The sequence below is a fragment of the Dendrobates tinctorius genome, unplaced genomic scaffold, assembly GCF_039654945.1.
Source record: "Dendrobates tinctorius isolate UK_male_01 unplaced genomic scaffold, ASM3965494v1 ptg000265l, whole genome shotgun sequence".
Taxonomy (NCBI): Eukaryota; Metazoa; Chordata; class Amphibia; order Anura; family Dendrobatidae; genus Dendrobates; species Dendrobates tinctorius.
Window position 1 is genome coordinate 16,605,782 of NW_027361932.1, and position 144,179 is coordinate 16,749,960.

At 44.2% G+C, this 144,179-nt stretch overlaps 2 protein-coding genes across 2 annotated transcripts; both read left to right on the forward strand.

Annotated features, from left to right (window-relative positions):
• The first annotated feature begins 1,098 nt into the window (after positions 1 to 1,098).
• LOC141069528 (solute carrier family 2, facilitated glucose transporter member 11-like) lies at positions 1,099 to 95,301 on the forward strand. The gene is made up of 12 exons (XM_073559168.1): positions 1,099 to 1,277; positions 12,839 to 12,931; positions 14,038 to 14,198; positions 18,307 to 18,431; positions 18,543 to 18,672; positions 84,421 to 84,569; positions 84,663 to 84,850; positions 84,965 to 85,075; positions 87,442 to 87,543; positions 88,235 to 88,310; positions 88,486 to 88,613; positions 90,927 to 95,301. Exons 1-12 carry the CDS (start codon positions 1,218 to 1,220, stop codon positions 91,125 to 91,127), a joined length of 1,524 nt encoding a protein of 507 aa, XP_073415269.1. The 5' UTR covers positions 1,099 to 1,217; the 3' UTR covers positions 91,128 to 95,301.
• A 12,429-nt stretch (positions 95,302 to 107,730) lies between these two features.
• On the forward strand, positions 107,731 to 121,276 carry LOC141069529 (solute carrier family 2, facilitated glucose transporter member 9-like). Its single transcript, XM_073559169.1, has 12 exons — positions 107,731 to 107,751; positions 108,221 to 108,319; positions 108,565 to 108,725; positions 108,821 to 108,945; positions 112,608 to 112,737; positions 112,902 to 113,050; positions 113,128 to 113,312; positions 115,419 to 115,529; positions 115,951 to 116,052; positions 117,564 to 117,639; positions 117,874 to 118,001; positions 121,091 to 121,276. Exons 1-12 carry the CDS (start codon positions 107,731 to 107,733, stop codon positions 121,274 to 121,276), a joined length of 1,473 nt encoding a protein of 490 aa, XP_073415270.1.
• The last annotated feature ends 22,903 nt before the right edge of the window (positions 121,277 to 144,179 follow it).

A 144,179-nucleotide genomic window follows, 5' to 3' on the forward strand; every position in this document is an offset into this window, starting at 1 on the left:
GTCCTGTCTCCCTATATAACACATATACACCGTCCTTTTTCCCTATATAACACATATACGCCGTCCTGTTTCCCTATATAACACATATACGCCGTCCTGTCTCCCTTTATATAACACATACACCGTCCTGTCTCCCTATATAACACATATACGCAGTCCTGTCTCCCTATATAACACATATACACCGTCCTGTCTCCCTATATAACACATATACACCGTCCTGTCTCCCTATATAACACATATACACCGTCCTGTTTCCCTATATAACACATATACACCGTCCTGTTTCCCTATATAACACATATACACCGTCCTGTCTCCCTTTATATAACACATACACCGTCCTGTCTCCCTATATAACACATATACGCAGTCCTGTCTCCCTATATAACACATATACACCGTCCTGTCTCCCTATATAGCACATACTGTTCTGTCTCCCTATATAGCACATACTGTTCTGTCTCCCTGTATAACACACATATAACGTCCTTGTCTCCCTATATAACACATATACACCGTCCTCTCTCCCTATATAACACATGTACGCCGTCCTCTCTCCCTATATAACACATGTACGCCGTCCTGTCTCCCTATATAACACATATACACCGTCCTGTCTCCCTATATAACACATATACACCGTCCTGTCTCCCTATATAACACATGTACGCCGTCCTGTCTCCCTATATAACACATATACACCGTCCTGTCTCCCTATATAACACATATACACCGTCCTGTCTCCCTATATAACACATGTACGCCGTCCTCTCTCCCTATATAACACATGTACGCCGTCCTCTCTCCCTATATAACACATATACACCGTCCTGTCTCCCTATATAGCACATACTGTTCTGTCTCCCTGTATAACACATATACACCGTCCTGTCTCCCTATATAACACATGTACGCCGTCCTCTCTCCCTATATAACACATATACACCGTCCTGTCTCCCTATATAGCACATACTGTTCTGTCTCCCTGTATAACACACATATAACGTCCTTGTCTCCCTATATAACGCTGCGGCACCACTACTATGTCTATCCGGTACCAATGGCGGCCAAGGTCACTCCCCGTGTTGCCAGTCTATGTGGACTGTGCCAGGCGCCGGTGACACTCCAGCGTGGTGATACCGCCCGTCATCAGCACCAGCTCCTTGTAGCTTCCGGGAACCGAACAGCTCCCCCCGGCCGGTTCCCTCCCGCTCATGGATGAAGAGGGGGAAGACGAGGAGGAGACTCATTCTCCCGGCAGTGCACGGATACCGGTAACCTCAGCCGGGGGGCGGTGTGAACGTCGCGCGTGGTGACATCCGTGTGCTCCCCGGTCAGGGCCGCCGTGATGTGCAGCAGCAGGGAACATCCCGCTATCAGCCATTTAACCCTTCGGAGTCCGGAGCGCACCGCCGTGCTTAGTAGTGCGGTCAGTGCGGGGCCTCGGAGTTCTCTCCGCCTGACTGACAGATTAGGGTCTAGCTGACATGGGTGCAGATGCTTTTCGTTCTGAGGTATTCCAGGTCTTTGCCGCTCAGTAGCGGGGAATAGCTGCGCTGCTTGTTTACTGTAGTCACACCTACAGCAGGTGTGACCACTGCAGCCAGTCTGCCAAGCTGCTTGGCTCAGTGATTGATTGCAGCGGTCACATGTGCTGTAGACATGGAGTCAGCATTCTTCCTGGGGAGGGTGAGCGACAGCTCTTTTTATTATTTTAAACAGAATCTGTCATAAGAAGTGTTGAGCGATACCACCCGATATTGAAAAATATCGGATCGGATTGGATCGGCCGATATGAAAAAAGTATCGGGTATCGCCGATTCCGATCCCGGAAGTCCCATTCAAGTCAATGGGACAGAAATATCGTAATTAAAAAAAACCCTTTCTTGCCTTGTACATCCTGTTCTGGAGGGGGGAAGAGTGTGGGCGGTGCGTGGGCGGACACTGTGCCTGTCCGTGTGTGCAGGCGGGGTCTGTGCCGACTGTCGGGGGCCTGTGGCAGCTGCCGGGTGTCTACGGGCCTCTCGGGGGTCTGTACAGGCCTGTCGGGGGCCTGTGCCGGCTGCCGGGGGTCTGCCGGCTGCCGGTGGTCTGTGCGGGCCTGCCGGGGGTCTTGTGTGTGTGCAGGCATCGTCCGATGGGACTACAAGTCCCATCGGGCGATGCCTGCTACAATGTCAGTGATTGACACATTAGCCAATGATGGGACAGTAGTAGTAGTCCCATCATCCGGCTAATGTGTTGAATGTAAAAAAAAAACATACTACATACATACTACATTCATACAGCATACATATATACTACATACATACTACATTCATACAACATACATACATACTACATATATACAAAACTCATACAACATACATACTACATTCATACAGCATACATGCTACATATATACTACATTCATACAGAATACATATATACTACATACATACATACTACATATATACAAAATTCATACAACATACATACTTCATTCATACATCATACATACATACTACATATATACTACATTGATACAACATACATACATACTACATACATGCTACATATATACTACATTCATACAACATACATATATACTACATACATACTACATTCATACAGCATACATACATACTACATACATACTACATATATACAACATTCATACAACATACATTCATACTACATACAGTCATATGTAAAAGTTTGGGCACCCCTATTAATGTTAACCTTTTTTCTTTATAACAATTTTGTTTTTTGCAACAGCTATTTCAGTTTCATATATGTAATAACTGATGGACTCAGTTATATTTATGGATTCAAATGAGGTTTATTGTACTAACAGAAAATGTGCAATCTGCATTTAAACAAAATTTGATCGGTGCAAAAGTATGGGCACCCTTATCATTTTCTTGATTTGAACACTCCTAACTACTTTTTACTGACTTCCTGAAGCACTAAATTGGTTTTGTAACCTCATTGAGCTTTGAACTTCATAGCCAGGTGTATCAAATCATGAGTAAAGGTATTTAAAGTGGCCACTTGCAAGTAGTTCTCCTATTTGATTCTCCTATGAAGAGTGGCATCATGGGCTCCTCAAAACAACTCTCAAATGATCTGAAAACAAAGATTATTCAACATAGCTTTTCAGGGGAAGGATACAAAAAGTTGTCTCAGAGATTTATCCTGTCAGTTTCCACTGTGAGGAACATAGTAAGGAAATGGAAGAACACAGGTACAGTTCTTGTTAAGCCCAGAAGTGGCAGGCCAAGAAAAATATCAGAAAGGCAGAGAAGAAGAATGGTGAGAACAGTCAAGGACAATCCACAGACCACCTCCAAAGACCTGCAGCATCATCTTGCTGCAGATGGTGTCACTGTGCATCGGTCAACAATACAGCGCACTTTGCACAAGGAGAAGCTGTATGGGAGAGTGATGCGAAAGAAGCCGTTTGTGCAAGCACGCCACAAACAGAGTCGCCTGAGGTCTGCAAAAGCACATTTGGACAAGCCAGTTACATTTTGGAAGAAGGTCCTGTGGACTGATGAAACAAAGATTGAGTTGTTTGGTCATACAAAAAGGCGTTATGCATGCGCTGTATTGTTGACCGATGCACAGTGACACCATCTGCAGCAAGATGATGCTGCAGGTCTTTGGAGGTGGTCTGTGGATTGTCCTTGACTGTTCTCACCATTCTTCTTCTCCGCCTTTCTGATATTTTTCTTGGCCTGCCACTTCTGGGCTTAACAAGAACTGTACCTGTGTTCTTCCATTTCCTTGCTATGTTCCTCACAGTGGAAACTGACAGGATAAATCTCTGAGACAACTTTTTGTATCCTTCCCCTGAAAAGCTATGTTGAATAATCTTTGTTTTCAGATCATTTGAGAGTTGTTTTGAGGAGCCCATGATGCCACTCTTCATAGGAGAATCAAATAGGAGAACTACTTGCATGTGGCCACTTTAAATACCTTTTCTCATGATTTGATACATCTGGCTATGAAGTTCAAAGTTCAATGAGGTTACAAAACCAATTTAGTGCTTCAGGAAGTCAGTAAAAAGTAGTTAGGAGTGTTCAAATCAAGAAAACGATAAGGGTGCCCATACTTTTGCACCGGTCAAATTTTGTTTAACTGCAGATTGCACATTTTCTGTTAGTACAATAAACCTCATTTGAATCCAGAAATATAACTGAGTCCATCAGTTATTAGATATATGAAATTGAAATAGCTGTTGCAAAAAAGCAAAATTGTTATAAAGAAAAAAGGTTAACATTAATAGGGGTGCCCAAACTTTTACATATGACTGTATATACAACATTCATACAACATACATACATACTACATATATACAACAGTCATACTACATATATACAACATTCATACAACATACATACATGCTACATATATACTACATTCATACAACATACATATATACTACCTATATACAAAATTCATACAACATACATACTACATATATACTACATTCATACAACATACATACTACATACATGCTACATATATACTACATTCATACAACATACATACTACATACTTCATTCATACATCATACATACATACTACATATATACTACTTTCATACAACATACATACATACTACATACATGCTACATATATACTACATTCATGCAACATACATACCTACTACATATATACAAAATTCATACAACATACATACATACTACATATATACTACATTCATACAACATACATACTACATACATGCTACATATATACTACATTCATACAACATACATACTACATACATGCTACATATATACTACATTCATACAACATACATACCTACTACATATATACAAAATTCATACAACATACATACTACATACTTCATTCATACATCATACATACTACATATATACTACATTCATACAACATACATACATACTACATACATGCTACATATATACTACATTCATACAACATACATATATACTACATACATGCTACATATATACAACATACATATATACTACATACATACTACATTCATACAACATACATACATACTACATATATACAACATTCATACAACATACATACATACTACATATATACAACATTCATACAACATACATTCATACTACATATATACAACATTCATACAACATACATACATACTACATATATACAACATTCATACAACATACAGTCATACTACATATATACAACATTCATACAACATACATACATGCTACATATATACTACATTCATACAACATACATATATACTACATACATACTACATTCATACAACATACATACCTACTACATATATACAAAATTCATACAACATACATACTACATATATACTACATACATGCTACATATATACTACATTCATACAACATACATACTACATACTTCATTCATACATCATACATACATACTACATATATACTACTTTCATACAACATACATACATACATACTACATACATGCTACATATATACTACATTCATACAACATACATATATACTACATACATGCTACATATATACTACATTCATGCAACATACATACCTACTACATATATACAAAATTCATACAACATACATACATACTACATTCATACAACATACATACTACATACATGCTACATATATACTACATTCATGCAACATACATACATACTACATACATGCTACATATATACTACATTCATACAACATACATACCTACTACATATATACAAAATTCATACAACATACATACTACATCATTCATACATCATACATACATACTACATATATACTACATTCATACAACATACATACATACTACATACATGCTACATATATACTACATTCATACAACATACATATATACTACATACATGCTACATATATACTACATTCATACAACATACATATATACTACATACATACTACATTCATACAACATACATACATACTACATACATACTACATACATACTACATATATACAACATTCATACAACATACATTCATACTACATATATACAACATTCATACAACATACATACATACTACATATATACAACATTCATACAACATACAGTCATACTACATATATACAACATTCATACAACATACATACATGCTACATATATACTACATTCATACAACATACATATATACTACATACATACTACATTCATACAACATACATACCTACTACATATATACAAAATTCATACAACATACATACTACATATATACTACATTCATACAACATACATACTACATACATGCTACATATATACTACATTCATACAACATACATACTACATACTTCATTCATACATCATACATACATACTACATATATACTACTTTCATACAACATACATACATACTACATACATGCTACATATATACTACATTCATACAACATACATATATACTACATACATGCTACATATATACTACATTCATGCAACATACATACATACCTACTACATATATACAAAATTCATACAACATACATACATACTACATATATACTACATTCATACAACATACATACTACATACATGCTACATATATACTACATTCATACAACATACATACCTACTACATATATACAAAATTCATACAACATACATACATACTACATATATACTACATTCATACAACATACATACTACATACATGCTACATATATTCTACATTCATACAACATACATACTACATACATGCTACATATATACTACATTCATAAAACATACATATGTACTAAATACATGCTACATATATACTACATTCATACAACATATATACCTACTACATATATACAAAATTCATACAACATACATACATACTACATATATACTACATTCATACAACATACATACATGCTACATATATACTATATTCATACAACATACATACATACTACATACATGCTACATATATACTACATTCATACAACATACATATATACTACATACATGCTACATATATACTACATTCATACAACATACATACTACATACATGCTACATATATACTACATTCATACAACATACATATATACTACATACATGCTACATATATACTACATTCATACAACATACATGCTACATACAGTGGGGCAAAAAAGTATTTAGTCAGTCAGCAATAGTGCAAGTTCCACCACTTAAAAAGATGAGAGGCGTCTGTAATTTACATCATAGGTAGACCTCAACTATGGGAGAGAAACTGAGAAAAAAAAATCCAGAAAATCACATTGTCTGGTTTTTTTTCATTTTATTTGCATATTATGGTGGAAAATAAGTATTTGGTCAGAAACAAGCAATCAAGATTTCTGGCTCTCACAGACCTGTAACTTCTTCTTTAAGAGTCTCCTCTTTCCTCCACTCATTACCTGTAGTAATGGCACCTGTTTAAACTTGTTATCAGTATAAAAAGACACCTGTGCACACCCTCAAACAGTCTGACTCCAAACTCCACTATGGTGAAGACCAAAGAGCTGTCAAAGGACACCAGAAACAAAATTGTAGCCCTGCACCAGGCTGGGAAGACTGAATCGACAACAGCCAACCAGCTTGGAGTGAAGAAATCAACTGTGGGAGCAATAATTAGAAAATGGAAGACATACAAGACCACTGATAATCTCCCTCGATCTGGTGCTCCACGCAAAATCCCACCCCGTGGGGTCAGAATGATCACAAGAACGGTGAGCAAAAATCCCAGAACCACGCGGGGGGACCTAGTGAATGAACTGCAGAGAGCTGGGACCAATGTAACAAGGCCTACCATAAGTAACACACTACGCCACCATGGACTCAGATCCTGCAGTGCCAGACGTGTCCCACTGCTTAAGCCTGTACATGTCCGGGCCCGTCTGAAGTTTGCTAGAGAGCATTTGGATGATCCAGAGGAGTTTTGGGAGAATGTCCTATGGTCTGATGAAACCAAACTTGAACTGTTTGGTAGAAACACAACTTGTCGTGTTTGGAGGAAAAAGAATACTGAGTTGCATCCATCAAACACCATACCTACTGTAAAGCATGGTGGTGGAAACATCATGCTTTGGGGCTGTTTCTCTGCAAAGGGGCCAGGACGACTGATCCGGGTACATGAAAGAATGAATGGGGCCATGTATTGTGAGATTTTGAGTGCAAACCTCCTTCCATCAGCAAGGGCATTGAAGATGAAACGTGGCTGGGTCTTTCAACATGACAATGATCCAAAGCACACCGCCAGGGCAACGAAGGAGTGGCTTCGTAAGAAGCATTTCAAGGTCCTGGAGTGGCCTAGCCAGTCTCCAGATCTCAACCCTATAGAAAACCTTTGGAGGGAGTTGAAAGTCCGTGTTGCCAAGCGAAAAGCCAAAAACATTACTGCTCTAGAGGAGATCTGCATGGAGGAATGGGCCAACATACCAACAACAGTGTGTGGCAACCTTGTGAAGACTTACAGAAAACGTTTGACCTCTGTCATTGCCAACAAAGGATATATCACAAAGTATTGAGATGAAATTTTGTTTCTGACCAAATACTTATTTTCCACCATAATATGCAAATAAAATGAAAAAAAACAGACAATGTGATTTTCTGGATTTTTTTTTCTCAGTTTGTGTCCCATAGTTGAGGTCTACCTATGATGTAAATTACAGACGCCTCTCATCTTTTTAAGTGGTGGAACTTGCACTATTACTGACTGACTAAATACTTTTTTGCCCCACTGTATATACTACATTCATACAACATACATACTACATACATGCTACATATATACTACATTCATACAACATACATATATACTACATACATGCTACATATATACTACATTCATACAACATACATACATACTACATACATGCTACATATATACTACATTCATACAACATACATATATACTACATACATACTACATGTATACTACATCCATACAGCATACATACATACTACATACATACTACATTCATACAACATACATATATACTACATACTACATACATGCTACATACATACTACATTCATACAACACACATACATACTACATACATACATACAACATGCTACAGACATACAACATACATACATAATACATACTGCATACATACTACATACATACTGCATACAATACATACATAGACATACAGTACATATAGCATAGAGTACATACTCACCATCACTTGTCACTTTGATCCCCGAAGCCAGTGTCATCTGTGGTAAAATATGAAAATAACAAACAAACAATATACTCCCTGATCTGCAGAAATCCACGCGTGTCCCACGCCGATCTCCCGTGGAGAACAGCAGCATCAGCTGATGCGACCGCTCTCTACGGGGCTCCAGGAATCCAGTGACAGGAGGTAGGTATCCTTCCGCACTGTATTCCTCCGCCACTGTAAAAAAATAGTCCCTGGTCTCACTTTATGGCAAAAGCTGCGTGGGAACTTTCTCACACAGCAATGCCAAAAGAGAGACTAGGGACTATTTTTTTACAGTGGCGGAGGAATACAGTGGGGAAGGATACCTACCTCCCGTCACTGGATTCCTGGAGCCACCGTAGAGAGCGGTCGCATCAGCTGATGCTGCTGTTCTCCACGGGAGATCGGCGTGGGACACGCGTGGATTTCTGCGGATCAGGGAGTGTATGGCTTGTTTGTTATTTTCATATTTTTTCCTAGATGACACTGGTTTCGGGGATCAAAGTGACAACTGATGGTGAGTATGTACTCTATGTTATATGTACTGTATGTCTATATGTATGTATTGTATGAATGTATTGTATGTAGTATGTATGCAGTATGTAGTATGTATGTATGTTGTATGTCTGTAGCATGTTGTATGTATGTAGTATGTATGTAGTTTGTATGTATGTTGTATGAATTTAGTATATATGTAGCATGTATGTAGTTTGTATGTATGTTGTATGAATGTAGTATATATGTAGCATGTATGTAGTATGTATGTATGTTGTATGAATGTAGTATATATGTATGTTGTATGAATGTAGTATATATGTATGTTGTATGAATGTAGTATATATGAAGTATGTATGTAGTATGTATGTATGTTGTATGAATGTAGTATATATGTAGTATGTATTATGTAGTGTGTATGTATGTTGTATGAATGTAGCATGTATGTAGTATGTATGTTGTATGAATGTAGTATATATGTATGTTGTATGAATGTAGTATATATGTAGCATGTATGTAGTTTGTATGTATGTTGTATGAATGTAGTATATATGTAGCATGTATGTAGTATGTATGTATGTTGTATGAATGTAGTATATATGTATGTTGTATGAATGTAGTATATATGTATGTTGTATGAATGTAGTATATATGTAGCATGTATGTAGTATATATGTATGTTGTATGAATGTAGTATATATGAAGTATGTATGTAGTATGTATGTATGTTGTATGAATGTAGTATATATGAAGTATGTTTTTGGGGTTTTTTTTACATTCAACACATTAGCCGGATGATGGGACTACTACTGTCCCATCATTGGCTAATGTGCCAATCACTGTCATTGTAGCAGGCATCGCCCGATGGGACTTGTAGTCCCATCGGACGATGCCTGCACACACATAAGACCCCCGGCAGGCCCGCACAGACCACCGGCAGCCGGCACAGGCCCCCGACAGCCGGCACAGGCCCCCGAGAGGTCCGTACAGACCACCGGCAGCCGGCACAGGCCCCCGACAGGCCTGTACAGACCCCCGAGAGGCCCGTACAGACCCCCGACAGTCGGCACAGACCGCGCATCATGATGGGCACAGACCACGCATCATGATGACATCATTTCAGCAGCCAATCACAGCCACAATAGTGGCTCATTGCATTATGGGGACTTCCGATTCCGGTATCTGATATTGAAAAAATATCGGTGCTCGGTATCGGAATTGCGATACAGAGAATATCGGCCGATACCCGATACTTGCGGTATCGGAATTCTCAACACTAGTCATAAGGGTTTTGCCACCTAATCTGAGCACAGCATAATGTAGAGACAGAGACTCTGATTCCTTCAGTGTGTCACTGTTTTATCAGCAGTAGATTATCACTAGAGGACTTCTAAGGGTATGGGCACACGCTGCGGAATGGGGTGCGGATTTGGCCACGCGGATTTTGTAAAATCAGCAGGTAAATCTGCAGGTCAAAAGACCTGCGGTTTTACCTGCGGATTGCTCTGTGGTTTTGCCCTGCGGTTTTTCATCTCCACAATGGAGGAGATGGCAAACCGCAGCGGAATCCGCACAAAGAATTAACAGGAAAACCGCGCGGAAAAATCTGCACCGTCTGCACTGCGGTTTTTTATTCCCATAGGGAATAATGGTACTGTACACCGCAGCAAAAACTGCTGCGGACCCGCAGCGGCCAAATCCGCTGCGGAACCGCAGCAGAATTCGCAGCGTGTGCACACACCCTAAGGCCCCTTTACATTTAGCGATGCACCAGCGATCCCGACCACGATACGACCCGGTCAGGATCGCTGGTGCATCGCTAAATGGTCGCTAGTGAGCTGCCACACAGGCAGATCTCACAGCGATGTAGCGACGCAGCAGCGGTTGTTACTTACCTTTCAGACGCGGCGATGATGACGTCCTCCCGCCCGCGTCCGCGCGTCGGCGCCAGCAGGAAGCGCCCGACGAGAATTGGAGACGGCCGATCTCGCGCGATCAGCAGTGTGTAAAACCCCCTTAAGCCTGCTGCCATATAGTCTTCCATATTCATGAGCACTGTATAATCCCGCACCCTCCACTGATTGGAAGCTTTCTGCCTATGCACAGTGTACACAGAAAGCCTAACATTGGTTTGAGTTAAAGGGGAAGGATAATGACAGCTGCTCGCAGTGAACGCTGCACCAGCACCTCTCCTGTGCAGTGCATGCCAGATGTTGCTATAAGACAATGCCACCCCAAAGGTTAGGCCAGAGTCACACTACCGTATAAACATCACATAGCGCTCGGCCTAGTGTTACTCTGCGGAGCAGCTCAGATCTGCCGATTCAGAGAACGATCACAGCATGCTGCGAATGGACTCAGCTGACTCGCACCCATACAAGTCTATGGAATGTGAGTAAAACATCGGACTGCACTCAGATGTCCCCCGAGTGCAGTTTGATTCCCGGCAGTAGAGGAGATGGAGAAATTACTCCGAAAAGATTAACCATAACCATAATCTGTCACCTATGGTGTATGCCATCACATGAGTATGAATTCTGAGAAAAACATGGTATAGGGACTTACCATATCAGGCTCCCTCTTCCAAGTGGCGTCCACCCCGACGCGCGTGTCAGCTACTGCTTTTTTCAGGGAACACTGATGGAATTTGAATTCAAAACACTGTTTAATTTGGAGCGTTTTATTGCGTGCAGACAAATAGTGACTTAGAAAGTCTTGTCTGGTAGTGGGCAAGCCCTTTAACAGACTGTAGCACTCACAAGTTTTGTGGCTTTTTCAATCGGTTGATGGGCAAGTACCTCGAGACTTGGACCCCCTCCTGTGTGATATTACGACCTATTCTAAGATTAGGGCCTCTATTTTAAACGACCGGATAATTCCTGCAAGTTGGTCTTTTCCATTAGAAGACTGTATGATCTGGTCATGGAAATGTCATCTATTGCCATCTATCGGTCAGACAAAGTAGTAATGGCATGTGCCACCATGGCCGTCCTTCCTGATCGCTGTCCTTCATGAGTGGGGTCATTATCAAGCAGTTATAGCTTTTCGCCTATACAAGTTGCTATGCTGTAATAGTGAACAGGCTCCTTGCCCTTTTTTCCTCCACAATTATAGTAAGTTGTGTTCCCTTTATGTTTCTTTATTGTCATTAATGTCTTTTCTGTTGTTTCAGGGATGGGTGCTGCTTCTTACTATGGGTGCGGCGGGTGTCGGAGGCACTTTCCAGTATGGGTACAACCTCACTATCATCAATGCACCCACAAATGTACGTATACTGCATGGGCCTTCCTTCACACAGATTTTTTTCAGATTACCAAATTATTGGATTTCCCTTATTTAACATTATTTTATCTGAATCTAAGTGCCCCTAAATGTATAAAAAGCCTTAACCCCTTCACGCATATGATTGTAACTGTACGTCCTGCACTGTGATGGCCATGAATGTACATGGCTTAGAATCTGAGCTGATAGCCTGAGTCTTTGGCTTAGCTTCCATCGCTGCTGTTAACCATTTATTTGCCCCTGCCAATCACGGTCAGCGATCCTTGATTGCAATGCATTACAAGGGCAGCAGGGGGCCTGCTGGTGGCTTTGTCACTGCCATCTTGGTCCTCCTGTGAAGCTCAGCCACAGGCAGAGCTATATAGACCACAATTTACTCATCTAATCAAAAACAAGCCCTTACATGGCTGTGACGATGGAAAAATAAAAAAGTGATTGCTCTTGGTGAAAGAGGAAGGGAAAAAACTCACAAAGACAAACAATTGCTTAAAGGGAACTTGTCATGTAAAATAATGCTATTAACTTATAGATAAGGGGTAAATCTGCAGGTTAATAGCGTTCTGACACTGTGCGGCACTTGCATCGAGAGGCCTATTGCTGAGAGGAAATTAACTTTATTCCCCCTGGCAGGCTCGCTCTTTCAGTCTCAGGGGTGGACCCAGCACTGAGGCACTGATTGACAGCCGGCCCTAATGCTGATCTGGCTGTCAGTCAGGGCCGGGGGCGCAGTTACAGGTGCCGCTCTTTATGTAAAGAGGGTTGACTGAAGCTGTGCCGAAGCTTCTCCCATGACTGAATGCCAAACACTGCTGGGGAGGGGGATAAAGTTCATTTTCTCCCGGCAGAGGGGCTCTCATCGCGGTCGCCACACGGTGTGTCAGAATGCTATTTGCCTGCAGACTAACCCAATAACTGCAGGTTAATAGTGTTATTTTACATGACAGGTGCCATTTCAAGGGGATAAAAGTCAAGAAATAAAGGGGGAAAAAAGTGTATTCATTTCATAATCAGGATTAAATTATGTTTGCCATTAATGGAATTACTATTTCATTGCTTACTGTCACATCTGTCTGTCATTTTCCTTTACAGTATATCCAAAGATTTGTGAACGCGACGTGGCGAGAGCGCTACGGATCCGAGCTGGATAGTTGGATAATAACACTCATCTGGTCCATAATAGTCTCTGTGTTCCCACTCGGTGGTTTCATGGGCGCTCTATTGGCAGGTCCGATGGCTATCAGGCTGGGAAGGTAATGTACTAACATTAGTCATGTACTTCCATTTTACATGGAGCCATGACCAGTTTCATGTGTCAGGTCTGTAACATACGCAATACTGCGCTAATTTAGAAGATACACAGACATCTTTAGTAGAGTTGAGAAAATACGTTCAGAATCAGTCGCCGAATCTGAATTTGCCATATTGGTACCCTATTTGTGTTGAATTTATGTTTGGTGATCAGTTCCGAACATATTTGGTAATTTCTACTCCCATTGCCTCCAATGACATTTGGGTGAGTTCGATGAATATTGCTTAAACAGTATTCGCTGCCGATCCTAATCGGAACCGAACTTTGAAAAATTTGCTCACCTCTAAACTTTAGCCCCTGGGGAAATGTCAGGAAGCAGGATCTGTTTATTACTGCAGATGCTTGGGAGTTTGCATAGACTTCTATGGGCTTGAATAAATGTAATAGAACCCATAGAGGTCGGTAAGAAGCCGAGCGTGTCCAAATTGTGGCCGAGCACGTGTAATGAAGGGAAACCATAGTACAGACTGCTTATAGTTAGACCAGAAACAGGTTGGCATCTGGGAAGTGACATTGCTTCTAGAAAACTGCCCAGGGCAACAATTGGACAATTTTACCAATTTTTTTAAAACCTCATGCGGAGCTCGGACAGGGTATAGCCAAGCATGCCAGACAAATTCTTCGTAACTTTCAGCATAAAATAGCCTACACTTCCAGCCTCTGACTGACTGGTAAACATTTCGTATGGTGGCACAACGTAGCTGAAAGATGCTCAAAATTCATTAGTTTGGTTTATTAAAAAACAAACAAACATTTTTTAAGGACACTTGTGCTAATGGGAACCCCTTTGGCGATCACATATTAGTATTGTTTTAACTAAATGGCTTTGGGGAATTTTCTTTTTTGGTAGATTTACTTAAAGGGAATCTGTCACCCCATTTTTGGCCTATAAGATGCGGCCACCGCCATCAGGGGCTTGTCTACAGCATTCTGTAATCCTGTAGATAAGCCCCCGATGTAACCTGAAAGTTAAGAAAAACGAGTTAGATTATAGTCACCCGGGGTCCGGTCCGGCGCCTCCCATCTTCTAGCGATGTCATCCTCCTTCTTACTTCTGCTGTGGCTCCTACGCAGGTGTACTTTATGCAGAGCAGAGTACTGCAGTGCGCAGGCACCAGACCTCTCTGACCTTTCCCGGCGCCTGCACACTGCAATACTTTACCCTGACCTCAACTGGGCAGATAAAGTACACCTGCGCAGGAGCTGCGGCAGAAGTAAGAAGGAGGAGGACGTCATCGCATGAAAATGGAAGGCACCAGACCACGACACTCATAGGACCGAACCGGACTCCCGGTGAGTATAATCTAAAGGCCCCGTCTCACTAAGCAATCTCGGTAGCGAGATCGCTGCTGAGTCACAACTTTTGTGACATAACAGCGATCTCACCAGCGAGATCGCTGTGTGTGACAGCGATCAGCGAGCGGCCCCCCTGCCGGTATCGCTGATCGCTGCAAGAAACCTCTGGACATTTCTTTGGTCGCTGGCCAGCACGCATCGCTGCGTGTGACAGGCGGGAGACCAGCGATCAGGTGTAAAAAATAATAAAAAAAATAAAAAATATAGTTATTCTCACCTTCCGACGTCGCGTTCAGCCATCCCGCCTCTCTCCACGCTCCGGTCCCAGTGATCCTTTGCACGAATGACCGCGAGACTTTGTTATCCCGCGTGACCGTGACATTTCTTGGTCATTCGTGCAAAGGATCACTGGGACCGGAGCGTGGAGAGAGGCGGGATGGCTGAACAGGATGTCGGAAGGTGAGAATAACTATATTTTTTATTTTGATTCTATTTTTTACAGGATGGCCAGCGATGCCGGGCGCTCGGCATCGCTGTGCTGATCGCTGGTGAAGCTGTCTGTGTGACAGCTCACCAGCGATCAACTAGCGACTTACCAGCGATCCTGACACCTTCATATCGGTGTCGGGATCGCTGGTAAGTCGCTTAGTGTGACGGGGCCTTAACTCGTTTTTCTTATCTTTTAGGTTACATCGGGGGCTTATCTACAGCATTACAGAAAGCAGTAGATAAGCCCCTGATGGCGGTGGCCGCATCTTATAGGCCAAAAATGGGGTGACAGATTACTTTTAAACCACGTTAGAAATTAATTCTCGCTCTGAGAGCATCAAATGTTGTCATGAGTTTCGTAAACTCTCCCGTTTTTCTAAAAATCGAAGAGGGAAGAGAAGAAGCAAAGTAGTGTAAAACACTCAGGTTAGTACAGGCAAGGGGATGGCTGGGGCTCATCTTACTTGTACTTGGAGGTACTACTTTTGTGTAAGCTTTAGGGAAGAATAATAATACATAGCCAGGCATTTGGCATTCTGGGAAATTGTGTCACCGGTACTAAAGGGCCAACTTATGTATACAGAAAAAGTCACATGCTGGAGCACAAAATGGCACAGATGTACATCATAGGCAAGAGAAAAACTGTATAGGCCATAAATATAAAGGATCGAGTTGAGAGGAGATCCATAATAAAAAAAAATGTTTTTATTACGTCACAAATGATTAAAACCAGTAGCAGAAATGTCATGTAGCGGATGCTGATAAGTGACAAAAATTATAGAACAAGGACAAGATGGATGTAATTACAAAATATCTGAATGGTACTGTGACATCATATATTTCTATATCCTTATGATACACCAGGTTGGAGGTAATTAACACAAACTGATAAACAGTTGGCAAGGGGTGATAGATACTAAATATTATGTATTGATTCAAATCAACTTTGTGTGGATAATTCTTATAACTTATCTTGTAGACATCGTATGCTGTAAGGTGCAGACAAGTAAAATAAGTTTGGATCAATACAACATCCCCTCAGTTTATAGAGATATCTGTGCACTTATAAAAAAACCCCATACAAGCAGTCAGTAAAGAGGTAATAAAGATATAGTGGTAAGGTGCTATGTGCGATATTACCTTGTAGCAGGGTGTCAGCAATGTTTGTGATGGAAGTAGTTATTTCAGCGTCCCCTCACACTGACGCACGTTTCGCTGCCAGCTTATATTTATGGTTCGAGCCTATAGTTTTTGTTTAAAGTTTAGGAAGTGCCATTAATATTACCATCAGATATCAGTGTGTAAAGGGATAAACTGTGTTTCTGCCTATTGTTAGGAGTATACACTCACTAGATGGATGCCGTGGAATGCGTCTGCATGGGGATCCATTGTAAAAAATATATGTATGGTATATCACATGACATAAGTTTTTTTGCCATGGCTTTCAGTATAGGAAAGCATGGTCTGCTGCACTTTCCAATACACTTAAACAAAAGGTATGCCAATGAATTGTATCCTGAAGCCAAATCTTTCATGAGACTCCATGGCCATTGCACTACCACATTGGTCTGAGGAGGGGCTCAGAATGAGTTTGAAACGTGTCACCATAGTGTTCTTCTATATCTTTACACTTTTGTGTTGCCTGGAGTCCTCTAAAAGAGTAACAGGAGAGCATTAATCCACAACCATCAAGCTGTATTCCTACATAACAGCGGAAACCTAACAGATTTCTGGTAACTAATCCACCACGTGGCAGAGAAAGTACACACACCGCTGACGGGACAAGAACTGCAGCTCACAGGCATTCAACATGAGAATCACAGAAGACCACTCTTTGTAATGAGGTGTCTTTAACAGAGAAAGGCGATAAAATAGTATAAGAAACAATACTTCACTGTATCATAAAAATAAAATGTAGACTTGTCCTTTTTGATCTAAGTCATGGATGACACTTACCCACTACAATCAATTGGTCCATGTTAAAAAATGGTCCGTTAGGTAGGAGAATTTTTTTCAGATAATGTTCTGCCTCAGCTGCAGTTTGTTAAAAAATTACTTTGTTGTACTTGCCTCCCCTGGTCCACTGACAAGTCTCCTCCATTTTTCCCAGTGACTGGAGTTGGCTGCGATGATGATTTTAAGATTTGAAAATTATATGCATTTTTTGGTTCTGATTTGTATTTATTTATTATGAATCAGTATGTGCATCTATTTTAATTTTTAGATGTAGTAGTACTATCTATGTCATTTTCTTGTTTTCGCAGAAAGAAATCTCTGCTCTTTAATAATGTATTTATAATACTCTCTGCAATATTTTGTGGGTTCAGCCGCTATGCCAAGTCCTTTGAAATGATCATACTGGGGAGAATCTTAGCTGGTGTGAATTCAGGTAAAAACAGTTTCTTTCACATGGGAAGAATTAAGGCACGATGACAAGAATGCATGCCTCTTTGGAAGGTACTTAAGGCTCTTTAACTTAACATTTTTTTCTTTTCTCAAGGGGTCAGCATGAATATTCAACCAATGTATCTTGGAGAAAGTGCCCCCAAAAAACTACGTGGCACAGGAGCTCTATCGTGTGCAGTCAGTACCGCTATTGGTCTAGTTATGGGGCAAGTAGTAGGACTCAGGTAAAGAACATTGAAAATGAAAAATGTATTTTTCATCTTGACTTAAAAAGAACCTGTCACTGGCTCAAAAAATTTGAGTCCTTGTAAATATCCCTGATTTTCCTTGAGTCTACTGATCTTTTCCTTTTTACTCTGCGTAACTCCATTGCTGAGATACTCATATTTATTGGTTATGGAGTGCAGCATGTGAAATCTCTGCTTGCAGTCCAACAGGGTATTATTTCAGAGTTTTCCCTAGGGGGGCATGCATTTTTAATATTGTGAATTTCAGCACATACAGGGTAAGCCACTAACCAATTATGGAAAACACTGGCTTGTTCTGAAATGACCTGCTTTTGTTCTTCTCATGAATGCATTCAGTACAAACAAGAAATGTAAAATTGATCTTGTGTAAAAATTCTAGATTTTTGATATCTTCCAGCAGGATTTTGAACTGTTTTACTTTTTATTATTCCCTTTAAAGAAGTTGCTCCATAATTTGTTTTTATTCCATAAGCAGTTCTAATTTTCTATGTAATGGTGTGTAAGTGTATGAAAATTCTATATTATTGGTGTTTATTTATGAAAATAATGGTACATTTTACAAAAAATATGAACATTTCGCAATTTTCAAACGTTGAATTTTTATGCCCTTAAATCAGCTTGTTATACCTCACAAAATAGTTAATAAATAACATTTCCCACATGTCTACTTTTACATCCGCTTCATTCTTGAAACATATTTTTTTTGTTAGGCAGTTAGAAGAGTTAAAAGTTAATTAGCAGTTTTTCAGTTTTCCAACAAATTTTCAAAACCAATTTTTTTAGGGACTAATTCACATTTGAAGTGACTTTTGATGGCCCAATGTGACAGAAAATACCCAATAGTAACACTATTTTAAAAACTGCATCTTGAACTTCCAAGTGCTTCACAGAATTTTATAACGTTGAGCCGTAAAAAGGAAAAATGCATTTCCCCCCCCCAAAATGTTGCTTAACCCCTTTCTGTCATGTGACGTACTATCCCGTCCATTTGCCCTGGGACTTAATTCCCAGGGACGGGAGAGTACGTCACAGCGATCAGCGGCGCCCACATGGTGAGCGCCGCTGATCGCGGCCGGGTGTCAGCTGATTATCACAACTGACACCCGGCACAATGTGTCAGGAGCTGTCACGGACCGCCCCCGACACGTTAACCCCTTGCACACCGCGATCAAACACGATCGCGGTGTACCGGGGGTTAAAGGGAAGCATCGGCAGGGAGGGGGCTCGCTCCGTGCTTCCCTGAGCACCCCACAGCAGCGCAATGTGCAGCGCTGCTGCGGGGGGCTTCATCCTTGCAGGTCCCCGAATCCAAGATGGCGACTGGGACCTTCGGGGGCTTGCAGGGAGCTGGCTTCCTCATGCCTGCAAAGCGCAGTCAAGGAGGAAGCCTTGTGCAGTGCCTGTGACAGATCGCTGATCTGTCACAGTGATCTGTGATGTGACAGATCAGCGATCTGTCACAGGACAGTGATGTCCCACCTGGGACAATGTAATAAAGTTAAAAAAAAAAAAAAAAAAAGTGTAAAAATAATTTTAAAAAAATCGCTAATTAAATAAAAAAAAAAAAAATTCCCTAATAAATTCATTTTTTGGAAATAAAAAAAACAAAACAATAAAAGTACACATATTTGGTATTGCCGCGTCCGTAACGACCCGCCCTGTAAAACTGTCCCAGTAGTTAACCCCTTTATTGAATCCCTTAAAAAATAAAAATAAAAAACGAAGCAAAAAATAATGATTTATTATCATACTGCCGAACAAAAAGTGCAATAACTCGCGATCAAAAAGACGCATATAAATATGCATGGTACCGCTGAAAACGTCATCTTGTCCCGCAAAAAACAAGCCACCATACAGTGTCATCAGTGAAAAAATAAAAAAGTTATAGCTCGCAGAATAAAGCGATGCAAACATAATTATTTTTTATATAAAATTGTTTTCATTGCATAAAAGCGCCAAAGCATAAAAAAATGACCTAAATGAGGTATCACTGTAACCGTACTGACAGAAGAATAAAAGGGCTTTATCAATTTTACCGCACGCGGAATGGTGTAAACGCACCCCCCAAAAGAAATTCATGAAACGCTGGTTTTTGTTCATTATGCGTCCCAAAAATCGGAATAAAAAGCGATCAAAAGATGTCACGTGCCCGAACATGATACCAATAAAAGCATCAACTCGTCTCGCAAAAAATAAGACCTCACATGACTCAGTGGGTCAAAATATGGAAAAATTATAGCTCTCAATATGTGGTGATGCAAAAACTATTTTTACAATAAAAAGCGTCTTTTAGCGTGTGACAGCTGCCAAATATAAAAACCGCCATAAATAGTAAATCAAACCCCCCGTTATCACCCCCTTAGTTAGGGAAAAATAATAAAATAAAAAAAATGTATTTATTTCCATTTTCCCATTAGGGTTAGGGCTAGGGTTAGGGCTGAGATTAGGGTTAGGGGTGTGTTGGGGTTAGGGTTGGAGTTAGAATTGGGGGGTTTCCACTGTTTGGGCACAACATCAGGTGCTCTCCAAATGCAACATGGCGTCTGATCTCAATTCCAGCCAATTCTGCGTTGAAAAAGTCAAATGGTGCTCCTTCCCTTTCAAGCTCTGCCATGCGCCCAAACAGTGTTTTACCCCCACATATTGGGTATCAGCGTACTCAGGACAAATTGCAAAACAACTTTTGGGGTCCTATTTCTCCTGTTGCCCTTAGGAAAAAAAAAAATTGGGGGCAAAAATATCATTTTTGTGGAAAAAAATGATTTTTTTATTTTCACGCCCGGGCGTTATAAACTTACAGTGGGGAAAAAAAGTATTTAGTCAGTCAGCAATAGTGCAAGTTCCACCACTTAAAAAGATGAGAGGCGTCTGTAATTTACATCATAGGTAGACCTCAACTATGGGAGACAAACTGAGAAAAAAAAATCCAGAAAATCACATTGTCTGTTTTTTTTTCATTTTATTTGCATATTATGGTGGAAAATAAGTATTTGGTCAGAAACAAAATTTCATCTCAATACTTTGTGATATATCCTTTGTTGGCAATGACAGAGGTCAAACGTTTTCTGTAAGTCTTCACAAGGTTGCCACACACTGTTGTTGGTATGTTGGCCCATTCCTCCATGCAGATCTCCTCTAGAGCAGTGATGTTTTTGGCTTTTCACTTGGCAACACGGACTTGCAACTCCCTCCAAAGGTTTTCTATAGGGTTGAGATCTGGAGACTGGCTAGGCCACTCCAGGACCTTGAAATGCTTCTTATGAAGCCACTCCTTCGTTGCCCTGGCGGTGTGCTTTGGATCATTGTCATGTTGAAAGACCCAGCCACGTCTCATCTTCAATGCCCTTGCTGATGGAAGGAGGTTTGCACTCAAAATCTCACGATACATGGCCCCATTCATTCTTTCATGTACCCGGATCAGTCGTCCTGGCCCCTTTGCAGAGAAACAGCCCCAAAGCATGATGTTTCCACCACCATGCTTTACAGTAGGTATGGTGTTTGATGGATGCAACTCAGTATTCTTTTTCCTCCAAACACGACAAGTTGTGTTTCTACCAAACAGTTCCAGTTTGGTTTCATCAGACCATAGGACATTCTCCCAAAACTCCTCTGGATCATCCAAATGCTCTGTAGCAAACTTCAGACGGGCCCGGACATGTACAGGCTTAAGCAGTGGGACACGTCTGGCACTGCAGGATCTGAGTCCATGGTGGCGTAGTGTGTTACTTATGGTAGGCCTTGTTACATTGGTCCCAGCTCTCTGCAGTTCATTCACTAGGTCCCCCCGCGTGGTTCTGGGATTTTTGCTCACCGTTCTTGTGATCATTCTGACCCCACGGGGTGGGATTTTGCGTGGAGCACCAGATCGAGGGAGATTATCAGTGGTCTTGTATGTCTTCCATTTTCTAATTATTGCTCCCACAGTTGATTTCTTCACTCCAAGCTGGTTGGCTATTGCAGATTCAGTCTTCCCAGCCTGGTGCAGGGCTACAATTTTGTTTCTGGTGTCCTTTGACAGCTCTTTGGTCTTCACCATAGTGGAGTTTGGAGTCAGACTGTTTGAGGGTGTGCACAGGTGTCTTTTTATACTGATAACAAGTTTAAACAGGTGCCATTACTACAGGTAATGAGTGGAGGAAAGAGGAGACTCTTAAAGAAGAAGTTACAGGTCTGTGAGAGCCAGAAATCTTGATTGCTTGTTTCTGACCAAATACTTATTTTCCTCCATAATATGCAAATAAAATGAAAAAAAACCAGACAATGTGATTTTCTGGATTTTTTTTTCTCAGTTTGTCTCCCATAGTTGAGGTCTACCTATGATGTAAATTACAGACGCCTCTCATCTTTTTAAGTGGTGGAACTTGCACTATTGCTGACTGACTAAATACTTTTTTTCCCCACTGTATGTGAAGCCCTTGGGGGTTCAAAGTTCTCACCACACATCTAGATAAGTTCCTTGGGGGGTATAGTTTCCAAAATGGTGTCATTTGTGGGGGTTTCCACTGTTTTGGTACATCAGGGGTTTTCCAATCGCGACATGGTGTCCGATCTCAATTCCAGCCAAAAAAGTCAAATGGCGCTGCTTCCCTTCTGAGCTCTGCCATGCGCCCAAATGGTCGTTTACACCCATATATGGGGTATGAGCGTACTCAGGACAAATTGCACAATAACTTTTAGGGTCCTGTTACCCTTAGGAAAATAAAAATTGGGGGTGAAAAGGTCATTTTTGTGGAAAAATATGATTTTTTAATTGTACGGCTGTACGTTATAAACTTCTGTGAAGCCCTTGTTGGTTCAAAGTTCTCACCACATATCTAGATAAGTTCCTTGGGGGGTCTAGTTTCCAAAATGGGGTCACTTGTGGGGGGTTTCCACTGTTTAGGTACATCAGGGGCTCTCCAAACGTGATTTTACCCTTGGTAAAATAAGAAAAATTGAACCTGAAGTATTTTTTTTGTGAAAAAAAGTTAAATGTTCATTTTTTTTAAAATATTCAAAAAATTCCTGTGAAGCACCTGAAGGGTTAGTAAACTTCTTGAATGTGGTTTTGGGTATTTTCTATCATATAGACCCCTCAAAGTGGCTTCAAATGTGATGTGGTCCGTAAAAATAAAATGGTGTTGCGAAAATGAGAAATCGCTGGTCATCTTTTAACCCTTATAACTTCCTAAGAAAAAAAATTTGGGTTCCAAAATTGTGCTGATGTAAAGTAAACATGTGGGAAATGTTACTTACTAAGTTTTTTGTGTGCCATATCTCTGTGATTTAAGGGCATAAAAATTAAAAGTTGGAAAATTGCGAAATTTTCAAAATTTTTGCCAAATTTCCATTTTTTTCACAAATAAACGCAAGTTATATGAATGAAATTTTACCACTAGCATGAAGTACAATATGTCACGAGAAAACAATGTGAGAATAACCAGGATCCATGGAAGCGTTTCAGAGTTATTACCTCACAAAGGGACAGTGGTCAGAATTGTAAAAATTGGCCTGGTCATGAACATGCAAACCACCCTTGGGGGTTAAGGAGTTAAAGGGAACCTGTCAGCTGGATTGTGCATAGTAACCTACAGACAGTGTCAGGTCGGCGCCGTTATACTGAATAAAATGATACCTTGGTTGATGAAATCCGTCTTGTTGGTGTTTCTTAATCTTTATTTTCAGTTTTGTTTTTAATGATATGCTCATGTCCTAAGGCAGGGTTCATGTGGTGCTCTAATTATATATTCATAATGCAGCCTGCTGACAGGTCACTGATCCCTCACTTGCAAAACAGAAGCCGCGGAGACACCATCACATGTTTCTCAACGCAAGCAATGACCAGCCAGGTCTTTCCCCGGGAAGGAACAACCACGGGAAGGGCAGTCTCCAATGAAGGAAACCACCTATGCCAAAACATGGTATCCATCCACAGACAGCTGTTTCGGGGTATTGCCCCTCATCAGTGTGGAGTAGGAAACTGGCTGGTAGGAGCAATGCCTAGTAAAAGACTGAAAAATGAGGATGAATGAACTCATGGAGATCAACATCCAACACTGCGGAGACACCATCACATGTTTCTCAACGCAGTGATTTTAGATTGAGTGATTTCTGCGTTGAGAAACATGTGATGGTGTCTCCGCAGTGTTGGATGTTGATCTCCATGAGTTCATTCATCCTCATTTTCACTGATCCCTCACTGACCTGCCACCTAGTTTGCATAATGAATATACTAATGTGTGTATTTGAAAAAAAGCATGTCACTTCATCAAAATGGCGGCGCCTGCGCACTTTCTCTTATCGGTTAGTGCCTATTACCTTCCTTTGTTTCAAAGAAAAAAAATCACCATCGATATGGCGCCGTCGGAAGCCGATAGATGCTACTGCGCAAGCGCCGCCTGCTCCTTGTTGCTGTAGCCCAAAAAATGTACATAACAACAAAATGGCTTCGGCGCTTGCGTAGTAGCATCTCTCAGTACGCGATAGATGCTACTACCCATGCGCTGCCTCTGGCGCCATTTTGTTGTAGTGTAAATTTTTTTTTTACTGCAGCAACAAGGAGCCGACGGAGGCGCTTGCGCAGTACCATCTATCATGTACCAAGAGATGCTACTGCGCAAGCACTGCCGACACCATTTTGCTGTAGTCTGCATTATGAATACCTAATCAGAGCACCACATAGCCCATCCCCGCCTTAGGACACAAGCATATCATTCACACAAAACTGAAAACAAAGATTAAGAAACAACAAGACGGATTTAATCAACCAAGGTATCATTTTATTCAGTATAACGGCGCCGAGCTGACACTGTGTGTAGGTTACTATGCACAATCCTGCTGACAGGATCTCTTTAACCCCTTCATGACCGGAGCTTTTTTCGATTTTTTTTTTTGTTTTCGTTTTTCGCTCCCCTCCTTCCCAGAGCCATAACTTTTTTATTTTTCCGTCAATATGGCCATGTGAGGGCTTATTTTTTGCGGGACGAGTTGTACTTTTGAACGACATCATTGGTTTTAGCATGTTGTGTACTCAAAAACGGGAGAAAAATTCCAAGTGCGGTGAAATTGCAAAAAAAGTGCAATCCCACACTTGTTTTTTGCTAGGTTCAATAAATGCAAAAACTAACCTGCCATTATGATTCTCCAGGTCATTACGAGTTCATAGACATCAAACATGTCTATGTTCTCTTTTATCTAAGTGGTGAAAAAAAATTCCAAAGTTTATTAAAAAAAAAAAGAAAAAATGCGCAATTTTTCCGAGACCTGTAGCGTCTCCATTTTTCGTGATCTGGAGTTATTTTTTGCAGGCCGAGGTGACATTTTTAGTGATACCACTTTTGTGCAGATACGTTCTTTTGATCGCCCGTTATTGCATTTTAATGCAATGTCGCGGCGACCAAAAAACGTAATTGTGGCGTTTTGAATTTTTTTCACGCTACGCCGTTTAGTGATCAGGTTAATGCTTTTTTTCTTATTGATAGATCGGGCGATTCTGAATGCAGCGATACCTAATATGTGTATGTGTGATTTTTTTTTTTTTATTATTTTGATTGGGGTGAAAGGGGGGTGATTTGAACTTTTAGGTTTTTTATTTTTTTTTTATTTTTAAACTTTATTTTTTTTACTTTTGGCATGCTTCAATAGCCTCCATAGGCGGCTTAAAGCATGATCAACTCTGCTACGTATGGGCGATGAGCAGATCGCCCATATGTAGCAGATTTACTGCTGTGCTTTGAGCGCCGGCCACCGGGCGGCGCTCAAAGCGATCTGCCTGGAACCACCATAGAGGTCTCTATGAGACCTCTGGTTGTCCAGGCAACGCGTCGCCGACCCCCGATCACGTGACGGGGGTTGGCGATGAGCTCACTTCCGGCCCGCGACCTGAAGCGCTAGTTAAATGCTCGCTGTCAGTGCTTGACAGCGGGATTTAACTAGTTAATAGGCGCGGGCGGACGGCGATTTTACTCGCGCCTATTGCGGGCACATGTCAGCTGTTTATAACAGCTGACGTTGCGGCTTTGAGGTGGGCTCACCGCTGGAGCCCACCTCAAAGCAGGGGAGTCTGACCGCTGACGTACAATCCCGTCAGCGGTCAGAAAGGGGTTAAGCCCCAAATTTTTCTTTTTCACAAGGGCAAGAAAACAAAAAATGGACCACACAATTTTTTGTGCAATTTTTCCTGAGTACACTGATACCCCATATCTGGTGGAAAATTACTGTTTGGGCGCATGGCAGGGCTCGGAAGGGAAGGAATGCTATTTGACTTTTGGAACTCATCATTGGCTGAAATCTATAGTGGACGCCATATCACGCTTACAGAGCCCCTGATGTGCCTAAACAGTGGAACTCCCTCACAACTGACCCCATTTTGGAAACTATTTTCCTCAAGGAACTTATCTAATGGTGTGCTGAGCTCCTTAGATCCACAGGTGCTTCACAGAATTCTATAACGTTGAGCTGTGAAAATGAAAAAAAAATACTGAAAAGGAGTGCCAATTGAATTCTGGATCTCAATTTTGGCTACAATAGATTGCATATGCCATGTCACATTTGCAGAGCCCCGATGTACCTAAACAGCAGAAACCCCCCACAAGTTACCTATTTTTGGAAACTACATCTCTCAAGGAATTCATCTAGTGACGTAATGAGCATTTTTAACCCTCAGGCAATTCACAGAATTGTAAAACATTGGGCTGAATAAATTAAAAATTACAATTGTTTCCACAAAAATGTTGATTTGGCCCCAAGTTTTTAATTTTCAAAAAGGATAATAGAAGAAAATGAACAGTACAATTTGTAAGGCAATGTCTCCTGATTATGCCAATACTCCATATGTGGTCGAAAACTACTTTTGAGGCACAGTGCATAGCACAGATGGAAAGGAACGCCTTATTGGAGTTCAGATTTTGCTGGAATAGTTTGAGGGTGGCATGTCACATTGGTAGTTCCTCTGAGGTGCCAGAACAGTAGATCGCCTCCTTAAGTGACCCCATTTACAAACTTCAACCCCCAATGAATTAAGATAGTGGTGCAGTGAGCATATTGACACCACTTGTGCCCCTCAGAATTTTATGCCATAGGGAGGTGAAGAAAGTATAATTACATTTTTACCACTAAAATGTTGTTTTAGCTCCAAGTTTTTATTTTTTAAAAGATCTAATAGGAATAAAATGGACATCACAGTTTGTTGTGCAATTTCTCCTGAGTGCGCCAATACCCTAAATATTTTTCATGCACAGTGGAAGACTGAAGTGAAGGACCACCATATTGTAGTGCAAATTTCGATGGAATGATTTGCAGATGACATGACCCACTGGGAGAGCCCTTGAGGTGTCAGAACAGCAGAAACCCCTATAAGTGACCCCATTTTATAAACTTCACCTCTCAATGAATTCAATTAAGGGTGCAGTGATCATATTGACACCACTGGTGTTTTATACCATTTGGCAGTGAAGAAAAGAACTTAAATGATAAAAGCCACTTCCAGGCCATAGCACATAGATTATTATTATTATTATTATTTATTTATATAGCGCCATTAATTCCATGGTGCTGTACATGAGAAGGGGGGTTACATACAAAGTTATAGATATCGTTAACAGTAAACAGGTTTCCACAACAAATTTACAATGACAGACTAGTACAGAGGGGAGAGGACCCTGTCCTTGCGGACTTACATTCTACGGGATAGCGGGGAAAAGACAGAAGGTCGGGGGTGCAGCAGCTCTGGTGGTGATGAGGCGACAGCTCAGGCGGTGGTGAGGCAGCAGAATGGTTATTGCAGTCTGTAAGCTTTCCTGAAAAGATGGGTTTTCAGGTTCCGTTTGAAGGATCCGAGGGTGGTGGATAATCGGACGTGTTGAGGCATGGCATTCCAGAGGATAGGGGATATTCGGGAGAAGTCTTGGAGGCGGTTGTGTGAGGAATGAATAAGTGTGGAGGAGAGTAGGAGGTCTTGGTAGGATCGAAGAGTACGTGAGGAAGAGATTGGGAGATTAGTTCAGAGATATAGGGAGGGGAAAGGTTGTGGATGGCTTTGTAGGTCAGTGTTAGTAGTTTGAACTGGATTCGTTGGGGAATTGGGAGCCAATGGAGGGATTTGCAGAGGGGAGAGACAGGGGAGTAGCGAGGAGAGAGGTGGATTAGTCGGGCAGCAGAATTGAGGACAGTCTGGAGTGGTGCAAGAGAGTTAGCAGGGAGGCCACAGAGGAGGGTGTTGCAGTAGTCAAGGCGGGAAATGATGAGGGCATGTACAAGAGTTTTAGTAGATTGAGGACTGAGGAAGGGACTGATTCTGGAAATATTTTTGAGTTGGAGGCGACAGGAGGTGGCAAGAGATTGGACGTGTGGTTTGAAGGACAGGGCAGAGTCGAGAGTTACTCCAAGGCAGCAGATTTCAGGTGATGCCATTTACCATAATGGATAGATCAGGTAGGGAAGATACGTGAGATGGAGGAAAGATAATGAGTTCAGTTTTGTCTACGTTGAGTTTTAGGAAGCGAGAGGTGAAAAAGGAGGATATGGCTGATAGACACTCCGGGATTCTGGACAGCAGAGAGTTGACATCTGGGCCAAAGAGGTAGATCTGTATGTCATCTGCATACAGGTGGTACTGGAAGCCATGGGACTTTATGAGTTGTCCTAGGCCAAGAGTATAGATGGAAAAAAGTAGGGGCCCCAGGACAGAGCCTTGGGGGACTCCAACAGAGAGGGGGCGGGATGAGGAGGTAATGTGGGAGTGGGAAACGCTGAATGTGCGGTCAGAAAGGTATGAGAAAATCCAGGACAGGGCAAGGTCTTTTATGCCAAGGGAAGAAAGAATCTGTAGCAGTAGGCAGTGGTCAACTGTGTCAAAGGCAGAGGATAGGTCAAGAAGGAGGAGGATGGAGAACTGTCTGTTAGCTTTGGCTGTGAGTAAGTCCTTAGTAATTTTGGTCAGGGCAGTTTGGTGGGGGCAGAAGCCAGATTGCAGGATGTCAAGGAGGGAGTTAGATGAGAGGTGGGAGGAAAGTTGAGCATGGACATGCTGTTCAAGGAGTTTGGAAGCAAACGGGAGAGGTTAGATGAGAGGTGGGAGGAAACTTGAGCTTGGACATGCTGTTCAAGGAGTTTGGAAGCAAACGGGAGAGGTTAGATGAGAAGTGGGAGGAAAGTTGAGCATGTACATGCTGTTCAATGAGTTTGGAAGCAAACGGGAGCAGTGATATGGGGCGATAGCTGGGCAGAGCAGTTGGGTCAAGGTTTGATTTTTTTGAGGATGTGTGTTATGGTGGCATGTTTGAAGGCAGAGGGGAAGGTACCAGAAGTTAGGGATAGGTTGAAGAGATGGGTTAGAGCTGGAATGATCATGCTAGTGATGTTGGGGAGCAGATGGGAAGGGATGGGGTCAAGTGCACAGGTGGTGAGGCGTGATTTGGAAAGGAGATGAGTAAGCTCTCCTTCAGTGATGTTGGAGAGGGAGGTTATTAGGGAAGGGCAGAGGTCTGGTATGTGGAGCGGTTGGGGTGGTGGAACTGTAAAGGTTTGCCTTGTTTGGTCAATCTTGTTTTTGAAGTAGGTGGCAAAGTCCTCAGCAGAGATGAGGGGAGTTGGAGGTGGCAGTGGTGGGCAGAGGAGAGAGTTGAATGTGCTGAACAGTTGTTGTGGGATAGTGAAGATACAAGGTTTGTGAAATAGGTCTGTTTAGCAGAGGTGAGGGCTGATTTAAAGGCAAGTGTAACTTGTTTGAAAGCAGTGAAGTCGTCTGTCAGGCGTGTTTTCTTCCAACGCCGCTCTGCGACCCTGGATGCTTGTCGAAATTTTTGGTGAGGTTGTTGTGCCAGGGTTGCCTATTGGTTTGTCGCACTTTGCCATGCATGAGAGGGGCGACTGAGTCTATGGCTGATGTGAGGGTGGCATTGTAGAAAGCGGTGGCACTGTCCGTGTTGTGGAGTGAGGATATAGAGGACAGAGGTAGAAGAGAGTCAGAGAGTCTGTGAATGTCTAGGTGTGCGAGGTTTCTGCGAGGATGTGCTAGTGGCTGGACATGGGGGGCAGGTGAGAAGGACAAGGATGAGAAGGTGAGTAGATGGTGGTCAGATAGGGGGAAGGGAGAGGTTGTGAGATTAGATAGGGAACAGAGGCGGGTGAAGATGAGGTCTAATGTATGTCCATCTGTGTGGGTTGCTGTGGAGGACCACTGAGTAAGTCCAAAGGATACGGTAAGTGACAGGAGTTTGGAGGCTGCTGGCTGGTGGGTGTCAATAGGGATGTTGGAAGTCCCCCATAATGATGGTGGGGATGTCAGCAGAGAGAAAGTGGAGGAGCCAGGTGGAAAATTGGTCAATGAAGGTAGTGGCTGAGCCCGGTGGTCGGTATATGACAGCCATTTGGAGATTAGAGGTAGAGTAGATAAGGACAGAGTGAACCTCGAAGGAAGGGAGGATAAGGGAGGGTGGGGGTTGGATAGGGTTGAAGGAGCAGTTTTTAGAAAGGAGGAAACCCACTCCTCCACCATGTCTGTTGCCAGGGAGAGGAGTGTGGGTTAAGTGGAGGCCGCCATAACTCAGTGCGGCCGGGGAGGCCGTGTCAGGGGGTGTCAGCCAGGTCTCAGTGATGGCCGGGAAGGAAAGGTTGCTGGACGTAAGGTCGTGGATCACGTGGCGCTTGTTGCAGATGGAGCGAACGTTCCAAAGTGCTCCAGAAAGGGGGTGCGGGAGGGAGGGGGTCAGTGGCACGAGTTTTAAGTGTGAGGGATTTCAGTAGTTTCTCTTAGTGTGAGAAAGATAGGGGTGAGGATTAGTGGGATGTATGAGGCAGGGGGGGCCAGGATTGGAAGATATGTCACCTGCAGTGAGAAGAAGCAGAGAAAGGGAAAGCAGGTGGGTGAAGGAGAGTGATCGTCTTGTATTTTATGTTAGTAGGAGAGGTCTGAGGTTAAGGAGTATGTCTGCAGATAAAGCGAGATGGGGAGGTAAGAGAGAGGGGGAAATAGTTATTTGGTTTGAGGGTGCAGGGGTTTGGGGATAGCGAAGGAGTGTGAAGATTAGTGGAGCAAAAACGGTGATGGCAAATGTGAGCATGGTTAAAGAGGAGGGTAAAAAAAAAAAAAGCAAGTAAAGGAAGAAAGCAGTGGTTAGTCTTACCGTTTGATCGATTTCTGGACTATTTCTGGTAATATTTCTCATGTATCACTTTAAATATGTCACTTCAAATGATGTCACATCTGACCAAGGTCATATTTGACCTGCTCACTTCAACTTATACCATTCAAATGTCCATAAAATGAGGCCAGGTGAACAATGCATGAGGGTTCAGGGGTGCAGTGATTATTCTGAAGCGGGTTCAGCAGACATACCAATTAAAAACAGATTGGAGCGCTTCTTTAAGGGGGAGCAGAGTGGAACTGGAAACAAAAATTTACAGTGTTTGTTAAGTATTGCAACTCGCTTATAAACCATTACATAGATATTTAGGACAGATTAAGAGTAACAGTTTTGATGACTTTTCATTAAGCTGGCCATACATGAGATAGCTGTCTAACTCACGTTCCTTCAATGGACAGCAATTTCTGCTGACACCCCATCATGCATTTTCAATAGCCAAAGTGGAGTAATCCTCTGCCAGAGACCTCTGAAACCAGAAGGATCAGGCTTTGAAATACCAACTGCTGGATGCTTCTGTCCAGTCAAGAGACCTCCATTCATATATTATTGTCATCCATGCATGTCGAAATTGTCGGGTTCAGTCTACTTAAACCTAATAAAAACCACACACCGTCACTTATATCTCTACTTCAAGAGAAAAAGTGAACAGAAAAGCACAAGAAGACAATTAATTATTCTAATTAAAATAGCAATTTTATTAAATATACCATTAACTAAAATATAATTAATAACAAAAGACAAATGCCTCCAAGAATCTAGGGAACATCATTGGCTAAGAACATCATTAAACACACCTATTTGATTTTAAATATCATAAAGTGGAAAAACTATGCCTATTACCTATTCATTATTATATGGAAAAAAAACAGTCCTCACAATGCAAACTAAAGAATGCGCTATAATAACTTCATCTTATGGGAGAAGGCTGAGCATATAATAATATTGCAAAGTAATACTTCTGATTGCCACATCCAGCATCACAATTACTGCTAAATTTCTCTCCTCCCATAATGGTGCACTCAGCTGACAGCACGGTGAATTAATTGATAGGCCCAGTAAAGAAATATTTCAATATAAACTTACATATATGTGCGATGTCCGAGCCGTGTTCCTCCACCCCAACGTGCGTTTCATCCACACTTCGTTGTTTCTTTTTTAATAAATTTGCAAAAATTTCTACATTTCTGGGGTTTTTTTCTGTCAAGATGGTGTGCAGAGTGTACATTAATTAGAAAAAAACGAACTTTTTTGAGTTTACCAAATGGCTGCATAGAAACAAAGAGTGAAAAATTTAAACGGGTCTGAATACTTTCTGTACTCACTGTACAAAGATACCCAAACTTATAGTATGTTAGTCAAAAGAAGAATAAATCAATAATACAATTTCATAATACAAGTTCATAATATAGGGTACATACTCAAATTGAGTTGTTCATGGTGCAACCAGATGTCACGTGGACCTGTCCTGTGTGACACGGCTCGCAGGCCGGTAACTAAAACAACAGGACGCGGCACGTGATACTGTCCTGTGTGACACGGCTCACAGGCCGGTAACTAAAACAACAAGACAAGGGGTAGGGAAACAGTTACAACGGTGGGCCCTGCGATAGGGAAAGGGGACGTGGAGACCTCCTGCACTCCCCTGAGTCAGTGTCTCTAACGCTCCTAACGTTCCCTATGTCGGTTCCGCGCTAGGCGCCGATCACGAATCTGTCCTAGCACACCCTACACCTATCCCTTGCTAGGGAGCTGGGTGGCGCAGGCACTGGCCCCACCGCTGTACTAATACACACTAAGGAGAAAACACAAATGGGGAAACACAACTTAGCTTTACTCTGTTGCACTTGCTCCTGGCAACAGTCCACCACCAGCATGTAGCTCTCCTGAATCGCTGCCACCAAGCTCTATCAGAGCTAAGGAAATCCCCTATGACTCCTTTCACACCAGGGTCTGTCAGAGCTGCTCTCCAGCTCCTTCCTCCACCAAGAATGGTTGAAATGAACACTATCACCAACACTGATTGCAACACCTGTGACTCTTTTATAGCAGAGCCAGCAATCACACCTGCATTATAATCATGTGCACTTAACTAAAGAAACTAGAGTGCAATGACGCTCACCACCACTGGGGGGAAAACTTAGAACAAATGACACACAGTGCAATAATCCTAATGGCCACCGGGGGCAAAAAGCAACCTTAAGCACAGCTTAGGGGAAAAAAAAGGTTACCTGTGCTTTATATCAGTCCTGATCCAGCATGGATCATGACACCAGATATCCCATAACTCCAGGTATTAGGGATACTATTGAAGAGAAATGGCGCAATAGTGCATTATCCAGTGAAGGTATATCAATTTAAAAATAATACACTCACCAGATGGAGCTTGTAATAAGCATGGAGGATTCGCTGCTGCAGAAACCACAGATCCACGAGGGACCGACGTAGAAGATGCAGAATAGGAAAAAAGTGGTCAAACAATCCGCGCTGCGAATCACCTGGTGGTTTTTTCCTGAGGAAGGAGTTCTGTGAAACTTCGAAACGCGTCGAATAAAGACCACTGTAATAATAATTGTTCATAGTGATTCGCAGCGCGGATTGTCTGACCACTTTTTTCCTATTCTGCATAACTCCAGGTATTACAATCAGAGTTATTAGTGTTATGGCATAAGATGACAAGAAAACCAAACTGCAATAATTGTGGGTAGGAAGTCCCAACGCTCATTTTGCAATATGCTTCTTCGGGGGCGTGAAGTATATTTTTTTCCTTCCTTCCCTACCCAGGAGATATGGTATGATCATACTTTGTTACTGCCTGGTCAGACACAGCCATTACACAGTACAGAGCAGGGGCACATGTATAAGAATATCTCAGCACAGGAATATTATTTTAACACATCCAAATGTGGACATTATTATTATTCCAAGATCTAGTGATTAAAATGAACTTCTGTTTGTGGGAACACCCCTTTAAGGATGTAAAAACACTACCATGCTAAATAATTTATTATACACTTCAGAAAGTTCCTACCAAGAGGAGAGCAAAATATGTAAAATTAAGGATAAGATTGTGCACAAATAACCCTCATTAATGCCAAAATAACACATCCTTGTGTGAGACTTGTTCAAAATAAATATTCAGACTATGCCTCATAAAGATATGCACAATATGTAATGAATATCTACAGTGCCTTGCAAAAGTATTCGGCTCCCTGGAACTTTTCAACCTTTTCCCACATATCATGCTTCAAACATAAAGACACCAAATGTAAATTTTTGGTAAAGAATCAACAACAAGTTGGACACAATTGTGAAGTTGAACGAAATTTATTGGTTATTTTACATTTTTGTGGAAAGTCAAAAACTGAAAAGTGGGGCGTGGAATATAAGTCGGCCCCTTTACTTTCAGTGCAGCAAACTCACTCCAGACGTTCATTGCGGATCTCTGAATGATCCAGTGTTGTCCTAAATGACTAATGATGATAAATATAATCCACCAGTGTGTAATCAAGTCTCCGTATAAATGCACCTGCTCTGTGATAGTCTCAGGGTTCTGTTTGAAGCACAGATCATCATGAAGACCAAGGAACACAACAGGCAGGTCCGTGATACTGTTGTGGAGAAGTTTAAAGGGAATCTGTCACCCCATTTTTCGAGTATCAGCTGCCTTCACCGCCATCAGGGGCTTTTCCACAGCACTGTGTAATGCTGTAGATAAGCCCCCGATGTAACCTGAAAGATAAGAAAAATGAGTTATATTATACTCACCCAGGGGCAGTCCGGGTCCGGTTGTGGTCAGATGGGTGTCGCGGTCCGGTCCGGTGCCTCCCATCTTCCAACAGTGACGTCCTCTTCTTTGCTTTCCATCGTGGCTCCTGTGCAGGCGCACTGCTCTGCCCTGTTGAGGGCAGAGCAGAATACTGCAGTGCGCCGGCGCCGGACCTCAACAGGGCAGAGCAGTGCGCCTGCGCAGGAGCCACGACAGGCAGCAGACTCAGGGCCTGCTGTTCCGGCTTCGGCCACTAGGAGGGGCCGGATTGGCACATCGCCGCCAGACTCGGGGCCTGCTGGTCCAGCTTTGGCCACTAGGAGGCGCCGGACTGACACTTCGCCGCCAGACTCGAGGCCTGCTGTTCCGGTCTCGGCCACTAGGAGGCGCCGGACCGTCGCGTCGCCGTCGAACTCAGGGTCGGCTGTTCCTGCCTCGGCCACTGGGAGGCACCGTGGTTCGCCTCTGGGTGTGGGTGGTGACAGAGAAGAGGCTCCGCTCCGCCCCTTGGGACTGGTCTTGCAAGCCACCGGATATATTCTTGGTTCCCCTGCGTGCTACTGTGTGAATTGCTATAGTTAACTCTGACCTCAGCCTGAATTTCTGACCATTCTTTTGTCCTGCGGATTTACCTGCGGTTTTCTCTCCAAAATCCGCACACCCAAAAAACTTTGTGTGCACATAGCCTAAGGGGAGAATATTTAATCTCTCTGGTCCAGAGCGTGTAGCCATGAATAACTACATAACAGACAGCTTACGAAAAGGTTTTATTAGACTCTCCACTTCACCTGGAGGGGCTGGGTTTTTCTTTGTGGAAAAAAAAGATGGTGGACTCAGACCTTGTATTGATTATCGTGAGCTGAACACTATTACTGTAAAAAATCAGTATCCGCTTCCACTCATCCCTGATCTGTTTAATCAGCTACTGGGAGCCAGTTGGTTCACTAAGCTTGACCTCTGGGGAGCTTACAATCGTGTCCACATAAGAGACGGAGATGAGTGGAAAACCGCGTTTAACACACCCCTTTGTCATTTTGAGTATCTTGTAATGCCGTTTGGGTTAAGTAACGCACCTGCCGTGTTCCAAAACTTTGTGAATGATATCTTCAGGGATATCTGTGGGGTATATGTAGTGGTTTATTTAGATGACATCCTGATCTACTCTGCTGATGTTGTTACACACGCGCAATATGTCCGTTCTGTGCTCCAGAGACTTAGAGAACATTCTCTATTTGCCAAGCTGGAGAAGTGTGTTTTTATGGCTGAGGAGGTACAATTTTTGGGGTACATGATTTCTGCTAAGCTGCTTTTGGAAGTGCATTGAGCAGCAGGGTGGTGTACTGGTAAAAGGGGAAAAAAAACAAACTTTTAAATCTGCCTGAGCGAGTGTGAACGAGCTGAGTGTGACCTGAGCGTAAGTGCGAACTGTGGTAAGTGTGTGACTTGAGATTCAGTGACTTTGGATTCAGGAAGTTTCCAAGGGAGGTATTTCTGAATTGCTGTTATATTTTATTAATACTTTTTATTTATTTTTGCTTATTGTCATGATACCAGTGCTGGTGGACCGGCACTTCTGGAGTTAATGTTTTGATCTCAGTGCAGACTCTTACTTGCTCACCTGGGACCTATTATGGTGGCCTCTCATTGATTCTAGGAAAGCTTCTTATAGCCGCAGGAAGCTCCCATCCCCCGTCAGTTATACTCTTGCACTTGGCATAGTGTGGTGACCCCTGAGTGTGTTTGTGCTGTGTTCTGGTTGCTTGATAATCTGTGTACGACTCGGTTTGTTCTCTGGATATTGCTTTGGATTCTGCTTGGTACCTTCTATGTCTGTTTGGTTTTGAATTCTGCTTGGCCCTGACTATCCGTTCTGTCTCATCCCTGGTACTTTACTGCTATCTCTGTGTATGAACCCCGTTTTGCCTGACTCTGAGTAATTCTGTATAGTGTCTTGCCATCTCACTAAGCAGGACGCTAAGCCGTGCCCCCTTGCAGTCACATGACCGTAGGTCCTGTGTCTGCTTGCTAAACTTCAGCGTCCACAGGTCCTGTGTATCGGTACTGTCTGGCTGTACCTGACCCCGGTATCCCTACAGTGCGGGTGAGTCCCTGCTCAGCCTAGGCTGCTCGCCGGCGCTGACAGGATCCTGACACTTATCTTATTGTCTGGTGCAATCCCCATTAGGATGTGCTCCACTATTGCCAATGACATCCAGTGCGCGTCTTGCCGCATGTATGAAATCCTTAAACAGCGGGTCGAGGGTGCATACTGCTGTGCGAGATGTGAGTACGTTGTGCATTTGAAAGCCCAGATACTGGATCTAAATGTGCAGCTGGCAACACTGAGATCCATAGACAATATGGAAAGGAGTCTTCTGCTCACTGAGCAGACGCTAAATGGGATAGATGAGGGGGGGATGCTAGGTTGGAGCTGCAGGACAATGAAGTAGCTAGCTGGGTGACAGTAAGGCCTCTTTCACTCATCAGGTTTTCGCCGTCAGGCGCGATCCGGCGCTTTTGACAAAAACCGGATCCGGCGAAATGCAATGCCGGATCCGGTTTCCCCCCCATTGACTTGCATTTGCGCCGGATCGCGCCGGATGGCCATGCGTTTCATCCGGTTTTCGCCAGATCCGGCATTGTGTCTCAATCCGGCGTCTGGAAAAAACGGCTACTGTAACGTTTTTTGTATCCGGCGAAAAAGCCGGACACGCCGGATCCGGCGCGTCCGGCTTTTTCACACAATGAAAGCCTATGAGCGCCGCAATGCGCCGGATCCGGTATTTTTGGTCTGAGCATGCTCAGTAGCTCTGCCCACAAGACACATATATAAAAGCAAGACAGTGGGACCCTCAGCCACACCCAACATGCCACCCAAGACAGCAACCAGGCGCAGGAGAAGGCAGGAGACCACTGCAGCACCATCAGCACCACCACCACGCCAAATGGAGCAGCAAATGGAACATGCTGAGGAGGGGAGTCCAGCAGCAGATGAGAGACGGTAATTATCAAATCCCCCATTCCTCCAAACTAGGGCCATGGAATATCAAGATATTCATTGGCCCTTTGTTTCTCTTTATTCAACAGCCGCCCAAGAGATGCAGCAGCAGCAGAAATGTCATCACTGGCAGCAGCAACAGCAGCAGCAATACCCACAGCCATGGAGTCTGGCCATCAACAGGACAGCACATCTTCTTCTGGGAGCCCTCCCTCGCATCGTCAGCGTTTGACGGTAAGTTTTTATTTCCAAAATCCATCATCTCTGTAATATATGTCTATTCATTGCCTTTTATTTCAAAACAGGAATCACAAGATGAAGAGGAGCTCCCAGAAGAAGAAGGAAGGGGTGGACAGACACCTGGAGTGGGCTCACAATTTGTAAGTTTTTGGCATCAAACGCAGAAACACAACATCACACTACACACAACACATAGAAAACAATGTTCTGCAGACCACACACAGCAAACAAATGCCTACATCCAAAGACATAACATTTTTTGTTTTCTTCTCTAGTCTTCACAATCTGGTGCTCGGCCAAGAGGTCCTCGCAGTGCCTCCCAGGGTCGTCGGCGACTGCAACGCGGCGGTCACCAGCGTGTAAGTATAAATATTTTTGCTTTGTTTTTTTGCACTTTTTATTTCATTTCTTTTGTGGAGGTTAATTATGTTATTTTTGTCTTTTTCTTTAACAGCCTTCACAGCGTGCTCCCGACTCTGACGGTGAGGATGGAGGAATCGATGTGGACCACCTCATCGATCTCGTCAGAGAAAGGGAGCCGCTCTGGAATATGGCTGACCGCCGCCACGCTGACCTGATCGTTACCCGACGACTCTGGGAGGAAATCTGTTCGCTCCTTGTGGGCCGCTGGGAGGACCTCGATGCTCGGGCCCAGATTAAAGAGCGTAAGTATATACAGTACCGGTTGCTTGATGTAAACCAGTGTTTCGCGAACTCCCGTCCTCGTGGTCCCCACGGATCATGTGTTCAGGATTTCTATTTACTATGGAAATCCTGAAAACATGACACCTGGGGACCATGAGGAGTGGAGTTTGGGAATCACTGATGTTGTATACTAACCACTCCTTTCTCGTTTCAGGGAACAGAATTGTGAATCGGTGGCGGTCTGTGAGGGATCGTTTCAAGAAGGAGTTCAATAAAGAGATGCGGGCCCCGAGTGGATCTGGAGGACGCAGGAGCAAGTACAAGTACGCACAAGCCCTGTCGTTCCTCCGGGAAACAATGGTCACTAGAAGGTAAATATTACACACCACATGTGAAAAAAAATGTTAGATGTAACTTTTTTTTTTCAGCCAGGGCCATACCATGTCACTATTTTAATTGTTTTTTTTTCTCTTTATTCCACAGCACGGTGAGCAGCACTCGGGAGCCTGCACGATTGGACCCTTCTGAGGCGATCCCTGAGGAGACAGGCACCGAGGGACACTTCGACCGCCCCGGTACATCTGCACCTTCCCAGCCTTCCCACACATCGACCCATCTGTCCCATCCACCAGCACAGGAGCATCGTGGCCGCCTACATTACATGAAGCTGCTGGTGAGGAGATCGCTTTCCCTTTACCCCACCCTTCTGCCCCTGCCACCTCTAGTACACCTGCGGGTACTGGGCGGCAGCGGCAGAGGGGTCAGGAAAAGACTTATGCGCCAGAGTTCTTGCATCTGAATGCATCTTTCCAGAACTGTCTAAAAGTCTTGTCAGAGCAAATCTCCGCAGGCTTTCGGCAGATCAACTCCAGCATTCTGGAGGTGAAGACACTTCTGCAAACCATGCATTCAGAAGCAAGATCTTCGCCGAACCACACCTTTTTCAGGTCTGTTGTGGAGCGCATGGAAACGCTATCTCCTACCCAGCAGATGCATGTAATGCATTCATGCCACGGTGCTCTCCAGCAAGTTACCTCCCAACCTCCTCCTCCCACCACAGTAGTTCCTCCACCTGCACCCCCTCCAGCCACTTTCCATCCTCCCCCTCCTATTACATCTGCACCCCCTCCAGCCACTTTCCATCCTCCCCCTCCTATTACATACCATCCACCTCCCCAGTACCAGCAACCTCCCCAGTACCAGCAACCTCCCCAGTACCCGCAACCTCCCCACTTCCAGCAACCTGCCCCGTACCAAACTCCTTCCCCGTACCAAACTCCTTCCCCGTACCAAACTCCTTCCCCATACAACTTGCCATCAACATCATCTGCTCCTACAGTCCCTGCCCAACCCTCCACTCCACCGCACACCACCTCTTCTGCCTCCCACATGTCCACCCATTCTGTAGCTTTTTCCACACCATCACCTCTAACTGTTCCTTCCCCACCACGATCCCAATCCTCTCTCCACACTCCCAGTGTCGAAGTGTCCCGCAGCCCCTCCAGCAGTATTTCCACCCCACACTACACAGATTTATGATGTGTTTTGTAATAAAAATGCCCAGTTGGTTTCAAACCTTTATTAAAAAAGTTTTAACTTTAAAAACAGTTTACAAAAAAAAAATATTTTAAATAAAAGTTAAATTATTGTTTACACTGGTTGTCTGTCATTTCTTTCTGAGGCGAAATATGTTTAAAAAAAAGGTTAAATACAGGGTATTTAAAAGGTAAAAAGGTATTCAAAACCAGGTATATAACTGTGGGTAAATTTTAGCTTTTTGCCACAGTTGTGTTCCTGGTTGTGTTTGAAGCAAAGTATTTCACCTAAAAAGTTGTGTTTATTGTTGGTGATTTCCTAACAATGTACACAACTTTTGTTAAAAGGTGAAATACTTTGCATAAAACACAACCAGGTACACACCTGTGGCCTAAAGCTAAAAATAGAGACCATGACAAGATAGCCAACTTTGGTTGGCAAAGGTATATACTGTTGGTACAGAAGGTACACAAGTTTGGTTGGGCACAAATGTTTCACACTCTGTCATCCTGCCAGTGTACTCTGCCTTGAGGTGACATAAAGTATAGTGCAAAATTGTCCCTCATTACTGAAACCGTCACAGAACTTCTAGTGGTAATGTCATGGTAATCTTGCAAGGTGGTTTCTTCAGAGGTGTCCTCAATGGAAATGGGTTCCTTGCAGATAACAAAATTGTGGAGTACCACGCAAGCTTTGATCACTTCGTCCACAGTTTCTGTCTTGAGGTTGATCGCAGTCAATAGGACCCGCCATTTGGCTGTCAGAATACCAAAGGTACATTCAACCATTCTTCTTGCTCTTGTGAGGCGGTAATTAAAAATGCGTTTTGTTCTTGTCAATCCTCTGCTAGAGTACGGTTTCAAAAGGTGTTCTGACAGCAGGAAGGCTTCATCCCCTACACAGACAAATGGCATAGGTGGACCAGATGTTTGCGGCAGCGGTCTAGGGGGTGGGAACTGGAAGGTGTTTCCATACAGTTTACGCCCCATGGCAGACAGTTTGAAAACTTGAGAGTCATTGGAGCGGCCATAGGCCCCAATATCAACAGCAATAAATTTGTATTCCGCGTCAGCGATGGCCATGAGGACAATTGAAAAATATTTCTTGTAATTGAAATATTCCGATCCCGATCCGGCTGGCTTTACAATGCGGATATGTTTCCCGTCCACAGCGCCCAAGCAGTTGGGAAACTGACATATCTGTTGAAACTTTTCTGAAATTTCAATCCACCTCTCTGTTGTGGGCTCTGGTAAAAACTCTTCAGCTAAGGAGTCCCACAGTGCACGGCATGTGTACTTCACTATTCCAGATATGGTGGAAATCCCGAGTCTGTACTGGAAATGCAGTGACGAAAGGGATTCTCCAGTTGCAAGAAATCTGTGGGGAATTAAAAAACAATCAATTAGTTTTAAATCACAGCATTACATACCAAAACTCAGCTATAACACTTGGAGATACAAACTACCACCAACAAGATTGCAGTGAAAGTGTGCTCTGATGCGAGCACATCCAATAAATGTGGCTTACCTTAAAGTCACCATCAGACGCTCTGCGGGTGAAACAGAGAAGCGGCAATAGGTGTCTGCTTTTCTTATGAGGTGTGCAATGCGCTCCACCAAGTAATCAAAATTCTCCATTTTCATCCGAACATATCCAAAAAATTTATCCGGGTTTCGTCGAAGGTCCATGCAGAGTGTAGAATAGACACCACGCGTCATTCTCTTGGCTGTGATGGGGTGGATCCACAAACGTCGTCTACGATGCCTGATGCGCTGCTGTCTCGCTCTCTCCTTCTCCAGAACAATCACCCTCAAACGATTCGCCTCCGCTGTAAAATCCGCCAAATTCTTCAAAATATTTCCAATGACAACATCCATCTTCGCCAGTAACTTGCTCTTCTCTCCAACCTGCACTTTCTCCTCTACAACCTGTCAAAGAAGGGCTGTAGGAACACGCTATATATAGTTTTCCAGTAGCCAATCCCGTTCGGAAGGCCACAAGGGGTGTTTATAAAAACCGGATCCGGCGTAATCCGTCGAAAAACGGATAGAAAAACGGATGAACTGGATGAGACGGATCCGGTTTTGTCTGTCAAGAACAAGACGGATCCGGCAGAAAACCGGATCCGTCACATCCGGTTTTACAAAACATTTGCCGGATTCGGCGTTCCGGCACGACGCCGGATCGCGCCTGACGCCGAAAACCTGATGTGTGAAAGTAGCCTTAGAAGGCGGGGTAGAGGGAAGAGCACCAGGGAGGCTAGTCCTGATCTGGCACACCCCAATATGTTTGCTAAGTTGGCCGATGAGGTGAGTGTTAGTGCAGGAGTAGAACTTCTGCAGCAAGGCATGTCCTCTGAAAGCCGGAGGAGTGTCTGCTCCAGTAAGGGGGGAAATAGGAGAGCAGGCCAGACAGGTTCTGTAGTGGGATCGTCGAACGGTGTGCTGCCTACCTGGCGCTCGAGTCCGACACATCGGTGATCGGGTTGACAGATTACTGGGAGGGGCTGGAGAGGATCCAGCAGTCATGGTGCACATTGGCACAAATGACAAAGTTAGAGGTAGGTGGAAGGTCCTTAAAGATGATTTCAGGGAATTAGGCTGTAAGCTTAAAGCAAGGACCTCCAAGGTGGTATTTTCGGAAATACTTCCTGTACCACGTGCCACGCCAGAGAGGCAACGGGAGATTAGGGAGGTTAGTAAGTGGCTCAGGAATTGGTGTAGGAAGGACGAGTTTGGGTTCCTGCAGAACTGACTTCTCAGTTAGCTACAGGTTCTACACTAGGGACGGGTTGCACCTCAGTGGGGAGGGTGCAGCTGTGCTGGGGGAGAAAATGACTAGAAGGTTGGAGGAGTGTTTAAACTAGGGACGGGAGGGAGGGTTTTCCTTTTATAGAAGGGGAAGACAGTGCAGATAGAGACCTGAGCACAAATAATGAAATTGGGGGTGGGGGTGGCATGGGGGGTGGGGTTAGAACAGTTAATAATTTAAGAAAGAATAGAGGTACAGAGAGATACATAAAGTGCATGTATACTAATGCCAGAAGCCTCGCCAACAAAATAGAGGAATTGGAGTTAATGTTGTTGGAACATAATAATGACATGGTGGGGATATCTGAGACATGGCTGGATGAGAGCCATGACTGGGCGGTTAATTTACAGGGCTATAGTCTGTTCAGAAATGACCGTACAAATAAACGAGGGGGAGGTGTGTGTTTATATGTAAAATCATCCTTAAAACCCATCCTTCGTGATAATATATATGAATCTAATGAAAATGTAGAGTCCCTGTGGGTAGAGATAAGGGGAGGGGGGAAAAATAATAAATTACTGATAGGGGTTTGTTATAAGTCTTCAAAAATAATGGAAGCAACAGAGAATATCCTCATAAAGCAAATAGATGAAGCAGCGACTCAAGGAGAAGTCATTATTATGGGGGACTTCAACTACCCTGAAATACATTGGGGAACCGAAACCTGCAGTTCCAGCAAAGGTAATAGGTTTTTGACAACTATGAGAGACAATTACCTTTCACAACTGGTTCAGGACCCAACAAGAGAGGGGGCACTGCTAGACCTAATATTAACCAACAGGCCAGACCGCATATCTAATGTAAGGGTTGAGGGTCACTTGGGTAATAGTGATCACAAATTAATAAGTTTTCATGTATCCTTTAATAAGATGTGTAGTAGAGGGGTTACAAGGACACTAAACTTCAGGAAGGCAAATTTCCAACGGATGAGAGATGATCTTGGTGCAATTAACTGGGACGATATCCTGAGACATAAAAATACACAAAAGAAATGGGAGACGTTTATTAGCATCCTGAATAGCACCTGTGCACAATATATACCGTATGGGAATAAACATGCGAGAAATAGGAGGAAACCACTATGGCTAAATAGAGCTGTAAGGGGTGCAATAAGAGATAAAAATAAAGCATTTAGAGAATTAAAGCAAGTAGGTAGTGATGAGGCATTAACTAAATACAGAAGATTAAATTCTGTAAAAAGCAAATCAAGACAGCAAAGATTGAGACAGAGAGACTCATTGCCAGAGAAAGTAAAAATAATCCCATTGATAGTGTTGGTCCCCTTAAAAATAGTCTGGGTGAAATGGTGGATGAGGAAAAAGCCAATATGCTAAATGACTTTTTTTCAACAGTATTTACTCAAGAAAATCCCATGACGGATAACATGATCAGGGATAAAAATTCTCCATTAAATATCACCTGCTTAACCCAGCAGGAAGTACGGCGGCGTCTAAAAATCACTAAAATTGACAAATCCCCCGGCCCGGATGGGATACACCCCCGAGTACTGCAGGAATTAAGCACAGTCATAGATAGACCATTATTTTTAATCTTTAAAGATTCCATAATAACAGGGTCTGTACCACAGGACTGGCGTATAGCAAATGTGGTGCCAATATTCAAAAAGGGAACAAAAACTGAACTTGGAAATTATAGGCCAGTAAGTTTAACCTCAACTGTGGGTAAAATCCTGGAGGGTTTTCTAAGAGATACTATACTGGAGTATCTGGAGAAGAATAACCTCATGACCCAATATCAACATGGGTTTACAAGGGACCGTTCCTGTCAGACTAATCTGATATGCTTTTATGAAGAGGTAAGTTCCGGACTGGACCAAGGGAATGCAGTGGACGTGGTGTACATGGACTTTTCAAAAGCTTTTGATACGGTGCCACACAAAAGGTTGATACATAAAATGAGAACAATGGGCACAGGGGAAAATATGTGTAGGCGAGTTAAGAGCTGGCTCAGGGATAGGAAACAAAGGGTGGTTATTAATGGAGCACACTCGGACTGGGTCACAGTTAGCAGTGGGGTACCACAGGGTCAGTTTTGGGCCCGCTTCTTTTTAACATATTTATTAATGACCTTGTAGGGAGCATAGAGAGTAGAATTTCAATATTTGCAGATGACACTAAACTCTGCAGGGTAATCAATACAGAGGAGGACAATTTTATATTACAGGAGGATTTATGTAAACTAGAAGCTTGGGCTGATAAATGGCAAATGAGCTTTAATGGGGATAAATGTAAGGTCATGCACTTGGGTAGAACGAACAAGATGTATAATTATGTGCTTAATTGTAAAACACTGGGCAAAACTGTCACTGAAAAAGACCTGGGTGTATGGGTGGATGACAAACTCACATTTAGTGGCCAGTGTCAGGCAGCTGCTTCAAAGGCAAATAAAATAATGGGATGCATTAAAAGAGGCATAGATGCTCATGAGGAGAACATAATTTTACCTCAATATAAGTCACTAGTGCGACCACACTTAGAATACAGTGTACAGTTCTGGTCTCCGGTGTATAAGAAAGACATAGCTGAACTGGAGCGGGTGCAGAGAAGAGCGACCAAGGTTATTAGCTAACTTGGGGGTCTGCAATACCAAGACAGGTTATTACACTTGGGGTTATTTAGTTTGGAGAATCGTAGGCTTAGGGGTGATCTTATTACAATGTATAAATATATGCGGGGACAGTACAAAGACCTTTCTAATGATCTTTTTACTCTTAGACCTGTGACGGGGACAAGGGGGCATCCTCTACGTCTGGAGGAAAGAAGGTTTAAGCATACTCACAGATGCGGATTCTTTACTGTAAGAGCAGTGAGACTATGGAACTCTCTGCCATATGATGTTGTAATGAGTGATTCCCTACTAAAATTTAAGAAGGGACTGGATGCCTTTCTTGAAAAGTATAATATTACAGGGTATATACACTAGTTTCCTTAATATTGCGTTGATCCAGGGAGCTAGTCTGATTGTCGTATGTGGAGTCGGGAAGGAATTTTTTTCCCCAATATGAAGCTTACTGTTTGCCACATGGGTTTTTTTTGCCTTCCTCTGGATTACCATGTTAGGGCAGGTTAGGATAGAATATGGGTTGAACTAGATGGACTTAAAGTCTCCCTTCAACCTTAATAACTATGTTACTATGTTACTGTTTATATACCATATGCATTCAGGGACTATGAGGATGTTTTTTCCATGGTGGAGTCTGAGAAATTACCGCCTCATTGAGAGTATGACTGTCCTATAGACTTGGTCCCAGGTGCTTGTCTCCCTAAGGGGAGAATATTTAATCTCTCTGGTCCAGAGCGTGTAGCCATGAATGACTACATAACAGACAGCTTACGAAAAGGTTTTATTAGACCCTTCACTTCGCCTGTAGGGGCTGGGTTTTTCTTTGTGGAAAAAAAGATGGTGGACTCAGACCTTGTATTGATTATCGTGAGCTGAACGCTATAACTGTAAAAAATCAGTATCCGCTTCCACTCATCCCTGATCTGTTTAATCAGCTACTGGGAGCACGTTGGTTCATTAAGCTTGACCTCCGGGGAGCTTACAATCTTGTCCGCATAAGAGACGGAGATGAGTGGAAAACCGCGTTTAACACACCCCTTGGTCATTTTGAGTATCTTGTTATGCCGTTTGGGTTAAGTAACGCACCTGCCGTGTTTCAAAAATTTGTGAATGATATCTTCAGGGATATCTGTGGGGTATATGTAGTGGTTTATTTAGATGACATCCTGATCTACTCTGCTGATGTTGTTACACACGCTCAACATGTCCGTTCTGTGCTCCAGAGACTTGGAGAACATTCTCTATTTGCCAAGCTGGAGAAGTGTGTTTTTATGGCTGAGGAGGTACAATTTTTGGGGTACATGATTTCTGCTAAGGGGTTCATCATGGATCCTGCCAAGATCCGACCCATTAGAGAATGGGTGCAACTCAAAACTCTAAAAGCGCTGCAGCGATTTTTGGGGTTTACAAATTATTACCATAAATTTATCAAAGGCTTCTCTGAGATCGCCAAACCGCTCATGGATCTGACCGGAAGGGGGCAGACGTGGTTAATTGGAAGCCTGAGGCACTTGAGGCATTTTCTGTTTTAAAGGATTGTTTTGCTGCCAACCCAATATTAATCCAGCCTGATCTAGACCGCCCCTTTGTGGTAGAGGTTGATGCCTCTGAGGTTGGAGTAGGGGCAGTGCTTTCCCAAGGCACTGCCTCCCTCACTCAACTCTGTCCATGTGCCTTCTTTTCCCGAAAATTCTCTCCTACTGAGAAAAATTATGATATAGGGAATCGGGAATTGTTGGCCATAAAGTGGGCCTTCGAGGAATGGTGCCACTTCCTCGAAGGTGCTAAACACAAGGTTACAGTAATCACAGATCACAAGAACCTGACTTACTTGGAGTCAGCTAAAAGACTGAATCCTAGGCAGGCTAGGTGGGCTTTGTTCTTCTCAAGGTTTAACTTTGTGATCACGTTTCGTCCAGGGACTAAAATTGTAAGGGCTAATGCCCTCTCTCAATGTTTCTGCCCCTCACAGGCTGAGGACTCGGAACCAGTTCCAATACTGGCCAATGGGATCGTTGTGTCGGCAGTGTCTCTGGACCTTCTGGAGGAGATCCGTTGGTCCTCAGAACCAGCCCCGGACACGACGTGCCCCCAGAAATTGTTCGTTCCAGCCCCGTTTCGTCTACAAGTTCTGAAGGAGTCGCATGACTCTGTCCTGGCAGGCCATCCTGGTGTCAATAATACCGCCAGACTAGTGACTAGGAATTTTTGGTGGCTGACGGTGGTTAAGGACTGTAAAGATTACGTACTAGCTTGCGAAACCTGTGCTCACGCCAAGTCCCCCCCTAATCGGCCTGCCGGCTGGCTCCAGTCCTTGCCCGCACCAGAGAGTCCATGGACCCACATCTCCATGGACTTCATTACTGACCTGCCGCCCTCAGAAGGGAAGACATGTATCTGGGTGGTGGTGGACAGGTTCAGTAAGCAGTGCCATTTCGTTCCCCTGTCTGGACTACCTAATTCAGAAACTTTGAGTAAGTTGTTCGTCATTCATTTAATACGACTGCATGGCGCTCCGGTGAATATCGTGTCCGACCGAGGTACCCAGTTCGTTTCTAAATTCTGGAAGGCATTCTGCAAACGCATTGGTGTTGAATTATCCTTCTCCTCCGCGTACCACCCTGAGACCAATGGTCAAACTGAGCGCACCAACCAGGCCCTAGAGCAGTATCTCCGCTGCTATGTCTCGGAGCATCAGTCCGATTGGGTGGAACATCTCCCGTTAGCCGAATTCGCCCTAAATAACCAATACCAAGAATCCATCAAAACCACCCCGTTCTTCTGCAATCATGGTTTGCACCCACGTTTTGGTTCATTTTCGGCTAAGATGTTGGCGCTCCCGGGGGTAGAGAAATCCATACCATCACTTAAGGACCATCTGGTCGGAGGTGAACACAAATTTGAAAGGCTCCCAGGTCAAACAGGCTTCGGCCGCAAATAGACGGCAGTCCAAGGGGCCGCACCTGGGAGTTGGGGACAAAGTTTGGCTGTCTACCAAGAACATTAAGCTTAAGGTACCATCTGCCAAACTGGGTCCCAGATTTATTGGTCCCTATGAGATATTAGAGGTAATTAACCCGGTAGCCTTTCGTTTAAAGCTCCCTCAGTCTTTTAAAATACCCAATGTTTTCCACAAATCCCTCCTCAAGATGTACCGCTCCCCAATTCATCCTGTCCAGTCCCCTCCTCCTCCAGTTTTGGTCAAGGGTGCCTTGGAGTACGAAGTCCAAGGTATCCTTGATTCCCGTTTGGTGAGAAGGTCCGTGCAATATTTGGTGCACGGCCCAGATCAGAGGTCCTGGGTCCACGCTGGTGACATCTATGCCAAGGGGTTAATTAGAAAGTTTCACCTCCTTCACCCTGACAAACCGGGTTTTGAGGGTCCGGAGGCCCCTCTTAGAAGGGGGGGTACTGTCACGTCGCTGTCAGACTCAGGGCCTGCTGTTCCGGCTTCGGCCACTAGGAGGGGCCGGACTGGCACATCGCCGCCAGACTCAGGGCCTGCTGGTCCGGCTTCGGCCACTAGGAGGCGCCGGACTGACACGTCGCCGCCAGACTCGGGGCCTGCTGTTCCAGTCTCGGCCACTAGGAGGCGCCGGACCGTCGCATCGCCGTCGGACTTGGGGACGGCTGTTCCTGCCTCGGCCACTGGGAGGCGCCGTGGTTCGCCCCTGGGTGAGGGTGGTGACAGAGAAGAGGCTCCTGCGCAGGCATCTGGTGGGCGCAGGCTCCGCCCCTCTCAGTCATGTAGAGCTTACTGCATCACCATCTGGCCTGGTCCTGGGGGCGGTTCTAATTAGATCTTCAGTCCGGGAACCTGTGAGGGATGACCTGATCCCTCAAATACCTTGGGACTGGTCTTGCAAGCCACCGGATATATTCTACTGCTTGCTACTGTGTGAATTGCTATAGTTAACTCTGACCTCAGCCTGAATTTCTGACCATTCTATTGCCTGCAGTTTTTGTACCTCTGCCTCTCTTCCGATTTTTTGACGCTGACATTTGCTTGGATTCCTGACCCTTCTGCTGCCTGCTGATTCTGTACCTTTGCTGCCCTTCTGGTTTTACTGACCTTGGCCCGGACTTTGACTCTTCTTCTGGCTGCTGATTTTGCACCTCTGCTGCCCTCTGGCCTCCGACTCCTGCCTCCTGACCACGATTAAGGGTTTTAGTTTTAATCCCTTGGCGGCCGTCTTGCTCTGGTCCACTGCTCCACCAGACAGCTACCCCCTGGGCCTTGCTACAATTCCAGATCCCTGTATAGGGGTTAAGGGTCTCGGGGTTACTCGGGGTGCTGCTGTTCCTACTGCAGCCCAGATTTGCAGACGGCCGTCACAGGAGAAGACTGATCAGACATGCAGCCAAGAGGCCCATGATCACTATGGATGACCTGCAGAGATCTACAGCAGAGGTGGGACAGTCTGTCCATAGGACAACAATCAGTTGTACACTGCACAAACCTGGCCTTTATGGAAGAGTGGCAAGAAGAAAGACATTTCTCAAAGATATCCATAAAAAGTGTCATTTAATGTTTGCAACAAGCCACCTGGGAGACACACCAAACATGTGGAAGAAGGTGCTCTGGTCAGATGAAACCAAAATCGAACTTTTTGGCAACAATGCCAAACGATATGTTTGGCGTAAAGGCAACACAGCTCATCACCCTGAACACACCATCCCCACTGTCAAACATGGTGGTAGCAGCATCATGGTTTGGGCCTGCTTTTCTTCAGCAGGGACAGGGAAGATGGTTAAAATTGATGGGAAGATGGATGGAGCCAAATACATTCTTGAAGAAAACCTGATGGAGTCTGCAAAAGACCTGAGACTGGGACGGAGATTTGTCTTCCAACAAGACAATGATGCCAAACATAAAGCAAAATCTACAATGGAATGGTTCACAAATAAACGTATCCAGGTGTTAGAATGGCCAAGTCAAAGTCCAGACCTGAATCCAATCGAGAATCTGTGGAAAGAGCTGAAAACTGCTGTTCACAAACGATCTCCATCCAACCTCACTGAGCTCGAGCTGTTTACCAAGGAAGAATGGGCAAGAATTTCAGTCTCTCTATGTATAAAACTGATAGAGACATACCCCAAGCGACTTGCGGCTGTAATCGCAGCAAAAGGTGGCACAACAAAGTATTAAGTTAAAGGGGCCGAATAATATTGCACGCCCCACGTTTCAGTTTTTGACTTTCCGCAAAATTTTAAAATAACCAATAAATTTCGTTCAACTTCACAATTGTGTTCCACATGTTATTGATTCTTCAACAAAAATTTACATTTGGTATTTTTATGTTTTGAAGCATATGTGGGAAAAGGTTGAAAAGTTCCAGGGAGCTGAATACTTTCGCAAGGCACTGTATATTTACATTTACACAATCCAAGATGTATGTGCATTACAAGTGAAGCAATTGTAACAAGTCTTGTGATATGAACAGAAAAGCAATGATAGAAAGTTCTGCAATTCAAATGGATGCGACGCGGCAATGGTATCACAATGTTCAATTGTTATCCTAAAGGTTAATTTACTTGGAAAGCAATTTTTAAAGAAAGGTCCATAAGTGGCTGTCGGGATAAAAGTTGTTTTGTCAAGATGTGTTGTGGGAGCGTCCTTCCGTCTCTCTTTTATTGTCGTCACGATATGCAGACTGCTCCGGCCAGTAGCGTTACTGGACCTATGTTGCAAGTAAAGATGGTGTGTGACTCTACAGTATATCAGCATGAAAAAATACCTATTCAATTTAGCCCTTAAAAAGTATTTCATAAAATGCAATCATGACTTTACCTGGTACTATCAACCAGGACATTAATTTTGTACATACAACATTATCCAATAAATCAGCATTTCACCCCATCAATGAATACTCAAACGCTTTTATTAATTTTGAAAACATGGTGACCATGGACTTTAGGAAATTTAGAAAGAGAAATCTAAAATTTGAACCTCAAAATTTGACACAATAAGAAAAACAAGCTAACACTCAGCTCCAGGAAAGCAATGGCATTATAATCCGCCCTGCGGATAAAGGCGGCATACTGGTCATAGACCAGACCTTGTTTCATAACGAATCTGGTAACCTTTTGGGAGACCTCAATACATATGAAAAATTGAAAAATGACCCTTCAAGGACCTTCATTACACAGCTTGTCTCATTTGCAACCAAAGGTAGAACGTTGGGGGTTCTAAACCAGAAGGAATATTACTTTGTGCTCAATAGAACACCTAGCTCAGTGTTATTCTACCATATTCCTAAAAAAGCACACTAATATCACATGACCTCCTGGGAGACCTATTGTATCTGCATTAAATACCCTATATGTAGACAAACACCTCGAGGGTTGTCGCTCAGATTTATCGGCCTATTTGAAAGATACAGGTCATTTGTTAAAAAGCTTGAAATCATTTGAATGGAAAAGCGAATACATCTTGGGAACTATTGATATCAAATCAATTGTGATTGAACAAGAAAAAGGGTGTTCTGCAGCGAATAATTTTTTTACAGCGAATTAGTATGCACAATGATACCAAAACAGATTTCGTATTAGAGAGCATTTGATTCATCCTAGCACACAACTGTTTTGTATGTGACAAACAGTTTTACCTATAAAAGTGGGCCACAGCTATGGGCACCCGATATGCCCCAAGCTATACCAATCTGTATGTGGGTAAGTGGGAGTAGTCAGTTATCTATTCTAAAGTCCTAATACGCAAAGGGTTAATTCTATAGCGCTGATTTATTGATGACATTCTGTTCATCTGGGATGGTTTGGAAGATGAATTGATTATCTTTCTGAATGCAATAACCAGAATGACTTTGGCCTAGAGTTTACACCTGAATAAAGGTTAATTTCAATTTCCTTGATTTAACCATCTTGTAGACCAGAACCATTTAGCCACCAAAAGCTATCATAAGGAGGTGGATTCAAATAGCTTTATGCACTTTCCAGTTGCCACCTTCCGGTATGGCTAACTTATATTTTTAAGGGGCAATTCATGCTCATTCATTGTTACCTTAATAGACGAAAAGGTACTATTCTATCGTGTTTCAGGTCCGCAAAAGCAGGTTTTACTCCATGCTTGAAGTGTTTTTGCTGAAAAAAACTCTCGAGGACAAGGGTTGTGCAGTATACATTCACCAACTTATTTTTCATATCTCTTTGCTTCATATATGTTTTATCTGTTGCTTTCTTCCACATCTACCCTCCTTTTACACATTTTGCATACTCTCTGCACATCAGTTCCTCTCTTTTCTCCGCTTCCATGTAGAGCAATGAGGCTCTACTGACATTTCTGAATCACACCAAACTTTCCACTACCACCATATGCCCCACAAAACGCTCACACAAATCGTTGAACCACCTGCTTTTTATATTTTTTCTCCTAGTCACTGGCAACATCTTTTCCATCCCCGGCCCTCTTTTAACCATTATATATAAATGTCATAGAGAGTCACTATCACGTAAAAAAAGGAGAGAAGCCAGCGCTGCTTGTGGTCAGAACGCAATACATAAAGTGCATATGCACATATTAATTTCTAACTGTATTCAAAATGAGATATTTGGCAAAAAATTGATCAATCATTTGAGCCATCCCGCCACGCCAAGACAATCTCATGTGGGGCGAACCAGATTATGGTCGAAAAGTTGTACTGATGGCAGAATAAATGGACTGACTTTTTTCACCCGAATTGGATGCTGTTCCTTCTTTTTATTCACTGTGAGTTATGGTTCCTGTTGGGTCCCGGGACTTTTGGAGCGTGCATCCCCTTATTTGATCTGTGTGTTGTTGGCTGTATCTTCTCTAATCTCATGTGGGGCAGTCCTACTCTACGTTTTTTATATTCGCTGTGCCATTGCGGCCATTGTGGCCTCCTAAATGTATTAAAAGCAAGACCATATTGAATGCAATCTGTACCTGAAGCATTTCTGAATCACTCCCATGGAGCCAGAAAAAGCAAGCGCAGATAAAGGCCAACCAGGTCTGGATTTAGACATCTCAGGTTTAACCTCCACACCTGCCTGACCAGCAAACACAGATGAAGGGCGATACAGGTCCAGATACAGGTGCACAATTAAATAGAGCTTGGGGCCTTTATCTGCGCTTGCTCTCTCTGGCTCCATGGGAGTGATTCAGAAATGTTTCAGGTACAGATTGCTTTCCATGTGGTCTTGCTTTTAATACATTTAGGAGGCCGCAATGGCATAGCGAATATAAAAAACGTAGAGTAGGACTGCCCCACATGAGATTGCCTTGGCACGGCGGGGTGGCTCAAATGATTGATCAATTTTTTGCCAAATATCTCATTTTGAATACAGTTAGAAATTAATATGTGCATTAATATGTGCATTAATATGGATCTCATCATACCTAAGGCCTGTTTCACACATCAGTTTTTTGGCGTCCGCCAAAGTGTGAAAAAACGGATCAGTTTCCGTTTTGCCACAAACGGATGCTACTGGATCCATTTTTTGACAGATCCGCTATAGCCACTAATGCAAGTCTATGGGGAAAAAACGGATCCACCAAAAAAATGGCGGATCCGTTTTTTTAATGGAAACTGACGGATTTTAACGGACGTCAAAAAACGGAAGTGTGATCCACCTCTAACAGACCGAACATTTAGTGTCTCCCTCTCACACACCACCTCCTCACCTCGCTCCGTGTCTGTCGGTGTTCCTCAAGGCTCTGTCCTAGGACTCCTACTATTCTCCATCTACACCTTCGGCTTGGTACAGCTCATAGAATCCCACGGTTTGCAGTATCACCTCTACGCCGATGACATGCAGATCTACCTATCTGGACCCAACCTCGCCTCCTTACTGACTGAAATCCCACAATGTCTGTCTGCTATCTCAGCCTTCTTCTCTGCTCGCTTTCTCAAACTGAACATGGACAAAACAGAATTCATCATCTTTCCCCCATCTCACTCCACCCCTCCACCAGACCTATCCATCAATGTCAATGGCTGATCTCTATCCCCAGTCCTGCACGCTCGGTGCCTCGGGGTGATCCTCGACTCTGCGCTCTCTTTTAAACCACATATCCAAGCCCTCGCCTCCTCCTGCCACCTCAAACTCAAAAATATTTCCCGGATCCGCTCATTCCTCAACCACGAAACCACAAAAACACTAGTGCATGCTCTTATCATCTCCCGCCTCGACTACTGCAACCTCCTACTCTCTGGCCTCCCCTCTAGTACTCTGGCACCGCTCCAGTCCATCCTACACTCTGCTGCCCGACTAATCCACCTGTCTCCCCGCTATTCCCCAGCCTCCCCCCTATGCCAGGCCTTTCACTGGCTTCCTATTGCCCAGAGGCTCCAATTCAAAACCCTAACCATGACATACAAAGCCATCCACAACCTGTCTCCTCCATGCATCTGTGACATGGTCTCCAGGTACCTACCCGCATGCAACCTTCGATCATCTCAAGACCTCCTTCTCTAATCTCCCCTTATCTCTTCCTCCCACAACCGCATACAAGACTTCTCCCGTGCTTCCACCATACTCTGGAACTCTCTGCCGCAACACATCAGACTCTCACCATCAACGGAAACCTTCAAGAAGAACCTGAAGACCCACCTGTTCTGACAAGCCTACAGCCTGCAATGATCCCCGGTCTACTGAACCACCGCACGACCTGCTCTACCCTCTCCTACTGTATCCTCACCCATTCCTATAGACTGTGAGCCCTCGCGGGCAGGTCCCCTCTCCTTATGTACTTGTGTGTCCCTTGTCTTACACATGTTTATTATACTTATCTATATTTCCCCTTTTCACATGTAAAGCGCCATGGAATAAATGGCGCTATATAAATGCATAATAATAATAATAATGTATTGCGTTCTGACCACAAGCAGCACTGGCTTCTCTCGGTTTGTGGTTGACCGCCACTATTGCCGTGTGCGCTGGGTTATGTTCGCCATTTTTTCTGTGTTCACTGTGATTGATCTAGGCTGCTGTGCACACACAGCAGCCCTGCCCTGCCCAATGCTATATTTAATTATGCACCTGTATCTGGACCTGTATCAACCTTCATCTGTGTTTGCTGGTCAGGCAGGTGTGGAGGATAAACCTGAGATGTCTATATCCAGACCTGGTTGGCCTTTATCTGCGCTTGCTCTCTCTGGCTCCATGGGAGTGATTCAGAAATGTTTCAGGTACAGATTGCTGTGTCATTGCGGCCTCCTAAATGTATTAAAAGCAAGACCATATTGAAAGCAAATATAAAAAACGTAGAGTAGGACTGCCCTACATGAGATTGCCTTGGCGTGGCGGGGTGGCTCAAATGATTGATCAATGTTTTGCCAAATATCTCATTTTGAATACAGTTAGAAATTGATATGTGCATATGCACTTTATGTATTGCGTTCTGACCACAAGCAGTGCTGGCTTCTCTCCTTTTTTTACTTTATGTCAATATCACATAGAACATAAGAAATTAGTTTTAACTGGGGCGTAAGAAAGAGCTGACAATTCAACCTATGTTGAAGTAGGACCTCACATTGAACACACACTGGGTAATGGGTAATGCTGAAGGGTAATGCTGTTTTTGCCTTTTAGGCTCCATATCTCACCATCCATTATTGCTTCGAACGTGAGACTACCATCGTTTTGTAGACAATCCTCTCGGCTATCTCATATTTGACTTGCAACTATTTAGCATATGATTAGTTATGCAGATTCTTGTCATGTCACTGCATTGTCACTGTTTTACTCCTAAAAATGTGTTACTATTTTGTAAATCCACGTTTCACTTTCAACACTGCCTGAATCCTTCTGGACATGCTCTCAATCAGATTCAAGCATGTCTCGACCAGAATCTGATCCCAGGTCTCTTCTGCACAATCCCAAAGTTGGCACATGCTGGTCAACTCCCTTGGGCATGTATACAATTTTTTCTTCAACTCTACCCACAAGTGTTCAATTTTCTTGAGCTCTGGGGACTGTGGGGGCCAATCTAGCACCTCTACTTCATTGTCATTGAACCATTTCTTTACTATTCTCGACGTATGCTTGGAGTTGTTGTCCTACTGGAACACTATTTTGTCCTTTTTCATACCCATACTATTCGAGTGTACAGAGTAATTCATCTTGTAGGATACTCACATATAGCTCAATATTGAGACCACCTGTGATACAACCCGATATCAGACTTCCTTCACCAAATTTGACAGTTACTTCAATTTCTCGATCCTGTAGCCACTTTTTCCCTTGTTTCTTCCTGACCCATTTGCACTCATCAGAGCCTAGTCTATTGACTTATTTCACTGTTTCAAATCACAAGTTTCTAATCTTCTACTGTCCACTTTTCATACTTTTTTTGCAAACTCAAGCCAATGCTTTTTATGATGTTATTGAAGTCGAGGGCTTCTTCACCTTTTTCTGAGCCACAGTTCCAGACTTGCGTCACATGGTGCTTGCATGGACATCTGTGATCTCACTGTTACGAAGCATATGAGCCACCTCCACTGCCGTGTTTATCGTGTCAGAACTGATAGACCTTGTGATGAGCCGACTTGTTGACTATGATATTTTGCCTGGACTTCTATCTCTTGGCTTTGGTTTGTGCTCTTTACACTGTACTGAAACTACCCTTACTGAAGTCTCTAATGACCTATTAACAGCAAAACCCAATGGCCATTACTCCCTGCCATTTCTCATGCATTGTTCTGCCGCATTTGAAACTGTGTATCACCAGCTCTTCCTCACCATGCTGTGCTCTATCAGCCTCAAGGACATAGTTTTCTCCTGGTTCTCCTCCTACCTCTCTAACCGCTCCTTCATGGTGTCTTTTGCCAGCTCTTACTCCTCTCCTCTTCCCTTTATTATTGGCATTCCTGAAGGCTCAGTCGTAGGCCCCCTCCTTTTCTCTTTATGCTCCATCCCAATTGGACAAATCATTATGAGATTTTGTTTCCAGTATCATCTCTATGCTGATGACACACAATTATACACCTTTTCTCATGACTTTCCAGGGATTGTCTGTCTGCTATCTCAAACACCATCTCTTCCCTCTATATGAAAGTAAACGTTAGGCGTCTGGTTCCTGTCGCTGCACAGTGGGAATCCCGAGCCTTGCTTCCGGCGGTCTCCCATTCCTCTTCAGCCACAGAGGAGGCTGCTCAGCAGACTCGTCGGTCCCGGCACACTGCCCAGACTAGCTCTGTGGGTTTGAATGCTGCTGCCACCTCTGGTCCAGCTATAGCAACGCATGCTGGTCAGCAGCGAGCTACTCCAGAGACTAAGTCCTCCATTCGGTCCACTGAGCAGGCCCGTGGGACGATCTTCCATTGGAGATGGAGGTCATGTGCTCAGGTCCTTCTCCAGCTTGGATTGGACTATCAGGAAGGTCCCGGAAGGACGCTGCTATAAAAGGGTCGCATGGCCGCTCGGCCATGCGCTAGTATAGACTGCATTACCAGACTATGAGGAGTGAGTGTTGTATGCATGTATGAATGTCTCTGGTGAATGACTCATAAAGAAACCCCTACCCTTGGTACGCATGTGTTGTGCAGCCTAGCTTGTTAAGCGCCCAGGCTTAGGTGTAGGTAGAGGCAGAGTCTGAGACTGGCATCAGTGTCCAACGGTGGCTCTGCACGCCACGGTGCACGGGCTCGACACTCCACCATAGTCAGCGTCTATAGTTGCGACCGCAGGTACGACGCTGCGCGCTCAGAAGGTCTACAGGGACTGACCCCGTGTCCTTGGGGCAGAGTTCTGTGACCGCATTCTGTGCGCTCCATTGCCAAGCTCTGTGAGCTAAACAGGCTCCGGCATTTATGTTCTGCAGTAGTGCGGCTCTGTGAGGTAACAGAGTTCGCCCTGTACACACAGGGTGACGTTAACCCACGTGTGCTTCCTTTATACTGCCATATAGCATCCGCCATTACCTAGCAGCAGTATATCACCTCTGCACGGTGGACCCCGGGTTGCGATCGCACTTTCTCATATTTTATATTTAGTGCGATCCGCAACCCTAAGGCTATGTGCCCACGTATGCAGAAAAAAAACTTCTTCCCAGGAAAAACGTATAGGTTTTTTTGATTTTTCCACGTTTTTGGCCCGATTTTTGCACTTTTTTTCGCGTTTTTCCCGCGATTTTCACGTGCGAAATTCAAGCACTTTCCAAGCGATTTGAAGCATCGCTTGAAATGTGATTGACAGGTTGGTCACACTCGTCAAACATAGTGTTTGACGAGTGTGACCAACTTTTTACTATTGAGGCTGCCTATGCAGCATCAGTAGTAAAAGATCTAATGTTAAAAATAATAAAAAATAATAAAAAATCGGGTTATATTCACCTTTCGGCATCCGGGAAGACTGCGTGGGACGCCGGAAGGTGAATATAACCCGATTTTTTTATTTTTTATTCTTTTTTTTTTTACAGGGATATGGTACCCAGGGCCTGGAGGACAGTCTCCTCTCCTCCACACCGTGGGTACCATCCGCACATGGGTCGCTCACTTTGTGCATGGTGGGCATAGAAGTAAGCGGATCTCATGCATTCCTATGGGTGCGGAATCGCGGCAATTCTTTTTGGAATTGCCGCGATTCCGCAAAAAGAATGAGCATGCTGCTTTTTTTCCGCGATGCGATTCCGCCGCAGAAAAAATCGCAGCATTAGCACAGCATGTGTGGAATGCCATAGGAATACATGGAGTGTGTTCTGTATGTGTTTTTTAAGCGTTTTCGGAGCGAAAATCACGGCAAAAACGCTTAAAAATCGCAACGTGTGCACACAGCCTAAAACTAAATCTCTCCAAAATTGAACTTCTTGTGTTTCCTCCCTCTACTGACCTACCTATGCCTGATATTTCATTTATCTTGTGTGGCTAAACCATAACTCCCAAGCAGCATGCTCGCTATCTTGGGGTCATATTTGACACAGAACATTCCTTTATTCCCTATATCCAATCACTCACTAGTTAATATTTGTTAGGCGTCGGGTTCCTGCAGCTGCACAGCGGGAATCCAGAGCCTTGCATCCAGTGGTTTCCCATTCTCCACCGACCGCTCAGGAGCCTGCACAGCAATCTTGGCGTCCCAGACGCTCTGCTCAGACCAGCTCTGTAGGACTGGTTGTTGCTGCCACCTCTGGGTCAGCAATAGCAGCGCAGGCTGTCCTGCAGCAAGCAACTCCAGAGGCTAAATCCTCTCGTCCCACTACTGGTCATGCTCACGAGACGATCCCCCATTGGAGATCAGGAGTCACGTGCTCAGGTCCTTCTCCTGATTTGATTGGTCCATCTCAGAGATCTGGAAGGTCCCGGCAGTGCACGGCTGTAAAAGGCCCGCATGGCCGCTCGGCCATGCGCTAGTATAGACTCTTCTTGCTAGATGTGTGAATGGTGATGGATGTATGATTCTGGTGACTGACGTATTAAGATTCCCCTCCCTCTGATATTACGCATGTGGATAGGGAACTATGGAAATATAGAAAGAGTCAGCGCCAGTCAGTGACAAACCTTAGGCCACTGTGCACACCGCACCTCTACACTAGCGTCCGGTGGTGTCACGTCTCTCACGGCACTATCGCATAGCAGCTGTGTCTGCCGCCGCTTTGCATTCAGCAGCACTTACCGGCGTCCGCAGTAGCGACGCCGCACGCATGGTAGGTCTAGACGGACACCGCTCCCTGTCTTGGACCCGTGTCCTGTGACCTGATACCGTGCGTGCAATTTCGCTGAGACCTGTGAGTCTAACAGGCTCGGTGTTTATGTTTATGTTACAGCGCCTCTGTGAGTTAACAGAGTCCGCTCTGCGCACATCGGGTGACGTTGAACCCGTGCGCATTATACCGCCATATAGCGCGTCTGCCATTGTCTAGCAGCGGTTTTAACACCTACTGCACGGTGGACCCCAGGCGGCGAACGCACTTTCTTTTATTTAATATTTAGTGCGTTCCGCCATCCCTAACATTATACTAGCGCCAGGCTCTGGCTAGTAATGGCGGACCAACAGCAGCTGCGGCAGTACATTCGGCAGCTGGAGGGCAGGTTGGCGGCTCTCGAGAGTCCCACCTCAGCTGCGAATGCTACTGCGGCTGCTGTTCAGGCAGTCGCAGAGGCTGTCTCACGTATGCCCACGCTCACACCGGTCAGCCATTACACCGTCCGATTCCGGACATTGGCTTCCGAGCTGGAGTGGCCTGATAAGACACTCGTCCCTGTGTTTTGGAGAGGGTTAGCGGAGCATGTCAAGGATGCTCTAGCAACCAGAGAGGTCCCCACAACTCTAGAGGAGTTGATTGCCATTTCCACCCGCATTGATCTCCGGTTTACGGAGCGCGGGCTGGAGAGTGCGCAATCCAGGCGAAGGGTTATGTTGGCTCCCACCTTCTCCGAGCCGCTAAAATTTCCCACTCGGGAGCTGATACCTTCTGAACCTATGGAGGTGTCCCGCGCCGGTCCCAAGCTGCGTCCGGTGCAAAGCTCCGCAAGTTACCAGTGCCGGCAGTTTGGTCACTCGGCTAACACGTGTTCACTGCGGTTGAAAAAACGATCACGTCCAGTGGTCGTAGGTGGGGGTCTATCAGATATGAAACCTTTCTCTCCCAAACCGGTATTCCGTGGGACCTTAGATAGCGGAGCTTCCACCTGGGAGGCAGAGGTCACCGTGGATTCTGGGGCAGAAGGGAACTTTATGTCCTCGTCCTTTGCCCAAAAGCACGCAATTCCTCTGGTGTTACTGCCCCAACGCTTGACCATCAGGGTGGTTAATGGTGCACCTTTACCATCTCAGGTTACCCACCAGACAGCACCACTTGGGCTCTCAATCTCACCATCCCACCATGAGATTTTGTCCCTGTTCATTTTGCCAGATGGCATCGACCAGGTGCTTCTCGGAGTTCCCTGGCTCCGTTGCCATTCCCCTCATATTGAGTGGGCTTCGGGGAATATACTGGGTTGGAGCAAGGACTGTGAAGGAAGGTGCCTGAGGGGCAGTGTTCAGGTAGCCTCCACTGAAGTGCCCGCGGATCTCGCCGCGCTTCCCAAACCATACCACCAGTACGCGGGCGTCTTCTCTAAAAAATCTGCGGAGACGCTTCCGCCGCACCGTTCTTACGATTGTCTGATAGATCTATTGCCAGGCACGGAACCTCCTAGAGGCTGCGTGTATCCGTTATCACTCCCCGAGACGGAGGTTATGTCTCAATATATCCGGGAGAACCTGGCAAGAGGTTTTATCAGAAAGTCTGTGTCGCCGGCTGGTGCAGGGTTCTTCTTCGTGCAGAAGAGTGGAGAGTTACGTCCCTGCATTGACTACAGAGGTCTCAACGCCATAACAGTTAAAAACAAGTACCCTCTTCCGTTGATCTCTGAGTTATTTGACAGGTTGCGAGGGGCCCGGATTTATACAGAATTAGATCTACGGGGGGCGTACAACCTGATCCGCATTTGCGAAGGAGACGAGTGAAAGACAGCCTTTAATACCAGGGATGGCCACTATGAATATCTGGTCATGCCCTTCGGCCTCTGTAATGCGCCTGCTGTCTTCCAGGATTTTGTTAACGATGTCTTCCGCGATATGCTCTCTACTTCGGTGGTGGTCTATCTGGATGACATCCTCATCTTTTCTCCAGATTTGACCTCCCACCGGAGAGAAGTCTGCAAGGTCTTCGACCGTCTGCGGGCGAACTCTCTCTTCGCCAAGCTGGAGAAGTGCCAGTTTGAGCAGGAGTCCTTGCCATTCCTTGGCTACATCATCTCGGCCCAGGGGTTGGCTATGGATCCTAACAAATTGCAAGCGGTAATGGACTGGCAGGAGCCCCATTCGCTCAAAGCGGTGCAGCGCTTTTTGGGGTTCGTCAACTATTACCACCAGTTCATTCCCCACTTCTCCACACTGGTAGCTCCTCTGGTTGCTCTCACTAAGAAAGGAGCTAATCCCAAGGCTTGGTCAGAACAGGTCTCCAAGGCCTTCTCGTCTCTGAAGAGCTATTTTGCCGGCGCTCCCATCTTACACAGTCCCGATGTGGATAAACCTTTTATCCTAGAGGTGGATGCTTCTTCGGTCGGTGCAGGAGCAGTCCTTTTTCAGAAGGATGCTCAAGGTAGGAAGCATCCCTGCTTTTTCTTCTCAAAGACCTTCTCACCGGCGGAGAACTACTCCATTGGGGACAGGGAGCTGCTGGCAATGAAGTTGGCCTTTTCCGAGTGGAGACATCTCCTGGAGGGAGCCCGGTTTCCCTTCCAGGTGTATATGGACCATAAAAACCTGGTCTATTTACAAACGGCCCAGCGCGTGAACTCTCGTCAAGCTAGGTTGTTGCTCTTCTCCCGCTTCCGCTTCACCTGGCACTATCTGTCTGGAGAGAAGAACGAGCTCCCGCTCGGTGGTTTCAGCGGAGGAAGAGGAGGCTGAGCCTCGGCTAATTCTCCCTACTGAGAGTTTCAGGACCGTGGCCCCAGTTGCTCTTGAGTCAGTGCCGCCGGGCAAGACCTTTGTCCTTCCTCAGCTACGGCCGGAGGTTCTCGCGTGTTAGGGCTGGCGGAACGCACCAAATTATAAAATAATAGTAGGTGCGTTCGCAGCCCGGGTTCCACCGTGCAGAGGTGGTACACTGCTGCTAGGTAATGGCGGAAGTATAAAGCGGTGTGGAAAGGTCACACGTGGGTTACGTCACCCAGTGTGAACAGGAGCGAACTCTGTTAACTCACAGAGCCGCACTACCGCTGAACATAAATGCCGGGGCCTGTTTAGCTCACAGAGCCTGGCCAATGAGCGCACAGAAAGCGGCCACAGGACTCTACCCCATAGGACACGGGGTTAGAGTCCCTCTAGGCCCACTGAGCGCGTGGCGTCGCTGCCACGAACGCCGCTAAAGACGCTGGCTATGGAGTGTGGAGCACTTGCACTGAGGCGTGCCGAGTCACTGATGATGCCTAATGCCTGACTCAGACTCTGACCTACCTACGCCTAAGCCTGGGTGCTAGCAGGCTAGGCTGCACAACACATGCATACCAAGGGTAGGGGTTTCGTAATGAGTCAGTCACCAGAAACATTCATACGTGCATTCATCACTCAATGCTTATAGTCTGAAAATACAGTCTATCCTAGCGCATGGGCATGGCCGAGCGGCCATGCATACCTTTTATAGCCGCAAGCGTCCGGGACCTTCCTGGCTTCTCGGATGGGCCAATCCGAACAGGAGCAGGACCTGAGCACGTGACCTTCGATCTCCAATGGGAGATCACTCCATGGGCATGCTCAGGGGACCGACAGGAGGACTTAGTCACTGGAGAGACTCGCTGCTGACTAGCATGCGTTGCTATAGTTGGTCCAGAGGTGGCAGCAGCAACCAAACCGACGGAGCTAGTCTGGGCAGAGCGCTGGGACCGACGAGTCTGCTGAGCAACCTCCTCTGCGGCTGGAGAGGAATGGGAGACCGCCGGAAGCAAGGATCGGGATTCCCGCTGTGCAGCGACAGGAGCCCGACGCCTAACATCGCGTGGGCACATGCGTCCAGGGTGGGTGGTCACTTTGGCAATAAGTGGACCACAGAACTCCTAGCAAGGTCTTATTGGTGGCCGCACATGGCCCGGGACACGAAGGAATACATACAGGCATGCGTCTCGTGTGCACGGAACAGGTCCTCTAGACAGAGGCTGGCTGGGTTACTATATCCTCTGCTGGTGGCAGACAGACCTTGGGAGATGGTTGGCATAGATTTTGTGGTTGGCCTGCCCAAGTCTGGTGGCAGTACGGTCCTCTGGGTGGTCACCGACCATTTTTCTAAAATGGTGCATCTGGTGCCACTCGCGCGGCTGCCTTCTGCTCCTGGTCTTGCCACACTGTTCATAAAACATGTATTCCGTTTGCATGGCATGCCGGACAAAATTGTTAGTGACCGAGGTCCCCAATTCGCGTCTCGGTTTTGGAGGGAGCTCTGGAGTCTACTCATTATTGAGCTAAATCTGTCCTCCGCTTATCCCGAGACAAACGGGTTGGTTGAGAGAGCCAACCAAACTCTGGTCACATACCTGCGACATTTTGTCTCTGCCAGGCAGGATGACTGGGCATCCTTACTACCATGGGCTGAATTTGCCCTGAATAATGCAGTGGCTGATTCCACTGGTCAGACGCCGTTCCTTCTTAAATACGGCCAGCATCCACGCGTCCCTGTCCCGATGCCAGTGTCCTCCACTGATTCCAGGGTGGCAGACTGGGCAGTGGAGGCTTGCGACATTTGGGATCGCACCCAGGATGCTATTCGAGCCTCTAAAGAAAGAATGAGGGCTTCCGCCGACACACATCGGCGCCCCGCTCCAACCTTTTCCCCGGCGACTTGGTGTGGCTCTCTGCTCGAAATATCAAGCTGTGGGCCGAGTCCACCAAGTTCGCGCCGCGATACATCGGACCTTTTAAGGTTCTCGAGCGAATCAGCTCGGTGGTCTACTGCCTGGCTCTTCCACCACATTTAGCCATCTCTGACGTCTTCCACATGTCCCTTTTCAAACCTGTTCACATGGCCCGGTTCTCCGAGTCATCTGCCGGGTCATCAGACTTGTCTTCGGATGAGTTTGAGGTTAACGCCATTGTGGGACGCAGGGTTGTGCATGGCAAAAAATTTTATTTGGTTGACTGGAAGGGTCATGGTCCAGAGGCCCGGACCTGGGAGCCAGTGGAGAACATCCACGCTCCGCTCCTTATCGCGGTCTTTGAGTGTAGCGAGGCTCAGAGGGGGGGGGCTGGGGGGGGTAATGTTAGGCGTCGGGTTCCTGCAGCTGCACAGCGGGAATCCAGAGCCTTGCATCCAGTGGTCTCCCATTCTCCACCGACCGCTCAGGAGCCTGTACAGCAATCTCAGCGTCCCAGACGCTCTGCTCAGACCAGCTCTGTAGGACTGGTAGTTGCTGCCACCTCTGGGTCAGCAATAGCAGCGCAGGCTGTCCTGCAGCAAGCAACTCCAGAGGCTAAGTCCTCTCGTCCCGCTACTGGGCATGCTCACGAGACGATCCCCCATTGGAGATCGGGAGTCACGTGCTCAGGTCCTTCTCCTGATCTGATTGGTTCATCTCAGAGATCTGGAAGGTCCCGGCAGCGCACGGCTATAAAAGGCCCACATGGCCGCTCGGCCAAGCGCTAGTATAGACTCTTCTTGTTAGATGTGTGAATGGTGATGGATGTATGATTCTGGTGACTGACATATTAAGATTCCCCTCCCTCTGATATTACACATGTGGATAGGGAACTATAGAAAGAGTCAGCGCCAGTCAGTGGCAAACCTTAGGCCACTGTGCACACCGCACCTCTACACTAGCGTCCGGTGGTGTCACGTCTCTCACAGCACTATTGCATAGCGGCTGTGTCTGCCGCCGCGTTGCATTCTGCAGCACTTACCAGCGTCCGCAGTAGCGACACCGCACGCACGGTAGGTCTAGACGGACACCGCTCCCTGTCTTGGACCCGTGTCCTGTGACCTGATACCGTGCGTGCAATTTCGCTGAGGCCTGTGAGTCTAACAGGCTCAGTGTTTATGTTTATGTTACAGCGCCTCTGTGGGTTAACAGAGTCCACATCGGGTGACGTTGAACCCGTGCGCATTATACCGCCATATAGCGCGTCTGCCATTGCCTAGCAGTGGTTTTAACACCTACTGCACGGTGGACCCCAGGCGGCGAACGCACTTTCTATTATTTAATATTTAGTGCGTTCCACCGTCCCTAACAAATATTACCTGCATCTTCTCCAGAATCTGACCTTTTCTCATTTTTGAAACTACAAAAACTCTTACTGTCGCTCTTATTCATTCTTGTCTGGTCTACTGTAACTCCTTACTGATCAGTTTCCTTCTAACTAAACTTTCTCCTTTCCAATCCGTCCAAAATGTGGCAGCCAAGGTCCTATTTGTTATTCCCTCATTTCTGTCTACCACCCTACCCGTGCCCTCTGTTCTACAACTGATCTAATCCTTCATAATCCGAACATCACACCTCCGGTTCCAAGACTTTTCCTGTGCTGCGCTGCTACTCTGGAATTTCACTACCCCAAACAAACCGACTGTTATCTAGCCCGCTTGTTTTTAAGAGTGCTTTAAAAGCACATCTCATCTCCTAAACTCACTAATCCAACTCTCCCCTGTTCCCTCCTAACGGTTAGCCATAATCTACTCCCTCCTAGAGTTGAGTGATTTTAGTCGGATCGGGTTTCATGAAACAAAATTTGTTTCAGATGAAACTGGTCCGACTAGGGCAAAAAAAAGTCAGCGTTTCGTCCGAAACCCGACCCCAATGCAAGTCAATTGGAAATAAATGTCGGCATTGAGCGGATGACATTCATCCACTCAATGCCGACTTTTATTCCCCATTGACTTGCATTGGGGTCGGGTTTCGGACGAAACTCTGACTTTTTTTGCCTTAGTCGGACCAGTTTCATCTGAAACAAATTTTGTTTCATGAATCCCGATCCAAATAAAGTCGCTCAACTCTACTCCCTCCTATTCATCTGTCTCCACATCCTCAATGCACCCAATAGCACTTGGCAACTCTGCCTAGACAGATACTGGATCATGCAACTTTATATGAAAACCCTTATTTATTATAATGATGGCTTGACCATATACGTCAAGAACGTTCTATTGTGCCCCCCTCTTTCCTTATAGATTGTAAGCTTGCGAGCAGAGCCCTCAGTCCTCCTGTAACTCTTGAACTTTGCGTTACTTTGCATTGTCTTTATTGTCTGTACGTGTCCGTGCTTAATTGTAAAGTGCTGTGGAATATGTTAGCGCTATAAATAAAATTATTATTAACTCAGACAGGACAGAGCGTTTTAAAATTAATGACGCCATCTTATGTCATACATCAAAGGTTACTTATGCAATCCATGTGGTAAATTATTTGTGGGACGTTCAAAACGGATTCTGTCTAAAAGATTAAAGGAACTTTACAATAATATCAATAAGGGCCACCAGGCACACACTCTGCCACGACAATACAGTCAAATCCACAACCAGTCCTGTAAGGGTACTCATTTTTGGGGGATTCAACTAATTAAAAAAAACTGCACGAGTGTGGATTACCTCAAGAAAATGTCGAGAATTGAATCCAAATGGATTTTTATTTTCAATAGTTTAGCTTCCAAAAGGGCTTAATCGCGAGATCGAATTATATGTCTTTTAATTATCTCCAACTGTTTTCACAAATAGTTAATGCCTTGAGACCCTTCGGTCTGAGAAAGCCCATCTTTCCAATATGCGCCAGCACATTAGATTTCTGTATTTCCCTCCAGCAGGAGCTTCTCATAAGGTTATCACTCCACTAGGATGGTGTGCGCTAATTAGATGGCAGGGCCGGCATTAGGGGGAGACAGACTGGGCTGTTGACCAGGGTCCCCAGTTACAGCCTGTAAGCAGGAATTGGTGGATCCTCCTGTGGGCCCGCCCCCTCAGTCTGTACACGAGCTGTGTACATTAGTTTTAGCAGTGATCAGGACTGACGCATCCCCACCAATCAGTTATTGATGACCTATCCTAAGGAGAAGTGATCAATATAAAAGTTTCGTACAACCCCTTTAATGAATTAGCTATATCTACTTACCAGTGTGCGTCGCTGGCAGAAATGTTCTCCAGTCAGTGACTGGAGTACGTTTCTGGAGTAGAAAACACTGTGAAATTGGTGTAACTTATTATAAAATTGATGGACAGGGGCAGCCTTGCCCTGTCCCACCCATGTCTTGCACAAGATATGTCCATATTGGTGTACTGGCTGGAACTGGCAAGTAAACATGAAATGTCACAATATTATGTGCAACTTCCACAATGCACAAAAATATTGTGATTATAAAGGTGTGTAGCAACATAATTTCTGATATAAATACCTTGATGAATTGACATATAGTGTTATTGTTTTGGTATTTTTTTGATTAAGGTGAAATCCCTTTTTTGCCTGCTAATTGTCTGAAACTCCTCCTGACTCCCGAATTTACCGTATGTCCCATGTATGTTGCAGCCTGTATATCTTGCCAGACCTGATGAAGAGCTTTATACCTCATTTGAGTCCAATGAATTTGATATTAATACATCTGAACTTAGGGACCGATCATCAAAGATTTCACAGCAGAATTCTGATATAAAAGCTTTGAAAAGTCGCAAAATATATTCGCGACACGTAGGTGCAGCTAAATTTTTCATCTTCACGTGAGTTTCTCCCACCCCTGCCATAATGGGTGGAGCTGAGGCGGGATAGGGGAATGGCAACTGCAACTCGTCAAATTCATGATGAGCGGTGCCACATATCTAACTGGAGTAGGATTTGTGGTGAGGTGGACAAGGAGGTGTGCAGGAGTAATCTTCTTCAGGAAGATAGGAGTGTCTGACTCTAGCACACTCCCCCATCAAGACTGTGGTGAAAAGTATCTTTTACAATTGGGGGCCACTCCAATTCACTAACCCAGGTAACACGGTTGCATCCTGAGTGATTGCACCACATTGATGATTTGTTGTGTCGGGCGCACAATCAAAATAGGATTCCGTTCCTTCTTCTGCATATGTAGTTGTTATAAACTTTCCTCTAACGTGCTTTGCCTGTTTTTTACTTTTTCTAGGGCCCTTATGACCCCAATAAAGTATTGCAAAACACAAGCCGCGGAGACACCTTCACATGTTTCTCAATGCAAGCAATGACTAGCCAGGTCTTTCCCGGGGAAGGAACAACCACTGGAAGGGCAGTCTCTAATGAAGGAAACCACATATGCCAAAACATGGTATCCATCCACAGACAGCTGTTTGCTTGCATTGAGAAACATGTGATGGTGTCTCCGCGGCTTGTGTTTTGCATATTTTTGCATATTTCCTATAAGGGATGGGGGCATTGCTCTAGAATCACTGTATTGAGAAACATGTGATGGTGTCTCCGCAGTGTTGGATGTTGATCTCCATGAGTTCATTCATGCTCATTTTTCCCAATAAAGTATTGTCTTTTGTGTATTCCAAAGAGACAACTCAGTATAATACTGTGCCATGTAAAAATTGGGTCCCATGTAAAATTGGGTCCTTAGTAAGTTTATTACATTTAGAAAAGTTTCTAACATGATGAGCAAATTACTCCACGTTTATCATGTTACATGTGGAGAGATGTGGTGCAGTTCACCATTTTTGGTATATTAGTAAATTTATTCACCTTCCAACACTATTCATAAATGACCCCCATTATGTCAGTCCAAGGATGAGTGAGAACTTGTGCTAATTGTCATCTCTGCTCCATCCTGATTTCAAGCACAGGATTAAAGATGCATGGACTCCAAGCAAAATCCCACCAACCCAAGATTGTGAAAGAAACACACAAAACACTTTTATTGGATGTTAAATCGACCAAATTTTATTCCAAATCTCATAATTATTATTTCAGTCAGTGTCTGCAATTTAGAATCAGCCAATTACTATGAAAAAGACACTGAAAATGGCAGAACCCCCGACTCACGAAGAATCATCCTTCAGCACTCAGGAGAGGAAAAAACCCCTGTGGTGGAAACCTCTAGGGAACCATGGCTGTAGGACTGCCCTTCCCTTGGGCTTAGGAGGTTAATGCCAACATGTAACAGCAAATTGTACATTATATCATATTTACAGTGCGACATAATATGCATCCACTATACATATGATAGCAGTGACATCTCGTAGTCACACAGGTTACACATTACATCAGCAGAAAACAGACAGTAATGGTCAAAGCAGGTGCCCTGTGTGAAGGCCGTATAGAGAAGCCTAATGTGACCTCTCCAGGCCAAATAATGGTGAAGGTGGCTAGTACTGCACGTGAGGGAGATCTGGCTGCAACATCTGTCACCCCATTGATCGCTAGGGTTACTTTGATCTGACTGGCTAGGTGGTATGGCTGATCTGGCTGGCTAGGCGGTGTCCCCTTCCTCCCTTATAGATTGTGGAGTGATGAAGCTCCAGGTCTCCAGACACATCAAGTACGGCACCTCATACGGCTGAATGACCGGTGGTTCCGGAATTTTCTTTTGCATCTTAGATGTATGTGTTTATGACATCAGCACAGTTGTCCTAGTTGCAACAGGTGTTTATTACTGATGCTTCACTGACTAGAAAGTCCTTCCCAGTGTTCCAAAGCATTAACGCTTGGATGACTGTCATTGTGCCTTTCTACAGAAGCCTGTTAAATAATCATTGTCAGTAGGCTGGACCACTATCATTATGACATTTACAAGGAGCCCCAACCAAAATCGAATTAGTGGGCGCATCTAAAGATTTAAGGTCTAACATGCACATTAGAGCCTACAAGCCTCATAAAGAGCATAATGTATTATTTAAATATATAGGTAGGCTGTCTTTGCCATTCCAAAGTACTGAGAAATCTCATGTACAGTTGAAACCAGAAGTTTACATACACTATGTAAAAAGACACAGGCATGTTTTTCTCAATATCTGACATGAAATCAGAATAAACCTTTCCCATTTTAGGTCAATTAGGATTAACATAATTATTAATATTTGCCAAATGCCTGAATAATGAGAGAGAGAGAGAGAATGTTTTAAGGCATTTTTATTACTGCCAAGTCAAAAGTTTAAATACACTAAGATTACTGGTTTCAACTGTACCAGCTCCTTATTCATTTTTGAAATTGTCTATATGGTCTGGAGAAGTTGACATTTGAGACCACTTGGTGAATACTTGGATATTTGTAGCTCATGTAGCGTTGCACCTACTGTGTGTGTTGGGGGACACTCGCTTGGCACGGGATTAACGTAGACAGGCACGGTTTTGCACATAAAACAGTCTATATCGGTTTATATTACACAGCATAAACCACACGGTAGGCCCTGTTGCACGTCACAAGCCTGCCACCATCCATAACATTTCAACGTATGGCTTTAACTTGCAGTCCCTACACGCGCTGGACCTCTCTGTCCAGTGACCGTGGGCAAACAGTTCATTAATGTTCATGGAAGTTTACAAGCACCAACAGTCTGTGAAGGTACCTTACAGGAGCTCCTGCTCCAGACGCCAGCTCCTTGTCAGTTCTCTTTTTCTCCCAAAGCAGGGCCGTCACAGACTCTGCTCACACCTGGCCTCTGCGGGTGCTATTCAGGACGTCTGTCCCCCCCGGGACCGTCCAACACACAGGCCTCACCGTGTACAAATCAGGGATCCGATCCGACGGCCAGGACCTCCCAACACACCGGCCTCCAGGTCCAAGGCCTCACCATGTGCTCTTCAGGAAGTTAGCAGCTCCCAACACACAGGCCTTCCAGGACCTTGCACTCTGACCACTCAGGCTCAAATCACATGACCATGTGACCAGTCCTCAGTCTAATTATATATCCCAAACCACCCCCATATGTGGGCGGTGTATGTGTGGCTAGCCGATCCCGCCCAGCTCTCCGACTAGCCCTATAAGCCCCCCTAATATGTAAATAACTCATGGACTACAAGTACTAGCACAACAACATCATTTTTGGGCTTACAGCACAGAGGACCTCTGCGACACATGCCGGCCATTTACAGTCATGTTGGTCACTGTTTCACCACCACAATCAAGGAAACGCCCACATGCATATCCTGAGGAGCACACACAGCGCCCCCTAGCTGTAACAGTGGTCACTGCATCACACTAATTTATTTCATATAATGCTCCAAATCTTGGGCTTCGCTGGCTAAGGCTGTGTTCACAATTGTGTTGCATGCAGCACTATGTTTCCCCATCAAAGCAATTTCCAAAATGGCGGTGTTTTCTCTTCTGTAATGTATGTTCATTAGGTTACAATAAATGTATCTATAATAATAAATGCCCTAAGCAGCTTCCGGTTGTAACAACTTCCGTCCAGTTGTAACCGGTGATGTCACCGCACACCTCTTTCCATGTTAACCCTCAACACACCACTCCTCCTCAACACACACTCCTCTCACCTTTCACCATCTCCACTCACGTCCACTCACTCTTTCACTCCACATACGACCCTTTCTCTCACTCCGTCTCTCATACTCACGCCGTCATCGCCGCTGATCCACGATCCCCGACATCTTCCGCCGGCGCCATCCTGGATCCAGACGTCCTCCACGCCGGCGACATGTTTTTGCGGCGACGCCATCTTGAGTATCGCGAAATCCCGAGAACATGTCGCCGGCGTCGGGATCCAAAATGGCGTCGGCGAAATCTCGCGAGATTTCGCCGACGCCATTTTGGATCCCGACGGCATCCATGTCGGCGACATGTTCCTGCGGCGACGCTATTTTGGATCGGCGAAATCCCACGATACTCAAGATGGTGTCGCCGCAAGAACATGTCACCGGCGAGGACGACGTTGGGATCCAAAATGGCGTCGGCGAAAACTCGCGAGATTTCGCCGACGCCATTTTGGATCCCCCGACGTCGTCCACGCCGGCGACATGTTCTTCCGGCGACGCCATCTTGAGTATCGTGGGATTTCACGATACTCAAGATGGCGTCGCCGCAAGAACATGTCGCCGGCGTGGACAACGTCTGGATCCAGGATGGCGCCGGCGGAAGAAGATGTCGGGGATCGTGGAGCAGCAGCGATGACGGCGTGAGTATGAGAGACGGAGTGAGAGAAGGGGTCGTATGTGGAGTGAAAGAGTGAGTGGACGTGAGTGGAGATGATGAAAGGTGAGAGGAGTGTGTGTGTTGAGGGTTAACATGGCAAGAGGTGTGATGCTATCGCATCCTCCCGATGCGGTAGCATCGGGCCATAATCTAGTATACAGAATAAAGACCAAGACCAAAATATCTAGTGGATTATATACCACAGTTTATTTCACACAAATTGATAGACATCAGTCTAATACAGCGGATAATAGGGGCGTGGAGGTCAGGTGCTATGATCCTGATATATTCTGCATGCACAGTTGGAATATTTGGAGATAACCAAAGATCAGAAGAAGTTTAATAATCTAGATTATTAGATAGATAGATAGATAGATAGATAGATAGATACTTTGATTAAAAAAAACGCACTTTAGCAGCAGGACCCACAGGATAGAATAGATGGATTACATACAGTATATACTGTGAGAATCATGTGGGAATAGTGGATGAGGGCAGGTATATCTCGCCCAGATTCCTTTCCTATGTGGCCTAGTCTGGTCAGTATCGCACCTGCTTGCTAATGAATAATGGGAGGTGGATATAAAAGGATGCAAGGTGGTTGTGTGAGTGTCTCAGCCTGGGAGCACAGAGAGCCTGTCTGTGTGAGAGACACATGTGAGTGGAAGCAGTGCCCACTGCAACTGTGGTTTGGCTGGACGGGAAAAGCCCGCCAGTTGGTAGTTAGGTTGTCCATTGTTTAGTTAGTGCCGGACAGGCAAGGATTTGTTTTATGTTTTATTTCCTTTTGCATTGCTTTCACCATTAATAAACCTGACCCAGGGTCAGTTATACACGAATCCCAGCTCTGCGCCTGAGTTTCATGCTGAATGCACGTGACCTTTGACCCCAGCAAAGGTGATCCCGGAGTGTTTTATCACATTGTGGTGGAGAACGCGGGCAGCACGTTGCAAGCATGAGCATGGAGGACGTGGTGAAAGCGCTGGTACAGTCCATCGCCGTCCAACAAGAAGCTAATCGGGTGATGATGGCCCAGCTGAAGGAGTTGGAGGACATGACAGTTACCAATCGTTTGCTTCTCCAGCAGGTGGCGCAGCGCTTGGCAAGCTTACCTGAGCTTAACCTGGAAGCCGAGTCGAGAGTGATTCACGTGAGTCGGTACTGGCAGAAAATGACGACCGAAGATGACGTCGAAGCATACCTGACCACGTTTGAACGGACGGCGGTGAGAGAAAAATGGCCGAAGGCACGATGGGCCGGCCTGATTGCCCCGTTTCTTTCCAGTGAGGCCCAAAAGGCTTATTATGACTTAGAGCCTGAAGCCGCGCAGGACTTTGACAAACTGAAAGCCGAGATCTTGGCCCGGCTGGGAGTGACGACCGCTGTCCGTGCACAGAGAGTGCATCAATGGACTTATCAGCCGGATAAACCACTGCGGTCCCAGATGTTCGACCTGATCCACGTGACGAAGAAGTGGCTACAACCCGAGATGTTGACAGCGCCAGAGATAATCCAGAGAGTCGTCATGGACAAGTACCTGAGAGCTTTACCGCCAGCCCTGAGGAAGTGGGTAAGCCATGGAAATCCTACGACGGCAGATCAACTGGTGGATCTGGTTGAACGTTACTCCGTGGCGGAAGGACTCCGAGATGACGCTACCCCACCTCGTTCTTCATCATCTCCACGTGGAACCGGTAAGACTGTTCCAGGGAGTAGGGGAGATGGAAAAATCCCTAAGACAGTGGGGGAGGAAAACGGGACTGCCCGCACTGCAAGGCCGAGAGTAACGAACTATGGTCTAAGCAAGGGGCCCGTTAGGTGTTTCCGCTGCCAAGAGATGGGACATATTGCTGCGAACTGTCCGGTCACTACTGAACCCATGCAGTGCGACGTCACAGACTCTAAAAACCGCATGTCTATGGTTGCACGGGTAGTGAGTGTGAATGCCGGTCAAAAGGATGTGGAAAAACACTTGTGTGATTTAACTGTTGATGGCAAAAATGTGGTGGCATTGTTAGACTCGGGAAGTGTGGTGACTCTGGTGAATGCCAGTCTGGTGTCAGCCCCGACTGGACCATCAGACAAATTTTCTGTAACGTGTGTGCATGGAGACACCTGTTCGTACCTCACCACGGTCATATGCATTACTACTTCCTATGGGTCTGTGCAACATAAAGTGGGACTCGTCCCGGCGTTATTGCATGATGTTATCCTGGGCCGGGATTTTCCCCACTTCTGGCAATTGTGGGAGAATCAGTTGATGCCCTCGGGTAATAGTGTACATGATTCTTCTCCCAGGGAGCGTGTGGGTCCCGAACCCCTGGAAGAGGTCTCCCCGGAAGACTCGGGGGAAGAGTCTGCGGGAAATGACCTGCAGTTCCCGTTTTCAGTCATGGCGGGTGATAATGAGGAGACCGGGGAAGAGGAGGAGGCTGACAGCCGTCCACCTCCCCGTTTGCCAGATTTAGAAGTTCAGAAAGATGACTTCCAAAGCGAGCAAATAAAGGATCCTACCCTTTCTCAGGCTAGGACAAATGTGAAAGTGATAAATGGGGTACCCGTAGAACCTGGCTCTAGGCTGGCATATCCTTACATGGTTCTGGAGAATGATTTACTCTATCAGATAGAGAAAAAGGGGGAAGATACGGTGCAACTATTAGTCGTGCCAAAACCCTACCGGCGGCAGGTGCTGGACCTGGCCCACGGACATGTGATGGGAGGTCACCTGGGAGTCCAGAAAACCACCAAAAGGATATTACACTGTTTTGTTTGGCCAGGCATGCATCACGATATTCGTGAATATTGCGAGTCTTGTCCTGACTGCCAAGCCTCTGCACCTAAGCCCCGGTTCTGTAGCCCTTTGGTACCCCTACCTATTAGTGAAGTCCCGTTTGAGAGGATTGGGATGGATTTAGTTGGGCCCCTTCCACGGTCTGCACGTGGACACCAACATATCCTGGTCATCTTGGATTATGCCACTCGTTACCCGGAGGCCATCCCTTTGCGTAACACGGCCACCAAGACGATTGCCAAGGAGCTGGTGCATGTGTTTAGTCGGGTTGGTATACCAAAACAGATACTCACCGACCAGGGGACCCCCTTTATGTCCAGGATAATGAAGGAGCTCTGCCGATTGTTACAAATCGAACCGTTGCGCACATCCGTGTATCACCCTCAAACAGACGGGTTGGTTGAAAGGTTCAATAAAACTCTGAAGCAGATGCTGAGAAAGGTGATAGACAAGGATGGGAAGAACTGGGACTATTTACTTCCGTATTTGCTTTTTGCCATCAGGGAAGTACCCCAGTCTTCCACGGGATTCTCGCCTTTCGAGTTATTGTACGCCCGACGTCCTCGCGGACTGTTAGATGTTGCAAAAGAAACCTGGGAGGGTCAGGTCACTCCATTTAAAACAGTGATACATCACGTCACACAAATGCAGGACCGTATTGCGGCTGTTATGCCTATCGTCAAAGAACACATGATACAGGCTCAAGGAGCCCAAAAAAGAATCTATGATAGGGGCGCCAAGATCCGTACGTTTGCACCCGGAGATAGGGTGTTGATCCTGGTCCCCACGGTGGACAGTAAGTTCCTGGCAAAGTGGCAGGGCCCCTTTGAGATCAAGGAAAGAGTTGGTGAAGTAAACTACAAAGTATACCAGGCAGGTAAACGGAAACCTGAACAGATTTATCATGTAAATCTGATAAAGCCCTGGAAGGATCGGTCTGCCTTGTCAGCGGAGCTGGCCTATCCTGTCTGCTCGCATACCGTACCGGAGGTACGGGTTGCAGAGACTCTCTCGGAGCGGCAAAAGACTGAGGTCAGGCAGTTTCTACTTCACAACCAAAAGTTTTTCTCAGAAAAACCCATGCAGACTATGCTAATGAAACATGACATCGTAACGGAACCTGGTGTCACAGTTCACGTAAAGCCCTACCGAATCCCGGAAGCGCGCCGTGAAGCCGTTTCCCGAGAAGTGAAGGCAATGTTAGAGTTAGGAGTCAACACTGGGGAATCGCACAGTGCGTGGTCCAGCCCGATTGTGCTAATTCCTAAACCGGACGGCACCATCCGGTTCTGCAATGACTTCAGGAAACTGAATGCGGTCTCAAAATTTGATGCCTATCCTATGCCCCAGGTCGACGAGTTAATAGATCGGTTAGGAAAAGCCCGGTATATTACGACCCTAGATCTAACAAAGGGGTATTGGCAGATCCCTCTGGCTGAGGCTGCCAGAGAAAAGACGGCATTTGCTACGCCGGAAGGTTTATTTCAGTATGTGTATATGCCGTTTGGACTGCACGGGGCACTGGCGACCTTCCAGAGACTGATGGATCGAGTCTTGAGGCCACATAGGCGGTACGCTTCGGCCTATTTGGATGACATTGTCATTTACAGCTTGGACTGGGAGACTCATCTCCAGAAAGTACAAGCTGTGATTGACGACCTGTGGGAGGCAGGTCTAACCGTGAACCCCAAGAAATGTCACATCGGGCTAGAAGAAGCCCGGTATTTGGGGTATGTAATTGGGAGGGGTGTTGTTAAACCCCAGGTTGATAAGATTCAGGCGGTTCAGGACTGGCCACAACCTGTCAACAAGAAGCAGGTGCAAGCCTTCCTGGGGATCGCCGGCTATTATCGCCGGTTCATACCCAATTTTGCAGCCATCGCTACCCCCCTGACGGATCTTACAAAAGGGAAAGACTCCGTCATGATTAAATGGAGTTTAGCGGCTGAAGAAGCCTTCCATAGCCTAAAACGGGCACTTTGCTCTCAGCCCGTACTGGTGACTCCGGACTTCCGCAGCGAGTTTGTGGTACAAACGGATGCCTCTGATACTGGTATCGGGGCCTACTCTCACAAGTGAGGGACGGAGTGGAACACCCAGTCCTCTATCTCAGCAGGAAGCTGAATAAACACGAGCAAAGGTATGCAGTCGTAGAAAAAGAGTGCCTCGCCATTAAGTGGGCTCTAGAGGCCCTCAAATATTACCTGGTGGGCCGAAAGTTCAGGCTGATCACTGACCATGCCCCTCTCAAGTGGATGCACTTGAACAAGGAACGGAAGAGCTGGGTGACCCGGTGGTTCCTTGCCCTGCAGGCCTACACTTTTACGGTGGAGCACCGCCCAGGGGTACAGATGGGGAATGCAGATGCCCTGTCCCGAGTGCACTGTTTGGCGGGTGTCATTGCTCGACCAGAGTGATCTGAGCAGAGGGGGGGGATATGTGAGAATCATGTGGGAATAGTGGATGAGGGCAGGTATATCTCGCCCAGATTCCTTTCCTATGTGGCCTAGTCTGGTCAGTATCGCACCTGCTTGCTAATGAATAATGGGAGGTGGATATAAAAGGATGCAAGGTGGTTGTGTGAGTGTCTCAGCCTGGGAACACAGAGAGCCTGTCTGTGTGAGAGACACACGTGAGTGGAAGCAGTGCCCACTGCAACTGTGGTTTGGCTGGACGGGAGAAGCCCGCCAGTTGGTAGTTAGGTTGTCCATTGTTTAGTTAGTGCCGGACAGGCAAGGATTTGTTTTATGTTTTATTTCCTTTTGCATTGCTTTCACCGTTAATAAACCTGACCCAGGGTCAGTTATACACGAATCCCAGCTCTGCGCCTGAGTTTCATGCTGAATGCACGTGACCTTTGACCCCAGCAAAGGCGATCCCGGAGTGTTTTATCGCAATACACATAAAGTAGATAGATATATAGATGTCAGTAACATATACAATTAGTACAGTGTGTCTACAGCTTACTGTACATGTATTTAATTATTAAAAGATTATTTTTCAGAAAAAATGGCGTGGCCTCCTGCGTAATTTTCTTAACCAACAGAGGGAAAACCGACAGGGTAGATATTTATAGCCTGGGAAGGGGTAATACCTATGGAGCTTTCCAGGCTATTAATATCAGCTCACAGCTGTATACTTAGCCTTTACTGGCTATTAAAATGGGAGAACCCCCAAAAAATGACATAGGGTCCTTTCTACAATTTATAACCAGCAAAGGCTAGGCAGACAGCTGTGGGCTGATATTAATATCCTTGGAAGGGGCCATTGATATTGAGTGGGTAGGAGTCTTCACCATATTTCCACGCCAGGGAGTGGTTTAGTAGGTAAATAGCCTTCTGATTCATTCAGTGTTCGACGTGCCTGTAGGCGAGAGCTTCAGGGCTTTGTTATTCTGAAATCTGTTGTTGCTGAGCGGCAGATATCTACAACCACATGGACTGTGCTATGCTTTATCTTTTGTTTTCATGTTATGCCAGAAAGGCTGTGTTTATTTTGAAGAATTTTACACTGGTTTATCCTGTACTTTAATAAACCAGCAGAAGATTCAAATGAGAAATTTTTCTGTGTCTACCTCTGTGAGCAGCCGAGTGAGCGAGTCTACCACAAGAGAAAGTGACTGTTAGCACTGACTTCTGGCCGATCAGATGTGTATGCTATGTGAATATACACGTGTCCACTATGTATATATACTGTTGTGTGTGTATCATGTAGTGTGATTGTATATGTGTATATACTGATGTGTGTGTCACTGTCAGAGTGTGTACACGTGTACATTTGAGAGTTTTTATGTGTAAACATGACAGCAATCATCCAAGGAACGAGCAAAATGATGCTCATTCATCAGGTGATTGGATTGTTTATGCTGGAACTAAACTCATTGGCCCTATTTCATTGAGGTGTTCAGACTGCTAGTGCAAAACATTATTAAGTCGCCAGTTTCTTGTGTGGCTCAGAAGTTGCATAAAAATATTGCAGCTTTTTGTGTTTTCACACCAGTCCTGGCCATATGCCATTATTGGCAGCGCATGGGTGGGGCGAGACAATGCCCACCAGAAAAATTCATGAATGTGACCCTACTGTAGTGCCAATACTTACTCCAGAAATGTACTCCAGTGCTAGAGCTTCATTTCTGTCATTGGCGCACGACACTTGTAAGATTTCTAATTTATTAAGTGGTGTGTGCCTTTGAATGAATTTAGCGCATCTTACTCCAGCGGCCCCAGTCATTAAAACTGGTGAGCACAATGCCAGTCCTAATGAATCAGGAGCATTGTTCTCAGCAGCAGTGTATATGCCGTCCATAACAGGATATGTATGGGGACAGAATTGCCTGTTAATGAACAATCTACCCCAATCATTCTTCATCAGCCTGTGAGAAAAGGCCGATACGGAAGCTCCTGATGGCTTTAACAGTTGACCACGTTTATTTAAAGGTCTGAAATCAGTTTGTCTAAATGCACCTAAATGGTTCTGTGTGATGGTGCAATATGTTAGCATTTGGGGATTCACTTTTAACCGTTGACAAGGGCCCAACTTTGTCTAAAACCAGCAAAACAGAAGCCGCGGAGACACCATCACGTGTTTCTCAACGCAAGCAATGACCAGCCAGGTCTTTGTCCGGGAAGAAACAACCACGGGAAGGGCAGTCTCCAATGAAGGAAACCACCTATGCCAAAACATGGTATCCATCCACATACAGCTGTTTCGGGGTATTGCCCCTCATCAGTGTGGAGTAGGAAACTGGCTGGTAGGAGCAATGCCTAGTAAAAAGACTATGAAGAAGAGGATGAATGAACTCATGGAGATCAACATCCGACACTGCGGAGACACCATCACGTGTTTCTCAACGCAGTGATTCTAGAGCACTGCCCCCATCCCTTATGGGAAATATGCAAAACATGCAAAACAGAAGCCGCGGAGACACCATCACGTGTTTCTCAACGCAAGCAATGACCAGCCAGGTCTTTGTCCGGGAAGAAACAACCACGGGAAGGGCAGTCTCCAATGAAGGAAACCACCTATGCCAAAACATGGTATCCATCCACATACAGCTGTTTCGGGGTATTGCCCCTCATCAGTGTGGAATTTTGCATGTTTTGCATATTCCCTTTACCAGCCAGTTTCCTACTCCACACTGATGAGGGGCAATACCCCGAAACAGCTGTATGTGGATGGATACCATGTTTTGGCATAGGTGGTTTCCTTCATTGGAGACTGCCCTTCCCGTGGTTGTTTCTTCCCGGACAAAGACCTGGCTGGTCATTGCTTGCGTTGAGAAACACGTGATGGTGTCTCCGCGGCTTCTGTTTTGCATGTTTTGCACATTTCCCATAAGGGATGGGGGCAGTGCTCTAGAATCACTGCGTTGAGAAACACGTGATGGTGTCTCCGCAGTGTCGGATGTTGATCTCCATGAGTTCATTCATCCTCTTCTTCTTTGTCTAAAACCAGTCCTGTCAGCAGGTACCAATTGTGATGGACACGTGCAACATACAGTGGGGAAAATAAGTATTTGATGCACTGCTGATTTTGCAAGTTTTCCCACCTACAAAGAATGGAGAGGTCTGTAATTTTTATTGTAGGTACACTTCAACTATGAGAGATAGAATCTTAAATAAAAAAACAGAAAATAACATTGTATGATTTTTGATAATTAAATTGCATTTTATTGCATGAAATAAGTATTTGACCACCTTCCAATCAGCAAGTTTTTCTTTAAGAAGCCCTCCTACTCTGCACTTGTTACTTGTATTTATTGCACCTGTTTGTACCAGTTACCTGTTTAAAAGACACCTATCCACACACTCAATTAGTCACTCTCCAACCTCTCCACCATGGCCAAGACCAAAGAGCTGTCTAAGGACATCGGGGACAAAATTGTAGACCTGCGTAAGGCTGGGATGAGCTACAGGACAATAGGCAAGCAGCATGTTGGCACAATTATTAGAAAATGGAAGATGACTGTCAATTTTCCTCGGTCTGGGGCTCCATTCAAGATCTCGCTTTGTGGGGTAAGGATGATGCTGAGAAAGGTCAGGATTCAGCCCAGAACTACACTGGAGGACCCGGTCAATGGCCTGAAGAAAGCTGGGACCACAGTTTTAAACATTACTGTTAGTAACACACTACCTTGTCATGTATTAAAATCCTCGCTGTGTTTGGATAAAGAAGTTTGATGAGTAAAACCCCAAGAACACCGTCCCAACCGTGAAGCATGGTGGAGGAAAAAAAAATCATACTTTGAGGGTGCTTTTCTGAAAAGGGGACAGGACTGCTGCACCATATTGAAGGGAGGATGGATGGGGTCAAGTATCAAAAGATTTTTGTCAACAAACTCCTTCCCATAGTAAGAGCATTGAAGATGGGTCTTGGCTGAGACTTCCAGCATAGCAATGACCCAAAACATACAGCCATGGCAACTGAGGAGTGGCTTCGTAAGAAGCATTTCAAGGTCCTGGAGTGGCCTAGCCAGTCTTCAGACCTGAACACAATAGAAAATCATTGGAGAGAGTTGAAACTCAATGTTGCCCAACGACAGCCCCGAAACCTAAAAGATCTGTATGGAGGAATGGGCCAAAATCCCTGCTGCAGTGTGTGCAAACTTGACCAAGAACTACAGGAAACGTCTGATCTCTGTAATTGCAAACAAAGGTTTCAGTACAAAATATTAAGTTCTGTTTTTCCATTGTATGAAATACTTATATCATGCAATAAAATGCAGATGAATTATGTAAAAATAATGCAATCTGATTTTTTTTTTTAGTTAAGATTCTGTTTCTCACAGTTGTAGTGTACCTTCGATAAAAATTACAGACATTTCCATTCTTTGTAGATGGGGAAAACTTGCAGTGTATCAAATACTTATTTTCCCCACTGTAGATCCAGTAACGCTACCGTCTGGAGTACTCTGCACATAGGGATGACAATACAAGAGAGAGACGGGAGGACGCTCCCACAACACATCATGGAAAAACAATTTTTATCCCAACAGCCACTTATGTCGGGACATCTTTAAGAATGGTTTTCCAAGTAAGTTAACCTTTCAGATATCAATTTAAGGACCTGGAACCATTGCCATGTCGCATCCATTTGAATTGCAGGACTTTCTGTTATTGCTTTGCTGTTCTTTATTGGATCACAAGACAATTACAACTGCGTCACCAACAATGCGCGTACTTCTTGTTTGATACCAGCTTTTATTACAGGGTTCATCCGACACTGGGATTGTGTAAAGGTAATTAAAGAGACTCCATACATAATGTGCATATCTTTATCAGGCATAGTCTGAATATTTATTCTGAGCAGGTCTCACTCGGGGGCAGTGTACTTATGGGATTAATCAGGGTTATTTGTGCATATTCGTATCCTTTACTTTACATATTGGTCTTTTTTGGGACGATCTTTATACAGTATATATATTTTTTTTTTGCGCGATAGTGTTTTTACGTCCTTACCTATTTTCCTTGACGTGTCACCACACAGAACCTGTCTCTCTACCAGCAGCTAAACCTCACAGTTGGATAAGGAAGTAGGAGCGCCAGTGTTCATTTCTGTTGTCATGTATGAGGGTACATACAGGTGCTGAAATAAATTGACTTTTTGATAGTATTCTAATTTAATGAGAAGCACCTGTAGGAAGCCACAAGGTTAGCATATCAAATGTGTTTCTCTTAAGTTTTGTTTCTCATTGTAGGGAGATACTGGGCAGTGAGCAGGTGTGGCCTCTGCTTCTCGCTAGCAATGTGGTTCCAGGCATCCTACAGCTGATGGTCCTTCCTTGGGTTCCTGAAAGCCCCCGATATTTGTTAATAGATCTGAAGGACAAAGATTCCTGTGTCGTTGGTAAGGATCTTCTCAATTACTAGTGAAACTCTACATACTTGTGATTCTTCATAACTCTGGTGTCTTGTTTTCTGAACTTGTCATTGTGTCCAGCGTTACGTCGGCTTCGTGGGAACTGTGACTTTAGTAGTGAGGTGGAAGAGATGATGGCGGAGCAGACAGCTATACAAGGACAGAAACCAAAGAGCCTCTGTGAGCTGATACGGGAGCCATCCCTTAGACGGCAGCTTCTTACCATAGTGGTTCTCAGCAGTGCCATGCAACTCTGTGGTAATGACTCGGTGAGACACCACACCACCTGCCGTTATTACATGCATATATTCCCTTTCAGGCTTTCACTTAGTCTTTCACCACATTACCATCACTTCTAGATATTACACCTTTTGTCTCCCCAGATGTATTTCTACGCATCCTATATATTCCAAGCAGCTGGGATCTCTTCGGAGAAGATTCAGTATATTGTGATTGGCACAGGGAGTTGTGAGCTTCTCACTTCCATCACGTGTGTGAGTAGTGGTCTGCTGCTGTTCTGGTGGAGAGGTCAGCTCTCCAGCAAGATATATTGCTCCTCTTCTGTTACCATTCCTCCTTTCTTCTTGGTCACTGTCAGGAACACATACTGTCTACATGTTGTAGACTGGGACTACACACCTATCGCATGTCTCAGATAAGTTGCACAACCAATACATTCGTACAAAATGCCAGCAATTTGTCATCTATTGACAACTTTTTTTAATATTATGATTCCACTTGTAAGGGAATCAGGTATTTGCTATGTATTCTGAGAGTAGAATAATGTAGGGGCAGAGAACCTGATTCCTACGTTGTGTCACTTACTGAGCTGATGTAATAATTCTGATAACATTTTTATCAGCAGGAGATTATCTCTAGAGGACTATTGTCATGCAGTCCTCCACCACTGATTGATAGCTTTCTGCCTGTGCTCAGTGTACACATAAAGCTGCCAATCAGTGGTGTGGTCAGAGTTAAAACAGAGCTCAACATTCAGGGAGCTGGTAGATAAAATAATTTTTAGTCAAAACTGCAGCAAGCAGCCCAGTCAGTGATGCATCACAGGAATCTGGGTCTTGTCTTAAATCGTGCTGTTCTCAGATGGGGTAACAAAACACTGGTGACGGTGGACTAGACAAAAGAAGTGTGCACGGTAGTCAGGATCACAATATTTTGTTAAATAATAAAAAAAATCTTTATTCACAAAACAGACATACATGATAAAAACATTTAAAAACCAAAAAGACTTGTATACAACCATGGGTGTATCCATGTAAGGCCGCGGTCACACTTGTGAGTGTGATGTGAGAAGCTCGCGCATCAATGCCCGACACTGCCGCCTGCACTCGGAGCGGAGTGTGCATAGAAATACACGTAGCCGCACACTCCGGTCCCGAATGCTGGCGGCAGTGCCGGGTATTGATGTGAGAGCTTCTCGCATCACACTCGCAAGTGTGACCACGGCCTAAGGAAAAAAATACCCCTCCTCCAATGTGGACCTAAGAAAATGTATATTAATGTGAAAAGCCTGGAAAGAGATGACAATGGACTAATCCAATAAAGGAAATACCGTGTGATGTTCCCAAGCATAAAGAAATAGCAAAATTATCAAAACATGACCTTATTAGTAGTACACATGTAGATCCAATAAATCCAAATGCACTAGAAAAGAATCCAGGGTGAAAAGTCAAAAAATGACTAACACACAATAATACAAACTGGGACCTGTACACAGCAGCTGTGATATGGTTGTCCACCATTACCCCTGAGGAAGCCACATCTGGTGGCGATACGCGTGCGGTCACGGCTGCTATATAAAAGTCTTTTTGGCTTTTTAAATGTTTTTATCATGTATGTCTTTATCTGTTTTAAGACTAAAGATTTTTCGACTATTTAGCAAAATATTGTGATCCTGACTACCATGCACACTTCTTTTGTCTAGGCCTTGTTCACACCAAGTGTGTAGTCGGCGATCCTATTATAATAGTAGTGCCCTCAGTTTTTCTCACTATAAAAACTGGTGACAGAGTAGATTTAAAAGAAAACAAAGTGTAAAAAGGTCAAAAGTAAGTCAAAGTCTGCAATGGTCATATCGCGTGACACCTGAGTCCAGAAATCCAGCAGGGTTGGATTTTTGGTGACAGCTGTGTTGCTGTTGCATTACTTTGCATGGCCACATTGACAATCATTAGATGTAGTGCAGCGGTGCAACATTGCTAGGGCCTTGTGCCACCAATGGTTCCATGGCACAAGCCTAATTCATGCATTATGAGAAGGAATATAAATGAAATGGCATAATGAAGATTTCTAAAAAAAAATTAAAAAAAATTAAGAATTGTAAGTTTTGGAGAAAAACAAGTACTAAAACAATCTTTACGTGTCGATAGTATGCACTCAGAGCTAGTCATGTTCACAATTTGCAGGCATGCCTAGCCCAAGTTTTAGTATGGTCATATAAACCTAGCCTTACAAACTTTGCCGTCACAATGAGCTTACTGACGGATTCTCAGTTAACTCATTCTGCAGTATGCACTCAGAGCTAGTCATGGTCACAATTTGCAGGCATGCCTAGCCCAAGTTTTAGTATGGTCATATAAACCTAGCCTTACAAACTTTCCCGTCAAAGTGAGCTTACTGACGGATTCTCAGTTAACTCATTCTGCATTCAGCAATAGACAGTGCAAGGCAGAGGCTGTAAAAGGCAAACAGTGCCCATTTTTTTTTTTTTTTTAAAAACTGTTTTGTAGCCACAAATATTATTTGAGTAAAAAAACCAACAAAAGTATCCACTGTATATTTTTGAACTTGTTTTTTAAAAAAATGTCTTACAAGGACCAATGCACATTGTCTTATCTTCCAGACTTTAGTGATTGATCGAGTTGGACGTCGTGTGCTGGTGATGGGAGGGTACAGCTTGATGTCTGTGTGGGCAGTAGTTTTTATGGTGGCCTTATCTCAGCAGGTACAACCATTTTTCGATTTTTTAAACAATCGGTGATTATGATGAGAAGAAGTATAGTGGAAAGCTATTAGATTTTTTTTTTACAATTATTCTCATACCTAAGAACCAGAAATCAATTTTCAAATTAATTCTGTTTTTGCCTTTAAGTGTAAGATAGCCAATCACAAATATCCCTGTGCCTGAAACATTACAGACTAGGATTTATTCTCTTAAGCTGTGTTATTGGAAAATATGGTGCCTCATTATATAATACTCTATCCAAGCATAGTCCAGAGTTCTGACATCCATTACATTATATTATGGTGCACATCAGGGTAAAATGAGCTGTATAGACTACCAAGTCGTGCTGTGCTAGCCTCACGTTTAAGCCACTTGTGCAAAAATACAGCAGAGTTTGCTAATGGTACACGACTAAGAAAACTCTATCGTGTCATTCATACTGCCAATCACCCAACAAATCAGCGTTTCTCTTGGTTGTGATCTTTTGGCTTGCTGAAAAATGATCATTTCTCGGCAGCACATGTGTAAAAATGTGCTGCCGAGAACGATGGCAGCCTATGCGCACAGATCCAGGTATTACTGATTGTTCTGTGCATATCAAAAGCGGTCGGCCTGGCTGAAGTATACTGATATTCATTGAAACTGAATATTTAACCTCATTCAGCCTAAACAAAGGTTTCCTGTTTACTAGGAACACATTATATGGATGCCGTATCTCAGCATGGTCTGTATTTTTGCCTATATCCTGAGCTTTGGAATTGGTCCAGGTAAGCATAGTACTACTGAACTTACATAATATGGAAGACAAATGTCCTACCGGGCACATATTTAGGCATAGAACCCATACGTCTCCTTTACGTATTGTAGTTTGTGTCAATGATGGAATATTCCCATAGAGTTTCATTGCTGTTATATATTTTCTTTTTCTTGATAAACTAACAGCTGGAGTTACTGGGTTAATGCCGGCTGAGATATTTGACCAGATGGCCCGTCCTGCTGCGTACATGATCTGTGGCTCCATCATGTGGCTAACACTCTTTGTGGTGGGCTTAGCCTTTCCTTTTATTGTGGTGAGTGCAAACTGTTCACTTCTTCTAATTGAAATGAGTTTTACTTCTAAACAAACAAAAGGTAAATTAGACATTGTGCCAAAAAATCGGGTGAGAATGGAAGACTTTACATTCAGTACAAAAGTTGTATTGTAACCTAAATACAGTAGGTCAGGTGATTTGTGCATACTGATACAAAAAATTGGGGAAACAACGCAAATATCAAAATTTAGGCAGTCTCAACCCTCCAGCGATATGTCTGATTGTTTACTCGTCAGACATGTTACTAGAATCCAGTTGGTGCTCCTCGATCCACACATCAGCCTTCAATCTCAGGAAGCATCAGTGGGTAAAGTAGCATGGTAGGGGTAGACGGGAGAGGGCATAGTAAGGGTAATTTAGTGGGGAGACTGTATCCATGTCATCCATCTCAGGGGAACCAGAGCCTCCATCACTAGAGAAGGGCGAACCTGAACAGTAAAGTTCATCATCCATACCAAACACCTACTGTTCAGGCATGGACACCGAACACAATCTTCTCCAGTAAGTCCGTGTTACTGTTCGGGTTTGGCTGCCCGAACACTGGATGTTTGTCGCGCTGTCATGTGCATGACAATGCGGCAAACACTGCTTCTGATCAGCGGTAAAATCCACTACGGTCAGAGAGACGCGGTTCCCACAATGTCAAATGACAGCGTGAGAGCTCAGCTGTGATTGGAGGTATAACGTTTACCTCCGGTCACTGGTGTCGCCCGATGGAACTACTGCTTCCATCAGCCGACACCTGCTGCCTCTAATAACAGCGAGAGCAGGAGCCGCTGATGGGAGTGTTCATCAGCCTGTGCACGCGCTACAACCTGAATACTTGTAACCAAAATGCTTGTAGTAAAATCCCATCTCTGTCTTTCTATCTAGACAATTTATAGATACTTTTTCTACAGTAACACAGCGCCTACTAAAGCTGGAGTCACACATAGCGACTCACCAGCGATCCCGACAACGATATCAACGTGTAAGGATCGCTGGTGAGTTGCTATGTGATTGCTGGTGAGCTGTCACACACAGCTTCACCAGCGATCAGCACAGCGACGCCGAGCACGCGGCGTCGCTGTGCTCGTTAGTTACCAGCGCGCTGATGCAAGGAGCTGGTAACAAACGTACACATCGGGTATCCAAGGGACGCACGTCCCTTGAATACCCGATGTGTACGTTAGTTACCAGCAGATTGCTGGTCTCCCGCCTGTCACACGCAGCGATGCGTGCTGGCCAGCGGGAGACCAGCGACAAAAGAAATGTCCAGCGGTTTCCTACAGCGATCAGCGATACCGGCAGGGGGGCCGGTCGCTGATCGCTGTCACACACAGCGATCTCGCTTGTGAGATCACTGTTGTATCACAAAACTTGTGACTCAGCAGCGATCTCGCCATCGAGATCGCTATGTGTGACGGGGCACTAAGAATGAAGCAAGTGTGAACAGATGCAAACTGCCGTGACTATATTATATGCAAATGAGCCAGGGACATAACTACCATGGTCGCAGCAGACTATATGGAGCACTATAGGATGCATGATACTATATGGAGGACTATGGGGGGCGCATTATACTATATGGAAGACTATGGGGGTGCATTATACTACTATGGATGACTATGGGCTGTACATTATACTACATGGATGACTATGGGCTGTGCAGTATATTAAAATGAGGACTATGGGATGCATTATACTATTTGGAGGACATTATACTTATGCTATGAGGCCCCATAACAGCTATGTCACCCCTGGTGAGTATAATAGTTTATTTTTTCTACACATTAAAGAACAACGGCAGAATGGGAGAAATCTACAAGGATGGGGGGATATGTATCAGGATATGGCCCATGATAAGGGACATATACCAGGATGGGTTATATGTATACCAGGACGGGGCCAGGTTGAGAAACATTCATACCAGGATGAACGACATATATACCAGGATGGGATGGGAACATATATCATTAGCCCACTTTCTGAGTCTTCTGCAGTGTGTGATATGATACCGGCCTTTTCTTTTTAACACCGGAGGGTACATTCTTCATAAATCAAATCAGAGAGAGTTTAAAGTTTCAGACAATTGGACTTGCAGTCGATCCTCTGTGGATTGATCCACTCACTTCTACTAAGGGTTGCTTCACATATTGCACATGCATTTTTCCTACAAATTAAAATGTTTTCACTTGTTTGGCCTGTGTACAGAAACCATATAGAACTATCCTTTGATATTACCTTAGGTTTTCATTTCAGGTCTTCACAGCAAATTATTACAATATACTCAATGTTTTTCTTCTGTTTCAGCAAGGACTTCGCCATTTTTGCTTTATGCCATTTCTGGTGGTCTGCGTCAGCACCACTTTATATATTGGATTCTTCCTCCCAGAGACCAAAGGAAAAAGTGTTTTAGAAATCACTGAAGAATTTACGGCTCGGAGAGCTAGACCACGTAGAGAAGAAAATGGCTGGCTTGGACCTCAGGAGATCAAATCCACCAGTCTGTGAAAGAAGGAATACTATGCATTGTCATGGATGCACAGAAATTCTGTCCTTCTCACTTTACATGCAGCAAAGTTGGATTCTTCAGTTCAGAGCAGGAATTCAAATGACAAATATAAAATTCCTTTATGAGATGTCTTCCCATTTCTGCCTGCTCTTGGACTTTGCTAAAAAGTACATCTGTCCACTCCTTAAGAAAATTACCTCAGTAATGTTTCTACATTAAAAAGCTGCTAAAAAAATCAGCTGCATGTATAATACTTGAATACAGAACCTGCCAGTAATTGTTCACCACGTGTGTAGGTTTGGTGTATGAGTCAGGAAAGCCGCATGTCTCTCCAGTCTCCTGACGCAGGCCAATAAAGTGACCATACACTGTACCTACTCCCCCATGTCTGATGCTGCTGCCAGACACCAATGACCTTAATCTAATGTGCATGGGGGGCTGTAGACTGCTTTTTCTTTAGCTACATTTACACTAAGGCCACACTCACACGTTCAGTATTTGGTCAGTATTTTACCTCAGTGTTTATAAGCCAAAACCAGGAGTGGGACAATCAGAGGAAAATTATAATAGAAACACGTCACCACTTCTGGATTTATCACCCACTCCTAATTTTGGCTTACAAATACTGAGGTAAAATACTGACCAAATACTGATAGTGTGAACGTGGCCTGAAAAATAATCATGAACAAACCTTCTTAAGAACGCTATTTCACTATAGTCTTTCCATGTAAGCAGGCTGCTGGCCACCCAATAAACCCTCGTTCATCAGATAAAATTATTATTTATTATTTATTTATATAGCACCATTGATTCCATGGTGCTGTACATGAGAAGGGGGTTACATACAAATTACAGATATCACTTACAGTAAACAAACTAACAATGACAGACTGATACAGAGTGGAGAGAGGACCCTGCCCTTTCGGGCTTACATGCTACAGGATGGTGGGGAAGGAGACAGTAGGTTGGTGGGTTGCAGCAGTTCCGGTGTTGGTTGAGGTGATATCACCGGTAGTGGTGAGAGAGAAGGAGGTAGCGGGGTCATTGCAGGCTGTAGGCTTTCTTGAAGAGGTGGGTTTTCAGGTTCTGTCTGAAGGATCCAAATGTGGTTGATAGTCGGACTTGTTGGGGCAAAGAATTCCAGAGAATAGGGACTATTCGGGAGAAGTCTTGGAGGCGGTTGGGTGAGGAGCGAATAAGTGTGTAGGAGAGAAGGAGGTCTTGGGAGGACCGGAGATTACTTGAGGGAAGGTATCGGGAGATTAGTTGAAAGACATATGGGGGAGACAGGTTATAGATGGCCTTGTAGGTCAGAATTAGTCATTTGAACTGGATACCCTGAGGGAATGGGAGCCAGTGAAGAGATTTGCAGAGGGGAGAAGCGGAGGAGTAGCGAGGAGAGAGATGAATTAGTTGGGCGGCAGAGTTAGGGATGGACTGGAGAGGTGCGAGGGTGTTAGCAGGGAGACCACAGAAAAGGATGTTGCAGTAGTCGAGGCGGGAAATGATGAGGGCATGCACAAGCATTTTAGTAGATTGAGGGTTGAGGAAAGGACGGATTCTGGAAATATTTTTGAGCTGGAGGTGACAGGAGGTTGAAAGAGCTTGGATGTGCGGTTTGAAGGACAGGGCAGAGTCAAAGGTTACTCCGAGGCAGCGGACTTCTGGTACTGGGGAAAGTGTGATGTCATTAATTGTTGTAGCTAGGTCGGGTAAAGAAGATCTGTGAGATGGAGGAAAGATGATGAGTTCAGATTTGTCTACATTGAGTTTGAGGAAGCGAGAGGAGAAGAAGGAGGATATGGCTGATAGACACTCTGGGATTCTGGACAACAGAGAGGTGACGTCTGGGCCAGAGAGGTAGATCTGAGTGTCATCGGCATAAAGGTGGTAGTGGAATCCGTGGGACTTTATGAGTTGCCCCAGACCAAGTGTATAGATTGAGAAGAGTAGGGGTCCTAAGACAGAGCCTTGAGGGACTCCATCAGAGAGGGTGGGATGAGGAGGTGGTGTGGGAGTGGGAGACGCTGAATGTGTGGTTGGAAAGGTATGAGGAGATCCAGAATAGGGCAAGGCCTTTGATGCCGAAGGAGGAGAGGATCTGTAGTAGGAGGCAGTGGTCAACTGTGTCAAATGCAGCGGACAGGTCTAGAAGCAGGAGTATAGAGTAATGTCCATTTGATTTGGCTGTAAGTAGGTCGTTAGTAATTTTGGTCAGGGCTGTCTCAGTGGAGTGATGGGGGGGAAACCAGATTGTAGATTGTCAAAGAGCAAGTTAGATGATAGGTGGGAGGAAAGTTCAGCGTGGACATGCTGTTCTAGGAGTTTGGAAGCGAATGGAAGCAATGATATTGGGCGATAGCTGGACATGGCGGTTGGGTCGAAGGTTGGCTTTTTAAGGATAGGCGTGATTGTGGCATGCTTGAAAGCAGAAGGGAAGGTACTGGACGTTAGTGATAGGTTGAAGTGGTGGGTTAGGGATGGGATAAGTGTGGTGGTGAGGTTGGGGAGGAGGTGGGATGGGGTCAAGTGCACAGGTTGTGAGGTGCGATTTGGAAAAGAGGCGATTAAGCTCCCCTTCAGTGATGTTGGAGAGTGAGGTTATGGGGTTTGGGCATTGGTCTGCTATACAAAGGGGTTGTGGTGGTTGAGTGATGAAGACTTGCCTTGTTTGGTCAATCTTGTTTTTGAAGTGTGTAGCAAAGTCCTCGGCAGAGATGAGGGAGGTTGGAGGAGGCAGTGGTGGGCGGAGGAGGGAGTTAAAAGTTTTGAATAACTTTTGGGTTGTAAGATAGGGAAGATACGAGGGTTGTGAAGTAGGCCTGTTTAGCAGAGGTGAGGGCATATTTGAAATCGAGTGTTGCCTGTTTGAATGTGGTGAAGTCATCTTGTGAATTTGTTTTCTTCCAGCGCCGCTCTGCAATCCTGGACTCTTGCCGAAGCTTTTTAGTGGTGTTATTGTGCCAGGGTTGTCTGTTGATACGTCACATTCTGCCAAAATGATCTTTTGTGTAGGATCATTGTTCTGGGCATTGCATTTTCCTGTATAAACAGGGTTCATGAATTATGGCAGCCAATGGGCACTGAGCAATCTATTATAGATCGCTAATTGTGCATTGTTTGTTGCGGTTTGCCTGTGTAAACAGGCTATTAAACAACCGATGATCGGCAAAGGTTTATCGATCAGCAATCGCTTAGTGCCGCCTGTCAGTCCATATGAAAAAAAAACCTTATACAGTGGTGCCATCACGTAAAAACAGTATCTAGTGTAGGAATTGGGATAGTGGGCATCGCATGCACTGAATGGCTATACGATTGTATATGCTGGAGCCTTCACATAATGTGAACAAAGCCTTCCTGCTGATTCTCTGGAGATGAGAAATTGTTCCATCGTTGCTTTGTACCACTTTTTATGGAGTAGTTGACACACCACGCTATTTTTTTTTCTCCCAATGCAGCAGCGATATTGTTGTCCCTTGTGATATACATGGAGATGCTATATTAGAAAAATGCAGTAATTGTAAAGTATTTATGAATTGTTCTGCATCTATTTTTATGACAAGTATGTTATTATTTCTATGTCTCCTTTGCATGGTCAAATGTAATTCCACTATTGAATTAAGAAAAGCAATTGTTATGGAACAGTGAAAGATAAAAAGCCTGGGGTACTAAATTTTGTGTACTACTTACCATGACAATTTGGACCCCCCCCCCAACCCAATCTGAAGGACAAGATGTGTCTTATGGCACAATTTATTGAAATAATTAGCACTTTCTCTGAGGATGAACAACAGGGGGATTGTGAATGATAATGTGCTACTGAACATTTGTGTGGACAACAGGTCTCCTTTTTATCTGACACATTGGCCATTATGGCCTTGTCAAATATTCGGGGCTAAACAATTAAAACAATGAGAAAACTAGAACAGCATGTAGTAAATAGCAAACAGTTCCTTTGGATTATACGCAATGCAAATTCTGGATTTTTTTGTACAAATTATACTATGACTTGCTCTCTAGATAGATCAAAGTAGGTACTTACATGCAAGGTTTGCCAAAAAAGAGAACTATTCCATTGTTTTGCACTTTTAGTTTATTTAGTTTGCTGCATGGCCTCCTATATAAGGCTATAAACAATCCTACAAATGCAAATAAAATAATATTTTATCAAGAGTGTGTCTTTCCTGTTTATTTCTATACATATGTGGCATATTTGGACTTGTGTGTAACATACAACATGTTCACAAACGTTTTCTAGTAGCAATGGTACTTACAGTCAGTGTTTGCACCCTTTGCACCCTTTAAATTGTTCCAGAAAACAAAGTATTTCTCCCAGAAAATTATTACAATTGCACATGTTTTGTTTTACCCATGTTTGTTTCCTTTGTGTGTATTGTAACAACAACAAAAAAAAACAAAGAAAAAAATGCAAATTGGACATAATTTCACACAAAACACCAAAAATGGGCCGGACAAAATTGTTGGTACTCTCATATTAATATTTGGTGGCACGCCCTTTGGAATAAATAACTGCAATCAATCGCTCCCTATAACCATCAGCAAGCTTCTTACACCTCTCAGGTGTTATTTTGGTGTGGTGAGCATGCATACAGGTCAAGGATGTTGAAGTTTTTTTTCGTGGGAAAACCCCTTTAATGTGACCGGCTTCGCCAGCCTGTAGACACGTCACGCATCTGCCGCCGGGATAAGCCGAATGATTCACTGCTCCTGCATGGAATTTGCGCAGGCGCAGTGCGACGGTATTCCACTGGTGGTATCTGGCAAAAGGCTGTGTGAGTGACTGTATGACTGTGAGTGAGAGTGTGAGTGTGTGTGAGAGTGAGTGTGTGAGTTTGAGTGTGAATGGGAGTCTGAGTGTGTGAATGTGAGAGTGTGAGTGTGTGTGGTGCAACAGTGTTACAATGGTGGTAGTGCGCAATAGGTTGGTACCAGCAGCAGTTTCCATATTGATAGAACCATCACTTGGGTGTCCCAATATGACGGTCGGTGAACTTCTTCCGCTTGGAATTCTGGGATATGTTGACATCTGGACAGAACAGGTAATGAAAGCATTACAAGGCAATTATATAAATAGATTATGTTCTTTCCACTTCCAAATTATGGCCCCAACAATGCTCACTGGAGCCACAGTAGTTCAGAAATTCTTCTGTAACCAATGCCATCTGTTTGTTTTGCAACTATAAGGTTGCAACGGTCTTGAGACAGCTCATTGGTTTTACCCATCATGAGATGTTTCCTGTGTGGCACCTTTGTAATGAGACACCTTTTTATAGGCCATCAGTTGAAGCATCTGATATTATTTTTCACAAAGTGGCAGAATTGCTTTCTAATTACTGACATATTTCAGAGTCATGACTTTCAATACTTTTTTTTTACTTTACGTCCCTTAGAAACCCTCTGTGTACCTTAGTTACCAGCTCCCTGCATCAGCGTGCTGGTAACTAAAGTACACAGCGACGCCGCGCGCTCGGCGTCACTGGTCCTGATCGCTGGTGAAGCTATCTGTTTGACAGCTCACCAGCGATCATGTACTCGTAGCGACTCACCAGCGATCCTAACACGTTGATATCGCTGTTGGGATCGCTGGTGAGTCGCTATGCGTGACGGGGCCCTTACAAGTCAGGCAGAAGTATTGAATTTCTTGACTTACCAATTTCAGTGCAGCACGATGGCCATTTAAGCACAACTGTCTACCGACCTACTGCAACTAATTCGCTTCTACACGCGTCTTCTTCCCACCTCGAGTCCACCATTAATGGCATTCCAATCGGCCAATTTCTGCGGGTCAGAAGGATCTGTTCGGATGATCACCAGTTTGAGATTCAGTCCAGGAAACTAAAAGAACGTTTTCAAGAGAGGGGCTATAGCCGCAGGAGCATAAACAGAGGCTATATCCGAGCTAAAAATACATCTCGGGATCAATTACTGCATAAAAATCTATCAGCTAGGCCCAGTGTTTTGGAAGACAATCAGGTAAGATTTATCACAAATTTTTCTAATAATTGGTATGATCATAAGGACATTATTCAGAAACATTGGTAAATTTTGTTTACAGATCATTCTTTGAAAAACATCTTGCCCACACAACCTTCAATGGTATCGAGACGTGCCCCTAATCTTCGTGATATTCTTACTCATAGCACGTATGAACCCAAAAGAAGTAGGGATAAACAATTTCATGGCAAAAATGGATTCTCTCTGCAAGGGTTGTGCCAACATGAAAAAATGCCATACCTTCCACAACCACGATAATACCAGGAGTTTTGAAATTAGAGCTCATATCACCTGCTCTAGTAAAGGGGTAATATACTTTGCTGAATGCCCTTGTAAAAAGATTTATATAGGGTTAACAAGTAGGAAACTGAAAATCAGGGTATGTGAACATTGTCACGATATCGAGAAAGCTATAACTATACAGGACATTACTTTGTTAAAAACACTACCCCGTCATTTCAGAAAGTTCCACCACAGCAATCCACACCTACTCGTGGTCAGAGGGATTGATGTGGTTGACCTAGGTATTAGAGGAGGTGACATCAACAAGAGGCTAGCCAAAAAAGAATGCCAGTGGATTTATAGACTGGGCACCCTGGTACCACAAGGCCTTAATGAAAACTTCGGTTTTGGGGCTTTCCTATAAATCTTTTGTATTATCTGTAGGTTTCTTTGGGGATGTTTTTTGCGGGTAGATACATTAGTCCATTTTTTGTTTAAATAGTAATATATCTACAGTGTATTTAAGTGTATTAAATTGAGCATTGCAGTAATAAGGGTAGGGGGTTATTTGTGAATAGTCCTTTACAAGACATATTTGCATTTTATATGATAGGATTTGTTTTAATTTGTCTTGTTTGTTTTCTTTAGTCCTTGTATGTCGTGATTGAGGATTTTGGTCCTGCATTATGATGATTATGCTGGAATTCTGGATTACACCATTATATTGCTTCTCATTCGGACTTCTATGGAAGCACCAGACCTTGAGGCATCTCCTATGGCATTATATGTCACAATGAAGAGCTTTTGGACCGAAAGGAAAATCTTATATTCCTTAGTCTGATATTTCATGTGTGATTGTATTATTATGTGCATTAGTTATTTGTTATTTGTAAATGTTTTCTTCAGTCTTTTTATGTATGAGATTCCATTATAATAGGGATATTCCCTTTTTTATTGCTTTAATATTTTATAGGGGCGTTAATATTGGTTGTCACCTTATTGTTGTTATTCATGTACTTTGTAACTACATGGTGTCACCCTTGGTGGTTTCACTGGCTGGTGGAGTTGTGCGCATTCATTGGCTGCGGACCTGTTTGGGGTGCTATCTGCGGTCATTTATGAGTCTTGTAGGTTACGTCATTTAGTGACATCCTATTAGGACCTTGTGACCGCAGTATTCACTCTCCATTGGCAACACGGTCGAATCAGCTGGCGTGTGCGCCGTTATCCTCCACAGCACACTGATTCAGCCCGTTATGTTATGTCAGGGCCTGTCGTGTCGGCACATGCGCCGTTTCACCTCATTGTACACTACATTAGGTACCTAGGTCACATCCAGCTGAGGCCGCTGATTCACTTTCTGCTTACCGGCGCATGCAACGTTGTATTTCATTGTATACTGCATTTGTTCTTCACATCACATCCAGCCGCAGCCGCTGATGTAATTTCACTTCAGACACATACGTTTATTGGTTGTTTTAATCCACCCACTGTTCACAGTACTATCACAACACGTCTTAGATGTATTTATACCTGACGTGCCCCCTACCCTGACACGCCTCCCTAAGAAGGATAGCGAAACGCACGTCGGGGCAGCAGGGACGCCAGGACTTCCACGTGCATTATACTGGTAATGGCCTTCAGCCTTTCTAATATGTTATAAGAATGTTTATACCGTCATGCACTTTATATAGGGATTATTTTATCCCTTCTACAAGCACATTGTTATGATAAAGCTTAATAGCTATGTTCATTTCAAAGTTTACATTATGAGCACTTAAGCATTTTATTCAAGAATACGGGCATTTGTTTTACATAACCCCACATCTGTAGTGTTGGCTCTATTTTGTTCTTTATGTACCATATATGTATTGTGCTATTGGCGTAGCGGATTTAATCATCAACTTTTCTGCTTATGAGCTTGCTGTTTAGTATAGGCTTTTTTGCACTGTTGGTACTCTATGGTATTATGCCCCTGATTTTTGTATTTTCAGTACTATTTCTTTTTACTTGTTTTTTAGAAAAATTTTTCAATAAAAAATACTCTTTTATTAGTATCCCTTGAGTGTTGCCTATTCTATAGGAGCCCATTTTTTTGTGATTATTATTGTATTTTGAGGGGATATAGCCCATTGAATTAAGGGTTCAAAAATATATAGGACATTATATGTGATAAAATTATTTCTCTGTATGTATACTCATGTATATTAAGTTGTGTAAGACCCATCTTTCTAGAAATTCTATTTGGATTTGGTGTTCTCTTGAATTCCTCATTTGACGACCTGATTGTGTGAGAGTGTATATATAACATGTCCATATAAGATGCCCCCAAATGTACTCTAGTAAGCAATAGTATTTAAATCTGAAAAGCCTAGTGCCCCATTCTTCTCATTCACAGAATCTGGTTTACACCATCAGAAAAGGTATGGAAACGAATCTATTAGAAGATGTAAATTGTGTTTATGCTGGTCAAAGCATGGTTTCCACTTAGTTTTGTGAAATGCAGCTAACAACGTGTTCACAAAGGCACAGGGTTGTTTTTAGGGGGGGGGGGTTGACCCTTTAAACCAAAAGGAGGGGGAGCCAAGGCCTAGCATTAAATGCTAGAGAAAACCCCAGTAACAAGTTAGTTTTTTCTTTCTGACGAGATAAGGAACTTCATGCTTGGCAAGGTAAAGGTAAGTCTAAATCATATATTATTGCTGTGGTTTGTTTTACTTTCTAAAGCTATTTTTGCACCAATTTGTATTTTTTATTCAATATCAGATAGATTTTATCGTACTGTAAGCTGAGCAAAAAAAAGAATGAAATTTTCATTCAGATTGTGAAATAACATGGCTTTTATTTTCTACATTTTCTTGCCCATTACATATCGGGCTTGTTAATCAGTCTCATTGTTACAGTCATACACCCGACTATTCCGGCTCACAAAGCCCCTTTAATCTGAAATTTACCGTAATCATAAATCAATTTTATGTGAACAACAATCACCAATATTGGGAGGAACAGATTAGAGGACAGGGCACAACACAAATAAGGCAACTGATAATAGAATATAAATATCAGATAATTTGACCATACACATTAGATAGTAGTTTGCCTTATGGCAAGTTTTCACTTTTGTGGTAAGTAGTTAGTGGAAATAACTTTATTCTTTCAAGAGTTATTTACAAGTTTATGACCACTTATAAAATGTGTTCAAAGTGCTGCCCACTGTGTTGGATTGTCAATGCAACCCTCTTCTCCCACTCTTGACACACTGATAGCAACACCGCAGAAGAAATGTTAGTCTAAGGGGGTCAGATTCCTTGTGGGAATGCTCGGACCTGACACCCATAATGTGGTCAATACATCAAAATTAGTCCATACATTAAATATACTGGCACTTCATGATACAAATCAAAAAAGAGGGGGCTATCGGACTTATATCATATTGTAGCCGAATAGAAGAGACCCAGCAAAAACTACATTAAAATTAATAATTTTTATTAATTTATGTTAAAATCAATTTTATAATAACAAAATTCCCAGCAGGAGTCCGTTCAAAAATTAACCATAAATGTAAAGCTGTCCTTTTGGTAAATTAATCAACCAATAGCAAAATCAGTGAAGAAGATTCAGTGAAGTATTGTGCCTACAGTTTCAGTATCACTATATAAATGTTTATCAACATGGATAGCTATCCTAAAAGACATACATAATTAGCCAAGTGATCTAGAAAGACAATGAATCCAGCACTTATTTACCTCATATAAACGGGCATCTATTGCACTGAATGGCCATAGATCACGCCAGTACAGATACTGTATATATCCATATAACCTTCATCAGTACAGAAACACAGCATCAAAACCCGTATCAGTACAAGAATACATCATAAGAACTTCCATCAGTACAGGAATACATCACTAGAACCACTATCAGTACATTAATTCAGCACCAGAACCACCATGTACATCAATTATAATGCAAGGTTAACCCCTTTCTGACATCTGACGTACTATCCCGTCCATGGGACCCGGGCCCCTATGCCCATGGACGGGATAGTACGTCTACCGCGATCAGCGGCGCCCACGTGGTGAGCGCCGCTGATCGCGGCCGGGTGTCAGCTGATTATCACAGCTGACACCCGGCACAATGTGTCAGGGGCGGTCACGGACCGCCCCCGACATGTTAACCCCTTGCACACCGCTATCAAACACGATTGCGGTGTACCGGGGGTTAAAGGGAAGCATCGGCAGGGAGGGGGCTCCCTTCGTGCTTCCCTGAGCCCCCCACGGCAGCGCAATGTGCAGCGCTGCTGCGGGGGGCTCCTTTCCTGCAGGCCCCCGAATCCAAGATGGCGACGGGGGCCTTCGGGGGCCTGCAGGAAGCTGGCTTCCTCAGTGCCTGCAAAGCGCAGGCATGAGGAAGCCTTCTGCACTGCCTGTGACAGATCGCTGATCTGTCACAGTGATCTGTGATGTGACAGATCAGCGATCTGTCACAGGACAGTGATGTCCCACCTGGGACTATTTAATAAAGTTAAATAAAAAAAAAAAAGTGTTAAAATAAATTTTAAAAAATCGCCAAATAAATTAGAAAAAAAAAAAAAAATTCCCCCAAATAAATCCATTTTTTGGAAATAAAAAAAACCAAAACAATAAAAGTACACATATTAGGTATCGCCGCGTCCGTAACGACCCGCCCTATAAAACTGTCCCATTAGTTAACCCCTTTAGCGAACCCCTTAAAAAATAAAAATAAAAAACGAAGCAAAAAATAATGATTTATTATCATACCACCAAACAAAAAGTGTAATAACGCGCGATCAAAAAGACAAATATAAATATCCATGGTACCGCTGAAAACGTCATCTTGTTCCGCAAAAAACGAGCTGCCACACAGCATCATCAGCGAAAAAATAAAAAAGTTATAGCTCGCAGAATAAAGCGATGCAAAAATAATTATTTTTTATATAAAATAGTTTTCATTGCATAAAACCGACAAAACATAAAAAAAGACCTAAATGAGGTATCGCTGTAACCGTACTGACCCGAAGAATAAAACCGCTTTATCAATTTTACCGCACGCGGAACGGTGTAAACACATTCCCCCAAAAGAAATTCATGAAACGCTGGTTTTTGTTCATTCTGCGTCCCAAAAATCGGAATAAAAACCGATCAAAAAATGTCACATGCCCGAAAATGGTACCAATAAAAATGTCAACTCGTCCCGCAAAAAATAAGACCTCACATGACTCGGTGGGTCAAAATACGGAAAAATTATAGCTCTCAATATGTGGTGATGCAAAAACTATTTTTACAATAAAAAGCGTCTTTTAGCGTGCGACAGCTGCCAAACATAAAAACCACCATAAATAGTAAATCAAACCCCCCGTTATCACCCCCTTAGTTAGGGAAAAATAATAAAATAAAAAAAATGTATTTATTTCCATTTTTCCATTAGGGCTAGGGTTAGGGCTAGGGTTAGGGGTAGGGTTAGGGTTAGGGCTAGGGCTAGGGTTAGGGTTAGGGCTGAGATTATGGTTAGGGGTGTGTTGGGGTTCGGGTTGGAGTTAGAATTGGGGGTTTCCACTGTTTGGGCATATCAGGGGCTCTCCAAATGCAACATTGCGTCTGATCTCAATTCCAGTCAATTCTGAGTTGAAAAAGTCAAATGGTGCTCCTTCCCTTCCAAGCTCTGCCATGCACCCAAACAGTGTTTTACCCCCACATGTAGGGTATCAGCCTACTCAGGACAAATTGCAAAACAATTTTTGGGGTCCAATTTCTCCTGTTACCCTTAGGAAAATAAAAAATTGGGGGCAAAAATATCATTTTTGTGGAAAAAAATGATTTTTTTATTTTCACGTCCGAGCATTATAAACTTCTGTGAGGCAATTGGGGGTTCAAAGTGCTCACCACACATCTAGATAAGTTCCGTGGGGGGTCTAGTGTCCAAAATGGGGTCACTTGTGGGGAGTTTCAATAGTTTAGGTACATCAGGGGCTCTCCAAACGCACATGACACCCGCAGACCATTCCATCAGAGTCTGCATTCCAAAACGTCACTGCTTCCCTTCCGAGCCCCGACGTGTGTCCATACAGTAGTTTTCTCCCACATATGGGGTGTCAGCGTACTCATGACAAATTGGACAACAACTTTTGGGGTCCAATTTCTCCTGTTACCCTTGGGAAAATGAAAAAATTGGGGACTAATTGATCATGTTTGTGGAAAAAATACGATTTTTTTATTTTCATGCCCGGGCATTATAAACTTCTGTGAAGCCCTTGGGCGTTCAAAGTGCTCACCACACATCTAGATAAGTTCCTTAGGGGGGTCTCGTTTCCAAAATGGTGTCATTTGTGGGGGGTTTCCACTGTTTAGGTACATTAGGGGCTCTCCAAAGGCAACATGACACCCGCAGAACATTCCCTCAAAGTCTGCATTCCAAAACGTCACTGCTTCCCTTCCGAGCTCCGACGTGTGTCCATACAGTCGTTTTCTCCCACATATGGGACGTCAGCGTACTCAGGACAAATTGGACAACAACTTTGGGGGTTCAATTTCTCCTGTTACCCTTGGGAAAATAAAAAAATTGGGGACTAATTGATCATGTTTGTGGAAAAAATACGATTTTTTTTATTTTCATGCCCTGGCATTATAAACTTCTGTGAAGCCCTTGGGGGTTCAAAGTGCTCACCTCACATCTAGATAAGTTCCTTAGGGGGTCTAGTTTTCAAAATGGGGTAATTTGTGGGGGGTTTCCACTGTTTAGGTACATTAGGGGCTCTCCAAAGGCAACATGACACCCGCAGACCATTCCATCAATGTCTGCATTCCAAAACGTCACTACTTCCCTTCCGAGCCCCGACGTGTGTCCATACAGTAGTTTTCTCCCACATATGGGGTATCAGCATACTCAGGACAAATTGGACAACAACATTTGGGGTCCAATTTCTCCTGTTACCCTTGGGAAAATAAAAAAATGGTGACTAAAAGATCATGTTTGTGGAAAAAATACGAATTTTTTATTTTCACGCCCGGGCGTTATAAACTTCTGTGAAGCACTGGGGGGTTCAAAGTGCTCACCACACATCTAGATAAGTTCCTTAGGGGGTCAAGTTTCCAAAATGGTGTCATTTGTGGGGGGGTTTCCACTGTTTTGGTACATCAGGGGTTTTCCAATCGCGACATGGTGTCCGATCTCAATTCCAGCCAAAAACGTCAAATGGCGCTGCTTCCCTTCCGAGCTCTGCCATGCTCCCAAATAGTGGTTTACCCCCACATGTGGGGTATCAGCGTACTCAGGACAAATTGCACAATAACTTTTAGGGTCCTGTTACCCTTGGGAAAATAAAAATTGGGGTGAAAAGATCATTTTTGTGGAAAAAATATGATTTTTTAATTGTACCGCTGTACGTTATAAACTTCTGTAAAGCCCTTGTGGGTTCAAAGTTCTCACCACATATCTAGATAAGTTCCTTGGGGGGTCTAGTTTCCAAAATGGGGTCACTTGTGGGGGGTTTCCACTGTTTAGGTACATCAGGGACTCTCCAAACGTGACATGGCGTCTGATCTGAATTCCAGCCAATTTTGCATTGAAAAAGTCAAACGGCGCTCCTTCCATTTTGAGCTCTGCCATGCGCCGAAACAGTCGTTCCCCCCCACAAATCAGGTATCAGCGTACTCAGGACAAATTGCACAATAACTTTTGCTGTCCAATTTCTCCTGTTACTCTTGGTAAAATAAAAAAAATTGAACCTGAAGTATTTTTTTTGTGAAAAAAAGTTAGATGTTCATTTTTTTTTAAATATTCAAAAAAATTCCTGTGACGCACCTAAAGGGTTAATAAACTTCTTGAATGTGGTTTTGAGCACCTTAAGGGGTGCAGTTTTTAGAATGGTGTCACTTTTGGGTATTTTCTATCATATAGACCCCTCAAAGTGGCTTCAAATGTGATGTGGTCCGTAAAAATAAAATGGTGCTGTAAAAATGAGAAATCGCTGGTCAATTTTTAACCCTTATAACTTCCTAACAAAAAAAAATTTTGGTTCCAAAATTGTGCTGATGTAAAGTAAACATGTGGGAAATGTTAGTTATCACGTTTTTTGTGTGCCGTATCTCTGTGATTTAAGGGCATAAAAATTCAAAGTTGGAAAATTGCGAAATTTCTAAAATTTTTGCCAAATTTCCGTTTTTTTCACAAATAAACACAAGTTATTTGAATGAAATTTTACCACTAACATGAAGTACAATATGTCACGAGAAAATAATGTCAGAATCACCGGGATCCATGGAAGCGTTCCAGAGTTATGACCTCATAAAGGTACAGTGGTCAGAATTGTAAAAATTGGCCCGGTCATGAACGTGCAAACCACCCTTGGGGGTGAAGGGGTTAAAACATATACATTTGTACCACATGAACCTACAACTTCCAGTACATCCTTAACAATGGTAAGGAGATACTGGGAGTTGTTGCTATCAGTCATCATCAGACTGCGGACCATACAAGAACCACAGTGCTGATGAGGCATAGTCAGTATCACAAAAAACATTAACATTAAGGTACCATATAGATGACTTCTCTGGAGTTGTTCTCTTTCTTTTCATCATCTTTTCTAGAATCCATGATGACTTGTCACAGCCACAGCTCGTCTCTGCAGACTTCTATCTTCTCTGGTCTTGTGCAGCATATCCCCACACGATAACCTTAAAATATCAGAGTTATTATAATGGTCCTGAATAAAAATATCTTCCCTACGCTGTGCCCGTGAATAAATTTTTGCTCTTCATCGTGTTCCCTGCACAAAATATGACCCACACACTGTCCCTCTTATAGTACATGCCCTTAACACAGTTTGGACAGCATGTATTGCTTGACAGTGACATCACCTCTATGTAACTGCAGACTTGTGAATCCTCACAGCATTCACACTGCTTGCTGTCAGGATTCTCCAGTGCCAGGAGTGGACATTAATATACCATCAGTATGCGCTTTGCATACTCCCAGCCACATTCAGAGTAGGCTGTTTTAGGCATCAAGCAATACACTTGTATTGAGCGAGGCCGTACGCTCATCGCTCCCGAGAATCCTGACAGCTTTCGCTATGCGCCTTGTGAGGATTCACAAATCTGAAGTCACATAGATACCCACATATAGTGACTACAGACTTGTTGCTTAAGGTTCCCGTTACATATAGCGACGCTCCAGCGATCCCGACAACTATACGATCTGGTAAGGATCACTGGTACGTCGCTACATGGTCGCTAGTAAGCTATCAAACAGGCAGATCTACTCAACGACACAGCAATGATACCGTGATCCGTATAATGACCTCGGCGGTCATTGGGACCTTGTCACACAGCAGCTATTCTGACGACTCAGACCTCGATAGGCGTGCTTCAACGAGGTCGCTCGTCGTTGTTATGACATCAAACACAGCGATGCATGCTGGCCAATGGGACGCCAAAGATCAAAAAATGGTCTAGGACATTCCAGCATGATCAGCAATATCGTAGCGGGGGCCGGTCGCCGTTATGTGTCACAAGTAGCGAGATCGCTGGCGAGGGCGCTGTTGATTCACAAAACCTGTGACGTTTCAGCGATCTCGCTAACGATCTCGCTATGTGTGACGGGGTCTTAAGACCGGACAACCCCACTAAAAATATTTTCATTTGATGAATGAGTGTTTTGCTCATTCACCGGTTGATCGGCAGCCTGTTTACACTGAAAGATTATCATGAATCAAGAGTCAGAGCGCTCATTCCCACTAAAGTGTAAATTCAGCTTATAGGCAAAACTACACCTTATATGCAATAACAATGTTATCACACATAAATACCAGAAGTGATATATAGTCAGATATAAAGCCACGTAGCTTAATAACACAGTAGATAAGAATTCAAATCGCTCGGCCGAGTTCTCCTGTGTTCTTTGTGAGAAAACCTCCAACAGAAATCTCAGCCTAAATTTCACATACCCAATTGACATATTCCTTGAAAATCGGTTTGCTGGCGCCCTCCTACACATTAGAGAGTTGCCTGAACAATCGATTTTGGCAGGGTCAACCGTCATTAGTTTAATGTGTATGGGGACCTTAACTCTCTTTGTTAAGACAATGGGACTTTTTTATTGCGCTCTATTTAAAACAGAAATTGGATCCTATCTGTTGCTAACTCTCAACAATTACTCTTTTCTGAATCCTTTACATTTGTGTTTTACACAAAAGGTTAAAGTGGCAATCATTCTGAAGTTGGCAGCTAATGAAAAGCCAGAAGTTACAGAGTGAACCTGGCAAGAAGTGACTGCATGAGGTTCGCTAGAAATCCTCATTAACCTGAAGCTCAGATTTCCTGCTGCATCATCGTCCTAAACTGATCTATGGCTCTACTTACCTCTGGGGTACGTACTTCTGTAACCGTTCATTTATAGGCAGTGGGATCTAGTGAAAATGTTTATTGCTAATTATTATTTTATTACTAATTAAAATAATTGCAGAATGAAAACATAAAATAACAATTCAAAAATAATTCCCAGAAATGACAAAAAATATATGCTCAAGCATCCTGTCATTTAGGGTACTTTTTTTTATTTCTTTGCATTGGAAAAATAGTATTAGTAATATGTGATATACATAGTTATATTTTTATGCTGTTCCCCTTGTGATATGTAAGAAAATGAGAATGAATGCTAGCGTGAGCAAAATGCTAAAATATAGGATTGCTTTAATGTACAGATTCTGCTTAAAACTTGCTTTTGCCAGAGTTAAATTAATATATAATATTGAGTTCCTTGAACCAAATCCTTTCAGATTTACAGATGTTTTTACATTATTGTAATTGTTTTTTTGTGTGTTTTTATGGGCTCCCAGGTTTTGCCCCTAAATTTGCCACTTCTAACTCTGGTCTTGGGAATTGGTGGCACGTTCCAGTATGGACTCCATATTTCTCTCATCAATTCACCCTCAAAAGTGAGTTAACGTTCTACTATATATTGATTATCGCCTCAGATTGTTGGTACGTTTTGGTCTACAAGGAGATTACAAGTAAGGCTTTAATCTGGCCTGGCCATAATCTCTTTGAAGGAGATGTGCTTTCTGACCATTAATCATAGCAGAAAATGACATGAAGGAAACTCTGGAAATTACCTTGTTTTGCAGGTATCATGTACTGTACACATATAGATCTTCTACACTTTCTCTGTTTTTGGTTTTAGTATGTTCAAAAGTTTATCAATGTCACGTGGGAGGAACGATATGGCACAGTCCTACATCCAGACACGATCATGTTACTGTGGTCCATCATTGTCTCCATATACAGCATCGGTGGACTCCTGGGCTCACTCATAGTGGGATATCTAGCTTTCACCTTTGGGAGGTAACTAATGTTTGATTTACTGTATCATCTTCAGCCTAATAGAAATACATGTAATTTGCAAGGTGTAACTTGTTCCTCGCATGCTTCTCTTGCAGAAAGAACACCCAATTATATAATAACCTGATTGCTATACTGGGAGCAATGCTGTTGAGTACGAGTCGCGCTGCCCAATCATTTGAGATGATTATTTTGGGGAGGTTCCTTTATGGAATTAATGCAGGTAAAATGAAGCTTAAAGGGTGTGTACGGGCCAAATGATAAGTCTGCAGTCATTCTTGTAACTGCAGATTTATGAATCCCCCCCCAGCGTATGTTTCTGAACCGGAACTGGCGGATTCATATGCATTATACATACCACCGACCAGAGTCAGACTAGTGGGCGCAGCCTTGCTCCATACACTTGTCTAGTAACGCAGCCATTCAGTGGGCGCTGTCGACTAGTGGGCATAGCCTAGCTCCATACAAAGCGAGGCTGCGTCCACTATTCGGGTTCTGGGTGGGGGTAAGTATAACGCATACGTATCCACCAGTCCCAGCTCAAATACCTGCAAATCCAGTGCATGCGCTTTGGGAATTCACAGAAAGTGACTGAAAACTTTTTTAGTGGATAACCCCTTTAACATTTAGCAATAAGAAATGGTTTTGTTATTGTCATTAATGTGTCTTGGATTTCTTACATAAGGAAAATTCTTACATTTCGTTTAAAGACTATAGTTTATTTAGTACAAAAAAAGCACTTAAAATGTCATTCCTATTTTATCACGTTATCAACTCACTATTCCCCTGTGGTGTCTTCAATAAAAAAATTTTTGCATTGAAAATCAAAGTTTCCCAGAGTGCAGCTGTTTTCTCTTCACTGGATGACCGTCTGGACTAAGTTCCAGGTTCAGCTTGCATCTACCTCATATCCACAGAGTGCATGCCTTGTCTGTATCACTATCACCTAATCATGAGACAGATGATAACTTGCTAATTGCTAGGAGTCCCCTACTGATTCAGAGAATGAAGCTTTGAATTGCCCCTTTAAAATGGACCATTGGCTACACCTGTCCATCATCATTTCATTGTCTATGAAAATGCCAGAGATAGTCGAGTACAGCACTTGTTTATCTCTCATAGACATAGTCCTATAGACAATGAATGTAGCAGTGGTGGGCATGTATGGCAAATGCTCATTATAAAGGGGGAATTTCAGAGCCCTGTTCTCTGGATTGGAGGGTATTCCAGCAGTCTGGCCCACAGTGATCAGCACGTTATCACCTGGTATTGTTATGTTGTAAAGGTCGACCAGGGCAGTAGTTGTGGCTGAGTATTTTGGATATTGTATACCCTGGCCTCCCTCTACAGGAAAACAGTACCTCTTTTCTTGCATGGTACTATCAGTACTCACGGTGCTGTCAGCGTCTTCTTTGTTGCGCTGACTTGAAGCTGATCCTGGATCCCAATGAACAGAGACAGTCCAGGGCAACTCTTAACTGAACAAATTTATTTACTTCAGGACACAGCACATCCACATAGTTTCCAGCATTTCCATCACAGTAAAGATAGCACATTACTTCATCTGTTCCTTGCGTTACTAAGTGTTTCCACGGGAGAGAGTGTCTTAAACGGCTCCTCAGTATCCTCCCTTTAAAGCATCACCACAGTGAAGTGCTCTCCTGCCCGTTTCACCCCGGACATCAGAGATTCAGCCCACATAGATATCCACCACATTCTGGAGTGACCTGCCCGTACACTTTTACGGTGACCTTCAATCTTCCTCTACTTCCTTTTTTTCCTCTCTACTGCAGGTTCTGCTGTACCTTGTTCTTCTCTATATATCCCCTGGATGGCTGGGCGTACGCTTCAACGTTACGGGGTAGTTAGGCAGCACACAGGGGTCAGGCCCCTGACTGACTGATACAGGAAGACCTTCCTGGCTTATTCCTGAGCTAACCCCATCTACAGTTAACTCTTATGTGTGCTACATCTATATCTGCCAAGTAGTGGACTCAGTGCCCCCATCTATTGGCCATAACACAGACTGCACTGTCCCTAACATATACATGGTGCAGCAGCAAAACTTCATAATGTTACAATATATACAGTAATTAGGCTAGTCTAATATATAAAACATAGCAAATACAAAATTACATATCAGCATAATATAAATACACTCATATACATACATTATAATAGGGAGCTTAAAGGGGTAAGGGTATGTGCACACTTTGCGGATTACCCTGCAGATTTTTCCACGTGGATTTTGCTAAATCCGCAGGTAAAATGACCTGTGTTTTACCTGCAGATTTAGTGCAGATTTTCTGCAGATTTTCTGCAGATTTTCTGCGGATTTCACCTGCATTTTTACACCTGCGGATTCCTATAATGGAAAAGGTGTAAAAACGCTGCGGAATCTGCATAAAGAATTGACATGCTGCGGATTCAAATCCGCAGCAAATCTGGACGGGAAAAATCCGCAGCATGTGCACAGCATTTTTCATTTCTCATACTGGTACTGTACACCGCAGGAGAATCTGCTGCAGATCCACAGGGCCAAATCCGCTGCGGATCCGCAGCAGAATCCGCAATGTGTGCACATACCCTAAAGCTTCCAACCCCTTACATTGTTAAGGTATCAGAAGTGCTCGGCTGATTCTTGGAGCACAAAGTGTTACAGGATTTCCGTATATAGGCTTTCTATAAGTTTACACTATTTGTGGGTAACTCTAAACATTTTTTGTTAACTTTAGTTACCCTTTCATTCTATTATTTCAAGTAATATCAATGTCATTCAAAGGACTGGTTCACACTTGCGTATACATTGGACGAATACTATCTGATATTTTAATGGATAGCACTATGACCAATGTTATTCAACGGGGCAGTGCTGATGACCGATTTTTTTCACTAACAGAATCTGTTAAGAAAATCGCAGCATGCTGCAGTTTCACTTTGACATCGCATGCAACTCACCCATTCAAGTCTATGGGTGGGTCCATGGAAAGCATTGGACTGCAGAGTCACACAACAGAGAAGATGGAGAAATTTTATCCTCCATCTTCTCACAGCATGTTAAAATTCTCTCCGAAAGAAGAGGATCACACTATGTTGACACTCGGATCAAACTCTGATCCAAGTGTCATTAGCGCATCTATGGCCATGTGACCATAGCTGAAATGTGAGAAAATTATTCTTTCAGCACTGCTCCTCATTTTGATCTCTTGTTAGTACCTCAGAACATGCTGCATTCTTGGGTCCAATTCATCACAGTGTTTACAACAGAAAACTGGTGTCAAATATTTTAAAAGGTTGCAGTTTTTTTGTGCAATGTGGAGTTGTGCAAAAATTTTGAGCAGAGGAAGATGAAGTAACGTGTAACGCACAAGCTGTCGATGATGTAACAAACTGGATGTGCTGCAAAGACATGAGAGTAAAGTTTTACGTTTTGAGTTGCACCTGGACTGTGTCTCTGTTTATTCAGAAGCGGCCGGAGGTGACCTTAAAGAATGGAGAAGGCCCTACCAGTGCAGGGGACGGAGAAACAAGTTAGCTGGTAGTGAGACATGATTTATATGTATTGGGAGGCCAGGGCACGCAAGGCCCGATGAACTCAGCCACGACTATGGCCCCTACTAACCTCTACGCATGTCATACAGGAGTGTGTACGAAAAGAATAGGGCTTATATTGTATCTTAACCTGGACATCAATATTAATTTATTGTGTCTTGTACTACAGTGTTCCTCAACACCAGTCCTCAAGGTCCTCCAACAGATCAGATCATGATTCCATCACATGGGCAATACTAAGGAAATCCTGAGACCATGATCTGTTGCTGGGCCTGGAGGACTGGTGTGGAGGGACACTGTTTTACTGTATACCCATATTACTGTTTCTTCCAGGTGTGGGTCTGAATCTTCACACAATGTATATTGGGGAGTGCGCCCCTCAGAGTAAGCGTGGAATGGTCACCGTATCTGTTTCTTTAGCCATTGCGATTGGGAAGTTGATGGGATTCGTTTTAGGACTCAGGTATGGTGGTCAATAACAGATTTGAATGAAATTATCATGTCACCTTGTATTTATGGTATGCGAGTTGAGCTCACATTTGTAGAAACATACTTTTTTTATTTCTTCTATTCTTTTTAAAGCTCAGAACATTTCCATCACTGTAACTTTACTCAATTTCATTGTAGGGAATTAATGGGGACAGAGGAATTGTGGCCTTTCCTTTTGGCCACGAGTGCTATTCCAGCCCTCATTCAGTTGGTGACATTACCCTTTTTCCCAGAATCTCCCAGATACCTTCTTATCGACAAAGGTGACAAAGATGGTTGCCTAAAAGGTATAGTGAGATGCATTATTTTACTGTTCTGTATACATTATTATATCAGATTTAATATGTTCACTATTTTTATCCAGCTATGCAACAGCTATGGGGTCCAGGAGAACATAGTCTGGAGATGAAGAGCATGATGACCGAGAAGGAGGCGGTCGGAGAGCAAATCAAGGGTCTGAAGGATCTGCTGGTGGATCGTACAGTGCGCTGGCAGATGATCACACTGCTGGTAACCTGTGGAGCTGTTCAACTTATAGGCATTAATGCGGTAATTATTTTATGCTCATTCTCGGGGTACGAGTATGTTTTCCAATGTGAAGGATAGACACTTCTGGTACCAGATTCATAGCTGCAAGTGTTAAAATTCTGGCATCAGTTCATACATGTTCTCCTCATGCACCCTAATAACAGGTCGATGTCACTAGGGTAGTCCTCTTACCGCATCAGTCCTGCATTGGTCATGCACATAATTAACATGACTGCTGCAGAAAATCACTGTCCTCAGTGGTGATTCTCACATTTACGCACATGGCTAGTGAGACCAGTGACTGCCTGCAGCAATCACATGAATGATGGAGACCCCAAAAGAGGCGACGCTGGGATGGTGAGGCACTTGAAAGGCAAGCTATGGTTATCTTATGTTATCACATTGCCTTCTGTTACGCACATTTTCACAAACAATCCCATTAATACTCATGAATGGACTCACACTAAGATCTGTTTGGGTCACACTTCACATTTTTCAAATTACTGCATATTTTTTCTGCTTTCAGATATGAGTGACAACCTTAATATATTAATATCAAGAGGAAAATGACCTGTAAAATTGTTAATTTGGCATTCATCATTACTAAATGCTACTTAAATATTAAAATTAAATAAAATTTAGTCCTATAGAGGTTTATACCACATCATATGTTTTTACCTAAAGGGTATAGACACTTACGGGGCAACTTTTTTTTTTTTACTTAGATGTATGTATTTTTGGCTAAAACAAAACATTGCTGCAGTTGGGTCTCATTAAGAATTGTACACAGTGACTCTAGAATAAAATAAAAATATTAGGGAGAATTTTATTATTAGCCAGACTCTTAATAGCAAAAAAAGGAAATTGGAATCAGCACCTAAGGTGAGGAACAGGTAAATTTAGTGGAAAACAATAGGAAAAATGGAAATTATGGTGTACCAAAATATAGGTCTTTCGCCTCAATACCCGGCACTGCCGTTGGCACTCAGGACTGGAGTGCTCAGCTGCATAGAAATACATGCAGCCGCACACTCTGGTCCCGAGTGCAGGTGGCAGTGTCGGGTATTGAGGCGAGAGACTCACGCGAGTTTCTCGCATTGCAGTTGCAAGTGTGACCCCGGCCTAAGAGTTATAAACTCTCTGGTCAAAACAAACTCACTGATGGATTCACAGTTAACTCATTCTGCATCCAGAAATAGACCGTGCGTCACAGAGGCTAGAGAAGGCAACATTGTGAATGAAGCCCAATTGAGAAAAAATATTTTTAACCAAAAATACATGGATTAAACTAAGTGAGTTACCTAAGGCTAGTTTTACACTAGCGTTTTGAGGTGCAGCACAAGCTCAGCGTGAAGCTTCACCCCCTGCCGTGCCTCCTCTGGTCAGCTCCGCCTATGGGCGCATGACGCTGCATGCAACCTGCGTACCCTATCTTTAGAATTGGGTACGCAGGCCATGCGCAGGTGTGCTTTTGCAGGCACATGCGTCCTTTTAACGGTGCACCGGCCGCACCAAATTGCAACACGGTGCGTTTAGCGCAGGTCGGTGCACCGTCAAAAGGACACATGCACCTGCAAAAGCATACCTGCGCACAGCCTGTGTACCCAATGCTAAAGATAGGGTACGCAGGTCGCATGCAGCGTCATGCGCCCATAGGCGGAGCTGACCGGAGGAGGCGTGGCAGGGGCGGAGCTTCACATCGAGCATGCGCTGCGCCTCAAAACGCAAGTGTAAAACTAGCCTTAGGTAACTCACTCAGTTTAATCCATGTATTTTTTCTCAATTCGGCTTAATTCACAATGTTGCCTTCTCTAGCCTCTGTGATGCTAGTGTGAAACTAGCCTAAGAGAAGTGATTTAGCTGATTTAGCGTGGTGTGCAGGAAAGTAGGACCCTGCCAGCTTAAAACTTTTCTGATATAAAGAAGACTTGGAGGGTTTCTCAAAAATGTGATATATAGGGTTAAAGACATTTTAGGAAATAATCCAACAAGGCTGTTGCTGATATAGACAAAAGCAGATTGCTGTAAATTGATCAATGCTCTGTTGTGCACAAAGCGTATCTTATTTTATCTTATTAATCACGTTTTACATTGAGTGTCAAAAACATTTTCTTTATTTAATTACAGGTTTACTTTTATGCATATGACATTTTCCAGAACGCAGGTATTTCAGCCAGTGAGACACCATATGTCTCTCTTGGAATTGGGATAATGGAAATTTTCACCACAGTGCTATGTGTGAGTATTCCCCTGGTTTTATTCTCACCGCGTATTCATCATAATTGACAAGTCATAGCTTTAGGCTGAGCTTTACATTTATCCATTGCATCAGTTCTCTTGAGGCTCAACTGATGTTATACCTGTATCAGTTTTTATCTGTGTATTTGCTTCTGCAAATATATGGAGGCAAATCGAAAAAAAACACAACATGCGGCATATTTGAATCTGGCTGCTTGAAGGGTCCAGAACAACAAATGTTGCATATATTAATGCGAATGATTCCATAGGAAACTATGTGATCAGTTCTTGTATCAGTTTCCTTCCGCCGGCCACTACCATGCTGGAGGGAACATAGAATTACCAGCCAAATAGGTAGAAATGATCCCTTTCTGTCACTTCTTATTCTTTTTCTTGCATCTCATTATCATTCTTCTTACAGGGCTTCCTCATTGACCGTCTGGGCAGAAAAACTCTACTGTGGGTGAACTATGTAATCTTGGCCTTGACATTGACCTCACTCACTGCTACACTTACCTTCCAAGTAAGAACAACTTGTTACCATCTTGTAAATATCCATTTAAAGGGTATTCTCAAGTTTGGAAGATATCCCCTATCCATTCACTTCCTGATCTCTGGTGCTTGACCGTTGGGACCCCCATCGATCCCGAGAACCAGGATGTGTGAATAGAGCAGAGATCGATCACTATTAACACTGTCACATTCATTCTTAATGTGACCGCCAGAGACAGCCGAGCGCTGCACTTGGTTGGACTGTGACACTCACATAACAATGAATGGAGCTGCAGGGCGCATGATCAGAGCCCCAGCGATGGATAGGGGATAACTTCCAAACTTGGGAAAACTCCTTTAAATGCCTTTTTCTAAAAACATCCGAAGTACCATAGAAAGTTTTCTTTTACAATATACTGTATATATATAATTGCCTTAAATTGTCCGTCATCCACTTCCATCTGGATGTCCTCGAATCCCAAAATCCACCGGAAGTACACCGACCGCCATATTGGAATACCCAAGTGATGGGTATTCCAACATGGCACCCGCTGGTGGTACCAGGCCCTTGCGTAGTACCACCAGCGGGACACCGCCAGGATCCACGCCACTAGACCCCCGCCACCGGACACCCGCCGACGTACCCCCACTGACGAACCCCTGCCGCCAGGACCCCCGCCACCGAACCTCCACTGCCGGGACACCCGCCGCTGCCTGCCCACCCACCTCTGTGCAGTCACAGCCGGCAGGAAAGACCGCAGCTTGCGGCCTGTGCTGGAGATGGGGTGAGGGTGCCCTCTGGTGGCGCCGCATCCCATCTCCAGCACAGGCCGCAAAGCACCGTCTTTCCTGCTGGCTGTGACTGCACGGAGATGGGTGGGCAGGCAGCGGCGCGGCACACACGTACTCACACACATGTACACACACACACACATGTACTCACACACACACGTACTCACACACACATACTCACACACACGTACTCACACACACATGTACACACACAAATGTACTCACACACACACAAATGTACTCACACACACACGTACTCACACACATGTACTCACACACATGTACATACACACACACACACACATGTACACACACACGTACACACACACACGTACTCACATACACACACACACACACATGTACTCACATCTCCAGCACAGGCCGCAAATCACCCTCTTTCCTGCCGGCTGTGACTGCACGGAGGTGGGTGGGCAGGCAGCTGCGGGACATGCACACACACACATACATGTACATACACACACGTTCTCAGACACACACATGTACACACACACACATGTACACACACACATACTCACACACACACCCCACACACACACTTCCCTCCTGATGCGATAGGATCGGGCACACGTCTAGTGTAAATATAAAAGGCTTTTTCTCAGTAAAGTCATTGATGGCACATGACTACGAGGCACATTGCAGGCAATGACCAACCTTGTGGCATTTGGAAAAGTTGGGTGAACATGACAGAAAGTAAAGTTTCTTAAAGTCACTGTTTCTCTTTCCCTGCAGGATCTATCCTCGTGGCTGCCATATGCTTCTTGTACGTTGATCTTCATCTTTACGTTGAGCTACGGCTTGGGTCCAGGTCAGTTATCTGTTAACATGATAATTGAGTAGTCTTTATTTCGATCATTCTATTTATCTGCGTTATTTTATTAAATCTGATAGAAAGTAGTCTAAAAATTTGGACTTAGTTATCTCCGAATCGTACAGTACAGCTTCCCTGTAAAAAGCGTAATCCATAGTGATGGGTCTGTTGTGATCTGGTGAACCGGAAATCCTGAATAAAATCAAAAGTTTTCTAATCCTTTCTGTACAGGAAGCGTCACTTGTGTCCTGCCCACGGAGCTGTTTGTGCAATCCTACAGACCCGCCGCATACGCCGTAACTGGAGCCCTCATTTGGCTAGGATTGTTTGTGATCGGCTTGGCTTTTCCTTTCGTTGAGGTAGGATCATTAAATGGGTTGTCCGGTCCAAATTGACAAGTGTGCAGTCACTTTGTGTGACTGCGAACTTATAAATCCCCCCAGCGCATGCGCTGATTCGCCAGTTTCTAAGCCGGGAATGGAGGGTATGTATGTGTTATACATACTGCCGGGCAGTGGGCACGGCCTCACTCCACTTGTTTTGATCGAGGCCGTGACCTGACTAGTGACACGGCCGTCCAGTGGGCAGGGCTGACTAGCGGGAACGGCCTTGTTGCATACAAGTGTATGGGAGCGAGGGCGCGCCCACTGCCCGGGAGTATGTAAAACCCATACATACCCTCCAGTTCTGGCTCAGACACCGGTGAATCCCCACAGCGAAGTGCGTGCTCTGGGGGCATTAAAAAATCAGCAGTGACACACAGTGATCGCAGACATCAATTTAGACAGGACAACTTGCCCAACAACACAGTAAATTCTGTCAGTTCTAGATGTCCTTTTGGTCTTCTCTGATCGCTCGTCCTAGTAAATGGGCTGTTTAGAATTTTTGGTATGCCTGACAGAATTCAATGTGAAAACATAATAAAAGAACTCAACTTTCAGATTTCATGCCATTTTATCAGAGGTCATTTGATTCCGACTTTGAGGTAGAGGGTGTCTATTGTGTTTTCTGCCCTCCTATTCCTGGAGGTGTCAGTAACTCAATGAACACTGGTGGTCAGGCTACATTAACCTTTTGACTGCCCTGGACCACCAGGAAAGCAGACATTAACCCCTTTACTGCCCTAGACTACAAGGGATGGAAAACGTAACCCACTATCTGGTCTATGATACCAGGCGTATTAACATTAACTCCTGTACTGCCTTAGACCACAGGGATAATTATTAGCCCCTTTATTGCCATAGGCTACCAAGGATGGAGACCTTATTCCTTTCTCTGGCCTAGAATACAAGGTCGACTAACATTAACTCCTTTACTACCCTAGACTATCAGAGATGCAAGCATTAAATCCTTCTCTGGCTTAAGCTAATAGGTATACTGACATTATCCTTTCAATGACCTAGACCCCAGGGTTGTTACGACAAAGCCATTAATTTCCCAAGCAAATTATTGCAAATTATTTGAGGCCAGAAGCAACATTTATTTGTCATTGTTTTGGATCATCCAATTTAATACAAACAGCGATAGGATCTCAAAATTCTCAGCTCACTAGATACAAAGGTTTAGAGGGACATTGGCTCTGACATTAAATGCCCAAATTAAAATGGCTGATCACAGGGCAGCTAGTAATATTTTTATTTGGTTGTTTTATGATGAGTTAAGATATTTATCAAACAGCTTCAATCGGGGCTTCATTAGACACCGGAACACGTATTCCACCCAGCAAAGGACACCAATGCAGTGCATATGCCTCAGGGCTATAAAATATTGTGAGGCAAATATCCTATTAATGGCCTCATAAAAGACAAAAAGACATATTGATTGTTGTTAAATGTAAGGTACCAATCCCCTAACAGACTAAAAATGACAAAGACCACCAACAAGGCCAAGGCATAGTTGATAAGTCAATTCTTCAGCACTGATACTCCGGCTGCCCACCTCAGGTGTTTTTTTTTATATTGCAGTTATGATTAGTGTCACATTGGTACAGAACCACTGCAGCCAATCACTGGGCATATCAGTGATGTCTCTAAATATGTCACGTGGCCCCTGAAGCCACAGCAGTCATATGACAGTATGGCAGATCATTGTTCCTGGACATGCACAAAGACTGAGGCAAAGGGAATAATCAGGTGCTTGATGCTGGAGATGCCGGGATTTTAACAGGCACATTTTATTTTAACTCATTTAATTTTAATGCTGTAATGCTGATTTTTTTTATTTTTCTTCTTGGACAAAAGCTTAAAACGAATCCCTTCTTAAACTAAATGTTAGGCCTCGATAAAATAATAAAGCCTGTACTCCCTTCCCGTGCTGGCGCCGTTTCTGTGGTGACGACAATTGCTCTCCCCGATGCTGCGATGTGGTGTTGTGACCTATGACGATGGTGGCCAATCAACTCTGGCATCACTGTGGCCACCTTTGGAGAAACTGAACATGAAGAGGAAGCCAGGGATCAGCTTCAGGCCCCGACTTCCTCTTCATGTTCAGTTTGTCCGAAGACCGAGACAGTGATGCCAGCGCTGATTGGACGACAGGCATCACGTGTTATTTCACCGCATCACAGCTACGATACCGCGAGTGCCGATACCATGGGAATGGCTCCACCACAGGAGGTGAGTAAAGGCGTTATTATTTTATTGGTGCATAATATTTAGTTGGCCTAGTAGTGGATAAGTAAGTAAGGATAATATCAAAGAAAATTCTTAAATCTGAGCACATATAATAATATAGGACATGGTGAATCCTTCCTAACGTATCTGTTGTGAGGTGGGAGGCAGAGTGTGTAGCTGGATCCATTTTAGAATGTAGTGGTGTACCGCTAATAGTGACAGACCAAACGGCCTCTAGGAGGCCTCATGATATATTTGTGCACCCCTGTTTGGACCAATGTTTGCATCTTTACAAAGCAAAGTTCAAGGAACGTGCACATGTTGAGTATTTGGTGAGATTTTTTACCTCAGCATTTGTAAGCCAAAACCAAGAGTGGAACAGAGGAAAAGTATAATAGCAACACGTCACCACTTTATCACCCACTCCTGGGTTTGGCTTACATATTCTGATGTAAAATACTGACCAAATACTGAAATGTGAACGTGGCCTTAGGGTCTGAGGGTGGACAGTCAATGACCTCAGAAGACAGAACCAATGTATCGTGCACTACCCCCTTAGACGCTACGTGACCATAACCTAAGAGATGAGTTTTGCGCAGATATTTTAGACCGGATTCCCCATACAGGCAAAGTTATAAACTGTCTTGCGATTAATTGGTGTCTCTTTCTGTTGCCAAATATAAAAACTGGGTGAGGTGTATGTTTTATTCATGAAATGTTGCCCTTCTTATGTAAAGGTTTGTATTCTCAGAACCGCTAAGCACTGAAATCATGGAGACAGTGAAGGGATCCAGCCTCCCTAGAACTTACATGACTCTATTCTGTGTTTTTTACAGGAAGCATTGGGGACGTTCTGCTTCATATTCTTCTTGGTTTACTGCATCTCTGCAGCTGTATTCTCCTTCTATGTTCTGCCAGAGACCAAGGACCGAAGTATGATGGAGATCCTGGAATCCTTTACCAAACTTAATTATGATGCTAAGAAAGACAAGCGGGAAAAGCTTGTTTGTACCAGACTTTAGTTATCGGCTTGGTGACGTGTGTAAATATATGTATTTATTGTGTAACCTCAGGACCATTCATGTATAGGATTTGTGTAGGAAATAAAGCATTGTGTTGTGGGTTTTGTTACTTAAGCAAATGACCTGCTTTTGTTTTATTAGAGGATTTACTCTACTCACTGTTGGGGTTGATGCATATCGCTGTGTTTTGGATCCTTGCCAGACGAATCCTGAATATGAATTAGCTTTTCATCCTCTGACTTCATCGACCTGAGGGCAAGCATTTTGTAGGGTCAGAGACCCTTATTCCACTGATGTGTCACTTACTTTATAGTTGCTGCAGGTTTGATAAAAAAATCACTGTTTTATTAGCTGCGGATTTACCAGTTCTCTGAATGCTGAGCCTGGTATGGGGTTACGCACACCACTGATTGGCAACTGTGTATACTATGTATTAGGCAGAAAGCTGACAATCAGTGGTGTGGGCATGGTCAAACTACATGGAAAGTTTACTAGTCCTCAAGTGATAATTTCCTGTAACAAAACAACAATCTCATAAAAGCTACCATAATTTTTATTTTATTATTCAAGTATTAAAAGGTGGGGTTATACACAAACAAAAGAGAGACAGGCTCAACATATACATAGGTTAATAAAAATGACATGTGCCAAGGACAAAATAGAGGCAGGAAACAGTATGTATGGTAGTAAAAATGAATATTAGAAACAGAGAAATAACACTAGCGCCCTCAGTGACAGAGACTGAACTAAGAAACAAAGGAGCAAAATATAGGATATGAAGCTGAAGGAAAGCTTTGGATCCTGTGTGTGCAATCCAATAAACGTAGTCAGACAAATAGAATTAAAAAATAGTTTGCCGCGCTACTTCTTTAATTTGTGATAAAACACTCCGGGATCGCCTTTGCTGGGGTCAAAGGTCACGTGCCTTCAGCATGAAACTCAGGCGCAGAGTGGGGATTCGTGTATAACTGACCCTGGGTCAGGTTTATTAACGGTGAAAGCAATGCAAAAGGAAATAAAACATAAAACAAATCCTTGCCTGTCCGGCACTAACTAAACAATGGACAACCTAACTACCAACTGGCGGGCTTCTCCCGTCCAGCCAAACCAAAGTTGCAGTGGGCACTGCTTCCACTCACGTGTGTGTCTCTCATACAGACAGGCTCTCTGTGTTCCCAGGCTGAGACACTCACACAACCACCTTGCATCCTTATATATCCACCTCCCATTATCCATTAGTAAGCAGGTGCGATACTGACCAGACTAGGCCACATAGGAGAGGAATCTGGGCGAGATATACCTGCCCTCATCCACTATTCCCACTTGATTCTCACATATCCCCCCCTTCTGCTCAGACCACTCTGGTCGAGCAATGACACCCGCCAAACAGTGCACTCGGGACAGGGCATCTGCATTCCCCATCTGTACCCCTGGGCGGTGCTCCACCGTAAAAGTGTAGGCCTGCAGGGCAAGGAACCACCGGGTCACCCGGCTATTCCGTTCCTTGTTCAAGTGCATCCACTTGAGAGGGGCATGGTCAGTGATCAGCCTGAACTTTCGGCCCACCAGGTAATATTTGAGGGCCTCTAGAGCCCACTTAATGGCGAGGCACTCTTTTTCTACGACTGCATACCTTTGCTCGTGTTTATTCAGCTTCCTGCTGAGATAGAGGACTGGGTGTTCCACTCCGTCCCTCACTTGTGAGAGTACGGCCCCGATACCAGTATCAGAGGCATCCGTTTGTACCACAAACTCGCTGCGGAAGTCTGGAGTCACCAGTACGGGCTGAGAGCAAAGTGCCCGTTTTAGGCTATGGAAGGCTTCTTCAGCCGCTAAACTCCATTTAATCATGACGGAGTCTTTCCCTTTTGTAAGATCCGTCAGGGGGGTAGCGATGGCTGCAAAATTGGGTATGAACCGGCGATAATAACCGGCGATCCCCAGGAAGGCTTGCACCTGCTTCTTGTTGACAGGTTGTGGCCAGTCCTGAACCGCCTGAATCTTATCAACCTGGGGTTTAACAACACCCCTCCCAATTACATACCCCAAATACCGGGCTTCTTCTAGCCCGATGTGACATTTCTTGGGGTTCGCGGTTAGACCTGCCTCCCACAGGTCGTCAATCACAGCTTGTACTTTCTGGAGATGAGTCTCCCAGTCCAAGCTGTAAATGACAATGTCGTCCAAATAGGCCGAAGCGTACCGCCTATGTGGCCTCAGGACTCGATCCATCAGTCTCTGGAAGGTCGCTGGTGCTCCGTGCAGTCCAAACGGCATATACACATACTGAAATAGACCTTCTGGGGTAGCAAATGCCGTCTTTTCTCTGGCAGACTCCGCCAGAGGGATCTGCCAATACCCCTTTGTTAGGTCTAGGGTCGTAATATACCGGGCTTTTCCTAACCGATCTATTAACTCATCGACCCGGGGCATAGGGTAGGCATCAAATTTTGAGACCGCATTCAGTTTCCTGAAGTCATTGCAGAACCGGATGGTGCCGTCCGGTTTAGGAATTAGCACAATCGGGCTGGACCACGCACTGTGCGATTCCTCAATGACTCCTAACTCTAACATTGCCTTCACTTCTCGGGAAACGGCTTCACGGCGCGCTTCCGGGATTCGGTAGGGCTTTACGTGAACTGTGACACCAGGTTCCGTTACGATGTCATGTTTCATTAGCATAGTCTGCCCGGGTTTTTCTGAGAAAAACTTTTGGTTGTGAAGTAGAAACTGCCTGACTTCTGTCTTTTGCCGCTCCGAGAGAGTCTCTGCAACCCGTACCTCCGGTACGGTATGCGAGCAGACAGGACGGGCCAGCTCCGCTGACAAGGCAGACCGATCCTTCCAGGGCTTTATCAGATTTACATGATAAATCTGTTCAGGTTTCCGTTTACCTGCCTGGTATACTTTGTAGTTTACTTCACCAACTCTTTCCTTGATCTCAAAGGGGCCCTGCCACTTTGCCAGGAACTTACTGTCCACCGTGGGGACCAGGATCAACACCCTATCTCCGGGTGCAAACGTACGGATCTTGGCGCCCCTATCATAGATTCTTTTTTGGGCTCCTTGAGCCTGTATCATGTGTTCTTTGACGATAGGCATCACAGCCGCAATACGGTCCTGCATTTGTGTGACGTGATCTATCACTGTTTTAAATGGAGTGACCTGACCCTCCCAGGTTTCTTTTGCAACGTCTAACAGTCCGCGAGGACGTCGGGCGTACAATAACTCGAAAGGCGAGAATCCCGTGGAAGACTGGGGTACTTCCCTGATGGCAAAAAGCAAATACGGAAGTAAATAGTCCCAGTTCTTCCCATCCTTGTCTATCACCTTTCTCAGCATCTGCTTCAGAGTTTTATTGAACCGTTCGACCAACCCGTCTGTTTGAGGGTGATACACGGATGTGCGTAACGGTTCGATTTGTAACAATCGGCAGAGCTCCTTCATTATCCTGGACATAAAGGGGGTCCCCTGGTCAGTGAGTATCTGTTTTGGTATACCGACCCGACTAAACACATGCACCAGCTCCTTGGCAATCGTCTTGGTGGCCGTGTTACGCAAAGGGATGGCCTCCGGGTAACGAGTGGCATAATCCAAGATGACCAGGATATGTTGGTGTCCACGTGCAGACCGTGGAAGGGGCCCAACTAAATCCATCCCAATCCTCTCAAACGGGACTTCAATAATAGGTAGGGGTACCAGAGGGCTACAGAACCGGGGCTTAGGTGCAGAGGCTTGGCAGTCAGGACAAGACTCGCAATATACACGAATATCATGATGCATGCCTGGCCAAACAAAACAGTGTAATATCCTTTCGGTGGTTTTCTGGACTCCCAGGTGACCTCCCATCACATGTCCGTGGGCCAGGTCCAGCACCTGCCGCCGGTAGGGTTTTGGCACGACTAATAGTTGCACCGTATCTTCCCCCTTTTTCTCTATCTGATAGAGTAAATCATTCTCCAGAACCATGTAAGGATATGCCAGCCTAGAGCCAGGTTCTACGGGTACCCCATTTATCACTTTTACATTTGTCCTAGCCTGAGAAAGGGTAGGATCCTTTATTTGCTCGCTTTGGAAGTCATCTTTCTGAACTTCTAAATCCGGCAAACGGGGAGGTGGACGGCTGTCAGCCTCCTCCTCTTCCCCGGTCTCCTCATTATCACCCGCCATGACTGAAAACGGGAACTGCAGGTCATTTCCCGCAGACTCTTCCCCCGAGTCTTCCGGGGAGACCTCTTCCAGGGGTTCGGGACCCACACGCTCCCTGGGAGAAGAATCATGTACACTATTACCCGAGGGCATCAACTGATTCTCCCACAATTGCCAGAAGTGGGGAAAATCCCGGCCCAGGATAACATCATGCAATAACGCCGGGACGAGTCCCACTTTATGTTGCACAGACCCATAGGAAGTTGTAATGCATATGACTGTGGTGAGGTACGAACAGGTGTCTCCATGCACACACGTTACAGAGAATTTGTCTGATGGCCCAGTTGGGGCTGGCACCAGACTGGCCTTCACCAGAGTCACCACACTTCCCGAGTCTAACAATGCCACCACATTTTTGCCATCAACAGTTAAATCACACAAGTGTTTTTCCACATCCTTTTGACCGGCATTCACACTCACTACCCGTGCAACCATAGACATGCGGTTTTTAGAGTCTGTGACGTCGCACTGCATGGGTTCAGTAGTGACCGGACAGTTCGCAGCAATATGTCCCATCTCTTGGCAGCGGAAACACCTAACGGGCCCCTTGCTTAGACCATAGTTCGTCACTCTCGGCCTCGCAGTGCGGGCAGTCCCGTTTTCCTCCCCCACTGTCTTAGGGATTTTTCCATCTCCCCTACTCCCTGGAACAGTCTTACCGGTTCCACGTGGAGACGATGAAGAACGAGGTGGGGTAGCGTCGTCTCGGAGTCCTTCCGCCACGGAGTAACGTTCAACCAGATCCACCAGTTGATCTGCCGTCGTAGGATTTCCATGGCTTACCCACTTCCTCAGGGCTGGCGGTAGAGCTCTCAGGTACTTGTCCAGGACGACTCTCTGGATTATCTCTGGCGCTGTCAACACCTCGGGTTGTAGCCACTTCTTCGTCACGTGGATCAGTTCGAACATCTGTGACCGCGGTGGTTTATCCGGCTGATAAGTCCATTGATGCACTCTCTGTGCACGGACAGCGGTCGTCACTCCCAGCCGGGCCAAGATCTCGGCTTTCAGTTTGTCAAAGTCCTGCGCGGCTTCAGGCTCTAAGTCATAATAAGCCTTTTGGGCCTCACCGGAAAGAAACGGGGCAATCAGGCCGGCCCATCGTGCCTTCGGCCATTTTTCTCTCACCGCCGTCCGTTCAAACGTGGTCAGGTATGCCTCGACGTCATCTTCGGTCGTCATTTTCTGCCAGTACCGACTCACGTGAATCACTCTCGACTCGGCTTCCAGGTTAAGCTCAGGTAAGCTTGCCAAGCGCTGCGCCACCTGCTGGAGAAGCGAACGATCGGTAGCTGTCATGTCCACCAACTCCTTCAGCTGGGCCATCATCACCCGATTAGCTTCTTGCTGGACGGCGGTGGACTGTACCAGCGCTTTCACCACGTCCTCCATGCTCATGCTTGCAACGTGATGCCTGCGTTCTCCACCACAATGTGATAAAACACTCCGGGATCGCCTTTGCTGGGGTCAAAGGTCACGTGCCTTCAGCATGAAACTCAGGCGCAGAGCGGGGATTCGTGTATAACTGACCCTGGGTCAGGTTTATTAACGGTGAAAGCAATGCAAAAGGAAATAAAACATAAAACAAATCCTTGCCTGTCCGGCACTAACTAAACAATGGACAACCTAACTACCAACTGGCGGGCTTCTCCCGTCCAGCCAAACCAAAGTTGCAGTGGGCACTGCTTCCACTCACGTGTGTGTCTCTCATACAGACAGGCTCTCTGTGTTCCCAGGCTGAGACACTCACACAACCACCTTGCATCCTTATATATCCACCTCCCATTATCCATTAGTAAGCAGGTGCGATACTGACCAGACTAGGCCACATAGGAGAGGAATCTGGGCGAGATATACCTGCCCTCATCCACTATTCCCACTTGATTCTCACAAATTATAGAGACTTTAGTCATCTAACAAACAATGAATATCAATAGATGAATAACAAAAATATCACTTGCAACTAATGATGCCAAATAAAACTAGTACCAGTGCACAATAATACCCTACCTACTGAACCATAAGATGCCCACTGGTTTTCGTAATGACAGTTAGGGTATTGGAAATATTCCATGTGTACTACTGCACAATTCCATCTTTTGATATTCATCATTTGTTAGATGATTAAAGTCTCTAATTAACTCCTTAAGCCCCAAGGGTGGTTTGCACGTTCATGACCGGGCCAATTTTTACAATTCTGACCACTGTCCCTTTATGAGGTAATATCTCTGAAACGCTTCCATGGATCCCTGTGATTCTGACATTGTTTTCTTGTGACATACTGTACTTCATGTTAGTGGTAAAATTTCATTCAAATAACTTGCGTTTATTTGTGAAAAAAACGGAAATTTGGTGAAAATTTTGAAAATTTCACAATTTTCCAACTTTGAATTTTTATGCCCTTAAATCACAGAGATACGGCACACAAAAAACTTGGTAAGTAACATTTCCCACATGTTTACTTTACATCAGCACAATTTTGGAACCAAAATTTTTTTTGTTAGGAAGTTATAAGGGTTAAAAATTGACCAGCGATTTCTCATTTTTGCAACACCATTTTATTTTTACGGACATCACATTTGAAGCCACTTTGAGGGGTCTATATGATAGAAAATACCCAAAAGTGACACCATTCTAAAAACTGCACCCCTTAAGGTGCTCAAAACCACATTCAAGAAGTTTATTAACCCTTTAGGTGCATCACAGGAATTTTTTGAATATTTGAAAAAAAATGAACATTTAACTTTTTTTCACAAAAAAAATACTTCAGGTTCAATTTTTTTTATTTTACCAAGGGTAACAGGAAAAATTGGACTGCAAAATTTATTGTGCAATTTGTCCTGAGTACGCTGATACCTGACATGTGGGGGGAACCACTGCTTCGGCGCATGGCTGAGCTCAGAAGACGAAGGAGCGCCGTTTGACTTTTTCAATGCAAAATTGGCTGGAATTCAGATCGGATGCCATGTCATGTTTGGAGAGTCCCTGATGTACCTAAACAGTGGAAACCCCCCACAAGTGACCCCATTTTGGAAACTAGACCCCCAAGGAACTTATCTAGATATGTGGTGAGAACTTTGAACCCACAAGGGCTTCACAGAAGTTTATAACGTACAGCGGTACAATTAAAAAATCATATTTTTTCCACAAAAATGATCTTTTCACCCCCAATTTTTATTTTCCCAAGGGTAACAGGACCCTAAAAGTTATTGTGCAATTTGTTCTGAGTACGCTGATACCTGACATGTGGGGGTAAACCACTATTTGGGCGCATGGCAGAGCTCGGAAGGGAAGCAGCGCCATTTGACGTTTTTGGCTGGAATTGAGATCGGACACCATGTCGCGTTTGGAGAGCCCCTGATGTACCAAAACAATGGAAACCCACCACAAATGACACCATTTTGGAAACTAGACCCCTCAAGGAACTTATCTAGATGTGTGGTGAGAACTTTGAACCCCCAAGGGCTTCACAGAAGTTTATAACATACAGCCGTACAATTAAAAAATCATATTTTTTCCACAAAAATGATCTTTTCACCTTCAATTCTTATTTTTCCAAGGGTAGCAGGACCCTAAAAGTTATTGTGCAATTTGTCCTGAGTACGCTGATCTCCCATATGTGGGGATAGACCACTATTTGGGCGCATGGCAGAGCTCGGAAGGGAAGCAGCGCCATTTGACTTTTTGGCTGGAATTGAGATCGGACATCATGTCGCGTTTGGAGAGCCCCTGATGTACCAAAACAATGGAAACCCACCACAAATGACACCATTTTGGAAACTAGACCCCCCAAGGAACTTATCTAGATGTGTGGTGAGCACTTTGACCCCTCCACTGCTTCACAGAAGTTTATAACGCCCGGGCGTGAAAATAAAAAAATCGTATTTTTTCAACAAACATGATCGTTTAGTCACCAATTTTTTTATTTTCCCAAGGGTAACAGGAGAAATTGGACCCCAAAAGATGTTGTCCAATTTGTCCTGAGTACGCTGATACCCCATATGTGGGAGAAAACTATTGTATGGGCACACGTCGGGTTTCAGAAGAGAAGTAGTGACGTTTTGGAATGCAGACTTTGATGGAATGGTCTGCGGGTGTCATGTGCGTTTGGAGAGCCACTGATGTACTTAAACTATTGAAACGCCCCACAAGTGACCCAATTTTGGAAACTAGACCCCCCACGGAACTTATCTAGATGTGTGGTGAGCACTTTGAACCCCCAAGTGCTTCACAGAAGTTTATAACGCCCGGGTGTGAAAATAAAAAAAATCATTTTTTTCCACAAAAATGATATTTTTGCCCCCAATTTTTTATTTTCCTAAGGGTAACAGGAGAAATTGGACCTAAAAGTTGTTTTGCAATTTGTCCTGAGTAGGCTGATACCCCATTTGTGGGGGTAAAACACTGTTTGGGTGCATGGCAGAGCTTGGAAGGGAAGGACCACCATTTGACTTTTTCAACTCAGAATTGGCTGGAATTGAGATCAGACGCCATGTTGCATTTGGAGAGCACCTGATGTGCCCAAACAGTGGAAACCCCCAATTCTAACTCCAACCTTAACCCCAACACACCCCTGACCCTAATCTCAGCCCTATCCCTAGCCCTAGCCCTAACCCTAGCCCTAGACCTAGCCCTAGCCCTAACCCTAATGGGAAAATGGAAATAAATACATTTTCTTTTAATTTTGTTATTTTTCCCTAACTAAGCGGGTGATAACGGGGGTTTGATTTACTATTTATGGCGGTTTTTATGTTTGGCAGCTGAATGGGAGGAGACACAGATTAGATATTAGAAAAAACTTTTTGACAGAGTGATCAATGAGTGGAACAGGCTGCCACGAGAAGTGGTGAGTTCTCCTTCAATGGAAGTCTTCAAACAGAGGCTGGATAGACATCTGACTGGGATGATTTAGCGAATCCTGCTTTGAGCAGGGGGTTGCTCCTTCAATGGAAGTCTTCAAACAGAGGCTGGACAGACATCTGACTGGGATGATTTAGCGAATCCTGCTTTGAGCAGGGGGTTGGACCAGATGGCCCAGGAGGTCCCTTCCAACTCTACGATTCTATGATTCTATGATTCACACGCTAAAAGACGCTTTTTATTGTAAAAATAGTTTTTGCATCACAACATATTGAGAGCTATAATTTTTCTGTATTTTGACCCACCGAGTCATGTGAGGTCTTATTTTTTGCGGGACGAGTTGACGTTTTTATTGGTACCATTTTCGGGCATGTGACATTTTTTGATTGCTTTTTATTCCGATTTTTGGGACGCAGAATGAGCAAAAACCAGCGTTTCATGAATTTCTTTTGGGGGGGTGCGTTTACACCGTTCCGCGTGCGCTAAAATTGATAAAGCCCTTTTATTCTTCGGGTCAGTACGGTTACAGCGATACCTCATTTAGGTCTTTTTTTATGTTTTGTCGGTTTTATGCAATGAAAACTATTTTATATAAAAAATAATTATTTTTGCATCACTTTATTCTGTGAGCTATAACTTTTTTTTATTTCTTCGCTGATGATGCTGTATGGCGGCTCATTTTTGGCGGGACAAGATGACGTTTTCAGCGATACAATGGATATTTATATGTGTCTTTTTGATCACGCGTTATTGCACTTTTTGCTTGGCGGTATGATAATAAATCATTATTTTTTGCTTCTTTTTTTTTTTTTTTTAAGGGATTCGCTAAAGGGGTTAACTATTGGGACAGTTTTATAGGGCTGGTCGTTATGGACGCGGCGGTACCAAATATGTGTACTTTATTTTTTATTTCCAAAAAATGAATTTATTGGGGGAATATTTTTTTTTTTCTAATTTATTTGGCGATTTTTTTAAATTATTTTAACACTTCTTTTTTTTTTTAACTTTATTACATTGTCCCAGGTGGGACATCACTGTGACAGATCAGCGATCTGTCACAGGCAGTGCAGCAAACTTCCTCATGCCTGCGCTTTGCAGGCACTGAGGAAGCCGGCTCCCTGCAGGCCCCCGAAGGTCCCCGTCGCCATCTTGGATTCGGGGGCCTGCAGGGAAGGAGTCCCCCGCAGCAGCGCTGCACATTGCGCTGCCGTGGGGGGCTCAGGGAAGCACGGAGGGAGCCCCCTCCCTGCCGATGCTTCCCTTTAACCCCCGATACACCGCGATCGTGTTTGATCGCGGTGTGCAAGGGGTTAACGTGTCGGGGGCGGTCCGTGACCGCCCCTGACACATTGTGCCGAGTGTCAGCTGTGATAATCAGCTGACACCCGACCGCGGTCAGCGGCGCTCACCACATGGGCGCTGCTGATCGCTATGACATACTATCCCGTCCCTGGAAATTAAGTCCCAGGGCACATGGACGGGATAGTACGTCATATGGGATTAAGGGGTTAAAGGAGTAGGGTGGCAAACTTTTTAATTCTAAAAATGAATATTGTATAAATCAAAGTGCAATATATAATTATAAAGAGACACTGTAGGTATAATATAAGGCTGTAGCTGATGGTGCTAGTAGTAGTGTAGGTATATAATAGATGCAGGTATACAGACATAACAAAACACTTGCAAACATCCAGCAAGGACAGCACAGATAAAAATGGTAGCCCTCCCCTAAAAATAAGATATAGGGAGGGTCTCATGGTAACACAGACCCTAAATAATCATTTTGGTCATGATGTCTTTCATAAATTCTTTTTGTTTATGGCTACCAGGCCAGGGTCAAAAGGTCAGCTCAATAAGCTGTGGGAGCCACGAGCAGATTGATTCCAGTTCTGACCAGTTGTTTTGGCACACTTTTTATGCAATTTCATTGGTGGATTCAAAAAAGACTGGGAAGATTTTATCTATAAAATCCCTACTTTGTGGCCGGTTTTCCCATTCATCTATGAGAAGAAAAGAATATTTCAGAATGGAAGACCTTATACAGCCGCTGGTTCTGAGGGCCGGTGAAGAGGATGGAGCTGAATGGCTAAGAAGCTGCTTGGCTATAAAACCTTCTGCAGTAGCAGTCAAAGCCAGATCTCATCCAGATCCGTGTTCCCCTCACCAGTCCCCGGTAGAAGACCTGCCTGCCCTACTGAGAAGTGGGACCACCTGGAGGGTTCGGAGGCCCAAGGTGTCATACTCACCTCTGTCGTCTTCAGCGAAGTCCAGCAGCCATGCACAGGATGTGTGCGTAGCCATGACTGCCCCGTTCCTGGAAGTCTCGCAGCCCGGTGCGAGACTTTCTCCGATGTCATCTGCCGGCGCCGGAGACGTCTTCGGGAGTCACCAAGGCAAGTCCATCTGCTGCAGCCGTAAAATCACTGCAGTGGCTCCTCCTTCCAGGGTTGCACAGACTCCGGTGACCACCCACTGTCCGTGCTGGACGTGGCAGCATCATGCAGAGCTTCTGCCCTGGAATCTGACGAGGATGAAGATGGCATGCAGACAGCAGCTGATCAGCTGCGCTCGCCCTATACACAGGGCTTGAGCGCGGGCTATAAAACAAATTCACACCAGGACACCAGTTTTTCCAGAAGCAGTGAGATGTTTCATGTGTCCCTGTCTGTCTCTCACACCAACCTCAGTTCACTTATTAAGAGAATTTTGGCTGAGGCTTTAGGCGAAGCAGCTAATCTTGCTTTGCCTAGGCTACAGCCAATCAGCATATATCTGATGCTATCAGTGTTCCTTCTATCACTAACAGCATTGTTCCACAGAATCTTTTGAAGGAGTTGCTGATTTGTGAGCAATCTCCTTTGGGTTTCCATTTGAGCGTCTTCGTCAAGGATCTTATTTGGAGTAGAAATTATTTCTCTATTGCCACAGAAGGAACAGCTGGATAAATTGGAAAAGAAAGATGATAGAAAGCGCAGAGCTCTTAAGTCTTTTAATTGTCTACGTGGGCCAATAGCCCGAAACACCGTGTCTGCAAATTGAGATTCTGATTTGGCTTTTATCCTAAGGGTACCGTTACACCTAGCGACTCACCAGCGATCCCGACCAGCGATATGACGCGGTCAGGATCGCTGGTGAATCGTTGGGTGGTCGCTAGTGAGCTGCCACTCAGGCAGAGCTCACCAGCGACATCGCAGGGGATGGGGATCGCTACTTACCTGTCAGACGCGGCGATCCTGCGTCCTCCCGCCCGCGTCCACGCGTCGCTCGTCGTCACAGCAGGAAGCGCCGCAGGAATTGGACGACGAGAAATGATCCAGCAGCTTCTCGCGCGATCAGCGATAACCAGCGGGGGAGCCGGTCGGAGGTAAGTATCACATGCAGCGATATCGCTAGCAATATCGCTATAACGTCACAAAATCGGTGACTTTACAGCGATATTGCTAGCGATATCGCAGTATGTAACGGGGGCTTTAGTCATATTACAAGACTCGTTAAAGGGTTGATTGTGACTTGTAGGATCGCTACTACCAACAGGTGGTGCTATAGAGTTCAAGTCCTCTTCCTCTCTGAAGAGGCAATTTACATATTTTCCCAGAGGAGCATTGCACGGCGAATAAGCCTCTTTACCGTAACAAGTCAGAGCTGGTATGTCACTCTCCACAAGGAGAAACCTTACCCCTTAGACCTCAGTCCAGAGCCTCTCACCTAGGCAAATCAGTTCTCACACTTTGCACTGACGAGGTGCAAAGTTTCCGGAATACCTTGAGTGCTGTCTCTTGGCCTTCCGGCATCGCCACTCCGCTTAAGCCAGTCGCTGCTTTTGGGAGATAGCCAGGAGGTTTTGGGGAGGAGATCCTTGGAGTTGTGGACGATGGGAGTCCGACTTCAATTCTCTGGGACCAGTGAGAGCCGGGTCAAAAATGGATTCAGGATTGACATCACTGAAGATAAGAAGTTGCATTTTTCCCTGGGATATTTGGTCAACATGGTGTTTTATGACTTCCTGAAGATTCGGAAGTCCGATATAATATGCCTGCAGGAGTTTAGGAGAGAAGGCAGGTTTGTACTGGTGCTATCTTCTATGGCAGCTTGACAGAATTTGTTTATTGCCCTGAAAAATGGAGTTGCAAATCCTTTGCTGGAAGGTCTTACCTTTAGGCTACGTTCACACGTAGCAAAACTCTTGCGGAAATTACTACGAGAATTCCGGATTCCATTCCATGGGAAAATCGCATTTTAAATTCCCGCAGAAAAACTAGCGTTTTGCAAGCGAAATTAGCTTCCAGAATGCTAGCGTTTTCCAAGCGATCTGGAGCATCGCTTGGAGAACTGATTGACACGTTGGTCACACTCGTCAAACATAGTGTTTGACGAGTGTGACCAACTTTTTACTACTGATGCTGCCTATGCTGCATCAATAGTAAAAGATAGGATGGAAAAAATAATTTAAAAATATTGTTTTTCTTACCTTCCGGCGTCCCGCGTAGCCTTCCCGCCTCCCGCTTCGACGCCATAGCGAATGACCGCGAGACGTCACGATCCCGCGAGAACGGACGCTATCGCGGTCATTCTTGCAAAGGATTACTGGGACCGGGAGTGTGGAGAACGGCGGGAAGGCTGCGCAGGATGCCTGAATGTAAGAATAACAATATTTTTAATTTTAAATTCTATTTTTTACAGGGATATGGTGCCAAGAGCCCGGAGGACAGTCTCCTCTCTTCCGGACCATGGATACCATCCGCAAATGTTCTGCTTACTTTTCGCATGATGTGCACAGCCACATGCGGAAAGTAAGCAGAACAATGCATTCCTATGGGTGCAGGATCGCCGCGATTCCGCTAAATTAATGAGCATGCTGCGTTTTTTACCGCAAAGTGATTCCGCCGTGGAAAAAAACGCAGCAATAGCACAGCATTGAGGAATCCCATAGGAATGCATGGGATGCTTATTTTTTGCGTTTTCGCTTCAAAATCACGCGTTTAAAACCGCAGCGAAAATGCGAAAAAAACGCTACGTGTGAACTCAGCCTTACTGTGCTGTACTCTAAGGGAGATATCCCACTTGTAGTTTTCATGCACAACCCTTTTGTTTCCCTGGAGGACATTGCTTTATTTTTGAAAAGACATTGCATTTATGTTCAGTACTCCCACAGGGTCCTGAATGGAGAAGGGCTCTGGACCGGGAAGTACAAATTTTTTGTGAGATTTGGGATGGATCTCCAAGGCCCGGGAGGCATCCATTACCCCCCTCTTAATTTTTCAATTGGGAAAAATACTGTTTTTTTGTTCTTTCCAGATGCCCAGATGTATTACAGGAGGTGTAAAAATTTCAGGCATACCCAGGATCGTTGCAAAGAGATGCCAACTTGCAGGAATTGCAGTGCTTCTGGCCATATGGCAAAAGACTGCACAAATCCTGTTATGTGTATTGCTTGTGGTGAGGAGGGCCATAAGTATCGGGACTGTAAGGCCAGGATCAGTCCTAGGTCTTACGCTGAAGTCTCAGGTGGGGCAGCTACTCCCCCTGCTGCTGTTGTTGACATTCCACAAGTTTCAGACCCGGATCTTATTGAGGAACCTGAAATCATGGATGCACATGAGGAGGCCCTGCCCCAAACGGAGTCTCCCAGCCCAGAGGTGGCAGTTTTGGAAGTTGCTGATGTTGAATGTGAGCTCCCTTATCAGTCTGATGTCTGTGGGGAGGGGGAGTTGGAGAGTACTGTTAGCAATACCCTCAGTGTAACTTGGTTTGCTACTGAGGAGGAGTTGGCCAGTTGTGGAGATCAAGGTGACATCACTCTTGCGAGGTCCTCTGAGGATGAGGAGCCTGGAACTTCATGTAAGAAGCCCAGAACGGATTGGGCAGACCCCGGTGAAGTTGGTTTAAGTCCGGTGAGTGAACGTAGTTACCCTCAGAATGTCTTCTCTCCTGATACCAAAGCTTTTTTAGGCATTTCCACAGACGTAAACAGATTCGAGGAGTTGCAGTACCAGATGGAAGACGAAAACGGCTGAAGAGGAAGTGGCGTGTTTGTTGTCATGTAAATAACACAGTCATGTTATGGCTCCCCAAGCTGGTTGGGGCATTGCGTCCCTGAATGTCAGGCAAATTAGATCCAAATTCAGGAGGGCAATCGTTCTAGATTATATTGAACAGATGAACGCTCACATCTTTTGTCTTCAGGAATGTGGGATTATGGACGCTCCAAGCGATAAGGACTGGCCTTACGGACAGCATGTATGGTCTGGCTCATGTGTTAATAGGAATGATGGTGTAGGGATATTAATGGGTAACAGGGAGATTAGTTTAGATAGCTACATGGTGGTAGAGGTGGGTAGATGTATAATTGCACATGCTAGCTATAGGGGTGGCGGGCTAGAATTATTAATGTGTACTGTCCATCAGGACACGACAGGAAAAAGGAGCGTCTGGTTCTTTTGGAAAAATTAAGTTTGTTTCTTCTGGGCAAAATGCATACAGTTTTAGTTGGAGACTTTCATTGCATCATAGAAGGGAATTGTGACATAAGAATGGATAACTTTTTACCAGTTATTTCTGATTTTTCCCTTCTAGATGCTGCTGCTCTGAAATTTGGCATCCCACCACCGCCAACGTACCATGCTGATAGGGGTGGTATTGCATTCAGGATAGATAAAATGTTATTTTCCAAAAATATGTTGTGTATGAATTTTGAACAAAATGCTGTACCTTTTTCTGATCATGAGTGTTTGAGAGGTGTGTTTAGTGCGATTGATGACCGTGTGTATGGGGGTGGGGTTTGGAAGCTGAATGTAAGATTGTTAGAAGATGAGGATGTGATGAATGAATAAAAAATAAAGGATAAAGAGTGGAGAGTATGTAAGAGGGATTTCGCGTGTGTGCTGGAATGGTGGGACTGGATTAAGGTGTGTTGCAAAAAATTCTTCAAAAAATGGGGCTATAAAAAAAGCTGCTATTGGAGTAGATTTAATGATTTAAACAGGCGTTCAGACTGGTTAAGGAAGTGTGGAGAAAGCGGGATGGATGTGTCTGATCTGCTGGCTGAGACAAAGAGTGAATTATAGAGTGTTATGGATGAAAAATGGAAAGAAATCATCTATCGCACCAAAATAGAACATCTTGAAAAAGATGAAAGTGCACGAGGTTCTTTTTTAAGAAAATGAATGGGAGAAAGGTTGATATGGATAAAATCCTGGATAGGAACGGTTTGTGTGTGTCAGGTGAGAATATGATAAAGGAGGTGAATAGGTTCTATAGCAAGTTATATGATAAAAAATGGATTGATTCTGGTCTTGTTTCAGAAGTGCTGAATGGGTTAGAGAACAAGTTGGATAGTGGAGAATGTGATATTTTGAATGAGGACGTAATTATGGAAGAAGTAGAAAACGTGATGAAGAGTGCTAAAAAGAATAAGACTCCAGGTAAAGACGGATTGCTGGTAGAATTCTATGTGAAGGCGTGGGATTTTCTGGGTGCTGATTTGACTGAGATATGTAAGTATATGTGAGAGAGTGGTAAGTTGTGTGAATCAATGAAAGAGGGGGTGGTTGTGCTTGTGCATAAGAAAGGTGAGAGAAAGTGTTTAGAGAATTGGAGACCTATAACATTGCTGAATGCAGATTACAAAATCTATAGCAAATTGTTGGCGAATCGTATGCGTGAGGTGATTGGTAGTGTTGTGGATGAGGATCAAGTGTGTGCTGTGCTTGGAAGAAGTATGAGTGATAACTTATTGTTATTAAGGGATTTGATTGGGATTTGATTGAAGACTGCATGAGAAGGAAACGGAAGTGTATGGTTCTGTCAATTGATTTTGAGAAAGAGTTTGATAGGGTCTCGCATGTTTTTTTGTTTAAAGTTCTGGAGAGAATGGGATATTCTCAAAAATTTGTGAATGGGATAATGTCTTTGTATGATTGTGTGTCAAGTGAGTTTCTTGTTAATGGGTGGTTGAGTGAGAAAGTGAATAATAAGTCTGGTGTAAGGCAGGGGTGTCCCACGTCCCCTGTCTTATTTGTATGTGTGATTGAACCTTTGTTGTGCTTGGTGAGATGTGATAAAATGATGCGAGGTTTGTTGGTACCTGGGAGTGGTGGGAAGCATGTGAAAGTTCTTGGATATATGGATGATGTTGTGGCTGTGAGTGAAAGTGTTGCGTCTATGAGTAGGGTTAAGTTGCTTTTGGAGTTTTTCTGTGGTGCATCTGGCTTTAGAGTGAATTGGAATAAATGTAGTTTTAAATGTTTTCAGGATGACAGGGTTAAAATGGAGGGGGTAAAGTGTGAGGAGGGTGCTATCAAAGTGCTGGAAGTATTATTTAATAAGGACTTGGAAGGTAAGGAGAGCTGGGAGGAGTGTGGATTGCGCATAGTGTAAGTTAAATTTTTGGTGACTGAGAGACTTGACCTTGAGTGGTAAGATTTTGGTCATAAAAGCGGTGATTCTTCTGATTTTGCTTTTTATTGCAACAGTTTTTCCTGTTAGGAACGGCGGAACGCACTAAATAAAAATGATAATAAAGTGCGTTCGCCGCTCGGGGTCCACCGTGCAGTAGGTGTTACACCCGCTGCTGAGTGATAGCAGGAGCAATATGGCGGTATAATGCGCACGGGTTCAACTTCACCCGTAGTGCGCAGAGCGGGCTCTGTTCACACACAGAGATGCCGCAACACAAAAACACAAAGAACACTGAACCTGTAAGTGTCACAGAGATCAGTTAAAATGCACACACGATATCAGGTCACAGGAGCAGGCCCTAAGACAGACGAGCTGTGACCTTCTGACCTACCATGTGTGCGGCGTCGCTACTGCGAGCGCCAAGGGGGGCTGCAACTGCAGCGCGGCGTAGGACACTGCCGCTCGACAAGACTGGAAGGCAAGCACGATGTCGGACGCTAGCGTAGCGGTGCGGGAAGCACAGTGGCTTAAGGCTTGCCACTGACTGGCGCTGACTACTAAACTAATTCCCTATCACCATGCGTAATATCAGAGGGAAGGGTATTATGAATGAGTCACCGTAGGAGGCAAAATCAAAAATACAAGCTAAGTCCAGAAAACCAGAGAAGTTGTCAACCATCAGATTGCAGACCCCTGAACCTATCAACACAACTAGCAGTAGCCGTGGGGGGTTCCTACGATGCCCTAGACCCCTCGATCACAGCCGGAGAATTACATAGGCCTAAAGAAAGAAAGGGGAAATCTAAACTGCCCCAGAGCAGACCCCAAAGCAATAGGCAGCCCCCAACATATAATGACGGTGAAGCAAGATGAAAATACTAACACAGACAGAAAGATAGACTGAGCAAAGACGGGGCCCAAAACTACCTAGATAGGAAAGGACAGGAAGGCTGCTGTCTGCAATCTGCCAAAACCCTATCAAAGACATAAGCCAACATGCTGATATGAAAAAGGCCCTGAAGCAGCTAGGCTTCAAAAACTGAATCAGCACTCAGGTATTTTCAGAAGACAGAGCTAAATGAATTCAGCACACCCCAGCAGGGAATGGCAGAAATCCAGAAAAACAAAGCAAAACAAAGACAATGCACCAAAGCAAAAGGCCGAGCAGCAAACTTAGCTTTAGAGGAGCAGGAATTCAGACTGGTCTCCAAGGATCCCACAGAGAAATCACCCGCAGGGCAGAAGGGCGTCGGCAGCCTTATATCCAGTCAGTAACTCCACTCAGCCAGTCATCATCATCAGCCTCAGGTGTTTGATAATCAGGCTCACTACCTTTCTTTACCAGAAGAGGGAGTTCCTCGGGCCTCAGTAATGAAGGGGAAAATGAACTCACAACAGAAGGGGTTTCAAATGAGTCAGTCATCAGAGTCATACAGTTGTGGCCAAAAGTATTGACACCCCTGCAATTCTGTCAGATAATACTCAGTTTCTTCCTGAAAATGATTGCAAACACAAATTCTTTGGTATTATTATCTTCATTTAATTTGTGTTAAATGAAAAAACACAAAAAGAATTGTCCTAAAGCCAAATTGGATATAATTCCACACCAAACATAAAAAAAGAGGGTGGACAAAAGTATTGGCACTGTTCGAAAAATCATGTGATGCTGCTCTATTTTGTGTAATTAACAGCACCTGTGACTTACCTGTGGCACCTAACAGGTGTTGGCAATAACTAAATCACACTTGCAGCCAGTTGACATGGATTAAATTTGACTCAACCTCTGTTCTGTGTCCTTGTGTGTACCACATTGAGCATGGAGAAAAGAAAGACCAAAGAACTGTCTGAGGACTTGAGAAACCAAATTGTGAGGAAGCATGAGCAATCTCAAGGCTACAAGTCCATCTCCAAAGACCTGAATGTTCCTGTGTCTACCATGCGCAGTGTCATCAAGAAATTTAAAGCCCATGGCACTGTGGCTAACCTCCCTAGATGTGGACGGAAAAGAAAAATTGACAAGAGATTTCAATGCAAGATTGTGCGGATGTTGGATAAAGAACCTCGACTAACATCTAAACAAGTTCAAGCTGCCCTGCACTCCGAGGGTACAACAGTGTCAACCTGTACTATCCGTTGGCGTCTGAATGAAAAGGGACTGTATGGTAGGAGACCCAGGAAGACCCCACTTCTTACCCCGAGACACAAAAAAGCCAGGCTGGAGTTTGCCAAAACTTACCTGAAAAAGCCTAAAACGTTTTGGAAGAATGTTCTCTGGTCAGATGAGACAAAAGTAGAGCTTTTTGGGCAAAGGCATCAACAGAGAGTTTACAGGAGAAAAAAAGAGGCATTCAAAGAAAAGAACACGGTCCCTACAGTCAAACATGGCGGAGGTTCCCTGATGTTTTGGGGTTGCTTTGCTGCCTCTGGCACTGGACTGCTTGACCATGTGCATGGCATTATGAAGTCAGAAGACTGCCAACAAATTTTGCAGCATAATGTAGGGCCCAGTGTGAGAAAGCTGGGTCTCCCTCAGAGGTCATGGGTCTTCCAGCAGGACAATGACCCAAAACACACTTCAAAAAGCACTAGAAAATGGTTTGAGAGAAAGCACTGGAGACTTCTAAGGTGGCCAGCAATGAGGCCAGACCTGAATCCCATAGAACTCCTGTGGAGAGATCTAAAAATGGCAGTTTAGGGAAGGCACCCTTCAAATATCAGGGACCTGGAGCAGTTTGCCAAAGAAGAATGGTCTAAAATTCCAGAAGAGCATTGTAAGAAACTCATTGATGTTTACCGGAAGCGGTTGGTCGCAGTTATTTTGGCTAAAGGTTGTGCAACCAAGTATTAGGCTGAGGGTGCCAATATTTTTGTCTGGCCCATTTTTGGAGTTTTTTTGTGAAATGATCAATGTTTTGCTTTTTGCTTCATTCTCTTTTGTGTTTTTTTATTTAAGACAAATTAAATGAAGATAATAATACCAAAGAATTTGTGTTTGCAATCATTTTCAGGAAGAAACTGAGTATTATCTGACAGAATTGCAGGGGTGTCAATACTTTTGGCCACAACTGTACATCCATCACCATTCACACATAGCAGTATAGTCTATACTAGCGCATGGCGGAACGGCCATGCACGCTTTTTATAGCCGTGCGGGACCTTCCAGATCTCAGAGATGGACCAATGAGATCTGGAACAGGACCTGGGCACATGACTCCCGATCTCCAATGGGAGATCGTCTCGTGAGCATGCCCAGTAGGAGCACAGAGGGACTTAGCCTCTGGAGCGGTCTGCTGCAAAGTAATCTCCTCTGTAGTAGAAAGACAGCAGGAGACAGCAGAATGTGAGGCTCTAGATTCCTGCAGAGCAAATGCAGAAACCTGACACCTAACATTTCCACTGTCATGTAGGAAAAAAAAAAAGAGTGGAAAAGTTAGTTTTTACTTTTTTCTGGAGCAGTAAAATAGAGAAACTTAAGAGAGAAAGTCTTTTTAAGGCGTGTCACCATGGTGGCATGGTGTTTCCAAACATTGAGATTTTTCTGGGGCTTCAGTATATCAAAACTGTTGTTATTTTGCTGAATAAAGGAAATAAGGGAGCGTATATGGCAAGTTATTCTGCTGGTTGGATGTTATATGGCTTATGTTGGAGAAAGAAGGATGCTAGAGAGCCTGTTGCTTTCCAGGGTCCAGTCTGGTATGGGGTGATTGAGAAGTTTGTGAGGAAGCATGATTTACTGAGTGTGCTGATGAATGATTTTAGAATGGCTAAGAATGTGATGAAAATAATGCATAAGAATAATGTGGAATGTAATATTGTGGGTTTGAGAGGGAATGAAGTTTCGGTTGCATGGAAGAGTTTGGGAACGCACGGGATGTCTAATAGACAAAGGGATATTGTATGGATGTCCTTGCACAATATTTTGCCTGTGCGACAGGTTCAGAAGAGACGAGGTCTGACCAGAACTGATGTGTGCCCGAGGGAAGGATGTGGTGAATGTGAGACTGTGTGGCATACTATGTGGGATAGTGATTACGCGTGCTGTGTGTGGAAGTGTGTAGGTGGGTTGTGTAAGGAGTTAGCGGGTGTGAGTTTTATTGACTGGGGTGTTGCGATGTTTGGAATTGGTGCATGTGGTCATGTGAAAAATAGAATCATATGGTTAATTATGACTTGTGTGATGCAGAGTTTGTGGGATGTGAGGAATTTAGGAATTTTCAAAGAGAAGCATGTATCTGTGAATAAGTGTGTCGGGCTGATCCTTTCTAGATTATACTTGATTTATAAATTAGACCGCGAAGGCGGTGGTGGTTCTGATGCAGAGGGTGTCTGGAAATTTAAAAAATGGCAGCACCTGATCAAATATCAGTGAATTGTAGTGATGTTTATTGATGTTCAGGATGTCTTTGTGTATACCCTTGGTTTATTATACTAAAATAAATATGAACCATGATGATGAGAGTTGAAACAACGACGTTTAAGTTGATGAGCTTATATTGAGTTGTTTATAACTAACCTGAATGGTTAAAAAAAAAAAAAAAAAAAGAAACACTGTGTCTGCAAATTGAGTTTCTGATTTGGCTTTTATCCTAAGTCATATTACAAGACTCGTTAAAGGGTTGATTGTGACTTGTAGGATCGCTACTACCAACAGGTGGTGCTATAGAGTTCAAGTCCTTTTCCTCTCTGAAGAGGCAATTTACATATTAATTGTCTACAGGCATTTTCCATTTACTCTGCTGTTCTCAGTGAGAAGTTCCCTAATTTAAGCAGTGGACCTTTCCATCATATCAACATAATTTTAGAATTTAGAACTTTGGAGGCATAGCCTGGCTGAGTTATGATGAGGCTTTTAGATAAAAATTAGCCATTCATCCAAACGTTATCTGGGGTGTTAAGGATGCTGGTCTTTGAATCAAGTTGATTCTCCCCCAGAGACACTCATTTGTCAAGCAACCTGCCAACAATTTTAATAGGAAGGGTGTTTGCTTTGCGTTTAACGAATCGTCTTGCAAATGGCTCAATAATTGCAGGTTTCGCCACGAGTGCCTTTTCACCCCTTGTCTAGATGTTTTAAGAAGCAGATTACACAGCAGTCCACGGTTAGAGAATTTAGTCTCAAAAGCCCTGACACCAGTGAAATTGGAAAAAATGGTAGCATGGTTAGACAGGTATCCAGATCGGGTGAGTAGGGACTTGTTATACTAGGGTTTTTCATCCCCCTTTTAGAGGGATGGGTTGCAAATTGATTAATAACTTACCCTCATTGTTGAAATTCCCTTATATAGCAAGAGAAAAAATATACAGAGTATTGGAATTAGGCCGAATAATTCAATGAAGCAGGGGTATACTGACCAATATCAAATTATGTATGGTATAGCAAATTGGTAGAAATTATATATAAAAAAATCTTTTATTTAACCCTTTAAAAGCAACAATT

Coding starts and splice junctions, on each gene's coding strand:
- LOC141069528 (XM_073559168.1), top strand. CDS start 1,218: ATGGATGAAGAGGGGGAAGACGAGGAGGAGACTCATTCTCCCGGCAGT. Junction 14,199..18,306: donor ATGGCTATCAGGCTGGGAAG/GTAATGTACTAA, acceptor TTGTTTTCGCAG/AAAGAAATCTCTGCTCTTTA. Junction 84,851..84,964: donor AACTCTGTGGTAATGACTCG/GTGAGACACCAC, acceptor TTGTCTCCCCAG/ATGTATTTCTACGCATCCTA.
- LOC141069529 (XM_073559169.1), top strand. CDS start 107,731: ATGGCTCTACTTACCTCTGGG. Junction 108,320..108,564: donor TCATCAATTCACCCTCAAAA/GTGAGTTAACGT, acceptor TTTTGGTTTTAG/TATGTTCAAAAGTTTATCAA. Junction 112,738..112,901: donor GGATTCGTTTTAGGACTCAG/GTATGGTGGTCA, acceptor ATTTCATTGTAG/GGAATTAATGGGGACAGAGG.